General features: G+C 44.4%; 6 protein-coding genes across 6 annotated transcripts in view; 4 read left to right on the top strand and 2 right to left on the bottom strand.

The window, feature by feature from the left end:
* Window positions 1-8,226: 8,226 nt before the first annotated feature.
* LOC118087937 (arylacetamide deacetylase-like 4) lies at window positions 8,227-18,145 on the bottom strand. The gene is made up of 4 exons (XM_035121015.3): window positions 17,851-18,145; window positions 12,570-12,786; window positions 11,794-11,857; window positions 8,227-9,798 (listed from the first exon to the last, which is right to left on the bottom strand). Exons 1-4 carry the CDS (start codon window positions 18,025-18,027, stop codon window positions 9,024-9,026), a joined length of 1,233 nt encoding a protein of 410 aa, XP_034976906.1. The 5' UTR covers window positions 18,028-18,145; the 3' UTR covers window positions 8,227-9,023.
* A 35,120-nt stretch (window positions 18,146-53,265) lies between these two features.
* Window positions 53,266-65,769, top strand: LOC118087322 (arylacetamide deacetylase-like 4). The gene is made up of 4 exons (XM_035119862.3): window positions 53,266-53,497; window positions 55,471-55,687; window positions 57,131-57,194; window positions 59,762-65,769. The coding sequence occupies exons 1-4, from the start codon at window positions 53,327-53,329 to the stop codon at window positions 60,540-60,542; spliced, it is 1,233 nt and encodes a 410-aa protein (XP_034975753.1). The 5' UTR covers window positions 53,266-53,326; the 3' UTR covers window positions 60,543-65,769.
* Window positions 65,770-76,708: 10,939 nt separating this feature from the next.
* LOC118087413 (arylacetamide deacetylase-like 4) lies at window positions 76,709-86,717 on the top strand. The gene is made up of 4 exons (XM_035120029.3): window positions 76,709-77,248; window positions 80,728-80,938; window positions 84,385-84,448; window positions 85,076-86,717. Exons 1-4 carry the CDS (start codon window positions 77,072-77,074, stop codon window positions 85,845-85,847), a joined length of 1,224 nt encoding a protein of 407 aa, XP_034975920.2. The 5' UTR covers window positions 76,709-77,071; the 3' UTR covers window positions 85,848-86,717.
* Window positions 86,718-88,573: 1,856 nt separating this feature from the next.
* Window positions 88,574-101,167, top strand: LOC118087412 (arylacetamide deacetylase-like 3). Its single transcript, XM_035120028.3, has 4 exons — window positions 88,574-89,331; window positions 95,373-95,589; window positions 98,258-98,321; window positions 99,527-101,167. Exons 1-4 carry the CDS (start codon window positions 89,155-89,157, stop codon window positions 100,299-100,301), a joined length of 1,233 nt encoding a protein of 410 aa, XP_034975919.2. The 5' UTR covers window positions 88,574-89,154; the 3' UTR covers window positions 100,302-101,167.
* A 1,770-nt stretch (window positions 101,168-102,937) lies between these two features.
* CFAP107 (cilia and flagella associated protein 107) lies at window positions 102,938-108,185 on the top strand. The gene is made up of 4 exons (XM_035118809.3): window positions 102,938-103,790; window positions 105,381-105,494; window positions 105,599-105,776; window positions 107,919-108,185. Exons 1-4 carry the CDS (start codon window positions 103,680-103,682, stop codon window positions 108,113-108,115), a joined length of 600 nt encoding a protein of 199 aa, XP_034974700.1. The 5' UTR covers window positions 102,938-103,679; the 3' UTR covers window positions 108,116-108,185.
* An 18,180-nt stretch (window positions 108,186-126,365) lies between these two features.
* The window catches only part of LRRC38 (leucine rich repeat containing 38), a 23,994-nt gene continuing 6,893 nt past the window's right edge, over window positions 126,366-143,466 (bottom strand). Inside the window, exon 2 of the mRNA XM_035118808.3 lies at window positions 126,366-126,971. Coding sequence (XP_034974699.2) covers window positions 126,721-126,971 — 251 coding nt within the window. The 3' untranslated portion in view covers window positions 126,366-126,720. The remainder of the gene's footprint in view (window positions 126,972-143,466) is intronic.

Below are 143,466 nucleotides of genomic sequence, written 5' to 3' on the forward strand. Positions count from 1 at the left end.
TATACTATGCACAACAAGATCTTTCAAGTTGCTGCTAAATTGGTGGGTACGAACCAATCCATTCCTGAATCTTTCAGGTGTTCCAAGAGTTGTGAGTCTGTAAGTGACACATTGTTTTCATAACAGTCTTGCAGGCAACGAGTCCCACTTTGGAAAGAATGGTAGATATAGAACCTAAAATTGTGATATATAAGGAATCGAGACCAGGGCAGAGTAAGGGTGAGGGTATGGATGCTAGTTTCTTATCAACTGTGCTACACCTCTATAGTACAACATGTGAAAGGGTTGGATAAAGACTTCTATATTGACCTCCTTTGGGACAATAAAGGGATCGCTCTTAGTCGGAGGGAAGTGGAGTCTTGTGCCTCCAACACAACCCAAGATGTTAGCAAGTCTGCAGAAACCATAGGAATGATTTGCTGAAGCTGAAAGGAGTCAAAATACATTGGTATATGGAGGACTCCCCAGCCTCCCAAACTGGTTTTTATAATGCAACAGTGAGGAAGATAGCCTGGAGTATCTGGATTGAAAAATACGCCTATTAAGAAGGTGTTGCGAAGAGATAAGGCTGTTACACCTTCTTAACAAGAGAATGACGCCCCAACAAGAGATGGGACATATCCAAGACATGTTATGAATCCAGGGGAAAAGTAATGTTTTCGCCATGACCTGTGAATACAGGTTGCATTCAATTCAGTGGGCCTGAAATGAACCGATCCAAGTTAGTTGTTTTGATTACACGGCACAGGAGAAATGCTGGTTGCAATTTTATGAGATGAGGGTTTGGTAATGTAAGGTGTGCTCATTTGTAATTATTGCTCTCCTTCTTGCTCTTGCCATATAAGCTAAATGCTATAAATCCTTGGGTGTCACCTTTCACTATAACTTAAAATGGGTGACCCATCGCAATAGAACAATTAATTTAGCAAGATGCTCGGTTGCACAAATCAAGCGCTTTCACTTTCTTGGTGGGAATCAGTTTGTACCTGCAGCAATTGCTGCCTTGAAGGCAAAATCCGCCTCCTAGCTTCTATATGGATATCCAGCTTTAACAACAAAGTAGAAGGAGTCCAATCATCCTTCTTTCGGCAAATCCTTGGAGTACCAAAATGTGTGCCATGCCTGGCTATCTGTGCAGAATTGGGCCAACACCTTCTTGAGACAAGAGGTTGGATCATTACTTTTAAATATTGGCTAAAAATTCATTTTAATACCGATCCAGATAGCCTGATATCCTATCTTTTGAAAGATAGCCACAGCTTTATATGGTTCTCTAATATTTCCAACAAACTTAGGCAACTAGGCCTTCCAGTGGACTCCCTCTTGACATATGAGGACTCATATATCTTTACTCTTATTAAGCAGAGATATTGAATTCCAGAAACTTCATTCTGCCCAACCTCTAGTATGCTCGCCTGCCTTCCCGGGGCTGCCGCCGCACCAAAGATTGATACCTAATTATTTATATGACCTGGTATCTTCTTTTTATCGCAGAGTATTTATGTTGGCCTGCCTAAATGCTTTTCCGACCTCCGTGTTATCCGGAAGACTCAAAGGCATCCCTTACTGGAATAGATTATGCCCTTGTGGCCATAAAGAGGTAGACTCTATGGCTCACATGATTCTGGACTGTCCCCTTTCCATTTTATTTTATTTTGGCCCCCCTTTATCCTTTACGAGACCTGGAACCCTCCCCAACAAGGAAATAATGGTCCAGCTCTTGTTGAGGGATGACTTCCCCAAAATTACCAGAATTATGGCCCACTACTTGTCCAGAATATATGTAATTAAAATCAATACATCTAGCCTTCAACAATGATAGCTGAGGACCCCTTGTGTGCCTTTTCCTCCTCCTCCTGCTCTCCATTATTTCTGTATGATGTAGAGTCACTATTTATACTAATGACCTATATGTGTTGTATGTTTTGTCTTTGTCTTTATATTTTATATATATGCCAATAAAGGTGTTGAAATTGAAATTGAAAAATCTTGCCAGATGAGCTAAATAAGCTCTTGGTTACCTCCCACTCACCTTACAAGAGGCAGAAGAAGCTGCAACTGCTGAAAGAATGCTGTGACTGATAGGTCACAAGATAACACATATTTAGCAAAAGAAAATTCATGGTTAAAATGTTCATAAGTCACATGGCCTGTGGTTGGGACCTAGGCACAAAGTCTGCTTGTGATTAGAACAGCTGGTGGTCAAAATGGTTTGCCCTTTTACCTTCATAAGATATGAAACTCAGTTATGCTTGAATTTGAAACACGTGTAACTAGAACAATTTGTGGTTAGAATACTTACGTAAATAGACAAATGTTAAGGCACTTTTGACCATTTTTGTACAATGATAAACAGGGGGATGGGCACTGAGGGTCTGGAGAGGGAGAGATGTAAACAAGGGAGGAGAATTTAGTATTTTAATTAGGTGGTCGTGATAGGCTGTGACTTTTGCAGGCGCCTACCCAGTGGGCGGGATGCAGGTGGTGCTGTGGGTTAAACCACAGAGTCTGGGGCTTGCTGATCAGAAGGTCAGTGGTTCGAATCCCTGCAACAGGGTGAGATCCCTTTACTCGGTCCCAACTCCTGCCAACCTAGCAGTTCAAAAGCACGTCAAAGTGCAAGTAGATAAATAGGAACCGCTCCAAGCAGGAAAGTAAATGGTGTTTCCTTGCACTGCTCTAGTTCGCCAGAAGCGGCTTTGTCATGCTGGCCACATGACCTGGAAGCTGTACGCTGGCTCCCTTGGCCAATAAAGCGAGATGAGCGCCGCAACCCCAGAGAAGGTCACGACTGGACCTAATGGTCAGGGGTCCCTTTACCGTTACCTTTAATCTCACCCAGTGGGCAGGCAAAGGAAGGAACTTTGCGCTCGGTGAAAGGATAAATGCCTGCATTATATTGACCTGAGATGTGCCTGGTTTGTATACTCATTCTTGCAAGTATGTTTTTGTAATCAATAAACTTTTGCTGCTTCACCAATTTTACTCAGACTTTATTTCAAAGGTCCTTGGGACCAGTTTTTATATCTCATGTTTTATGCAATCTAAATGGAACCCCAGCCAGTAATCTGCTGCCACCAGAAGAGCCAGAGGCTAGCTGAAGCAAGGGTCCTAAGAGCTCAGTCGTAGAGTTTGTGCTTTGTGTGCAGTAGGTTACAAATTCTGTCCCTGGCCAACAATTACTGGTTCCAAACAACAGGATTTAAGTTTTTCTGGGATAAGGCCCAGTTAGTCAAACCACAGCACTGCAATGGTACACTTTGCACGCTTCCTTCCCAACTATTTGTCAATGAAGTACTGAACTGGACTGCATTTCAAGGGGATTTCAAGGTCCTTGAAAGTTTGACCTGTAGTGGATCACAGGAGAATGGGATCAAACATTCCCTTGCTTGTTGACCTGATATGGAGAGAGTTGAGATCCTAACTTGGGTTTGGTTATTAGCCTCCCTATTGTGGGTGTAATGGAATTAGTTCAGTTTACTCAACAGGTCTTAGTTGTGGCACACTTGGTTGCGCAAGTGCTCCTTCTTATTGCTAAATGTTTCACTTCTCACAGATGTGGTTGGAATTTTATTTTGACAGTTGCTGGATTTGACAAGGAGAGAGAGAGAGAATCTGACAATGTGTTCAAGGTGGATGTGTTCAATGTCTTCACTAGGGTGACGACTTTTTTACAACCTCATTTCCCTGTATCATAATTTGATGAGCTTTCATTAAAGATTAGATAAAATCTTACTTTCAAAGAGATTTGATATAAAAACCTCACACACAAAATGATTTTAAAATTTTTATTTATCAGGGTTTTTTTTACCATTTTTGAAGTCACTGTAAGCAGATATAAAATTGAACCCAAGCTTTAGAGTCACATATATACAACATTATATAGGGTCATCAAACACACAAGGAAGCTTTTTTTAGCTGCAGTAACAGTATAGACACCGCTAGAGGACAATGTTTTGCTACCTCTCCTGTAGGTTCTTTTCCCAGCATGCCCAGCAGGGTCTGCTGGCTGAGTTTTGAGGTCCCAAAAAGGGGCTTTTACCTTGCGCAGGTGTGGCATTTGTATACCCTATGTTGCTAAGAACACTCCCCATTGTGGAATGTGGTGTTGTGTCCAAATTTGATACGATATATATATAGAATTGTTAATACAATTTTATGAAATGGTAAAACGGCATACAAAAATAAAATAAAATGATTTGTGCGTAACCTTTTTTAATATTCCAATGGAATATACCTCATTTTAGTCATTAATAGGCAAACATTCATCTATTTGTGCTACAGCAAATCATTTTTGAGGGGGGGGGGGAATGAAAAAGTCATCACCCTAGTGTTCACACTGGAGAGCCAGTGTGGTGTAGTGGTTAAGAGCGGTAGACTCGTAATCTGGGGAACCGGGTTCACGTTTCCGCTCCTCCACATGCAGCTACTGGGTGACCTTGGGCTAGTCACACTTCTTTGAAGTCTCTCAGCCCCACCCACCTCACGTGATGTTTGTTGTGGGGGAGGAAGGGAAAATGAGATTGTTAGCCGCTTTGAGACTCCTTCGGGTAGTGATAAAGCGGGATATCAAATCCAAACTCCTCCTCCTCCTCCTCTTCTTCTTCTATACAGTCATACCTTGGAAATCAAACGGAATCTGTTCCAGAAGTCTGTTCGACTTCCAAAACGTTCGGAAATCAAGGAAGCTCTTGCAGCCAATCGGAAGCTGCAGAAGCCGCGTCGGACGTTCGGGTTCCAAAGAACATTCACAAACCGGGACACTCATTTCTGGGTTTGCGGCGCTCAGAAGCCAAAACATTCAACTCGCAGGGTGCTTGGGATCCAAGGTACGCCTATATTCATTAGGCTATATCCAATGTTATATCAAAGCCAGGGAAGATCCACTGACAAGAATGGATATGGGTAACTCGGGCCCGTTGATTTCAACGAGTCTACTCTGCTTAGACCTTAGCTGGCTGGCTACTACTGCGGCCTGTGTTTTGTTAGCCCAAAAATGGAAAATGAGCGAGGTCCCAACTAAAGATGAATGGCAACTTAAGCTGATGGAATATTGTGCAGCTTTCGGACTTAACATATAAAATAAAAGAACAAGAAGAACATTTGTTTAGAGAGGATTGGAAAATGTTTATTGAATATATAGGGTGTACACTTGGAAACGTTGGCAGCATTGAGATAAATTCAACAGTATAAATAAGTTTTGATGGATGTAATTAGGGAATACTGAATGGTTTAGTTTATGTAAAACATGCAGGCATTTATGATATGCAAAATGAACCATGGAAAGAGCAGAAGGGGGAGTCACTGGTATTTTAAGGATGTTTAAATGAGTATTCTAAATTGATACACACACACACACACACACACACACACACACACACACACACACATATATATATATATATATATATATATATATATATATATATATATATATACCGTGTTTCTCATATTATAAGACATGTCTTATATTTATTTTTTCCTCAAAAACACACACTATGGCTTATTTTCAAGGGATGTCTTATTTTTTTCCTCCTCCTCCTGCCGTGGCCAGCATTGCTGCTGCGCCTATCACTATGTCTTATTTTCGGGGTATGGCTTATATTCCTTGAATGCTTAAAAATCCTGCTATGGCTTATTTTATGGGTATGTCTTAAAATATGAGAAACAGGGTATATATATATATATATATACACTTAACTGAACTGCCTACATCCCACTAGATTTTTGTATAATTGCAGTCAGGGGCCATCAATGAGTCCAACAGCAGAGGAAGACAAAGAGGAGGAAGTTTTCCTCTTCTCTCTCACTAACACTAGAACTCAGGGGCATCCTATGAAGGTCTGTGTTGGGAGATTCAGGACAGACAAAAGAAAGTAGAAAGGAAAGAGTTGGGTTTCTTTTTTAAGCATTATTGATTAAAATAAAGCAGGCATAGCTTAAGTTGTCATCAAACCAGTTTGCAAAGACCCTCGTGGCCAGACAGAATTCCTAAGTGTTTTTTGCTTACTGGTTTGAGAAGGAAGTATGTAGTTAAATTGTGAAGCTGGCTACCGTAAGGGGTAGTAATGGTCATGAACATGGATGGGCTTAAAAGAGGATTAGACATATTCATGGAGGAGAAGACTATGTTCTTCCTCTACAGTTAAAGGCAGCATGCCTGCAAATGTCAGCTGCTATGAGCTTTCTCAGGCACTGCTTGTGGGTGTCCCAAAAGGCATCTGTCAAGAATGAGCCAGCTGCAAGTGTAAATTTGCATCTGGCTGCTGAATACAGTCAGAAACAGAGAAGTTTGGACTCGATGCTGGCTGAGCAGAGCACATAGCTGCCAGCATCGACTCCCTCTGACCTTGGACGGCCAGTTGCCAAGGGAATAACTGAGAGCGGGCTGGAAAACAGCCAAAGCTCAAAAAGGCACGAACAGCCACAGAGACAGGTTTTTTTTTGGAACAGGAAGAGGCTGTAGCTGACAAAACCAATCCAAGGCAGAGGCGAATAGGGAGGCTCCTAGACAGGAAGCAAAATAAGAGATGTAAGGGTCAAAAGTTCAGTATCGACACCAGAAGGAGTCTTCAGAAGGGTCATCTTGAGTGATAATGCCGGTGGCTTGGCTAGAGCTGTCTGGAGTTATCTGTTTGTTTTTGCAATAAATCCTCCTTTTTTATTACCTATGCTTACTGTGTTACCAAGCTGGGAACCTGGACTCCTGACAGCACCTACCTGGTCATTGTGAGAACAGTATGCAAGGCTAGGTGGGCCATTGGCCTGAATCTGCAGGGCTTTTCTTATGTCCAGCACATTGAATTTAATAAATTAGACTGTGCCAAACATTGGATCTTACTTTCAGTTTTTTAATGTTATGATTGGGAGAGCAGAATATGAAAAAGAATATGCCTGCACAGAAGGGGAAGACTACCAGTGCAGGCCAAAATGGGAACAATAGATACAAAATGAGGTCATTTGCGGATGACCTCATTATAACAACAGAGCAACCAAAGGAGAGCCTGACTAGAGCAATGGAAATTATGCAGGACTATGGGAGAGTTTCGGGATTTAAGCTGAACATAAACAAAACAAAATTACAGTGGTGCCTCTACTTACGAATTGAATGCGTTCCGAACGCACATTCGTAAGTCGAAAAAAATTGTAAGTCGAATCCCATAGGAATGCATTAAGTGCTAATTGACATCAAAGAAAGAGGAGGGTTTGGACTTAAAGATATACTATGAAACCGCATGCCTATCCTGGTTAAAGTAATGGTTCCTTCTGAATAACACTGACTTATTGGACCTAGAGGGGCATGACACCCGATTTGGGTGGCATGCGTATTTAAATTATGGGGGGGGGAGGCACATAAAGGTTTCACAAACCATATAATAAGATATCCTTTATTCAAGGTATGCGGAAAATACAGGCGGTTCTTAGAACCCAAGACGCCAAGATGGTTATCTCCTTTAGAAGCAATCACGGTAAAAAAAAAGAACATGAAAGGGTGTTGGACAACATATAATAACCTATTGATGGAAGAGGACGGCCAAATTAAAATGTAAAAATATGAAGATGTGAAAAACTATTTTTCAACTTGGTTGGAATATTATCAAACATATGATATATTCAAAGAAGACAAAAAAATAGGATTTGGAAAAGAACCGTCAAAATTGGAAATTGAATTAATAAACAACAAAACAAAAATAATATCAAAGATGTACAGGCCCCTCCTAGGTGCTTTGAGGTGATGGAGGAAGAGGTTAAAGTTAATATGATAAGATGGGCACAAGACATTGGACGGCTCATTATGATGGCTGATTGGGAACACCTGTGGAAAACAGATATAAACTTTACCGTGAGTTATAATATCAGAGACAACATGTTAACAATACAACGTCGATGGTATCTAACTCCCTCTAGACTTTGAAAGATATATAAAAATTTATCAAATTTGGGGGGGGGGGTCATAGCTGCCAAGTTTTCCCTTTTCTCGCGAGGAAGCCTATTCATCATAAGGGAAAATCCCTTAAAAAAGGGGATAACTTGGCAGCTATGGTAAGGGTGATCTATACCACATGTGGTGGACATGTGAGAAGATTAAAAGATTCTGTGGATTAATCTACGATGAAATCAAAAAAATGTTAGGAATAACATTTCAAAAAAGACCAGAGGTGTTATTATTAAGCATAGTTGGAAAAGACATCCCAAATTCCATGAAAGAGATATTCCTATACGCAACAGCGGCGGCCAGGCTTCTGGTCGCAAAAGGATGGAAGGAAACCGAGGTCCCTACAGTAATGGAGTGGCAAGGCAAACTACAAGAAATGGCAGAAATGGCTGATTTAATGAATAGTTTGAGGGGCAAATCAAGGCAAAAGCTTGCAGAAAATTGGGAAAGGTATAAGATTTCTGTTCAAAAATATAGCAAAGGTACATTGCCTATGTTAACATTTGACTGAAACTGAAGAACGGTGGAAAAAGATAAGATCTAAATGTGAACTTTTGATGCATTAAGAAGTAAAAATGCATTAGATAATTGATATAGAGAATCATACTATGTTACATACGTTCAGTAATAAAACAAAGATATACATCAGGAATTGACAGGAAGTCCGTGGAGTAAGTTAAACTTAAATACAGAAGATATTAAGCAGGTTCCTCTTCTTCTCCTATTCTCACTGTAAAGAATAATCCAAAAGCAAACAACAACAACAACTCCAACAACAACAACAACGAGATTTGAATATATATTTTTTTATTGTTTATTGTATTTAAGCTACGATTGTAGTAAAATAATTGGTCTAACAGGTACAAATGGATGGGGGGAGACTGTGAGGAAGGAAGAGAAGGAGGGCGGGTCTTGTGGAGGGGGAGGGAGGGGGGAGATAGTTTATTTATTTGTAAGTTGATGTATTTTGCATTTTGACTCTGTATCTTGTTTGGAAATTTTCCGTTTCTTTTCTTTTTGTGTGTGTGTGTATTCTGGAATGTTTTGCAAAATTTAAAATAAATATTTAATAATAATAAAAATATTTCTATGTACCTTTTAAGAAATCTGCTACATGCTGCAAACATTTCCTTGCAGCTGGAAATTCAAGTGGTCCCAAGCCAAAAGATAGAGTTATTCCATGGAACCCATCCTGAAGATGATGCCATGTCACTGGCACACCGCTGTCCTCTAGACGTTTCTTGTATAATAGTCCATCGTCCCGGATAATATCATACTCACAGGTTAAAATTAAAGTCTGAGGGAGCTGGCAGATGATGTTATCCTCCGCTAAGAGGGGGGAAAACATTGGCTCAAAACCTCGTTTGCAGATTTCATGAAGCTTTTGTGAAAATGGAGGAGGTACTGCTGGGACGTAGCCCCTAACCTTAAACTCTTCTGGGATGTTGTCAGCACTAACCCATTTTCGGTGCTTCAGCCATATATCTGCAGAGACATGGGCGCCCTTTATGATTCCATCCACATTGACCATCTTCCCTGTGAGATACATGAAACCGTGTTTGACGGTTCGTTTCCTGAACAACGGAGGAACGGAATGGTATTGCTGATGGGAAGGCAAATTGAAGTCCACTGCTTGTACGAAAGGGTAGATCAGGAACTGAGCTCGCACTCTTGGGAGATCCTTCCTTGCCACTAGTTGTTGACAGACGGCTGTAGCAATCGTGCCCCCGGAACTGTCCCCTCCAATGGCAATGTGGTTGGGGTCCACTCCGTATTCCTTTGCATGCTTCAAAAAGTGGGTTGCAGCAGTACAACAGTCCAAAACCGGAGTTGGATACAGATGCTCAGGAGCCAACCGGAAACTTACATGAAAGAGAGATATTTTATAAATTCAACAATGTACATTGCATAGAAAATGAGCATTTTTCTTCATGGCATATTGAAGGTGGGTGTGGGTGTGGGTGTCCTTTTTTTACCCCATGGGGGACATTCCTGTCTGTGCAACCTTCTGGGGGCTACATGGTGGGTGGAACCAGAGACCAAAAGCAGGCATAAAATGAAACTTTACCTTTGTACAAGTAGGCTAGATCCTATGAACACCACACATCCCTCCAACTTTGCAAGATATGCTCATTCTAGCCTGGCAGATGGTGTGTGTGTGTGCGTGCGTGTGCGCATGTGCACGCACACACACACATGCACACACACACACACACACGTGTGTGCGCGTGCAAAACAGGGACTATGGAGGTGGTCATCTGGGGTGAGTTTTGAGAAGAGTGCTCCATTCAGCCTGCATCCCTGAGGTTTCCTACCCTGGTAGGAAATTTTCAAGCTATCTGGGTTTTGTTTTAATCTTAGGGCCACTGTTTTTAATTCTCTCATCAAAATAAAGCACCCTCAAATTATACCAGTATATTGTGGAGCTAAATAAACTCCACAGCTCATCTCCAACTAAGTTATACTCAGAGTAAAAAAGTGGAAATTTTGAAAGAAAAGTTGCTGGTTTTCCAGGACATTTTGTCAATTTCCGCCCGGACATTGCTGCCGGTTGCAATATTCTGGATACGTCTGGGAAATTCCAGACGTATGGAAACCCTAGAACTGCACAAAACAAGGTAATGCTTAAAAAAATGAAAACAACAATAGGGTTAAGGGTTACTGATGTGTATTCTGAGGTATTCTTGCAAACTGTGCTATTGCCATTTTGATGTCTGTTTCTACTTCAATTAAAATGAAACAAAAAATATCTATATGGCACTGAGGAGAAAGAGAAATGATAGTTGTAGACTGAGATTCTATAAGATTTTAAAGGAAGTTTTGCTCCTCTCTTTCTTTTCATGCTCCACCTTGGGTAGCGTTGGGGAAGAAATTCCAATTCAGTTCACCCCTGGAGACAAACACACCTAATTTGAAATTTCCGTACTGAGAAGGAAGGAGATTTTTATCATATGTGGTGGAAATGCGAAAAAGTTAAACGATTTTGGGAAATGATATATAATGAACTGAAAAAGGTTTTTAAGTATACTTTTCCCAAAAAACCAGAAGCATTTTTGTTAGAAATTATAGGACAAGAGATCACAAAGGAGTACTATACACTATTTTTGTATGCGACAACTGCGGCTAGGACATTGTTAGCCCAAAAAGGGAAAACTCAGGATTTACCGACGATTGAAGAGTGGCAGACAAAAATGATAGACTATGCGGAATTAGTGAGACTGACTAGCAGGATCCGGAACCAGGGGGAAGCAAGGTTCCAAAGAGACTGGAGTAAATTTGTGGATTATATGGAAAAGAACTGTAGAAGTTTAAAGACACTTGCAGGACTGAAATAAATCCTACGAATTGACTTTAAATAGGAGGTATAAAGGAACTGCGAGATAAGAACTGAATAGAAAACCAAATGAGGGGAGGGAGGGAAGTCAAGCTCGGCAGAGCATTGAGAATGAGAGAACTGGGAAGAATTGTTAAAAAAAAAAGATTGATGTATGTGTTGTATTGTTTTTTTAATGTTTGTTTGTTTTGTTTATTGTTTTACATGTGCTTTAATTGGAAAATCTAATAAAATGCTTTTATTTTTATTTTATTATAATGTTATTTTTGAAAATAACATAAAAAATAAGGGTGAATTCAAAAAAGGAGGCTGGTTAATTTTTATGAGGATTTTTATAAGGAGAACTGAACTTAAGACTTAAGCAAAAAGGAGAGAAAATGAAATGGACAAACTGGACCATTGGTCTCTCTCTCTCTCTCTCTCTCTCTCTCTCTCTCTCTCTCTCTCACACACACACACACACACACACACACACACACACACATTTTTATTTTTATTTTACAAAGAGAAGGTAACCACTTACTTGACATTCACAACCACTGACTCACTTTGGTGGGCAATGTAGCAGCATGTTCTTTCATGGGCTCCTGGGGGGAGAAAACAAACAAACACACAAACACACACACACACAAATCAACAGCAATTTTTTTCTTAGGGGGGGGTTGTCCATAACAAAATTTCCTGGTCACTCATGTTGCAATCATTTTGAGTTATAGCCAACGTTAGCCCTCCCCAAAGTAAATCCATTGAAATTACCGGTAACAGATATGACTAATTTGGGTCTATTTATCTTATTTTACTTATTTATTTAATAAAAATTATAGGCCAGTGAATTGTAAAAAAACAAAACAAAACCCTGAAACCTAATGAACCTACTCTGGGAGAAACTTAGTTGGATTGAACCAAATATATATATAAATAATATAAATAAAAATAAAAATAAAAATAAATAATATAAACCGAACCAAGGCTCAATTCACATTTCTGCTTAGTTATTTCCGTACATTTCTGGAACCACTTTTCAAATCCCTTGGGGGGCAAAGCAGAAACATGCTCTTTGGCATTTTAAGGTTTTTTCATTGACCATTAAGGCTGGTGAGAATACAAAATTGGTCACCAGTGCGACTGGATGTCTCCGCCTCATTTTCTTACAATAGAATCCCATCCTGCCATGGGAATTTAACTTCAACTGCATACGGGGGCAATAAAAAGCACCCACCCACCGTCCATGGCAATCATTTCAGGACCCCCAAATTATCCTAGAACAATAAAGTTTTAAGATGCTTTCGAAGAACTTACGCATTGTTCCAAAGAGAGAAATGCCTCCATGAAAATACATCACTCCTCTCTTGTTCTCAGCAGATGATGTTTGGGGCCAGTGCACCCTGACTGGAACCCCATCGAAAACCAGGTCCTTTATTACCAGCCCTTGGTAGCGTTTTGGTGGTATCCAAACATCTAAGATCCTCCAGATCATATACCTGTGGCAAATGCCAAGTTTTTCCAGAAGCAGTCCCTATTTGGACCAAAACATTTTAGCATTTATGATCCACTTCGGATATTTTTGCATTCAAAGTGAAAAGCCCAAAGCCCAACCTCCTGTCATGTAGAGGACCAGATCTGAGAGGCTGAGAAATGCCAACGTCCGCCTTTGAATGGCACAAATCAATCACATCTTTTCCGCTTGCCAGTCCTGCCCCTAACACTTGGGATCACTCCCATTTCCCTAATCTCTTCTGGCTTTGCCCACTTTTTGTCACCTGTAGTGATAAATACAGATGGGGAAAATTAAATTTATTTGCCTTACAACAACAACAACAATAACAACAACAACAACAACAACCCCAACCTAAACCTCTTACCCTGGCATCCCCAAACTGCGGCCCTACAGATGTTTTGGCCTACAACTCCCATGATCCCTAGCTAACAGGACCAGTTGTTGGGGAAGATGGGAATTGTAGTCCAAAACATCTGGAGGGTCGAAGTTTGGGGATGCCTGCTCTTACCTAATGACATATGAAAATGCATCACATTAAGGTAAATTGCTTGCAAATACGTTTATTAGTCACAACTGAGCACAAATAATAGGAGGGATATTAGATGCTTAGGGGGCGACTCCTAGGGGTCAAGGTCCTTTCAAGGCCCCCACCCTAAGATATTGGAGGGGGCTGAAACCCCCCCACCAGGTTGATGGGCGTTGCCATTCAAATGTGTCACATCTTGTGATTATGTGGGGCAGGACTTACCTGCCCCCCCTCCACAATATTTTATTCAAGTTGGCACCCCTGCAGAAGTATGTACTAAAATGCTGGTGCATTTTCACAAGGATTAACATTTAAGATTAAGAGAGGGTAGGGAGAAATGGAGAAACCAAACCTGAGAGCTTTTTTTAAAAGTTGGGGTGGGTGGGATGAGTAGCAGGGGGGAAGCACAGGATTCAGAATCAAAATGTAATGGAAAGAGAGGTGGGTTTTCCCCTTTAGGGAGGAATGTTCTAACACCAGAGTAGGACACAGCCCTCCAACAAGAGAAAGCCGAGGATTGCAGAGATATATCGTAAGAAAACCTGTTATAAAGTAACTTTAAGCGAATTGGGAGGGAAGGGAAAAAGCGGACAAACTCCAGATAAGCGCCAAAAGAGAGAGAAAGATATAAAGTAACAATCTAAAGCAGGGGTCCCCAAACTAAAGCCCGGGGGCCGGATGCGGCCCAATCGCCTTCTAAATCCAGCCCACGGATGGTCTGGGAATCAGCATGTTTTTACATGAGTAGAATGTGTCCTTATATTTAAAATGCATCTCTGGGTTATTTGTGACGCCTGCCTGGTGTTTTTACATGAGTAGAATGTGTCCTTTTACTTAAAATGCATTTCTGGGTTATTTGTGGGGCATAGGAATTCATTCAATATTTTTTCAAAATATAGTCCGGCCCCCCCACAAGGTCTGAGGGACAGTGGACTGGCCCCCTGCTGAAAAAGTTTGCTGACCCCTGATCTAAAGTAACCTGAGCCGGCACAAACAGTGGAGGCGAAGGGTGAACAATAGAGGGGAGGAATAGTGACGGAGAAGAGGAGGAAGCAATTAAGACTGGTGCGGAGGGGTGGAACTGTATTCCGGGAAACTGAAACTGTGTTTCATAAAATTAAAAAGGGAGGAACAATAAAGGATTAATGGTGGGAAGAATTAAAGACAGCGAGACTGTTTTAAACAGAACTTTACAAACGGACAAACTTCCCCCTCCCTCAAGGAAGTGAGCTGAACAAAGAGAGGGAGAAAGAGGGAGTGCAAGAGACAACATAGAGAGACTGTGGTGACATCTAGAGGACTGGAGTGAAATAGGAGATCATCTCCTATTTATTTAAAGGACTGAGTTAACCTGATGAGACTTTGAAGATCAAAAAAAGGGAACTCCCAAATATAAAAAGAAAGAAAGAACATCACCAGGAGGAAGGGAGGAAAGAAGGAAGGAAAGCAAAGATGAGGAAAGGACAAGTACAAGGATCAACGTCGAATACTAGCAGAAGACAATCAACATCTCCGGAAAATGACCCACTGATGGACATCAAGGAACTGATTACCAAAATGAACAAATCCCTGAGTGAAAAGTTAGACTCATATGAAGAAATAAAAGAGGAGTGCACAAGCTGGCCCCAGTACAATCAGATCCAGAGTCTCTTCAATTGCCATAATAAAGTAGGATTTCAAGAAGGGAAATCAAAATTACAGGAATTATTAATTGAAAAAATTGGAAGGACAGGTCGTGAAGCTGAGGCTCCAATACTTTGGCCACATCATGAGAAGAGAAGACTCCCTGGAAAAGACCCTGATGTTGTGAAAGATTGAGGGCACAAGGAGAAGGGAACGACAGAGGACGAGATGGTTGGACAGTGTTCTTGAAGCTACAAACATGAGTTTGACCAAACTGCGGGAGGCAGTGCAAGACAGGAGTGCCTGGCGTGCTATGGTCCATGGGGTCACGAAGAGTCGGACACGACTAAACGACTAAACAACAACAATTAATTGAAAATATGGATAAACAAATTACTAAGATATATAAGTTTTTGTTAGAATGGAATCTTAAAGATGAAGAAGTTAAAAATACAGTGGTAAGGTGGGCTAAAGATATTGGTAGAGTTATATACAGTGGTACCTCTACTTACGAATAACTCTACTTACGAATGTTTCTACTTACAAATGGAGCTCCGTCCGCCATCTTGGATGCGGTTTAGATAGGATTTTTTCTACTTACGAATTTTTAGATAGGGTTGCTTCAACTTACGAATTTATTCTCCCAATGCATTCCTATGGGAGTCGACTTACAAATTTTTTCAACTTACAAATGTGCGTTCGGAACGCATTAAATTCGTAAGTAGAGGTAACCCCTGTAAAGTGTGCAATGGGAGGGACTCTGGAGGGAGAGTATGAAGTTCACAGCCTGCACAACAATAAAGGAGAATATGTTGAAAATGACCTACAGGTGGCACCTAACACCAGAGAAACTAAACAAAATTTATAAGGCAGGATCCAACAAATGCTGGAAGTGTCAGGAGAAGATTGGCACTTTTATGCATTGTTGGTGGCAATGTAAAAAGATACAAGAGTTCTGGAATAAAATCTATGAAAAATTTAAAAGCATTTTAAAAATAACATTTGGGAAAAAACCAGAGCTATTTTTATTGAGTATGTTGCCAGAAAAAATACCAAAAGATAGGAGTAATATAATACTATATGCAGGAGCGGCAGCAAGAATTGTAATAGCTCAAAAATGGAAAGGAACGGAGGTGCCAACTGTTCAAGATTGGTTAATCAAATTAGTAGAATACATGAATTTAGATAAAATGACAGCAGCCATAAGAAACACACCAAAACAGAGAGTACAAAAAGAGTGGAAGTTAGTGGAAGAACATCTGAAGAAAGAAGGGATAAATAATAAATTGGTAGTTTGTCTAAATTGATTTAAATATCGCTTAAAGGGAATATATAAATAGCAAGGGGAAAAAGATTCCCCCATGAAGGGCGAGGAAAAAATAAAATAAAGAAAGCAGGGTACAGTTAGAAACGGTTAGAAACGATATATATCCAATCAGAAGTATTTTTTATTTTTTATTTTATTTTCTAATTCTTGCTTTTGTATTGTTATTTTCTATCTTTATTTATTAGTTTTCCTTTTCATTTCAATTTTATTTTGTGTTGGAATTTATGTATATATATAATTTGCATATATAATTTGTCATTTTGCTTTTCATTTCCAAGTTTATTTTGTGTTATTCTGTGTTTACGTTATGTATGATGATTTCTTATGTAATGTTTTTAAAAGAGAGAAATAAATGTTTTTTTAAATTCAAAAATAGAGAAAAAAGAGTAGGACACCATCCTCTTTTTATGCTCCTCCCGATCAGGGCCGTCTTTACCCGGGGGTGCAAGGGATGTGGGGCACCCGGGCACCAACTTCCAGGGGGCGCCAGGACCTGCCGCTGAAGCCGCCTAAGCTCTTAACTATCTACCTGTTATGAAATTATAAATAATTTTGATCAAGCTAGAAAAACAAAATACATATATACCTTGGTGTTACCAAAATGTATACCTATTGTTTCACTAAAGGACTTTCGACTTTGTGCACTCATTTACCAAAGACGCGCCGCGCCAGCAGCAGCGCTTGTCAGATTCAACAACGGCGTTTGTCATTCACAACAGCACCGTGCACATGAAATTTACATCAAAATATTATGTTACGTGTTGCATTGAGCTGCTGTGTGGCAGCGGGGTCAGCGGCACCATTGACAAGACTGATGTTTCGCCTAAACAATACTTATAAGTTTAAATGTGGTGGTGTTTTATACTTAGGTATAAGTGTATTGTAAATAAATGAGCAAATAAAAAAGTTTGTTTATTTTTCCTCCCTTCTTTCGTAAACAAGAGATAAGGCGTAAGTGTGGTGTCTGACATAGGCACAATAAAAGTTAATTTGGGGGCTAAACTAAATCCGGGGGTGCTGGGCGAATCTTTGCACCCCAGCAGCGCATATGCTGAAGATGGCCCTGCTCATGATAGAAATATGTCGATGGGGACAGATAAACCCCTGCTTTGAGTCATTCACATACTGTCTTCTCTTGTATATTATTTGCTACAAAACCTGATGACTAAGCTATTTAGCGACGAAACGTCAGATTACTGGAACAATGTACGAGCACTGAACCACTGATATATCACAAGTGGACTCTTTATTACTGCGTTTGCAGAGGGAGAGACTTGTAACACTGTAAATATGACAGCTGGGCGGAATTTGTGTAAGTGCTCTGAAAAGAAAAACCACTACTCAAGCTGCATGCAAGAAAAAAAACCCCCAAGAAACCCTCATTTGCTTGAAGTGTGGAAGGCTGAGAAGCGGAAAAGGCTACAGCATTATCACAATGTGGTTGGGGTGTGTGTGTGTGGAGATATTAGAGATGGACAAAGTAATTCACAAGACACAAGTTGCAACTCAAAAATGCTCCCTCTTCCCTTGACAGAGGCAGACACAGGCACTCTGTATCCCATACAAGTTGCTCAGTAGGAGAAAATAATCATACACGGACACTTACCAGTCCGAAGACATATCCCGAAGCCATACTGATAATTCGTAATTTTGCACCATGGGTGATTCCTGGAGGAATGTGAGTCCTGGTAAGATGGCAATAAACTCCCCATGCAAGCAGCAAAGAATGGATAAAAATGGCCACATATAATGTCAGCATCCACAGAGTTTCACCGAATGCCATTCTCCTTAAGCGAAGATGCACCGATGAAGGGAATTTCCTTGTAGCCGACGCAGGTGACTTTGGCACGGGAGTACTTCATGCCTTGTGAAATATAGTGTCTCTTGCCAACCCACACAGATCTCTGGTGGGGAACCCACCAATTTAATAGTCAGGTCACACATTCCAGGCCATCCTTAATTCAAGAATGTCACAGAAAGTGAGGGTGTGTCAGGAAAGATGAGTGCTGTGTGGCTGTACTGTTGGAGTCAATCCTGCCCCGTCAGTTGCTCTTGCCCAAGCCTGATTGCTGCTCATACGACTCCACTTTTTGCTTTTAGAGTTGCTTAACTTTAGAGTTTAATCCTTACGCTGAAGCAAAAACCTCTCCTGCAAACACGGTGATAACAACACTGCGCACCTTATTTATTAATCACTTGGTTACAGTAATATGTTTAAAACCATAGAATCATAGAGTTGGAAGAGACCACAAGGGCCATCCAGTCCAACACCATCAAAGCATTCCTGACAGATGGTGTAACAGAAGTGTAACAGATTCAGCATGAGCATTATACTACATATTTCTTTCACAAGTATGTCAGAGCTGAATACAGCACTAACCATCCATCCTGGAACAAATGCACTGGAATAGAAGAAAAGCAACAAGATAGCTACACTGGAAAGACCACATTTTAGAAAAAGAGTGAACATGAAAGGGCTCCCCTCTAGATCCCCAAAGCATTGTGTACAGTTGGATCTAACTATACAGCTCTACATCAGTTTTCTAGAAACTTAACAAAAACACTGGCCAATACAGTCTTTGGATGTTTAGACCAGTGTTTCTCAACCAGTGTGCCTCCAGATGTTTTGGGACTACAACTCCCATCATTCCTGACCACTGGTCTTGCTAGCTAGGGATGATGGGAGTTGTAGTCCCAAAACATCTGGAGGCACACTGGTTGAGAAACACTGGTTTAGACAAAGGACACCCACAGGGCAGTGCTGCTGAAAGGTTACCATCTCTTGGGATGGTGGCTCTCCTGTGAGCCATATACGGCACCAGGAGAACACTTTTGAACCAGGAGAAACACGGAGGGGCAACAAGCACACAGATATGCCTTCTCTGGGCTCATCAATGGCTTTGTATCCAGAGCACTCCAATGGACAAATGCACCTGTTTCTATGTACAACTGTTCCATGCATGGCACACTGGAATCCACAACACTGTGGTTGGTGATCTCCTGGGAAGAGGCCTGAGGGAACCATCCTTTCTCCCCATCATATAGCTGCTACCTTAAGTACAGTGGTTCCGCGAGTCAATTTGTTTTACGAAAATTCGTCTTGCGAATCGCGCTTTCCCATAGGAATGCATTGAAATTTCTTTTCTTTCTTTTTTTTGCCCATAGGAACGCCTTAATTAAATTTCAATGCATTCCTATGGGAAACCGCGATTCGCAAAATGAATTTTTCGCAAAACCAATTCGTCTTGCAAGTCACCATCAGATCGCGAGACGCATTCGTCTTGCGAAAAATTCGTTTTGCAGGGCATTCGTCTTGCGAGGTACCACTGTACTAGCTTTCTTCCCTTGGCAGGAGCAAAATGACGTCAACTGGAAGGGAGCTCTCCATCCATGTCTTATCTGTATATCAAAGTCATGATCCCTCGATGCGATCACTCAGGTATTCTGTGTCTGCAGCAGCCTCCTGTTTGCCTTCACTGTCCTGGCACATGATTACTCAGACACGTGGTCTCTGTGGAAAGCACAACTTGAATCTGGCTTGGGAGCTTCTGGGTTTTCAGCTTTCTCCACTGATAGCTAGTTGAGTGTGGCATAGCTGAGGGGTGTGCAACATTCCTCGCTATTTTCTTGCAGATAATCTGTAAGAGAAGCATAGCTGAACACGAAGAGGCAGCAGTTTCCATATTTAGAGCCCTTCTGGACCGCCTCCCTTCTGCCATGTTCAAGGAGAGCTTCTTTCCCCCCTGTTTTCAGCAGCCACCAGGAAGCAAAATTCAGTGGGGAATTCTTAATTTTTTCTGAAATCCAGCTGCTTCTGCAGTGCATGTTCCAGTGGTGGCCATTAGTAAAATAGAGACATCTCCCCAATTACATGGTGTTCACCAGGAGCATGGAAAAAGACAAGACATTTTCATAGGTGTACATTTGTACAAAGAACACCTCAGTCATTAAAGACAAACATACAGTATCACATTTTCGTCACCAAGAATCCACAAACGGATGTGGCCCAGTCCAATTCATGCAGTTGTGGTGCAGGCATACATTTAATGTAGATTGTAACACCAACACTAAACAAGTCAGAAGGATGGAGGAAATGGGTGGGATGGGAGGTTGTGTTATACTGCTGTGTAATCTCCGCCCACAGAAATTTAGGGAAAACCAAGCCCTCTGCTCATCTGCTGAGCTATGTGTGGAGTTTTATAAACACCCATGGCGGGGGCGGGGATTAAGAAAGAAGGATCACATCACTGATCTTGCCCTTGAAATATGGGGAAGAATTTGTGTCTATTTTGATAAGCTGCGAGATCAGGCAGGCTTGAAAGGGTGGGGTGTCCTGCTTTGCCCTTCCAAAATGTAGGATGGTATGTGATTCTATTTCCTTATGTAAGTGTAATGATCTCAGGCAGGCAAGCAAGCTCTGATAAGAATTAATGAGTCTCTGGCGGTTTTATGGTACGTTTATTTACAATTAACTGTTGGAATGATGCTCTCTCGGAGACAGCGGACCCCAAGATTCCTGAGCGGCTCCCAGGAGGCCCCCTCTGGAATGGCATGTCCCCTCACTCCAGAGTGCCTACCTGCGACCCTCCTCTTATGAGAAGAGCACACAAGTCTTCTAGCATCATGCAGCAAGAAGAAAGAAACACCCATCGATCTAAACTACGTTTATTCACAGTCTATATACAGTGACTCCATAATTCACATCTGTGTCCTCCAAGCTCTGGCAGAAAAAGACGACTGCACACAGCAGGAGTGAAAGTACATCACATTACAATACATTCTCAGACGGAAGAGATAAGACAGTCTTCCATTCCCACTCTCTCTCTCTCAGACACTCATGTGATTTAAACTAATCACACTAGCCAAGCTCACGCAGCAGAGGCTACACCAGGGGTCCCCAAACTAAGGCCTGAGGGCCAGATGCGGCCCAATTGCCTTCTAAATCCAGCCCGCGGATGGTCCGGGAATCAGCATGTTTTTACATGAATAGAATGTGCCCTTTTATTTAAAATGCATCTCTAGGTTATTTGTGGGGTCTGCCTGGTGTTTTTATCTGGGTCAAAATTAAGGGAGAGAAAAATAACAGTGATCTCATTGTGGGAGTTTACTATAGATCCCCAAGCCAAACTGAGGACACAGATGATGCCTTCCTGGAACAGATGACCAAGCATTCATAAGGAAGTGAGATAGCAGTAATGGGGGATTTCAACTATCCTGATATTTGTTGGATGTCAAGCTCAGCCAAGAGCATAAGGTCGAACAGATTCCTCACTGGCCTTGCAGACAATTTCATTGTCCAGAAAGTGGGAAAAGCAACAAGAGGATCAGCTATTTTAGATCTGGTCCTAACCAATAGTGATGACCTGGTTAGTGGGGTAGAAGTGGCAGGATCATTAGGTGGGAGTGATCATGCTCTTCTGGAGTTTATTATACAGCGGAAAGGAGCAACCAAGCATACTAAGACTCAAATTCTAGACTCTTAGAAAGCCAACTTCAGAAAACTTAGGGAAACGCTGGGTGAGATCCCATGGACAGTAATACTAAAAGGGAAGGGAGTTCATGATGGTTGGGAGTTTGTTAAAAGGGAGATATTAAAAGCACAACTTCAGGCAATACCAATGAGACGGAAACATGGAAGGTGCCTAAAGAAGCCAGGGTGGCTATCTAAAGAACTTTTAACTGAGTTAAGATTTAAAAGGGATATGCACAAAAAATGGAAAAAGGGGGAAACCACCTGAGAGGAATTCAAACAAATAGCCAGTGCGTGTAGAGACAAAGTCAGAAAAGCTAAAGCACAGAATGAACTCAGGCTTGCTAGAGAGGTTAAAAGCAACAACAAAAAAGGCTTTTATGGGTATGTCCGTAGCAAAAGGAAGAACAAGGAAACAGTGCGGTCACTTAGAGGAGAATATGGTGAAATGCGAACAGGGGTCAAAGAAAGGGCAGAACTCCTCAATGCCTTCTTTGCCTCAGTCTTCTCTAAAAAAGAAAACAATGCCCAACCTGAAGAATATGGAGCAGATGATTCAGCAGGGGAAACACAGCACAGAACAAGTAAGGAGGTAGTACAAGAATACTTGGCTAGTTTAGATGTATTCAAGTCCCCAGGGCCAGATGAACTACATCCAAGAGTATTAAAAGAACTGGCAGAGGTGATTTCAGAACCACTGGCAGTGATCTTTGAGAATTCCTGGAAAACAGGCAAAGTCCCAGCAGACTGGAGGAGGGCAAATGTTGTCCTTATTTTCAAAAAGGGGGAAAGGGAGGACCCAAACAATTACCGCCCAGTCAGCCTGACATCAATTCCAGGAAAGATTCTAGAGCAGATCATTAAGCAAATGGTCTGTGAGCACCTAGAAAGGAACACTGTGATCACTAAAAGTCAGCATGGGTTTCTGAAAAATAATTCATGTCAGACTAATCTGATCTCATTTTTTGACAGAATTACAAGCCTGGTGAAGGGAACGCTGTGAATGTAGCCCAGGCACCCCCAAACTTCGGCCCTCCAGATGTTTTGGACTACAGTTCCCATCTTCCCCGACCACTGGTCCTATTAGCTGGGGATCATGAGAGTTGTAGGCCAAAACATCTGGAGGACCGCAGTTTGGGTCTGCCTGATGTTGCCTATCTTGATTTCAGCAAGGCTTTTGACAAGGTGCCCCATGATATTCTTGTAAAGAAGCTGGTAAAATGTGGGCTACACAATGCTACCATTCAGTGGATTTGTAACTGGCTGACTGACCGAACCCAAAGGGTGCTCATCAATGGCTCCTCTTCATCCTGGAGAGTAGTGACTAGTGGGGTGTCACAGGGTTCTGTCTTGGGCCCAGTCTTGTTCAACATCTTTATCAATGACTTGGATGATGGGCTTGAGGGCATCCTGAGCAAGTTTGCAGATGACACCAAATTGGGAGGGGTGGCTAATACCCCAGTGGACAGGATCACACCTCAAAATGACCTTAACAGATTAGACAACTGGGCCAAAGCAAGCAAGATGAATTTTAACGGGGAGAAATGTAAAGTACTACACTTGGGCAAAAAAAATGAAAGGCACAAATACAGGATGGGTGACACCTGGCTTGAGAGCAGTACATGTGAAAAGGATCTAGGAGTCTTCATAGACCACAAACTTGACATGAGTCAACAGCGTGATGCAGCAGCTAAAAAAGCCAATGCAATTCTGGGCTGCATCGATAGGAGTATAGCATCTAGATCAAGGGAAGTAATAGTACCACTGTATTCTGCTCTGGTCAGACCTCACCTGGAGTACTGTGTCCAGTTCTGGGCACCACAGTTCAAGAAGGATACTGACAAGCTGGAACGTGTCCAGAGGAGGGCAACCAAAATGGTCAAAGGCCTGGAAACGATGCCTTATGTGGAACGGCTTAGGGAGCTGGGTATGTTTAGCCTGGAAAAGAGAAGGTTAAGGGGTGATATGATAGCCATGTTCAAATATATAAAAGGATATCATATAGAGGACGGTGAAAGGTTGTTTTCTGCTGTTCCAGAGAAGCAGACACGGAGCAATGGATTCAAACTACAAGAAATAAGAATCCACCTAAACATTAGGAAGAACTTCCTGACAGTAAGAGCTGTTCGGCAGTGGAATTTGCTGCCAAGGAGTGTGGTAGAGTCTCCTTCTTTGGAGGTCTTTAAGCAGAGGCTTGACAGCCATATGTCAAGAATGCTTTGATGGTGTTTCCTGCTTGGCAGGGGGTTGGACTGGGTGGCCCTTGTGGTCTCTTCCAACTCTATGATTCTATGATTCTACATAAGGAGAATGTGTCCATATATATATATATATATATATATATATATATATATATATATATATAAATGTGTCCTTTTATCTATCTATATAAAAGTGTCGGCTGAACTTTTCTCCGTAACTGCTTGACCGATCATCCTGAAGTTTTGACACAACAATCCAGGCCACTCCCCGAGCATTGTTGGAAAAGAAAATCCCTCAAATTTCGCACCTGGGCAGGTATAAACCTGGTTTTCCACCAAGTCAAACAGCACCCTCAAGTGGCGTTATTCCCTCAGCTCCTCCTCCTACACCCCCTCCCTCCCCATGGGTCTACCCCACACCCACAAAATAATGATGTCATCAACCAAGCAACTGAAACCACCAAGGTGGCCATTACCAGACAGCCCACAGAGTCAGGCCAGGGCCAAGGAATGGAGAGACAGGGCGGAGGCCTTGGGTCACATTTAAATACTAGCCCAAGCCAGGGCCTCGCCTCTACTTTACAGCCTAAAGACTAGGCCTCGGCTCCATTTTACATACTAGGCCTCAGCTCTACAGCCCTTTAAATACTATCCCGAATGGAGCCCTGGGTGGCAGGTGGAGCCCAAATAGGTCATGGGCTGACGTAGGGTGGGGGGAGCAACTGTCCAACAACCACCAAAACAGCCATTCCACCCCCAAAGCCCAAGCCCAAAGCCTCTCCTGGCGGCTGCATTAATAAACGCCTGGCAGCATTAGGCAGTCGTTCATCATTTCTCCTAACACGCACTTGGGGGCACAGCGAGGGGTTTTCGCTTTATAATTTAGTGGGCGTTGTGTCACATGCGAGGCTCCGGTGGCCATTTTAAGTAAGGGCAGTCGTGCCGCTTTTAACCTAGACTTTATATACTACGACTGAATGCAAGCCTCTGCATCTTTTTTTTTTTAAAAAAAAAAACAACCATGCACTTTCTCTCCCCAGTTTAAGTCCTCAGATCTTTGCAGTACCCATAATGTGGCCCTGTTTTTAACCCTTTTGTTACTTTTTTCATTTTACTGTTTGTGAATATGCTGACCGAGGCCCCCTTTGGATTCGGAGGCCCGCACCAAGTGGCCCATATGACTCCCCCTCCTTCTGTGTGGGCCTGTCTGTTGCTACAGGGCTGCGGGGCTTCGCTATTTGACCCCCCCCCCGGTCGGGATTTTTAAAGTAGTTCTCTGGGTCCCAGGGCGCATCATCACCCCCAATCCTTAATCTAAATATATAGAAATGTTCACGATGCATGTGCAGGGGCCAATGTATGGAGATACAGGGGGGAGGGGGGACAACAGAGGGCTCAGACAAAAGTGCATACTGGGAAATGGAACCCAGAAACTGACAGTTCCTTCTCCAAGGGTGGGGACCAAGATATAGAGATACATGGGGGAGGGGGCAACACTCCCCAGGGACAACAGAAGGCTCAGACAAAAGTGCATGCTGGGAAATAGAACCTAGAAGCTGACAGTTCCTTTTCAAAGGGTGGGTTTCAAGGTATGGAGATACAGGGGGAGGGGCCAACACTCCCCAGGGACAATAAAGGGAAGGGTATCATACCAAAACACAGGGATGAGCCGGGGTGGAGGGAGGAGGGGCAGGATACATCATGGATCGGGACAGGGGGGGGATCACAGGAAAGAACCACAGCAATGCGTGGCCGGGTCAGCTAGTTTAAAATGAATCTCTGGGTTATTTGTGGGGCATTGGAATTTGTTCATATTTTTTTCCAAAATATAGTCTGGCCCCCCACAAGGTCTGAGGGACAGTGGACCAGCCCCCTGCTGAAAAAGTTTGCTGACCCCTGGGCTACACAAAATCCTAGCATCAACACCAAGCTAGCGCCTCCAAGCTTGCCGCTCTTAGCTACGAGTTGGTCACTCTGAGTCTCCGCCCCTTTTGGGGCGCGAAGGGAGTTTGGGGGAGGCGGGATATAGCATTTTACACTGGAATATGGGACGTTCTTGTTTTATATAGGACAGGTGGTAGCCCTACTATGCTGTGCAGGATTTAAGTTGGATTTCGTTTTTTTATATATATGTTTCATCAGGATTCATTATTTGCACAGTGTTTCAGTGGGAGTTTCCCCTTGCTCCAAGCTTTGAAGTTTAATGAGGGCCAGCTGCCCTGATTCCTGACAATTGGAAGATGAATGTGTATCACCTAGCCATTGGTCAATCCACAATTAAAGATTTAAATTGTTTGGTCGAATAATGGACTTCCATGTGGACTTTTGTCAATAAGAATCTGGGTTTTGAAATGTTAATTGCTAACACCATTGTTCTTGGGAAGTGCCAGTCATGCTCCTTTTCGATCCCTGCCTGAGGAGAGAGGGATTTGGACTCTGTTGGTTTTTCAAAACAAAATAAAAAAATCCTTCCAGTAGCACCTTAGAGACCAACTAAGTTTGTCATAGGTATGAGCTTTCGTGTGCATGCACACTTCTTCAGATACACTGAAACAGAAGTCACCAGACCCTTATGTATACTCAGAGGGTGGGGAGGGGTATTGCTCAGAAGGGTGGTGAGAATGGGTGATTGACTGATAGGAGTGGTAAGCCTGTTGACGACTGTTAACGACTGCAATTGGTCTTGCAGGAAAATGCAAGGGCTGGGGTGCTGCAAGACCAATTGCAGTCATTAACAGTCGTTAACAGTCGTCAACAGGTTTACCACTCCTATCAGCCAATCACCCATTCACACCACCCTTCTGAGTAATACCCCTCCCCACCCTCTGACTATTCATTAAGGGTCTGGTGACTTCTGTTTCAGTGTATCTGAAGAAGTGTGCATGCACACGAAAGCTCATACCTATGACAAACTTAGTTGGTCTCTAAGGTGCAACTGGAAGGATTTTTTTATTTTGTTTTGACTGTGTCAGACCAACACGGCTACCTACCTGTAACTTTGTTTTTCAAGTTTCTCTTGTGAGTATCTAAGTCCTAGGTAGAGAAATTTTACAATGTTCTTACTTTTGCTTGCCTGTAACCCTTTTTCTTGAAAACTGTGTAACCATTTATATATTAGTTGCTCTTTTTTTAAATTAAATTCTGAAAGGACAATATTGTTTCCTGGATTTTGTGTCTCCACTGCAAAGCTAAACTGGTGCTCACTGCTTGACACGGCTGTGGCGCTTCACCTCTAGAGGGTCTAGGAAGAGTTAAGTTGCCAGGGAGGTAAACGGCCAACGGGAGCTCTCCAGGCAGAAGCAGGGGGTATATAAGGAGAAGCAGACAGACAGGAGGGATATAAAGGAGTTGAGTTGAGGTGGATTTGATGAGAGAGGTAGAGAGGATTTTGTAATAGAGGGATAGAGAAGCTAGTGAGGTGAGCGGTGGGGCAGAATCTATAAGAGTTAAGAAGAGAATTTCAGTCAGGGAGAACAGGGGGAGAACTAAGACTAACAGTTAAGCTTAAAGTAAACATAACTGAGAAACCAATAAGAATTGATATGCTTGTAAGATCTGCACAATAAATAAACTTAATTGTTTTGTTTACTGTTCAACTGACTGAGTTCAAATCAATTGTGTACCAGTACACAGATATACTGGTTGGTGGCAGCAAAGGGAAGAAATAGGCGAGGGAGGTATTGGGTCAATAGACCGTCAAACGTCCGGGGACCCTTTACCGGTGTAACTCTCCACAACGGCTATTGAAATTTTTGCCTGTGCCAGTAATACAGCCAGGACTGGACAGCCTGGAACAGTGGGGGGGGTTGCTCTTTTTTTACCCCCTGCGTCAGGGTTACCGGTTGATTAAAAAGAGTGGTGGCAGCATCTACCTTTTTGCGTTGTGTAACTCTTGAAAAGACTGTGTCTTCCCCTTTTTCCTGCTTCTCCTGGTTCTGCCTTGGATTAGGACAGTGATGCCGAACCTATGACATGCGTGTCAGACGTGACACACAGAGCCCTCACTGCTGCCACGTGCCCCATTGGCCCATTCGCGTTATTGTTGTTTCCCCCCCCCATTTGTTCTCCCACTCCTCCTACAGCTTGTCTCTGCTACAGTTTGTCTCCGCTACAGCTTGTCTCCACTGTTAAAACCCAGGTCCTTTTTTGTTGTTGTTGTTGCTGGTAGCCAGAGATTGTTTTTTTCAACTCGTTCTGTGCTGGGGGTTTTTGGCGCTTTGGCAGACTATGTCGGTGCTCTGTGTTATTCCAGCGAAGGTATTATTCGTCATTTATTTCTGTTCTCTTTCCCCCGCCAAAAAAGTGCAGCAGCTTTGGGGCACCCCCCCCCAAAAAAAGCAAAGCAACTTTTGCACGCCCCCCCAAAAAAACCTTCAAAACTTTGGTCAGCAGCTCCCCCCAAAAAGCTCAACAATTCTGGGCACTTTGTTATAAATAAGGGGTTTTTGGTTTGGTTTGGTTAAATAATAATTTTTTGGTTTATTAAATACAGTACAGTACAGTTATATATTACAATTATACATTTTTGTTATTTAAACAATAAATATCGCGAAATTATGGTTTTTTTCTTGAAGTGACACACCACCCGAGTTATGCTCGGTTTTATGGCGAATTTTGACACACCAAGCTCAAAAGGTTGCCCATCACTGGATTAGGAGGACTGAGAGATGGGGGGGGGGCTTTTATCACACACACACACACACACACACACACACCGATCACCATATTATTATTTTGAGATTTTGTGAAAACAGCTCAACAACTTTGCCAAAAGGAGTTCAACAGTTTTTGTATCTGGGTTTTCACTTTTTGAAATATGCCAAACCTAATGGACATTCACTATGTACAGTACGTGTTTTGTATTGTAAAAGGTAGGCAAGCACAGGCCTCTTCGGTTTAGCTAGGTCATAGACTCAAAACAAAATGGAATCATCAAAATGATACACTTTTATGAAATTACTCTTCTCTCCAGCACTTACATTTCTGGTGAGGCATCAAACTGTCTCCTCTATAGGAGCACCCCCTGGTGAGCAAATGTAAGAATTGCAGGCAGGCCTTCCACGCTCTGCCTTGATAGGTTTGAGCTCAAGTGTGCATCGATGTATTTATTTATCAGATAAAGATTTCTTACTGGTTTTACACAGGAGGCAATTAAACTGACAAAGTATTCATCTTAAAGAGGCCCCAGTACATTCCCAGGATGCTGGAGCTTGGCTCATCCCAGAATGCTAATTGTTTCAGGAACCATAGTTCTTTAACAAACACAAAGATTTCCCCAACTTCATTACAAATGATGATGATGATGAAGAAGAAGAAGTTTCTGAGCTATCTTTTAGGAAATTCGGCAAAATCATGACTTTGAGGGTTGCCATTCGTCCAGATTTTCACAGACATTTAAGTGATTTCCACCCAGACCCTTCTTTTGAATGCTCTATTCCAGTTATGTCCAGGAAATTCCAGACTATTATTATTATTAATAATAATACCCTGCCCATCTGGCTGGATTTCCCTAGCCACTCGGGGCGGCTTCCAACTAATACATTAAAACATCAGTCATTAAAAACTTCCCTAAACAGGGCTGCCTTCAGATAGCAACCCTAATGTCCATTCCAGAGCGCTGCAAAGAATAAATTCTAGGATTCATGGCCATTGTATGCATGAAAAGAGAATCATCTAGGCATGACAATTGTAATTAATCCTGAATTGTTTTGTAGTCAGATGAAAGAGGATACTGGGAGACATTTAATGAATAGGAAAATTAGTCAAAGTCTTAATAAAGAAACAGGTAGGTAGGCGTGTTGGTCTACCGTAGTCGAAACAAAATTTAAAAATTCCTTCCAGTAGCACCTTAAAGGTAAAGGGACCCCTGACCATTAGGTCCAGTCGTGACCGACTCTGGGGCTGCGACGCTCATCTTGTGTTATTGGCTGAGGGAGCCGGCGTACAGCTTCCAGGTCATGTGGCCAGCATGACAAAGCCGCTTCTGACGAACCAGAGCAGCACACGGAAACGCCATTTACCTTCCCGCTGTAGTGGTACCTATTTATCTACTCACACTTTGACGTGCTTTCGAACTGCTAGGTTGGCAGGAGCTGGGACCGAGCAATGGGAGCTCATCCTGTCGTGGGGATTCGAACCGCTGACCTTCTGATCAGCAAGCCCTAGGCTCAGTGGTTTAACCCACAGCACCACCCACGTCCCTTAGTAGCACCTTAGAGACCAACTAAGTTTGTCATTGGTATGAGCTTTCGTGTGCATTCAAACTTCTTCAGATACACTGAAACAAGTCCCCAGACCCTTATATATAGTGAGAGGGTGGGGAGGGGTATTTCTCAGAAGTGTGGTGGGAATGGGGGATTGGCTGATAGGTGTTGTAAACCTGTTGACGACTGTAAATGACTGGAAAGAGAAGTTCCAGACTGGAAAAAGAAGTTGCTGAATTGCAACTTATTACCAAACTTAAAACCATGGAGAGACCTGGTCTGAATAGAGACATTGGATTCTTATCTCATTATACATGAGATACATTAGCCATCTCACCCCTTGCTTTTTCTTGTAAGACCAATTGCAGTCATTAACAGTCGTCAACAGGTTTACCACACCTATCAGCCAATCACCCATTCCTACCACCCTTCTGAGTTTACCACACCTATCAGCCAATCACCCATTCCTACCACCCTCCCCACCCCCCTCACTATATATAAGGGTCTGGGGACTTCTGTTTCAGTGTATCTGAAGACATATGCATGCACATGAAAGCTCATACCAATGACAAACTTAGTTGATCTGTAAAGTGCTACTGGAAGAAATTATTTTATTTAATAAGGAAATATTGTGAAATGGCAGGACATTATGATGAGCGCTGATTTGAAGAGCCACAGGATTTTGATTAGTTCAGAATGATGACATTGGGTTGCAACTATTAAGATTGCTGAAATCCTTTGATGGGTGACCAGTAATCTGGAAGTGTATTTAAAAATATATTGTTCTGGATGTGCTTCTCTGCAGCTGCCTCCTTAATGCTGAGGCTGTCCCTATACACATTTGTATTACAGTTATCTTTTCACTTGGAGCCTGCATTATTTTCTTTTGGGTTTCTGAGAGGGATACCTCCAGTCTATGAACCCCTTTTTAAACTTCTCCAAAAGTTTGTGGTCAGGAGTGGGATGACTGGAACCCCATGGAGTCTCAGGAACTGGTCTGGATTGGGGAGACTGGGACTGGCAGAGGTGCCTCAAAAACAACCAGAGTGGTAAGGGATCCAACATAATAATAATAATAATAAATCTCACTCTTTGCCTGTCCTGCCCTCACCATCATTCAGCTCTAGCTTTTCAGAGGCTTGCATGGAGGTAAGAGTCTTAGTTCCAGTGAAACTGGCGAAGATATATCACAAAAAGGACAACAAATGTTGGAAATGCAAATAATCGGAAGGGACCTTTTACCATATGTGGTGGACTTGTCCCCGAGTAAAGAGCTTCTGGGATAAGATTTATAATGAGTTAAAGAAAGTGTTTAAAAACACGTTTCTAAGAGACCAGAAGCTTTTTTACTCGGAATTACAAGGAAATAATTGCCAAAGAAAGACATTACTTTTTTTCTGTATGCCACAGCAGCAGCTAGGATTGTATTAGCTAGGAATTGGAAATCCGAAGATCTTCCTATGGTGGACGACTGGCAGATGAAGCTGATAGAATTCATGGAATTGTCTGAACTGACTGGGAGAATCCGAGATCGGGGAGAGGAGACAGTGGAAGACAATTGGAAGAACTTTAAGATTTATCTGGAGAAGAAATATAAGATTAAAAATGGACAATGAGGGAAGTGGAAGTACAAAGAGGCTGTAGAAGCAATTAGATACAGTAATAAGGGACTATGTTTAAGTGAACCAGAATTATTAAGATTTTCAGATCCAAATGAGATTTTGAAATATTGGGAATGAGTGTGTAAAATGGATCAAATAATAGTCTATAATAAGTATTTTAGATGAAGAAATGGTTTAAGAAGAAGAGAGCGCTGTATTAGTCATTAATAGAAACGTGTAGGGGGGGGGGGAGGAAGCCGATAGAATAAGAATTATATATGATACTGTTATAGAAATTTTTATTTTTTATTTTTTGCTTTTTGCTGCTTGTGTTTTATTTTTGTACCCCTTTTTTGTATACCCTCCTTTTTCTTTTTGTATCCTTTATAAAACAAATAATACATATATATTGTTGTTTTTGTTGAAATAACGTTTTAGTTGAAATAACGTTGTTGCAGGTTATATTGCTGGATTTTTGTTGGATTTGCTGCTTGTGCTGAATATGCTGTGTTGCAACCGAAAAAAATTATAGGGTTTTCCCCCCTGTTGTTCTGGTTTGTTTTGTTAGTATGAAAGCCACAGATAAAATACAAAAAGCTAAAAAGGTGCAAAAGACTATCATTTAAAAGCAATTTAACCCCTATAGAATTAAACCCCCCAAAATCAAATCTATTAAAATACAGTTAATAAAAACAGCACTACACTATTAAAAGAGCTTTCCTTAGTTCCCAAAAGCCTATCAAGAATAAAACAGTCTTCGCTTGCTGGCAGGACAACAAGCCCAGTGCAAAAATCCGCCGGACCTATGTGATTGGAATTTAGTGAATATTTTTCATCTCCCACTGAGCCTGCAAATTTCATCTAAAAGCAGTTAACCATTTTAAAAGATATTGGAAAGCTGCCATAATAATGGGGAAGCATAAAGCTTCTGTTCACTCCATTGGCATTCAGATTCAGTCCTGAGCTAAATCAGACAGCTCCCTAATCAAATCAGACTACTGTAAGCAGATATAAAGTTGAACCCAAGCTTTAGAGTCATATATACAACATTATATAGGGTCATCAAACACACAAGGAAGCTTTTTTTTAGCTGCAGTAACAGTATAGATGCCACTAGAGGACGATGTTTTGCTACCTCTCCTGTAGGTTCTTTTCCCAGCATGCCCAGCAGGGTCTGCTGGCTGAGTTTTGAGGTCCCGAAAAGGGGCTTTTACCTTGCGCAGGTGTGACATTTGTATACCCTGTGTTGCTAAGAACACTCCCCATTGTGGAATGTGGTGTTGTGTCCAAATTTGATACGAAATATATATAGAATTGTTCATACAATTTTATGAAATGGTAAAACGGCATACAAAAATAAAATAAAATGATTTGTGCGTAACCTTTTTTAATATTCCAATGGAATATACCTCATTTTAGTCATTAATAGGCAAAAGTTCATCCATTTGTGCTACAGGAAATCATTTTTGAGGGGGGGGGAATGAAAAAGTCATCACCCTAGTGTTCACACTGGAGAGCCAGTGTGGTGTAGTGGTTAAGAGCGGTAGACTCGTAATCTGGGGAACTGGGTTCACGTTTCCGCTCCTCCACATGCAGCTACTGGGTGACCTTAGGCTAGTCACACTTCTTTGAAGTCTCTCAGCCCCACCCACCTCACGGGATGTTTGTTGTGGGGGAGGAAGGGAAAATGAGATTGTTAGCCGCTTTGAGACTCCTTCGGGTAGTGATAAAGCGGGATATCAAATCCAAACTCCTCCTCCTCCTCCTCCTCTTCTTCTTCTATACAGTCATACCTTGGAAATCAAACGGAATCTGTTCCAGAAGTCTGTTCGACTTCCAAAACGTTCAGAAAGCGGTTTGTGCGTAACCTTTTAAAATATTTCAATGGAATATACCTCATTTTAGTCATTAATAGGCAAAAGTTCATCCATTTGTGCTACAGGAAATAATTTTTGAGGGGGGAAATGAAAAAGTCATCACCCTAACCCTAAAAGTGGACATATTACCATCCCAAGTTAAGGGTGTTAGAGTGTTGAGTTTGTGTATGAGGAAAGGTTGCAGCCTGGCTAGCTCAGTTGGTTAGAGCATGGTGCTGATAATGCCAAGGTTGCAGGATCGATCCCCCTATGGGACAACTGCATATTCCTGCATTGTAGGGCATTGAACTAGAATTACTAGATGATCCTCAGGGTCCCTTCCAACTCTACAATTCTATGATTTGAGGGTGGCCATGTGGCTTGTTTCACAGAAGGCAGCCCTCAGTTTGAAGGGCTTTTAGATGACAGGCTTCTATCTGAAGGGTTGATTTGTCCAAGTCTGGTTTAAACAAACAGAACTTTAAGGAGGGAGGTATTAAAATTGTCCATCAACAGCTGCAGTGTTAAAACTATGGGCGTTTAGCCAGGAATTTTGTGCAGGGTGAGGCCTCCAGAGGGCACCAGTTAGAATTATTTCACCAACTCTCCCAGTATCTTTGCTGAGCTTTACCCCTCAACCTTCTATTTTCATCACAGGGGAGGGAAATGTCACCGACCCCTTCCCTGCCACAGACCACACACCTCCCCCTCCCCAGGCCAAACCACCATTCGTTTGGGTGCAGTAAGTTTCCTCCTCGGCTTCGGCTCGCAGAGACAATCCTGCAGCGTGGCCTTCTAAAGGTTAAAATTAAGCTGACTCAGTTCATATAGAGGACAGGGAAAGAATGTGGGAAGGAGGAATAATCTTACAGAGGAAATAGATAGTGTCCCCGTCCCCCCAGTCCTTTCCATGGCCTTGCATCACCTTTGAACTCAACAATTCCTTTCCTGCCAGGTTCCTGGCCAGACTGAAGCAGCTTCTGACACTCCTGAGCACTGCATGAGCTCCCGGCCCAATCACTGTGCCTTTGGGTGAAACATAGCTATCAAGTTCTCCCTTTTTTAAGGGAAATTCCCTTATGCCAAATAGGCTTCCTCGCGAGAAAAGGGAAAACTTGACAGCTATGGGGTGGAGGGGAGTCAGTGGCGCAGCAAGGTCAGGCGGAAAATTTCTTGTCAAACCTCCCCCCCCAACACACACGCACACACATTGAAATCTGGTGAGACTGTGATCTACTCACAGTATAAAAAGACTAGCTGTGATCTACCCATTGTAATTGCCAGGAGTTATTCTGCTTTTTTAAGGGTTGACCAAAGTTGTTGAGCTTTTTTGGGGGGGGGGTTACAGGGTTTGGGTTCTGAGTTTAGGGAGATCCTGCTTCTATCCTTCCCTCTACCCTCTGCTTGTTTGCTCGCCTGCCTCCTTCCCATCCCCTACCTACCTGCCTGCATGCCTCCTCCAGCAGCCAGGGAGTGTGGGGCTGTCAAAATGGCAAAGCGGCAAAGTGGCACAGCTTCCCCCGACGGCTCGTGGTAGACGGGAGTCGCGGGTGGGGGGGGCATGCAGAATGTCACCCCTCCTTGGTGATGACACCCAGGGTGGTCTGCCCCCACCGCCCCCACCTTGCTCTGCCCCTGAGGGGAGTCCCAGGGCTGCAGGGGAGGAAGAACTGCAAGGCAGGAAAGTGAGGAGAGGGCTAGGAGACAAGGGTGGGTGGTAGATGTCCGGATTTTGATACCAGGCAGTGAATGGAGGAATAATTGGGGGGGGGCCTAACTGATTGGGAGAGCCAATCAGGTGAGACCATTCCCCATTTCATCTCATAGGATGGGACCCTCCCACAACAACACCCACATCAGGAAGCAGAGCCTTTCCTCTGCTTGTGCTGTTTCCAGATGCAACAAGGAAATGTTACTTTGTTTAACTGTAAATATATATATTTTAAATTTCTAGAGGGGACACACGAGAGAGAGAGAGAGAGAGAGAGAGAGAGAGAGAGAGAGAGAGAGAGAGAGAGAGAGAGAGAGAGAGAGAGAGAGAGACCAATGGTCCAGTTTGTCCATTTCATTTTCTCTCCTTTTTGCTTAGTTTTTCTGCATACAGTGGTGCCTCGCTTAACGAATGCCCTGCTTATCGAAATTTCCGCTTAACGAAAGGATTTTTCGAGCGGAGCTTGCCTCGCTAGACGAATGCGTTTTACGAAAAATTCATCTAGCGAATCGCGGTTTCCCATAGGAATGCATTGAAATTCAATTAATGCGTTCCTATGGGCAAAAAATAAATAAATAAATTCAATGCATTCCTATGGGATTCGCTAGACGAATTTTTCGCTATAAGAAAAGACCCGTGGAACGAATTAATTTCGTCTAGTGAGGCACCACTGTATGTGGATAATGCCATGCTTCTGTGGGTATTCTCTGATCCCAGAAGATGCAAGCCTCTCACCGGTGCAGGCAGGGTCATAGCCCAAATGCAACAATAACCCCAGAACCAAACAAGGTCAAGCACAGAAAATCAGTCTAGAGCCAACCAGGATCCAGAAGCAACGTGCGAAAAGCATCAAGGGTGGGGCCCCTCAGCACTGTGGATTGAACTAGATGAATCTTGGGGTCCCCTCCAACTCCACAATTCTACGATTCTTTGGCCCTGCCTGATCATCTGGGTCCTTGACCTGGGGCTTCATCCTCTGTGGACTCTGCATGACAGATGGTGGATCATCTCAGTTTTCTTCAGTTGAGTGCCTGCTTTAACTCAGACCTGCCCATAGGTAGTTTAGTGGGAGTGAGGCCGAAGAGATTACAAGGCAGAAATGATGATAGAGAAAGGTCCTAGCTTGGGGCTCTGGGTTCAGAGAGGCCTTGTAACTTCTTGTTATAGGTTATGTTGGATATATTGTTGTGTAATCTATTTTTTTTAAAAAAAAACTTTGTATTCAAATAAAGTACTTTTTATGCCCTCTATGAATAAATGTTTGTGGTGTGTGTGTGCATGAGTCTTTGACCCAGGTGAAAAAAAAGCCTAGATTAATCACTGGATAGTTCACACCTGGAAAGGGGACTGAAAAATAGGCCCATAACTTCCTTGGCAGACCGGAGGTCCAGTGTTGCGTTACATTCTGGGGTGATTTGATTTTTTCAGTTGGGGAGAAAAAGTTTCAGAGGTGTGCTTAAAAAGTTGTGGCCTACCCTTAAGGTCCAACTCTTTCTTTCTCTCCACTGGAGGTTTTTAAACAGAGGTTGGATGGCCATCTGTCAGGGATTCTTTAGTTGTGATTCCAGCTTTGCAGGGGGTTGAGCTACATGACCCCTGGGATCCCTTCCCGCTCTATGATTCTATGATTCATTTACACCCTGCATATTCTGCTTGTCTGCCCTGCTTTTGTAGGAGCCTACAACAGTACAAAGCTAAGATCTTTGTCCATTGCCCCACCTAATTTGTTTGTTTTGCACCAGGCCCTCCTCGCCACCCTTGGCCTGTGCCCTCCTAGAAAGTTTCCTAAGAGGGAATCTAGGGCCTGGGCTGAGAATCAAAGATCCCCCTACCCCTCACTTTAGGACATCAACTGGCCATCTCTCTGCAAACAGTTTAAGAGGCTATGGTTGGTTTGATTGATCTTGTATGCATTGCAACTATCTCACTTTTAGATGGCTACAAGAGATTAATGCCAAGGAATGTGGAGTGGTGGTTGTAGCTGTTAGGTAATTGCCATCTCCATCTTGCCATTGCTCCTTGATTACGCTCTTAAAACCCAAGGCATTTAAGCACCTGTGGCGAAACACCCGCTGCTGCATCTGTGATGAAAATGCAATCTCCTAAAGGAGTCCCCTGCTCTCCTCTTTCCAACTCAGCAACAGAAGGGGCGTTCCAGAGAGATCTGTTGCTAGTCCCCCTAGACACAAGAAGAAGAAGAGTTTGGATCTGATATCCCGCTTTATCACTACCTGAAGGAGTCTCAAAGCGGCTAACATTCTCCTTTCCCTTCCTCCTCCACAACAAACACTCTGTGAGGTGAGTGGGGCTGAGAGATTTCAGAGAAGTGTGACTAGCCCAAGGTCACCCAGCAGCTGCATGTGGAGGAGCGGAGACACGAACCCGGTTCCCCTGATTACGAGTCCACCGCCAGAAAGTCTTTTTTAATCGAACCTCTAAATTTGAAAAAGAGCTGTTAGAAAATAAGTCTGCATTGCTTTCTAAAATGTATAACCTAATACTGTATTAGAATGGCATACGAAAGATCAATAGGTTAAATCAGTTATGATACACTGGGCGAAATAATCAAATCAAATCAAAATACTTTATTCGACCGATAGTCAGAAAGAAAATACAACAATGTATAAAACAAGGTCATATACATGCTAGAAATGTAAGGAAAAAGAAGGTAACTTTTATCACATGTGGTGGACTTGTAAAGTAGTAAAAAGATTTTGGGAGATGATATATAACGAACTGGAAAATATTTTAAAATAACATTTCCTTTAAAACCCCCTAAGCTTTCCTTCTAGGAATTCTAGGTGCCAAAATACCAATGGATCAGAAAAGACTGTTTATGTAAACAACCACTGCAGCTTGGATGTTACTAGCGCAAAGATGGAAGGAAGACATAGTGCCTACCAGAGAAGAATGGCAAATTAAACTGATGGAGTATGCTGAAATGGCAAAAATGACCAGAAGAATTAGAAAGCCGGAAGACCAAAATTTTAATAAGGAATGGGGAAATATATATAATTTACCTTAAAAATCACTGTAAACAATTAAAATTATTAGTAGGATTGGAATGATGCTTTCAGTTTAATGTTGAACTATGGTTGTAATGGAGATTTAACAGATTTGGATTAATAGAGAAGAAGCAGGAGGGGAAAAAGTTAACGTAAGGACCCACAAAGGGGAGGAGGGAAGTTCAGGGGCATCTGTGGAATTCTCTTTTTATCGGTTGTTTGATCATTGTTTGTAAATTTCAAAATTAATAAATCTTATTTTAAAAAAGAGATTCATTTCTAAATCAGCATATGCAGATGTTATAAGAATCACTGTTCTCTTTTCTCCTTTCCTTCCACCCATGGTGTTTATGGTGATCCCTGTTTGGCCCCTAAGCTGTCTGATCAGATGTCATTTTTCAGATGTATGGAATTCTCATCTGATTTCCCCCCTCCAGATTGATGCTGGAGTACCAGATCACATCCACGTCTTTTTGAATTGATGCATTAGGATTTCTTCATTGTTCTCCCCATACCACCCACTTTTCAGCCCACTGTTGCTCACTTTTGTTGTTGCTCTGGTTGCTAACTTTTGGATTCTGCAACATGGAAGATTAGTGGCCAATTTCCCAACACGCCACCTTTGTTGCATCCACAACAACTGCATTCTATAACATGCATTGCTGAACGCATGACATATAGGCACACAATGGCCCTGATACAAGCCAGAGTTTATTAGTTTCGTTTCAGTTAAGCTCTCTTTACTGATTCATATCGGTGTGAAGGTTGAGAGAAGCAGCAATTATGTACACTTGAGAAATTTGATTCCTATATAACACATTTGGGGGAAAGTCTAAACAATTCAAAAGACAGGTATTTAAATTCTGGACAGTGTTTTGTTAAGAAATGACCAAAATATTCTAATATTCCATTCCAGCTTCACTGCAGATTTGATTACTAAATCTTTGGGACAATTGACTGAAAGGTTTCAGCTCTCAGGAATTCTTGTGGGTGCACTAGCTGAAAAGTAACACATAAATTATATGTTGACCAAGGCTTGGAGGATGCCCAAAAATTCTAGGCTGCTTGGTCAGATTTTATCACATACACAACAAATGCAGACACACTGGACTCCCTCTCAACATGAAACTTGGCTTTCCAAATGGTCTTAAGTACTCTACCTACCTGATTAAAGTCCAGATATTCTGCACTGTCCTTTTTTGCATTTGCGATCATGAAACTCAAAACCTCATTCTCTTCTCTATCTACTCAATGAAAGCAGAATATTGCTGAAATTGTTGCACGACAAAAATTGTTTGTAAATTTATAACCTTTAATAAGTTTACAAATGTATTGAGTTAATGAAGACATCCACAAAGAGCATTAATTGGGGAATCATAGCTATGTCATAGTGGTACCCTGTATACAAACTCAAAACAGTTTATTTTGGGCTCATTTGGATGCAAACTTAACAATTACATCATTAAAATCATTAACAACAACAACAACAACTTATTTATACCCTGCCCATCTGGCTGGGTTTCCCCAGCCACTCTGGGCGGCTTCCAACAGAAGTATGAAAATACAATAATTTATTAAACATTAAAAGCTTCCCTAAATAGGGCTGCCTTCAGATGTCCTCTAAAAGTCTGGTAGTTGTTTTTCTCTTTGACATCTGGTGGGAGGGCGTTCCACAGGGTGGGTGCCACTACTGAAAAGGCCCTCTGCCTGGTTCCCTGTAACTTGGCTTCTCACAGTGAGGGAACCGCCAGAAGGCCCTCGGCACTGGACCTCAGTGTCCGGTCAAAACGATGGAGGTGGAGACGCTCCTTCAGGTATACTCGACCGAGGCCATTTAGGGCTTTAAAGGTCAGCACCAACACTTTGAATTGTGTTCAGAAGGATGTTATGGTTGATGGTGTCAAAAGCCGCTGAGAGATCCAGCAGAACTAGGAAACAGCTCTCAACTTTGTCCCTAGCCCGCCGGAGATCATCGACCAGTGCAACCAAGGCAGTTTTAGTCCCATAATGAGGCCTGAATCCCGACTGGAAGGGATCCAAATGGTTCGCTTCTTCCGGGCGTGCTTGGAGTTGTTTAGCAACCACTCGCTCAATCACCTTGCCCAAGAATAGAAGATTTGAGACTGGGCGATAGTTGGACTTATGGGCTGCATCTAAAGATGGTTTTTTAAGCCACACTTTATCATTTTCTGTGCAGAGAGTGCTTAGATCAGACATCCAATCTCGGGACATTGTTGACTGTAGATCATTTTAATCCCTTTTACTCTAGACAACAATCTCTTGCCAGTACAGTTTGTAACCATTATACACAGGAACAATCTGAACATTGTTTCCACATTTGGAAAAGCTGTCCCAATTTTCTCCTGGAATATTATTTGATAAATATCTTGTGGGGCTGAAATTTTCTTTCTCAGGTTGAGCTTGCTTGGCGTACAAGTGGAACTGCAAGAGTTCATCAACTAGAACAAGGTCAACACCCTTTGGAATACTCTTGCATCAACATCTCGATGCCATTGTGAACCTGTTCCTTGGTTGTTGCAGGTTCACTGAAAATAAAAAATTGCCAGCCGCACTCCTTTACACTGTTGCTCTTCTGTCTAGGTTGGCTTCAAGAACTACCATGACAGGGATAAATGAATTTATCCTAAACTTGTCTCTTGCAAAAAAAAAAAGTCTAAGGCTTCAGGTGCTGTCCAATCATTGGTGAGTGTTGTGTGTTGTTGTTGTTGTTGTTGTTGTTTTGTACTCTCTTCCTTCTTTTGATAGTTTTGTACTCTGCATCTGAAAAGAGTAAATTTTGCTTGCTGTTCAATCTCATCTCAAATCCTGTTCTCGAAATGGAACTGCCTTTTGCAAATATTTCACGATGTCTTCTTTCCAACTATATCATTGTTTTTTTGTGCTCACGAGAGAGGTGTTGTACGTGGTTCATGGCGGTGCCAGATCGGAGCCCCATTTCCCATAAACTACTGAACAGTTGACTTTTCTTGAAATGTGTTGAAAATGACACGTTTCCTTTACAAAACAATAAGAATAAGAATAATTCTATTATTTATTCCCCAATATACTTTGTTTGACCTCACCCAGACAAACACTCAAGGTATCTGTGCTTTGGGTTGCCCATTTTTTTTAAAAAAGGGGGGGTGTTATTGGGTTGTTTTTGTTTTGATCATGGATTTTGTGTTTTTATATTTGTGATACAAAGCCCATTGTAGCGTACAAGCAGCTGTATAGTGGCATGCCACTCACGGCTTTGTGTCAGAGGCTGTGGGGCAACTTAGGGTTGTCTGTGAAAAGTGGGAGTTCCTGCACCTCTTTTTCTAGAAAAAGAGCACTGGCAATTACTAATTACCAAGCAAACCAATAATAATAATAATAATAATAATAATAATAATAATAATAATAATAATTTGATTTGTACCTCACCCATCTGACAGGGTGGCCCCAGCCACTCTGGGCAGCTTCCAATGAATATAAAAGCATTATAAACATCGAACATTAAAAAATTCCCAAAGGGCTGCCTTCCAATGTCTTCTTAAAATTGTGTAGTTCTTTATCTGTTTGACATCTGATGGGAGGGTGTTCCACAGGGCGGGCACCACTACCTAGAAGGCCCTCTGCCTGGTTCCCTGTAATCTCACATCTCACAGTGAGAGAACCACTAGAAGGCCCTCAGACCTGGACCTCGGTGTCCAGACTGAATGACGAGGGAAGAGACATTCCTTCAGGTATACAGGGCTGAGGCCGTTTAGGGCTTTAACTTCTCATGGAATTCTACTCAATATTGATCCAGAGTAGATTCCAATGTAACAACCTAAACACATTGCAGGATTCCCAAAATATAGACCACAGGCAATTCCATTTCATCCAGCGGAGCTTTACTGCTACTGAAAGCAAATGAGCATAATGACCACAAACCCAATACATTCAGGATTGGCACTGTCCATAAGCAATCCAGTTGCAGCAAACTTTACTTAAACTATAAGCTCATAGCTATAGCAACCACAAATTAATTGCAGGGCTATCTTGAGTGCCAAGATAGTGTAAGCACAGCTTCCGGAGCAGTTCACTTTCGGGGCAACACACATTTCAACTGCCCGGCCTTCAACCATGTAGAGTTGAAATCACACATGTTAAACGTGTGTAAGTTGCGCGCTACCTGTACTTTATCAACGTTGTCCCCCCACTGCTAGTGAAGGCCACCTTTTGGGCTGAACTCCATGAAGGTAGAGTGTCAATGACAGAGGTGAAAGATCTCATGGGGTTTAGAGAGGAGGGGGCCGTGAACTAAGGGAAAGCAAATGGGTGCAATGGGTCAGTGTGTCTGATTGTTAACCAGAGGTTTGGTGGTTTGAACCCACCCAGGGACAGCTGTGGGCAGTATTCCTGCATTGCAGGGCATTGGACCAGATGACCTTGAGGTTCCTTCCAACTTGACCATAAGGAATTGGGGAGGAGATTTGGGGGAAAGGGGACAGGCAAGGATTGCATTCTTACCCCCTTATGTGCTCTAGGGTAATTGTTGATCACCCTAATACACAGCTAATGGATAATAACAGAGTGCCTGAACAATGCCTTTCAGAACGATCTGCTTTTGAGAAGGGTACAAAGTTTTGATCGCTACTAACAGCTGAGGTCATCATGGTGAACCAGCATTATCTGTTGTATTATAGTGATTATGTCTTGTGGGTGTCAGATCAGAGCATGAAGCTGATGCATCAGTTAAGGTGCTGGTGGAAGAATGAATGAGATTCAGATTTGGGGTTGGGAGGTTCTAAATAGATGCTCTGATAGTGAAGATTCCTTATGCCTAGGTCACCCTTGCTAGCCTAGAACAGTGGAGAAGGTATTATTCTCCTTTGCCCAGGGCTAATATTCCAACCCTGCAACCAAGCCACAATGTGGCCTAGCGATATTTCTATAATGACCACATGTTATTCATCCCCATTAATTGTTATAAACGCTTTAGACAGGCCAGCTAAACCAGGTGAGGGTAGCTCGGTAGTTAGGGACATGACCTGCATGAGGAGGCAGGCTCCAGCGGATTGAGTAAACAATACCAATAGTGGGTCCAATGGTCAAGAAGCTGGTTTCCCTGCATGTGCTGTTGAGGGAAGTGAGAGGCAGGTGGGGCTCATCAACCTGGGAAGGTAGCCCATCTAGTAGAAGGAAAACTCTGGTCCTAAACCTAAGCTGCCTTGCAGGAAATCTTTGGGAGAAGAAAAGACTAAGGAGCAAACCCTACACAAATTCTGAGTGGAGTCCCTAAGATGGTTGCATGTCACCTTTTACACCTCCTTCCAGGAACTTAGAATCAGCTTGTTAAAATCAAGGAATCAATCACAAGAGTTTGTGGCCAAGAGATTATTTATGGGAGGGAAATCAGTGCAAGGAAGTTCCTGAGTGCAATGATATCAGAGGTGCAATTTACCAGAGGCCTCATTTGTGCAAACCGTGTGTGATTCAACGGGGTTTTGCAAGAGTTGCTCCTTATGGCTTTCAGCTTGTGATTAAAGTATCAGATGTGACCATGGTCATTAAACATAGGTTTGGAAACAGTAATTAACCATGGAATATATACTTGGGGAAACTGTGATGACACATCTTATTTTATTGATTTATAGCCTACTTTTCCTCCAAGGTTCTTAAAGATAAAGGGACCCCTGAGACTTCTGGTTGACCACGCCATCCTCTCCAGTTGGAGGTCCGTTCAGCGGAGCAGACCTTGGCACTTCAGAGGTGGGGGGAACCGCTCCAGCACAGCGGACCCCCCTGAAAAACCCCAAATCAAGCATTTTGGGGATTGAACGCCCGGCGGGTGCCATTTGCAGGCTCCCTCCTCCCCGGTTTGGCTCTGTTTTGAGCCCCTGAGAGAGAGGAGGTAGAGCTGCGGTGCATGGACAAAGACTCTAACAGCGTGAAGCTGGGAGACTGGGAGATGGCAGCGGCCAATTCTTCCAAAGGAAAATAATTCTGCAAAAAGAATAGACCATGAGTAAGCTGATCCATTGGACTTAAATTTGGAAAATTCGGTCACGGGAGAGAGATCCAAAAAACGGGAGTCAATCTCTACCCACTGAGGGACTGGGAGGCAATAATGTGCCCCGAAGCTGGAAAGAAATTTTGAGCGGTTTAAACCTCCAAGGAATGGATCTATATTCCCCTCTGAAGGCAGGGTAAAGGGAGGAAGAGCCTTTTTTTTAACGAAAATCCCTGCGCAAAGCTGCAACTGGCTTTAAGAAAAGCCTCTCTTTGCCCCAGAATCGGCACCCCAGGAGAAGCAGCGAGACTCCATTATGATGCCATAAAGGAATGGAATGTGTTTACTGTCAAGAGGTTGTGAACTGTTGCAAGAACAACAATAGCTACGTTTGACAGCTGTCATTAAATGATATAATATGATTTTATTTACGGTCGAGGACCAGCTCTTAAAAATAACATAAAAAATAATTTAAAAAATAGAAAGTAAAATGAATCCCTTTGAAAGAACGATTTCAGGGAGCGTAACATATGCTGTCATTAAAAATTGCAATTGTTCTTTCATTGAACGGTTACAAAAACTTTAAGCTTTGAAAGGAACTTGTATAGAAATCTTTTTTCTAAGCCAATGTGGATATAATTTTTGCTCTATGAAACTGACTCCATTATTATTTGTTCTCCAATCTCGGCTCTACCCTTGAAGCTGGAAAGAATGTCAACATCTGGAGCAGCACCTGGGTTTCAAAAGACAGTACTAAAAATGTTATGGGAATTTACATGTGGGCTGCACCGGCTCAGTTTACAGATGGAAAGGAATAACAAAATATTTGAGGAAGAGGAAGACGGATTGGAAATTCAAGAAACTATAGTGGAGGAAAAGAAAATATGAAGAATTAGTTCCTGAGGACAAGGTGAAAGATCTTAAAGGAAAAACAGAAGGAAGACTCCGAGATGGAGAGGCAATCTACCGAGAAGCATCATGGAACTTTGATAACCCAGGGACAGAAGAACAAGAACCATTATTGGGACTGAAGGAAAATGTTATGACTAGTGAATGGCAAGGGAGAGATTTTATGGAATAAGGGGGGCAGCGGGAGGGGAGGACAGGATTTTGGACTGTAAAACATGCTTATAAAAGCTAGCCGGGAACAGCTGGGCAATGGGCTTCGCGGGTTGGTGAATGCTTCTCTCTGTGAAAGAGGCGGTTATTAAACCGCTTCTTAAAAAACCATCTTTACATGCAGCCAATGTGGCCAACTATCGCCCAGTCTCAAATCTTCCATTCTTGGGCAAGGTGATTGAGCGAGTGGTTGCTGAACAACTCCAGGCACGCCTGAAAGAAGCGGACCATTTGGATCCCTTCCAGTCGGGATTCAGGCCTCATCATGGGACTGAAACTGCCTTAGTCGCACTGGTTGATGATCTCCGGCGGGCTAGGGACAAAAGTGAGAGCTGTTTCCTAGTTCTGCTGGATCTCTCAGCGGCTTTTGACACCATCAACCATAACATCCTTCTGGACCGTCTAGGGGGGGTTGGAAGCTGGGGGCACTGTCATGCAGTGGTTCCACCCCTTCCTCCTGGGCCGTGTTCAGAAAGTGGCAGGGGGGGTGAGTGTTCGGACCCCTGGGCTCTCACCTGTGGGGTGCCTCAGGGCTCTGTCCTCTCCCCCATACTTTTTAACATCTACATGCAGCCGCTGGAAGAGATCATCAGGGGTTTTTGGCTGGGTGTTCATCAGTATGCGGATGATACCCAGCTCTACCTCTCTTTCAAATCAGAATCAGTGAAGGTCCTGTGTGAGTGCCTAGAGGCGGTTGGAGGATGGATGACGGCTAACAGATTGAGGTTGAATCCTGACAAGACAGAAGTACTGTTTGTGGGGGACAGGAGGCGGGCAGGTGTGGAGGACTCCCTGGTCCTGAATGGGGTAACTGTGCCCCTGAAGGACCAGGTGTGCAGCCTGGGAGTCATTTTGGACTCACAGCTGTCCATGGAGGCACAGGTCAATTCTGTGTCCTGGGCAGCTGTCTATCAGCTCCACACAGGCTGAGACCCTACCTGCCTGCAGACTGTCTCGCCAGAGTGGTGCATGCTCTAGTTATCTCTCGCTTGGACTACTGCAATGCGCTCTACGTGGGGCTACCTTTGAAGGTGACTCGGAAACTACAACTAATCCAGAATGCGGCAGCTAGACTGGTGACTGGGAGAGGCCGCCGAGACCACATAACACCGGTCTTGAAAGATCTACATTGGCTCTCAGTACGTTTCCAAGCACAGTTCAAAGTGTTGGTACTGACCTTTAAAGCCCTAAATGGCCTCGGTCCAGTATACCTGAAGGAGCGTCTCTACCCCCATCGTTCTGCCCGGACACTGAGGTCCAGTACCGAGGGCCTTCTGACGGTACCCTCATTGCGAGAAGCCAAGTTGCAGGGAACCAGGCAAAGGGCCTTCTTGGTGGTGGCGCCCGCCCTGTGGAACACCCTCCCATCAGATGTCAAAGAGAAAAACAGCTACCAGGTTTTTAGAAGACATCTGAAGGCAGCCCTGTTTAGGGAGGCTTTTAATGTTTAATAGATTATTTTATTTCATTTTTCTGTTGGAAGCCGCCCAGAGTGGCTGGGGAAACCCAGCCAGATGATAAAAATGGATTTGAACTTGGGCTATATTATGGAACTTGCTGTATCGATTGGGGAAGACAAGACCGGGGGGAGGAAGAGGCAGAAATAGATCGAAAGAAATGTAGATGATATTGGTGAAATTAAAAGGAATGATTAACTGTATGATTTTCTTTTGGAAGAGATTTTAGGCTAGGGAAGGAAATATATGATATGTATGTGTGAATGGAGAATTATGTTTAGGATAGTTAAATAGTTATTGTATGTGGAATTAGATGGTTGAGCGGCTTTCTGTCTCTGTTCTTCTTCCCTTCTTCCTCTTGGTGGCAGGGGGAGCTTCTGCGGGGGGAGGGGGAGGTAGGGAGAAGCTTGACTATTAAAAGGATCATTTCTGACTGTCTGTCCACCCCGGAACCCTTTTGTGGCAGGAGGAGGCCTGGGGATGGGGGGGATAGAAGGAGGTGATTAAAAAGTGAGAAAGAAATTAGAAAGATAAGTTTTAGAAGTATGAATAGTTTAAAATAATGATTTGTTTTTTAATGATCATGGTTGAAATTATGATATATGGAAACTGCCAAGGATAAAGATAATTTTAAAATTGAAAATCAGAAGGGTGGGATCTGAGGAAGTCCACAAAACAATGTTAAGTAAAAATGAGGATTAAAATATGTGTGTATGTATTTTGTTAAATGTTGTTTTTTGTTTTTTTGTTTTGGTTATTTCTTTTTATGTATTGTTAGTTTATATTTGTTTAGTGATGTATTGGTTTTGTTTTTGTTTTTGTTGTATCATGTTTTAATATAAAATGAATTTTTAAAAAATAGGGGGGAGGGACCCCTGACCATTAGGTCCAGTCGTGGCCGACTCTGGGGTTGAGGCACTCATCTCGCTTTATTGGCTGAGGGAGCCAGCGTACAGCTTCCGGGTCATGTGGCCAGCATGACTAAGCCACTTCTGGTGAACCAGAGCAGCACAGGGAAACGCCATTTACCTTCCCGCCGGAGTGGTACCTATTTATCTACTTGCACTTTTACGTGCTTTCGAACTGCTAGGTTGGCAGGAGCTAGGACAGAGCAATGGGAGCTCACACCATCACGGGGATTCAAACCGCTGACCTTCTGATCGGCAAGCTCTAGGCTCTGTGGTTTAACCCACAGTGCCACCCGCGTCCCATTCCAAGGTTCTTACCCTTCCCATTTTCATTCTCACAACAGTACTGTGAGGTATGAAAAGTTGGAAGGGACCCTAAGGGACCATTTAGTCCAACCCCCCCCGGCAATGCTGGGATCTCAACTAAAGCATCCCTGACAGGTGGCCATCAAACCTCTGCTTAAGAAAACCTCCAAGGAACGCAATCCCATCACCTTCCGAGGGAGTCTGTTAAAAGCTTTTACCATCAGAAAGTTCTTCCTAATATTAGACAGACTCTCCTGTTTTGTCCTTTGAATCCATTGTTTGAGGTCCTACCCTGTGCAGCAGCAGAAAACAAGCCTTCTCCATCTTCCATGTGACAGCCCTTCAGATATTTGAAGAAAACCTCTGTCTTCCCTTCTCCAGACTAAACATACCCAACTCCCTCAATCATTCTTCACAAGGCTTGGTTGCCAGACCTTTTGTTTTGTTTTGTTTTGTTTTGTTTTTTAAAGCACAACTTTGGCTGAAACTAAAATGAACTTGGAAAGGCACCAGAACAAATACTCATTAAAGGGTGTGTCCTACTCAGTGTAGACCCATTGAAATCATTAACTGCAATGCATCTAAACAGTGATAGGCAGCCTGTAGCCTTCTAAATGTTGTTGGATTCCAACTCTCATCATCCCTACTCATTGACTATGCTAGCTGGGGATGATGGGAGTTGCAAGTCAGACATCTGGAGAGCCACAGGTTTCTCGCCCCTGACTTAAAGACACTCACTGGTTTGTAGTGAACTCATGGTTGCTTTTGAGAGAGGACTCATTCATAGGATTGTGGTTCACAAGTTTATATATAGCCTCATTAATTAAGATCTGATAGGCACACATGCAAATACAGCACCTTAATACGACTGTTTATGACATCCTAATGGCTCATAGCTTGGTGTGTTTTGCAACCTAGGACTTCTTGACATCTAATGGGAGCATGATATTAATTCTTCACATGCACTGTTCAGGGGGAGGGCAGTAGTACAGTTGCGGAGCATCTGCTTTGTATACAGAAGGTCCCAGGTTCAATCCTCGGCATCTCCATGTAGGAGATACACCACAGTTTCCCAAACTTGGGTCTCCAGCTGTTGTTGGACTACAACTCCCATCATTCCTAGCTAGCCGCACCAGTGGTCAAGGATGATGGGAATTGTAGTCCAAACCCAGTCTCCCTTCTTGTGGCTTCCAGCAGCTAGTATTCAGGACCATTGCTGACTCCAGCTATGGAGGCAAAGCACAGCCAATGTGGCTAGTAGCTGTTGTTCATCTTCTCCTCCATGGATTTGCCTAATTCTCTTTCACAGCCACCCCTGCCTCTTGAGGGAGTGAGTTCCATGGTTTACCTTCTCGTGGAATTCTACTCAATATTGATCCAGAGTAGATTCCGATGTATAGTTAGCAGAGTAACAACCTAAACATGTTACAGGATTCCCAAACTATAGACGAGAGGCAATTGTATTTCATCCAGCAGAGCTTGACTGCCACTGAAGGCAAATGAGCATAATGGTCACAAATCCAATACGTTCAGGATTGGCACTGTCCATAAGTAATCCAGCTGCGGCAGACTTTACTTAAATTTACAATAACTTATAATAAATCTAAACCCTAACACTAAGCATACTATGTACAGAACACCACACCAGAAGGATAAGAGATAGATTGAGAAAGTGAAACCCAGGCTCCTTCTGGCCTTACTTTTATAGTCAGCAGGACCTTGACAGAAAGAGATAAGAGAACCAGTTTAAACCAGCTGTACTCCGGTTCTCTGAAGGAATAACCCAAACATCACAAACCTTCTGCCTGTTTCTTTCACACAGAGAAGCTTCCAGAACCCTCTTGAATTAATTAGAATAGGAAAGGTCAATACATCAGATCAATACTTTCTGTACTAAGAAATGCAAACTGACATAACTAAGCACTGCATGAAGAAGGAAATCTTTTAATCCAGCCTGAATTTTCCAACATCCAGTTTTCTTGGAAAACCTTCTGAATGTTCACAGCCAGCTCTATCAAAGATTATGCTGTAGCTATAGCAGATGGGCTCCATTCCTGGCACTCTTGAGTCAAGGAACATGCCACCAACAGAGTCAGCTCTTTGTCATGGCAATTGTGTGGTGAGTTGACAGGTCTCATCACCTGGCTATTCCACACCCAGAGGCAGGATGTACCTGTAGTTAGGAGAGATAAGCCAACTGCTCTAATTAATGCTACAGAAATGCCTGCTCCTTTGGCATGACTTGTCCTCCATTCTATGGAGAATCCATTAGCTCACTAGCACAGGTCTACTATCATTACTTTCTTTTGTAAACAAGAAACACTGCTACACAGGCAGTATTTATTTATCGTTTGTTTCAGAAAATGCTTATATTGCTGTTTTTTAAAACACACACACACACATCTCTCAAAGCAGTTTGCAAAAAGATAAAAGAAGAAAATCAAGGCGTAGTGGGGTGTGTGTGTAGGGTTGCCATACGTCCAGATTTTCCCAGAGACGTCCTCTTTCTCACGCCTAAAAATGTTATGGGACTGTGATTTGGGGGACTGAACTCCAGGTTCCCTGTACCTGGATTGGCTGCAGAGGCGGCTACCTGGCCTGAAGTGTGGCTGCCTGTATTGAACCTGGACCTGTTAGACTGCTGGACCCCTCGCTAGCATTTGCTCTTGGGACTGTATACATCAAGGGGACTGGTTGCCAGGTACGCTGGAGTTCAGGGCATGCAGGAATCCGGTCCTGATGTAACCAGTGTGTGAACTCCTGTAGCAAGGCTTTCCAGGTCCAGGAATGGCTGAAGCTATCAAACCATCCGCACTTGGTCAAAGGCACTTCTAGCCACAGAGTCTACAGTGACAGAGCTGGATGCAGAATCACCCCAAGCTGCGAACCTGCTCCTTCCATAGCTGCCAAGTTATCCCTTTTTTAAGGGATTTTCCCTTATGCTGAATAGGCTTCCTCGCGAGAAAAGGGAAAACTTGGCAGCTATGGCTCCTTCAGGGTCAGTGCAACCCCATCCTGGGTAGGCAAGATACCATGGTCGGTGGTATTGAAGGTTGATGAGAGAGTAAGAAGCAGGAGCAAGGTTGCACTCCAATTGTCCCGCTCTCTGCATCAGGGTGACCAAGACCAATTCAGTTCTACGGCCAGGCTGGATTGGAATGGATCTAAACAGCACGACAGTGCCCATTTTAGGTTAGGGTCCTACTAATTCCTCCTTAGATCTCACTTGACTTCACTAGGTTTACTTTGAGTAGGACTAATGTTGGCTACAACCTATATGCTGAAATGTCATCATGAGAAGGATCTGTTGTGTGGCAATGTCCCTCCCTCCCCGTGAGAATAAGACACAAGACACAAATGATAGATTTTAAGTGGGTGAATAAGGCCACAACTTTATTGGTTACAGATATTGGGCGGTATTGGCTTAGGCATTGGACACTAACTGACTATATCTGACACCAACCCGTGTATTGGAGTCTGGGAGAAATTAGCCACCAGAAAGGAGCCCAGTGATGTACATCTACCGGAACTCCTCCTGTGACCACTGTTGGGGCGTGCCTTACGGCCCTGACCTCTCCAGGTTCAGGACAAAGCTCCGCCCCCGGAAACCTTTAACGGAATACTTCTCCATTTGCTGGGCAGGTGATGACATAACCTGCCCCCCTTCTTCATTTTATGCAAATTTCCAATGCCTACCACCACTCGAGCCCCCTAAGGCTTGCCGCCAATACCCTCACACCCGCAAACAATGCTTTATCCCCTTAATTATTGTCTAACCAAATGTCGTTTACTAGTACTGAGATATGGACACCATCATTCCTGTGAGGGACAAGGGATACAGGGAAGTCCCTCCCATCTTAAGTTCCAGCCCATCCCCAAGCGCTGGAGAGAGTAGGGAGAGCTCTGCCTCCAGCGGAGAGTCAGGAAGTGGTGTCCGAGGCTCAGGCAAGGTTGCGGAGCCCATGCCCCAGGTGGGACAGGAAGATGGGAGCACGGGGGGAAGGCCAATCCCCCCAACTCTGGAATTGCGACGCAAACGTAGGGGGAAGAGGTTGGGTCTCCCAAAGCTTCTTTGCTGGAACAAAATGCGCCAATCGCCATTAGGAGGTTCTGACACCTCACCTTAAGCATGTATATAGATCGTTCTGACCACTGTAAATAATCAGCACTTAATAAAAGCCTAAAAAGACTATGCTGGAGTCGTTACTCTAGAGTAGCCACATCAGGCCCTCTGACAATTCCGATAAAGGGCTGCTTCACTGTGTTTCAAATCAGGATGCAAGACCACCTGGCCATTCAGCGATAGCACCCTGCGAACCACGAAGGAGTCCAGGAGTCTCCTTGTTTTGTTTAGGGCACTGGGGCAACGCCTATCGCGCCAAGAGTGCCTCTGAAGCAAAGAGGACCACGGCAGCGTCATCCCTGGGAAAGCAACCAACAGTCTTTCAAAGTCCTCAAACATCTTCCATTTCAAATCGACAGCATTCCGGTATGCCAAATCATTTTCCCTGAGTTGTATGACCAATGCATCGGGTGGACCCAGTGCAGCAGCCCTGGCCTGGATGGCTGACAGGAGTTCGTTCCACTGCATTCCCCGCCTCATAATCCAGGACACTCTGATGTTTCAGGGAGGCCAAAACCACTCCCCAAACCCAATTCGATCACGCTTTCACCCAGTACACCCAGTACACAATGCTGTGTATCCAAACATCCACGCGGGGAATTGTAGCTCCAAAACAGCTGGAGACCCAAGTTTGGGAAACACTCTTCTAGACTAAGCAGGGATGAACAACATCTGTGTCCCTGAAGATGATTTTGGACTTCAGCTCCCATGAGCCCCAGTCAGCATGGCCAAGAGCGATGGGAGTTGTAGTCCAGCAACATCTGGAGCGCCACAGGTTCCCCATCCCTGCCCTCGTCATATCTCCGTCCATTTCTCTATATAAACATATGAGTGCAAATTTAATCAATAATAATAAAGTTTGGAATATTAATTTCCTCAGAAAGGAAGTCCATTTTCCCTAACTTGCTCCCCATTGCAACCTCCTTTGATTGATTCATGAGCAGCTCTTTGTTATCATACAGGTGTTTTGCATTATGGGCAGAGGTGGAGCCAGGCTGACACTGTGTATTCTAATTTGTCCACCAGACCTTTTGCCCTATGACAAATATGTGCCTAAGCTCTTTTATCGCCTGCAAGAAGAACCAACTGATTGATGCGGCAGGAGAAGCTGTCATAACTATAGTCCACAGCAAAGTGGAAGGATGTCCTTTTGCAGGTTCGTAGCATCTGTTCTTGTTACAGTTTGCATCTATCCAGCCTTGTTTTTGGTCTCCACTGTCATCCACTTTGCCCAAGCTGTCTTGCCTCCTGGAATTGACCAGCCATTAAAGCTCCGTCTTGCTCATATTATATTCATCTCCCTGTTCCCTCTGGTAAGTTTTCCTTAATTTTTAGTACTCAGAAGCTCTTAATCTCAGAGTTATAGGTTAAGACCCATTGTGGAATGGTATTATAGTCTCCAAGGTCAGGGAAAGTCTAGCCGTGCCTGTCAGCTACTTGAGAATATTAGCAGGGTAGGGTTGAACTAGATGTACTCTTGATCTGAACTGGAATGGGAGGAACTGTCAATTTTGTTTTCTCACCTTTCCATTCTTAACTTCACTCTATTTTTGCCTCAGTTTCCGGTGCATGTGTGCTTGTTCTTTTTAGAAATGTTTTCAAAAAATTCATGCATATTTTTGAGCTCATTTGTGCATTCTTAGTGTCAGTGAAGTTAATCCTCTTTATTCAAAGAAACAAAATAGCTCAGGAGGCCTAGTGAGCACAGCAACTCTTCCCCAATGATGGGAAGATCTTGTCCCAATGAAGCTGTTGCGGGGACTAAAGGTCCCTGCCTTCCCACAGCTCCCTAAGTCTCTTCCCCCACCCATGCCCTTCTCAAGCTATCTGAGACTCCATTGCCTTGTCTGTCTCTGCTCTGCTCCCTTCATACCTCTTCTGGTCCTGGGAGACCAGGGGAGGGAGAAGCTGATTGCAGCAGGAGGGGAAGACCCGCTGGCTTCTTCAGCAGCCTGCTTGATCTATGCCTCTTGGCCTCCCTCCCCTGTAACCTTTGCTTCTGCCTCTGCTTCTGGACTCTTCCTGCTCACCAAACCATGTTACCTCTTCAGCTTCCAACACCTCTTCCTCCCAGTCTGCTCCCTCTTCTCCCTCTTACCACATATTGTGGTCCCACCACAACTCTCCAGAACTGGATAGAGGACTGGAGGAACCAGCAGGCTAGTCTTCTTATGTCCTTACCTGTCACCTTACCTGTTAAGTACAACCCCTATCATATGCAACCTTCGGCCATGCTGGCTGCGACTGATCTGAGTTGAAATCCTGCCACTGGCTCCCCAAATTTGATTTGTATAATGGAAATGAAAGGGAGGGCAAGTTAATGGCAAAACACAAACAGGATTCTGCTTGTTTCAGTTTTCCATTTATTGCAACTCTTTTTAATGCTTTATTGGTTGAAAACTTTATAAAAGAAATATGCAATAGATGTTATAGGCAAAATGAGAAATACAAATAAACAATTATTCATTCTTTAATTAATGCTTGCTTTGTACATCCATTTGTGATTAGATTTGCGTTCCCAAATTAAGTTCCTTAAATACGTGCTTAAACTTTACTTTCTCTATGTTATTTGACTTACTATAAATATTATTTTATAAAATTAACGTACTTACACACTGAAGCTCAATCAAGACCTGCCAACAGATTTTTGACAGTGTTCGTTTACATATACTCTGTGTGTATCCCACTCTCTGATAAATTTTTCATCTGTAACATCTCTTATCCTTGCTGATAATCTCACCAGTTTAGCGTACTCTCTTGTTTTGTTTTGCCATTCTAATTTAGATGGAATACCCTCTCCCTTCCAGCCTTTTGCAATTAGAATTCTGGCAGCAACTGTAACATACATAAAGACTCTCCTGAACTTTTTTGGGATTTCATTACCCATAATTCCTAGCAGGAAGGCTTCAGGTTTTTTAGGGAAGGAGCATTTGAACATTTTCTTAAGCTCATTATAAATCATTTACCAAAATTGCCTGCTCTTTTTACAGTTCCACCACATGTGGATCCATGTGCCTTCAGCCTCCCTGCATTTCCAGCAAGCGTTTGTCTTAGATCTGAACATCATGGCTAGCTTAACAGGCATTAGATGCCACCTGTAAAGCATTTTCAAGCAATTTTCTTTTAAATCATAACATGCTGTAAATTTGATGTCTTCCTTCCAGAGTCTCTCCCAACTTTCCATGTAGATGTTGTAGCAGTGGCGGCTCCATTTATTGCAACCCTATGATCATCTGACCTTCTCAAACAAATAGTTCACATCTTTTCTTTTTCTTTTTGCAAACAGGGAGATATTGGGAAGAAGCTGGGGCTGTTCTCTATTTTTGATGTTTTGAGGCTTGTAGCAAATGGAATCCCCCCCTTCCCGGATGCATCCCTTCTCATTCAGAACCAGCAGTTTGACGAGGTGCCAGTCAGGGTTTATCAGCCTAAAAAAACAACTACTGGAAAAAGGAAAGCTTTCGTTTTTATTCATGGAGGGTCTGGTACCTTTGGAAGTCCTGGTAAGAAGAAAAGGCCTCTTTAGATGGTGACTGAACAAACACAATTACAGAGTGTTCTTTATATGTGTGTGTGTGTGTGTGTGTGTGTGTGTGTGTGTGTGACCCGTCAGTGCTGTGCTACATTTTTGGGTAATTTAATTTTTTTAGTTTGGGGGGGGGGGAGACTTCAGAGGTGTGCTGAAAAAGTTGTGACCTACCCTTAAGGTCCAATTCTTTCTTTCTCTCCACTGGAAGTTTTTAAACAGAGGTTGGATGGCCATCTGTCAGGGATTCTTTTGTTGTGATTCCAGCTTTGCAGGGGGTTGAACTAGATGACCCCTGGGATCCCTTCCCACCCTATGATTCATTCACACCCTGCATATTCTGCTTGTCTGCCCTGCTTTTGTAGGAGCTCATTACTTCTCAACTGCCTATCCCTAACCCACACCCCCTCTCCTTGCTCTGCTCTTAATCTCAAGGTCATGGGTTCACGTCCCACGTTGGGCAAAAGATTCCTGCAGCGGGTTGGACTAGATGGCACTCTGGGTTCCTTTCAACTGTACAATTCCATGATCCTAAGTGTCCTGAACTGATGAAACTTCCTTCTTGACTACCAGCACGGACCTCTAAGTCTAACTCTGGCTGGAATAAAAAAAAAAAAAATCCTTCAGTAGCACCTTAAAGACCAACTAAGTTTTTATTTTGGTATGAGCGTGCATGCACACGAAAGCTCATACCAAAATAAAAACTTAGTTGGTCTTTAAGGTGCTACTGAAGGAATTTTTTTTTATTTTGTTTCGACTCAGACCAACACGGCTACCTACCTGTAACTAGAACTATGGAAGGCACCACATTGAGCCGCATGAAATGGAAGTCCATCAGGTATCTGACGAAGTGTGCATGCACACGAAAGCTCATACCAAAATAAAAACTTAGTTGGTCTTTAAGGTGCTACTGAAGGAATTTTTTTATTTTGTTTCGACTCAGACCAACATGGCTACCTACCTGTAACTAGAACTCTGGCTGGAATGTAGCCTACAGCAGTACAAATGTAAGATCTTTGTCCATTGCCCCACCTAAATTGTTTGTTTGTTTGCATCAGGCTCTCCCCACCACCTTTAGCCTGTGCCCTCCAATAATAATAATAATAATAATAATAATAATAATAATAATAATAATAATAATTTATTTATACCTCACCCATCTGGCTGGGTTTCCTCAGCCACTCTGGGCGGCTTCCAACAAAGATTAAAAATACATTCAAACATCAGTCATTTAAAACTTCCCTAAACAGGGCTGCCTCCTAGAAAGTTACCTAAGAGGGAATCTAGGAACTGGGCTGAGAAAAAAAGGACTACCTACCCCTCGCTTTAGGACATCAGCTGGCCATCTCTCTGCAAACAGTTTAAGGGGCTATGGTTGTTTTGATTGATCTTGCATGCATTGCAACTGTCTCACTTTTAGATGGCTACGAGAGATTATTGCGGCATATTGCCAAGGAATGTGGAGTGGTGGTTGTAGCTGTGAGGTAAGTGCCACGGCCATCTGGCCATTGCTCCCTGATTACGCTCTTGAAACCCAAGGCATTTAAGCACCTGTGGCGAAACACCCACTGCTGCACCTGCGATGGGAATGCAATCTCCTAAAGGAGTCTCCCCTGCTCTCCTCTTTCCAACTCAGCAACAGGGGAAGCGTTCCAGAGAGATCTGTTGCTAGTCCCCCTAGACACAAGTGAGACCAGCAGCAAAGCTGCACACAGGAATGGGTTTGCTGCCCCTTGAGGGTTGCCGCCTGAGGCAGCCATCTCACCCAACCTGACTCTGGTGGGGTGGCCAATCGGATTTTTGTGGGAACCAGCAAGAAGGATTTGAGGATATAAAAGCACTCTGCCCTCCTGCTTGTGGGTCTTCCAGCAAGCAGCCTCATCTTTAGGGCAAGGCTGAGTGGCGCGTTGTGCCATGCGCTTGCCCAGCAGGGGTGCAGTAGGGGTGCCGAACATTGTCAGCCACGTCCCTCCTGCCCGCCTGCCTGGGCTGGGCTACAGAGGGGAGAGAAGCGGCCCACCAAACCCAGCGCAGCTGTGCCCCCCCCCCATCGTGCAAGCGCACTGCCGGCGAGGCCAGGCCTGAGGGAGGAGGTGGATCATGGCCGCCTCCATGATGGGCGACCGGGCAGTGGTGGCGGCGAAGCAGCTGCTGGGCTGGGGCTGGGTCTGCGCGGAGCGCCGCTGCCAGGGTGAGTGGGGCTCAGTCTCCCCCTGCTCACCGCGCCCATGGAGGGACAGAGCGAGGGAGACAGGCAGAGATGGGGGTAGGGGCAGGGAGGGAAGGTCACCGGCTACCCCACCGACAAGCTTCCGGGGCAGAGCTAGCGGGGTGAATGGGAGGGTGCTGGGTGCGGGGCAGGGGACGCCGGGTGCAGGGTCCTTCCGCGGCCCCCGGGGGGGAGGCAGCGGTGTCGCCACAATGCATTCTTCAGTCCACGGGGGAAGCCGGTCAATGTGGTGGTGTCGTATATATAAGTGCATTGTTATATATGCACTTATATATACGGGGGAGCCCACCGGAGGGATCTTTGCACCACAGGGCCAGATATGCTTAAGACAGCCCTGCCTGCAAGTGATATTCAGAAGCATTGCTGCGTCCAACTGTAGAAGCAGAGCAGAGCCATCTTGGAGAGTAGCCCTCAGTAGCCCCCTCCTACATTAATTTGTCCAATCTTCTTTTAAAGCCATCCAAGTTGGTGGGTACCAGCATGGGGCAGGGGGGCAGCTCCCTCCCCAGAAGCAGGGCAGCTGGAGAGGACAGGCAGGGACGCTGCCTGCTGTGCTCCGCCTCAGCCTGCTTGGCTGAAGCAAAACAGCAGCAGCAGCAGCAGCAGCAGCGAAGCTGCCTCTGTTGAAGGAAACCTGGACCTGGGCTAACTTCAGCCCACACTCTTTCAAGTCATAGCGAGCACAGCACAGAATGTGCTGCCCCACAATGCTCTGTGGCACCTCATTTGCATGCAAATGAAGTGCCACGGAGCTTTCCGGGGCAAAACTTTCTGTGCTGTGCTCGCTGTGACTTGAAAGAGTGTGGGCTGAAGTTAGCCCAGGTCCAGGTTTCCTTCAACAGAGGCAGCTGCTGTCTCGTTTTAGTCACTGCTGCCATTAAAGGAGCGGGTGAGGCAGGAGTGCAAGCGCGGGTGGCTCCGTGTGCTGCCTTATAAACGAGGGGGGGGGAGGAGGTGGATGTTGACCATGCCTCCTGGGGGGATTCTGGCCATGTCATTGCCAGCTAGCCAATCGGGTGGCTGGGGGTGTGGCTGGGGGGCGTGGCTGGTGTGCCCCCCCTTAGCTTTGATCCTGGGTATGCCCATGCTGCCTCCATAGATTTACTATGCACTGCCCTTCCAACATTCAGTTTCATTGAATGTCCACGAGTTCTAGCATCACAAGAGAGGGAGAAAAACCTTTCTCCATGTTTTATCTTCCCCTAGAGTTCCCCCAGCTTGTAAGAGCCAGCTGTGACCATCAAACTCGCTCTCTATCCTGTCTGCATCTCCCTCTTCACACAGAGGTTTTCTATTTCATAGCTTAAAAATGGAACATGTGTGCCTTCACCAGACCTTAAAAGGGACGCGGGTGGCACTGTGGTCCAAACCACTGAGCCTATTGGGCATGCAGATTGGAAGGTCGGCAGTTTGAATCCCCTTGACAGAATGAGCACCTATTGCTCTATCCCAGTTCCTGCAAACCTACCAGTTCGAAAGCACACCAGTGCAAGTAAATAAATAAGTACCGCTGTGGCGGGAAGGTAAACAGCGTTTCCGTATGCTCTAGTTTTCATCACGGTGTCCCATTGCACCAGAAGCAGTTTAGTCATGCTGAACACATTATCCCGAAAACTGTCTGTGGACAAATGCCGGCTCCCTTGGCTTGAAAACAGAGATGAGCACCGTACCCCATAGTCGCCTTTGACTGGACTTAACCGTCCAGGGGTACATTACCTCCCCCCTTCTAATTTCAGTACCTCCACCTCCTGTTGAAAACAGGATAATAATTCTTCTGCACTTATGATAAGAAGCAATGACACCCCTTTTTCTTCTCTCCAGGTATGGACTTGGTCCAGAGAACCCTTACCCAACCCAGTATGTTGCATGTCTCAGGGCCCTTGTCTACTTCATGAGGAATGTTGCCGATTATCGTGTGGACGCTTCCCGTATTATTGTCGGGGGGGACAGCTGTGGGGCCTGTTATGCCACCCGGGTTTGCCAGTTGCTGGTGGACAGAAAAGATCTCCCCAAGGTTCATGCCCAGGTGTTGATGTATCCAGGACTGCAGGGAATGGACTTAAACCTGCCTTCCTATCAGCAGAACAGTCACGTGCCTATCTTGTTCAGGCAGCTGGTAGCCCATTATGTTTGCCTTTACCTGGCTAAGAATACTTCCCTTGCAAATGATGTCCTGGAAGGCTGCCATGTTCCTGAGCATATCAGACTGAAGTACCAGAAATGGGTAAATGGAGACCTCATTCCTGAAGAATTCAAAGTCAGAGGCTACAAACCGCAAGACCCCAAAATACGTAAATTTAAACCCAAGGTGTATGAAGAAATGAAACAAGTATTGGAGTTGTCATTTTCACCACTTTTTGCTGAAGATGCCATCATCCGCAAGCTTCCACAGACATGCATTTTGACCTGTGAGTTTGATGTGCTTAGGGATGACGGGCTTCTGTACAAGAAGCGGTTAGAGGACAATGGTGTGCCTGTAAAATGGGTCCATCTTGCAAATGGCTTTCATGCGGTGGCCATTTCTTTTGGCTATGGGATCCTGTCATTTCCGACAGCAGATCAGACTGTGAACGGTGTAGTGGAATTCGTCAAATCTTTATAAGGCAAAGGGACAAGGAAACAAATGGTCTTCTACCACCCTCTCCTGAAATGCTGAGCCCACATAATCTCTAAAGAAGTGATGTTGGCTAAGGCCCCCTGCCACTCACCAAAAAAACCCAAAACAAATGTGTAGTACAAATGGTTGTATCCCCATAGCTGCCAAGTTATCCCTTTTTTAAAGGGATTTTCCCTTATGCTGAATAGGCTTCCTCGCGAGAAAAGGGAAAACTTGGCAGCTATGGGGATACAACCATTTGTACTACACATTTGTTTTGGGTTTTTTTGGTGAGTGGCATTAAATCCAACACAGAGTACACCTATTGAGATGAATGTACAGTACCTAAGTTAGTCATGCTCACCAATTTCAGTGTGTCTACTCTGAGTAGGGATACCATAATAGAAACCAAATTGTTGGCATACATCTGTCTCGGGAGACAATGGAAGAATGTGCCTTTGATTGTGAGGTCAAACTGTTGGAAGGTCGCAGTGCCTGCTGTGGCTGTAAGGACTGATGCAGGAAAGATATGTTTTGTTGCATCTGGGGCAGATGGAGGCACCCAGTTGTGCCGCTGTAGATACACCATGGCGTTTCTTCCCCCAGGGAACATTCCTCCTCTGCGGTTGTCTGCAAGGGATTATCACATGGCTGGGTTGATGTTGCCAACCTTCACATCTTTTTTTGGAACTCTGTCCTGCCATGTGATACGCCAAATCCTCCTGAGACAGTACATGTGGAAGGTGTCGTGGCATTGCTCGTAAAGGTTGCCCACGACTCACTTCCATAAAGCAGCATGCTCAACACACAAGTGGTCCTGTATACCTGAAGGAGCATCTCCACCCCCGTCGTTCAGCCTGGACACTGAGATCCAGCGCCGAGGGCCTTCTGGCGGTTCCCTCATTGTGAGAAGTGAGGTTACAGGGAACCAGACAGAGGACCTTCTCGGTAGTGGCGCCCACCCTGTGGAACGCCCTTCCATCAGATGTCAAGGAAATAAGGAGCTATCCTATTTTTAAAAGACAGCCCTGTTTAGGGAAGTTTTTAATATTTAATGCTGTATTGTTTTTAACACTTGATTGGGAGCTGCCCAGAATGGCTGGGGAAACTCAGCCAGATGGGCGGGGTATAAATAATAAATTATTATAATTATTATAAGCTTGGTAGACCTTCATCTTGGCATTGGATCTTAGTATCATATTCTCCCATACCCTTTTGGAGAGGTGAGCCATTGCCATAATAGCCTTTCCAATATACTTGTCCAGCTCAGCATCAATGGAGAGGTTGCTGGTCATGGTGGAACCTGGGTAGACAAATTTGTCTGCCATCTTGCCTACTCTGAGCATAATATAAACCAAACAATGCATTATTTATTCAGGGACAAAACAAGGGCTTTCTTTCACTCTGGTCAAAGACTCTGATCAGTGCCATCCCATGTGTGATTGCATGCACATGTACACACACACACACACACACACACACCCTTCAACAAATTTGTTCTTGAAGGGCATAAAAAAAAGCAATATGATATTTGAATACACACACACACAAAAATTTTTATTGGTTTCCAACATAATTTAAGCAACAAAATATCCAACAGGATATTTGGGGGTGAATAGGAGTCGCAGGGTAGGGTGCCTGGGAAGGGAGGACAGGGCAGGAGAGAAGCCCAGACAGTAAAATAGTTGGGAGGCTGAGAGCAGCTATGGCGCCTTCTGGAGACTTCACCCTGGGCAAAATTCCTGGCTAAAATGCCCTTAGTTATGCCACCGATTTATTTCTTTAACATATTCCTATCTGCCTTTCTCCCAAACTGGGATTCAAGGAAGCTTCCAACATATGAGAAACATTGTAAAATACAAAGCAAGAAAAACAAACTACTTATAAGCAATAATTAAAATAATGTACATCAGAACATGGAAGTGAGAGCTGGACCATAAAGAAGGCTGATCGCCGAAGAATTGATGCTTTTGAATTATGGTGCTGGAGGAGACACTTGAGAGTCCCATGAACTGCAAGAAGATCAAACCTATCCATTCTTAAGGAAATCAGCCCTGAGTGCTCACTGGAAGGACATGTCGTGAAGCTGAGGCTCCAATACTTTGGCCACCTCATGAGAAGAAAAGAATCCTTTGAAAAGACCCTGATGTTGGGAAAGATTGAGGGCACTAGGAGAAGGGGACGACAGAGGACGAGATGGTTGGACAGTGTTCTCGAAGCTACGAACATGAGTTTGACCAAACTGCGGGAGGCAGTGGAAAACAGGAGTGCCTGGCGTGCTATGGTCCATGGGGTCACGAAGAGTCGGACACAACTAAACGACTAAACAACAACAACACATCAGAACACATTTAGAACCAGCAATCAAATTATAACTTGCCCTGACAGCAGCCCAGCGGTTAGCACTGTCTTCTCCTTAGTTTCCAAAGGCTTCTCGGAACAAGAATGTCTAAGCCTGCTGGCAGAAGGATAACGAGGAGCAAGCCGGTCTAAGAGCACTTTGGGGAGGGGATTCTGCAACACAGGAGCGGCCTCAGAAAGGGGTCTCATTTGTGTCACCACCCACTGTGCCTCTGATGTTGACTGGACTAAAAAAAAGGTGATCACCTGGGCAGGTTCATACAGGGAATCTTTCAGGTAGCATGGGATAAGTCATTGATCCATCAGTCCTAAGCCTGCCTTGAGCATCAGAGCCTACCTGCAAACGCTACTGTATAATCCAGTGGTTCTCAAAGGGTGTGGCATACCACACTGGTGTGGCAAGAGAGGATGGCAAGTGTGGCAGGAAGAATCCAGAACGGTCAAAGAAACATTGAAATATTTCAGTGTAGTATAGTGTAGTATGAAAATAATTTTGTTTAGTTGAAGAATATGGAGAGTAGGGTGGGTCATAAAAAACTTTTTTTGGAAAATGTTTCCTCCCTTGATCTTATATCAGGCGTATGGTATAAACATACGGTAGTTGAATTTCAAATTTGGGACAAATCGGTTAATATTTAGACCCTGCTCCTACAGAATGAAATTTTGCCTCACTACGAGTGATGAAAACATAGGAATTTGACTCATTTATTCTCAGTATGTTAAATTGTGAACTAATAAACATAAATTTTAGGTTTTATGTAGAGCAATAATTATACCATTATTATTTTCTACAATATTTATTTATTTAAGATAAAACATGTTGATAATTTACATGAAAAACCAATGGTTTTGAACAAATTATATGGAACAATTAAACAAACGGTGTACTAAACAAGTAAACATAAACATTAAACAATAAAACACCACTTATATTATGTGTTGCGTCAAAACATCACATTATACTTAATTACGTAGGTATAAATTGTACTAAATGCTTACATTTTGTGTAATTAATAAAATTATGCCTTATGCAATATTATACATTGTACATGTACAGCATATTATATCATGCTAAGAATATGCTTTTATGCCTTACACTAAACGTCTATTTTGGTGCAAAGTCCTTATTTGTCTCTTGTTTTGGGAATTTAGAGCGATTGTTCATTGTTGTTTTGATGGTAGCATCACGTATTTTCTCTCCAATAACTATCCTAGATGCTCTAGTAACCCCCTTCACTGCACGTTCAACCATTTCCTGACGATTGGTGGCTCATATGTGTCAATTTCCGACCATTTTATCATTTGTTCTGACAGGCACTAGTGAGCCACCTGCTATGGCTGCATGGGCCAATTCTGAGCAGCTGTAAGTCACTGCTGAATTCTCCAGAGATGAGTGCAGATGTAACTTGCCACAAATACTTTTTGTCAGTAGATAGATTTTTCCAAACTACTTATGGCATTTCTGGGATTGAATCTGATCGTGCAAAGCATTTATATTCAACAACTGGCAAATCGGTGACACTGGGCAGTAATTTCCCAATATGCCCTGAAAAGTTGTTAGCCCCAGATGTGGGTCCATCTAGTTCAATGATGAGATGTTGTAGAAGCAGTTCATTGGCAGGAAGGAGGCAAATATTCCATTGCAATGGCTGGCCAATGTCTATTTCAATAAGATGGTTAATTCCTCCCGGGGCACCTATGTTTGTGTATGTCCCATCACAAGCAACTGCTGCAAGTTGAGTCACACTAGCTCTTTTTCTCTGAGAAATGAGATAAGAGAATTTGCAATAGATTTCACCTTGCTATCAACCGGTGTAACATGACCACCAATGTAATTTCCATCAGGCAATGAAACAATTGAAATATGCTCCTCTGTTAAATTTTATTAATTACACAAAATGTAAGCATTTAGTACAATTTATACCTAAGTAATTAAGTATAATGTGATGTTTTGACGCAACACACAATATAAGTGGTGTTTTATTGTTTATTGTTTATGTTTACTTGTTTAGTACACCGTTTGTTTAATTGTTCCATATAATTTGTTCAAAACCATTGGTTTTTCATGTAAATTATCAACATGTTTTATCTTAAATAAATAAATATTGCAGAAAATAATAGTATGCAACTATTATTGCTCTACATAAAATCTAAAATTTATGTTTATTAGTTCACAATTTAACATACTGAGAATAAATGAGTCAAATTCCTATGTTTTCATCATTCGTAGTGAGGCAAAATTTCAATCTGTAGGAGCAGGGTCTAAATATTAACTGATTTGTCCCAAATTTGAAATTTGACTATGTTTATACCATATGCCTGATATAAGATCAAGGGAGGAAACATTTTCCCAAAAAAGTTTTTTAATGACCCACCCTAATGGAGAGATCCTGTATCTTTTCGAAATCAAACACTGCTAAGAGATGCTTCTTTTTGTTTCCAGGATATTTCTTATCAATTTAAAAAAAAAGGTTTTGCATGAGCAAATTCTTATTCTGAAAGTGCGACCCAGAGAAAAATGTTTGAGGACCACTGGTATAATCCTTTCAATCCTGCATTACAAGAATCCTGGTCTAGATGACCCTTGGGGTCCCTTCCAACTCTGCAGTTCTATGAACCTTTCTGCTTTCAGACAACAGTGTAAAGAAACAAACGCCTGCCTTCATTTGCAAAATAAACTAACTTAGTTGCACCATTGTTTGGGAAACTTATGAGGAACTAGCATTGGGAAATGCAGTTTAAACCAATGATTAATAGGATGAGTAAGGATGCTACTTTGTGGGAACTGTGGGTTCTTAACTGCTGCAGCAAATGTAGCAAATGAATAGACTAATTTGCTTGTATAGCCATAAACTATAATTCTTTAAATTGACCTTTTATCTTGCTTGATTTTATTTGTTTGTTTGTTTCCCGCTTTTCATCTGGGATAGCTCAGTCAGTAGGGCATGAAACTTCATCTCAGGGTCATGCAATCGAGCCCCACGCTGGGCAAAAGATTCCTGCATCACAGGAGGTTGGACTAGATGACCCTGGTGGTCCCTTCCAACTCCATGATTGTAAAATAATCCCAAAGTGGGTTACAATAAAGCAAAACGGGCCATATCCAACTCAGTCCTACTCAAACCTTCTTCTTGGACGATCACTCGTAGCTGAGTAAGATTGTCTTCCATAAACACGGTTTTAACAATGGGTCCGTAAGTGACTGTGGAGGCCAATTCAAATTAGACCCATCGCAATTACTCAAATGGGTTAAGCCGACATGCATTTTCAAATGTTATTTTCTTCTTTGGATAATGTATATTTTTAACTACAGTCATACCTCGGTTTAAGTATGCCTCGGTTTGAGTATTTTCAGTTTAAGTACTCCACGGACCGTCTGGAACAGATTAATCCACTTTCCATTATTTTCAATGGGAAAGTTCACTTCAGGTTAAGTACGCTTCAGGTTAAGTACAGACTTCCGGAACCAATTGTGTTTGTAAACCGAGGTACCACTGTACTGATTTTCTTCAAATTTGGAATCAGCTTGCCTTTAGCTTCTTGTGAGATATAATTTCGAAGTATATTTAAGCATAATGCAAAAGATGAACTTAAGTTACATGCGTCCGTTTCTTTCAGTGGGTTGAAAGCATTTCTCTATAAGCAGGCCTTTGGCTAGTTAACACTCAAGGGCCTTTTAAAATGGGGGTGGGGGAGAGGGATATTGGCTTATTTTAGTTTTAGTTTTATTATGTATTTTGTGTTCTCATTTTTGTTTTTTTATGTTGTGAACCGCCCTGTGACCTTCAGATGGAGGACGGCATACACATCATAATCATAAACACAAACACAGTCATAATCATAAACATAAACATGATTTAATGCTCAGGTCTGTGTGACAGAACAACACCTTCAAACCTGTTGTTGTTGTTTAGTCGTTTAGTTGTGTCCGACTCTTCGTGACCCCATGGACCATAGCATGCCAGGCACTCCTGTCTTCCACTGTCTCCCGCAGTTTGGTCAAACTCATGTATGTAGCTTCAATAACACTGTCCAGCCATTTCGTCCTCTGTCGTCCCCTTCTCCTTGTGCCCTCCATCTTTCCCAACATCAGGGTCTTTTCCAGGGAGTCTTCTCTTCTCATGAGGTGGCCAAAGTATTGGAGCCTCAGCTTCACGATCTGTCCTTCCAGTGAGCACTCGGGGCTGATTTCCTTCAGAATGGATAGGTTTGATCTTTTTATATATATATAATATTTTTTATTGGAATTTTCACAAAAATGACAACAGTATATAAAGAAATTGAACAAGAAAAAAGAAAAAAGACAAGGAAAAAAAAGAAAAAAACAGATAAAAATAAAACAACAATTCTTATATCAGTTCACATGGTATAATGGGACCTCCTCGGGTTCCCCTCCCTGTGGTTCTTTAACACCTTTATAGTTAGCAAATTCTAAATCATTTTAATCACCTTACTTAACCTTATTTTCTTCCTTTCATATCACATAATCCTAATTCCACAGTTTATTTACAACTTAATTTCTGATCTAATATGTTACTTTAGCATATATATTTTAATACAATTTAAAATCTTTCCATTCTTGTTCCATCGCTTCCTCTCCCTGGTTGCGGATTCTTCCGGTCATCTCAGCCAGTTCCATGAACTCCATCATCTTCATCTGCCAGTCATCGATCGTTGGTAGTGTTTGTAGTTTCCAGTTCTTGGCAATCAAAAGTCTCGCTGCTGTCGTAGCATACATAAAAAAAGATACATTCTTCTTTTGAATCTCCTTCCCTACAATGCCCACTAGAAATGCTTCTGGTTTCTTAACAAATGTGTTTTTCAACACTTTCTTGAGTTCATTATAAATCTTATTCCAGAAGTCATTCACTAGTGGACACGTCCACCACATGTGGTAAAATGAACCTACTTCTTTCTTACATCTCCAACATTTGTTATCATGGTTGTGGTATATCTTTGCTAATTTTACTGGTGTAAGATACCATCTATACATCATCTTCATTAAATTTTCCTTTAATAAACTACACGCAGTAAACTTAATAGTCTCATGCCACAATTTTTCCCATTCCTCAATCATAATATTATGACCAACATCCTTTGCCCACAAAATCATAACATTCTTTGTTTCTTCGTCTTTCGTATGCCACTCAAGCAGCAATTTATACATTCTGGAAAGTATTTTCGTCTTAGGTTCTAACAATTCTGTTTCCAACTTTGACCTCTCTGTTTGAAAACCAAGTAATCTATCCATTTTAAAAACTTCATTTATCTGGTGGTATTGGAGCCAATCATCTAGTTTACCTTTCAACTCCTCGTATGTCTTTAACTTAAATTGGTCTCCTTCTTCAATCAATAAATCTCCATATTTTGGCCAACTGGTTTCCATGTTTAATCTTTTACGAACCTTGGCCTCCAATGGTGAAATCCATTTAGGTGTTGTTGTTTTTCTAACAGATCTTTGTACCTGGACCAAACACTATACAATGATTTTCTAATTATATGACTTTTGAAGCCTCTGTGGGCCTTTACTTTGTCGTACCATAGATACGCATGCCAACCATAAACATTATTGTAGCCTTCTAAATCCAAGATATCTGTATTTTCCAACAAAAACCAATCCTTCATCCAGCAAAAGGCAGCTGCTTCATAATAAATTTTTAAATCCAGCAGGGAAAAGCCTCCTCTTTGTTTGTCATCAGTAAGTATCTTATATTTAATTCTTGGCTTTTTCCCTTGCCATATAAATTTCGATAAAACCTTTTGCCATTCTTTAAAACAGTCCAACTTATCAATTATTGGCAACGATTGGAATAAAAACAACATCTTTGGCAAAACATTCATTTTAACAGTAGCTATACGGCCCAACAGAGACAATTTCAAATTAGTCCAGGTTTCTAAATCATTCTTAACTTCATTCCACATTTTAGCATAATTGTCCTTAAACAGATTCAAATTCTTTGATGTCATATTAACACCAAGGTACTTTACTTTCTTAACAAAAGATAAACCAGTTGCTTCTTGTAATTTTTCCCTTTCCTTACTATCCAAATTTTTATCTAATACTTTGGTTTTTGATTTATTCAGTTTGAAACCTGCTACCTTTCCAAATTCTTGAATTATTTCCAGAGCCCGATGAACACTGGACTCTGGATCTTGTAGTGTCAAAACCAGATCATCTTGCAAAGGCTTTAAGTTTATATTGTTTCTTCCCTACAGTCACACCTTTTATTTCCTCATCCTTTCTAATCCTATCGAGTAATACCTCCAGAACTAGAATGGATAGGTTTGATCTTCTTGCAGTTCATGGGACTCTCAAGAGTCTCCTCCAGCACCATAATTCAAAAGCATCAATTCTTCGGCGATCAGCCTTCTTTATGGTCCAGCTCTCACTTCCATACATCACTACTGGGAAAACCATAGCTTTAACTATACGGACCTTTGTTGGCAATGTAATGTCTCTGCTTTTTAAGATGCTGTCTAGGTTTGTCATTGCTTTTCTCCCAAGAAGCAGGCGTCTTTTAATTTTGTGACTGCTGTCACCATCTGCAGTGATCATGGAACCCAAGAAAGTAAAATCTCTCACTGCCTCCATTTCCCCCCCTTCTATTTGCCAGGAGGTGATGGGACCAGTGGCCATGATCTTAGGTTTTTTTGATGTTGAGCTTCAGACCATATTTTGCGCTCTCCTCTTTCACCCTCATTAAAAGGTTCTTTAATTCCTCCTCACTTTCTGCCATCAAGGTTGTGTCATTTGCATACCTGAGGTTGTTGATATTTCTTCCGGCAATCTTAATTCCTGCTTGGGATTCATCTAGTCCAGCCTTTCGCATGATGAATTCTGCATATAAGTTAAATAAGCAGGGAGACAATATACAACCTTGTCGTACTCCTTTCCCAATTTTGAACCAGTCAAACTTGGCAGCTAGTAAAAGTGTGCATGGTCAAACAGTCAGTTTGCCCTGTGCGGAGGTTCCTGTATCCAGTATGTGGAAGTCTGGAGACACAGAAATATTTGCCACTAGGTGCCGCCAAAGAACTAACAAAAGGTAAGCATGCTCCTTACATTCCGCCTACAAGCAAGCACGTGTGGGAACTACACTCTCATATTCAGGAAATGCAGAAATACAACACATGAATGGAGCCTGCGGTGATGACCACCTGGGGTCTACTCCCTCTCCTTTTCCACTGCCCTCCACAAGTTGGAGGACAACTGCAATGATAGTGTTTGTAACTTATTGACACTCCCTTAGTGTTAAGGACTTGGAAATTTGGGGACTTCCCTTGCATCAACATGACCTGGGCAGTTCTTTAGGCAGTTCGCTTCCATTCTTGCAGAAGGTCTTTGAGGCTCCTCTGAATAAAGCTCTCTTTATAAACCTATTCCTCATTCTTGGTGCCTGTTATTGGACCCATGAACATTGCATGGTGTCAGAAGGTGGAGAATAAGGGTTGCATTAACCGGCAGAAAGGTTCTGGTTGCAGGGCTACAAATAGAAGATAAGAAGCTGTGGCAGCCCTGCCCTGTGGCAGTAATAAAGCATGTATAGATACTGTTGTAGCCTTGCTCCAGCCTACAAGTGTCAAGGGCTATTGGACATAACTGGAAGAAATCTAGACAAAGGTTTGAACTGCACCTGGCAGCAAAATGGTTAAGGTCATATCCTCCATTTTTCTTCATGTGGTGGGAGAGGAGGCTCTAAACATCTATCATTTTTTTTAAAAAAAATATTTTTTATTAATTTTCCAATTAAAACCAATTATATCACATTCAATATTTCAAATTATACACATATATATATCAATCAAACCGAATATTATGCCAAATCATCTAAAGAATTTTTTATTTGGGTTCCCATGCTTCAAGAAATTGGGAATTCCTCGCAACTGTCCACTGCCGTCTTTTTTCTAAAGTTCAAATCGTCCTCCAAGTTCATAATAATCCAGATCTTCCCCTTACAGTCACATAGATGTTTTCCACTTTCATCCGATTGTTTCCCAGCTGCTGAGATAAATATCAAACAAAGTTTCACAGATGTTCTTTCTCCTGTGTGAGTTAATCAGTCCAGCCTCCCCATAAATCTTCTTAATGGAGCTCCCTGTTGCGTCGAAGCAGCTCGAAGCAGCGCCATCTTAAAAAGCTCAAATCACTTTCGTTTTCTCTCATAGCCATGAAGATTTACGATCATTATAGAATTTACAGCTTTTCCAGGCAGGAGACCCAAACATCAAACCATAAACTCTTGGTAAATTAATGGATCTCCTTGCCCTATAGCTGAACTTAGCTTCAGGTCGCTGCTCCAATTTAAAGTGCGTCATAGCTCATAAATCCTCCGAGCGCGTCCAGAACTCCTTCCGTCCGACTAGGGGGGGGGCTTTTCTCATCGGCAACTCCACATCTTTAAAAAATATGCTCAGTAACAACAGTTATAAAGTTCAACTCACACAGTCTTTTGCTTCTCTTTCACTCCAAACAAGCCAGGACATCGCGTCCGGGAAGGTACGAGGCAACAATATGAAGAAAAAAAAAAAAAAACTCACTTCCCTTATCGCTCCGTCCCCATCAATCCTTCTTCCAGATGCAGTACAGTCTTTGACTCCTCTCCCTCAGCAGCATAAATTTCTCAGCAGTAAACAGCGCTTCTTCCCCTCCTTCTGAAGTATGTCCATAGATTTAAGCCTAATTATCTTCTTTAACCATGGAAATCCCCGCCATGCAGATTAGCGTCCGGGAGTCCTGGCCCTCGTAAGTGCTCAGCCCAAGCTCCCCCCACTCCAAAAACAGTCGGAGTGGGTCTGGGGGCATCGCGGGCCAGCGGCCCCTCTCCGTAACCCCCGGAGAGGGTAGGGGGTTGCCATTTACTCCCCTAGCAACCGCCAAATTCCTTACGAAGGTCAGAGAGATGGAAAACAGGTCCGCCATTCCTGCAGGCGGAAACCGGAACCTGCGGCTCTAAACATCTATCAAAAGGTCTATCAAAACTGAGACCAGCAAATATTAAAGTTACTGGTTATTGTGCAACAAATATTCCAATGCCGGGCGAGATGCATTGCAAGTACAAAAATGCCACATACAACTTGTTCCTTATTGTACTGAAGAAAGTGATACCCATCCTAGGTCTAGTAGCCTGTGGAAAATTAAATGTGGAAAACATGTATTTGCATTACAGGACCATACTGAGCAAGGGCATGAGATTCTTACAGATGAATACCAGGACTTGTTTGTTGGTTAGAGTGCTTGCCAGGTGAACACTCCACCCAGAATAATAAGGCAGTGCCCTCAGCCATGCAGGAAAGTGCTATAATGCTCTTCAAGACAAAACTACAAACTGACATGTTGTTTTCGTTAAAATTTGTATACCGCCCTTCATCCATAGATCTCAGGGCAGTTCACAGGGTAAGAGGACTTGGAAGTAATTAAGAAAATAAATGAACCAACTGACCGGTTGAGACTTGTGGAAAAAGCATAATGGCCACTTGTGTATATGCTTAGATTCAAGAGATCTAGGCAATTGTAAGAGAACTCTTTGAACTGCCAACTATAGGGGAGATAATGATGCAGTTTGCAAATGCACTTTATATATTAATGCCCATTCTCTCACAGCTGTCTTCCACAATCCCTTGAATACTGTTCACTATGGATCCAACAAATGATGCTCAAGCTGCAGAAGTATCACTTAGAGGTGACTTGCACACCAGGGGAAAAAATTTGTTCAGCTTATATAGATATGTTTATTTGTTTCCCTTCCTGTGGCAGATGAAAAATTATAACAACTCAAAGAGGAAACCGAGAAAGACCCATCACTGTAGATCCTGATTTGAGATTCCTCAAATTGCAGGCATGAACGCTCAGTGATAGATGACATTGTCTTCAATCGAAGCGAAGTGGTGATAATCAGTAGCTTCTGTAAAGAAATGTTACAACTAATCTGTGAGAGTCATTGTGGCATTAGGAAATGTAAAAGATGTGCACGAGAGGTGATGTATTAGCCTAGGAAATAGCAGCCATTGTAGGAGGTTGTTCCACCTGCTTAAAGTACAACTCACAGCAACAAGCAGAGCTAGATGATGAATTGGGGCCTACTAGAAGATAGGAACTGACTTATTCACATGGCATTCCAAAGGCTACTTGATAGTCACAGATCTCTCCAAAAAAAAGCACACTGCATGGCAAAGTACCAGCACTTAATCAGTGATTGCCAGCCAACCAGATGCATACCCTCCAACATTTCTCCAAAGAAAATAGGGACGTCCTATTCCATAATAATTACACTCTGGGTGACTTCCAACATATATAAAAACATAATAAAACATTAAACTTTTTTTTTAAAAAAAAACAAAACTTGCCTATACAGGGCTGCTTTCCGGTGTCTTCTAAATGTTGTATAGTTACTTATCTCCTTGACTCGGGGGTCACATAACTCCATACCCTCCAGTGAAAATAGGGACGTCCTACTATACCCTCCAACATTTCTCTGATGGAAATAGGGATGTCCTAAAGAAAAGATGAACATTCCGGTATCAAATAAGAAACCGGAACAGCTTTTGTAAATCCAGGAGTGACCCTGGAAAATAGGGTCTACTTGGAGGGTCTACAGGTGCCTTCTTGACAGCATGAAAGCAAGACATCAGTTCTATGCGCAATATCAGCTCTATGCTTCTGTAGTGGGGAAGGAGAGCAGAGCAACCAATGCACTCCTCTGGTTTCAAAAAGTACATTGGTAGATATGCATATTTGATTCTGACCAAGCTAAACCCCCTAGAGCACAATATATAGCAGGAGGCTTATTTGGGTCAGAACTGAGTACAGTGGTACCTTGGTTGTCGAACGGCTTGGCTCCCAAACAACTGGCTCCCGAATGCCGCAAACCAGGAAGTAAGTGTTCCAGTTTGCGAATGTTTTTTGGAAGCCGAACCTCTGACATGGCTTCCGATTGAGTGTAGGAAGCTCCTGCAGCCAATCAGAAGCCGTGCTTTGGTTTTTTAATGGTTCTGGTGGTCGAAAGGACTCCCGGAACGCATTAAGTTCGACAACCAAGGTATCATTGTATACACTTTTAGAGTTAACGCTAAATACATTACTTCTGGTAAATGTCCTGGGCTTTTTAGACTCGCCTACCCAGGTACCATTTGAAACCAAAGGGGCACATTGGTTGCCAGATGTGAAATATGCAGTATACTGCCTCCGAAAGTGAAGGTAGTACCCTTGTCCAGTAGGCTGCAGTCATTGTCGCTACTAGCCACTCATCCTATTATTTATTTCCGCTTTATCTTTCCCTTTCTCCCCATCAGCCCATTGGTTTAATTTTTGTATGGCTGTATTTTCTTCATTGACAGGATAGGCTTGTTTTGTTTCGGTTTGTTTGCAAAGAAAATCTGTGCATCCTTATTATTAACAGGCTGTTGAAGGATGATTGTTCCAACTATACAGCGATAGAAGGAAAGGTTTAATAAGAGAATATACGGATACTGCAGACTGGAGGAGGACCCCAGAGGATAAACTGTAGGGGGAGCTTTTTGTGCTGCATGGAGGTCCAACTTGGACCCTGAAGTCAAAGTCTCAGGTGGTGTGGGCCTCCCAGATGCATCAGTTAGGACACTGTGGGAAGCAGGATATTATTATTATTATTATTATTATTATTATTATTATTTATACCCCGCCCTCCCCAGTCAAAACTGGGCTCAGGGCGGCTAACACCAATAAAATTACAATAAGACATAAAAAGAAAACAATTAATTAAAATACAGATTAAAATACAATATTAAAATTTAAAATGCAGCCTCATTTTAAGTAGTCCATAAATCCAAACCATGAGGGAGGAAAACAAAGGGGTCAGACTGAATCCAACCCAAAGGCCAGGCGGAACAGCTCTGTCTTGCAGGCACTGCGGAAAGATGACAAATCCCACAGGGCCCTGGTCTCCTGTGAAAGAGCGTTCCACCAAGTTGGGGCCAATACTGAAAAGGTCCTGGCCCTAGTTGAGGCCAATCTAGCCACCTTATGGCTCGGAATATCCAGAATATTGTTGTTTGTGGACCTTAAGGTCCTCCACGGGGCATACCAGGAGAGGCGGTCCCATAGGTACGAGCAGGAGCATAGCCAGGATCAAAATTAGGGGGGGCAAGGGGCGGGGCCAAGGCATGGGGGAAGGGGCCACAGTGGGGCAAGGAAAGCCATGGTCCTAGCGCCCCCTCTCCCCTGCCGATCGCGGAGGGGGAGGAGGGGGTCGGAGCAGCCCGATTTCGGGCTGATCCTGGCGCCCCCTCGCCCCTGCCGATTGCAACCGGCTGGGGCGAGGGGGCACCAGGATCAGCCCGAAATCAAGCTGCTCCGACCCCTAACCTAAAACAAAACTCCGACCTAAAACAAAACAAAAAAACCCATCCTGCTGGAAAAGCTAAATTATCTACATTTGTTTCCGGAAAGTGCAGACAGTGGATCTCAAGAAGGATTAGGGTTGTCAGGCCATGATAATCCCAGACGCTGAGAATTCGGAGCCTAAACTTGAAACCTGAAACCTGGGAGTTGCTGTGGGCAACAGAGGTAGCAGAACTTAACTCCTGCTGCTGCTCTTCACATAACCTGCTCACTTCTGCCACCCTGCACTAGATGCACAGTCACACTCATAACCCCATCTTCCCCTTGAGCCTAGCCCAGTTCTTTTCCTTTCTCTGCACTCCCTTCCACCACTGAGCCCTGGAGTCAGAGGCTAATTGGGAAAAGGGAGGAGGGCAGACTCCCCAGAGTATCTATGCAATAATTTGCAGAGGTGGAGGTTAATTGGGAAAGGAGAGACAGGAGTGGGGCAGGACCATCCCCGCCTTGAGAGTCTATGCAATAATTTGCAGTTGACTCCAGCCAGGCTGAAACTACATGCAGAGTCTACTTGATTTTTTTTATTAAAAAAAATGGCATTATCATCCACTTGGAGAGTCAAGCCCTCCACCTGCTACCCAGAAAGGGACAGGAAAATAGGAGACTTCAGCTCAGTCCTGGAGGTCTGGCAACCCAATGTTCCATAAAACAGAGGAATGGGAGTGGTTGTGGAGTGGACTTTTTCTATTCAAGGGACTGTATTACAAGCATATGGTTTTGAGGGAGCACAGTCCACTTTCTCAGATGCATGGAATGCCACCCTAAATTGGCAAGCATATGAATGTGGCCCTCTTGGCTTCTCTGTGTGGCCCTTGGAACTCTCTCCAGACCACACATCTCACCAGCTCTGTTCCAGGTCCTCCATGAGTGACTGAACTATGTCTCTGTACTGTGGAAATGCCTCTTCCGTTTGTTCGTTTGTTTGTTTGTTTGTTTTCTCTCCACCGCCCTAATATCAGAGGGCGGTTTACAGCATAAAATGTAATCCTTATCTTCTCAAACAAGGTTGCAAGTCCTTGCCTTTCCCCGTAATCTAAATTACCCCTGGAGCTGGTTCTAGCTCAGTTCATGCCAAAAAGTTCATGCCAAAAAGTTCATGCCAAAAAGGCAGGCATAAACTGCTGTTAGCTCCAAAAGGGTGGAGAGATTGCACTGGACCAAAATCATGAAAACAAAGAGGTTTGCTGGGTGCTATAAAACTTGAGGGAGCTAGAGGAGCCTTCCTCAGAGGCAACCTTAGACACAGATCCCCTACCATAGACTTCAACCACATAAAACCAGGTGGGAATTAGGAGAGGATTCTGCCCCTTTGCACCGCTTGCTCCACACCTCCGCATCCATTTTCGCAATCGCCCTTTGCTTTGTAATGCCTTTGAAGTGAGTAACCTGCTTGTGTTTAGCAAGGTGTTCCTGAACCACTTCCATTGGCAGAGAGGCACTGGAATTTGCTCTTGCCCGAAAGAAAGCAACAGCACACGGATCGCAGGACACGTGACCCGGGATCAAAACAGTCATGTTTTCCTAACCTTCCTCAGTTGCCCGTTTCTTCGACAGGGCTTGCACAACCTTAAAAGAACTCTAACGGCTCGTTGGCCAACTTCTATTTTCAGACACTCTTGGGCTTCCTGTGTGTTTGCTGCAACTGGAGCCTAAAAAAAGCCCAGCCACCCTCAGATACTACTACAGTGTTGCAGAGAGTATGCAGCTTATAACACTAGGAAACTGCAGACACCGGAGATAACAAGCATCTGGAACCAGGAAGTAACAAGCAACTGGAGCCACCCAACCAACATTGGAGAACATGCTGCTAAACTTCGACTTTTTTGTGATTCTCCTGCAAATACTGATCATTCCCTTTGCCATGCTGATCACTTGGGCCATTTACTGTGATCTCTCCAAGTCTGAGATTCCTCCTGGCATTGACCAGCCTATGAAGCTTCGGATTCTTAACTGGCTCATGATTCTTTCATCATTCCTGGTAAGTTTTTCGTTGTTGTTGTTTTTAAAACGATGGAACCTTTTTGTTTTTAAATTGCCTCTGTGATTAGGAATATAGCAAGCTGCCTTAGAATCACAGAACTGTAGAGCTGGAAGGGACCCCAAGGGCTATCTAGTCCAACCCCCTGCAATGCAGGAATAGCGAGTCAGACCATTGGACTATTTCGCTTGGTGTGCTCCACATTGACTGGAAGGGTCTCTTCCAGGTTTCAGGCAGGAATCTTTCTCAGCTCTACCTGGAAGTGCCAGGGATTGAACTTGGGACCTCCTGCACGCAAGGGTGATGCTTTAACACTAAGCTATAGTCTGACGAAAGCTCACATCCATTAGGATATCAGGGTTGCATGTTATATGGAACAGGAATTGATGTGGGACTCCAGCTCCCACGAGAGCCAGCCGAGAACATGGGTGCTGAAGCCCAACAACAGCTGGAGGCCTCAAGCCCCCCCATCCCTAATACAGGACAACTATTTTAACTTTTTCTCCCCTCCTCTCATAGCACTAGAACTCATGGACCTCCAAGAAAGCCGAATGTTAGGAGATTCTGGACAGATAAAGGAAAGCACTTCTTCACGCAGTGTATAGTTAAGCTATGAAACTGACTCGCACAGGAGGCAGTGATGGCTACCAACTTGGATGGCTTTAGAATAAGATTAGACAGATTCATTGGAGGATAAGGCTGTCACTGGCTGCTAGCCACAATGGGCTATGCTCTGCCTCCATGGCTGGAGGCAGTAATGCTTCCGACTACCAGTTTCTGGAAACCGCAGGAGGGGAGGATGCTCTTGAATGCTCCTGTGTGTTCAAGTTTCCTTCAGGTCCACCATGGTGAGGCCAAGATGCTGGACTGGATGGGATCTTCTTATGTATGCCTGTTGACCATGTGGCTTTCTGGGCTCCATCAAGGGGGGAAAGGGTGACGTATGAGTTCAAAGAATCGATCTTTCATGATTATACCCTCCGCACAAAGGACCATGGCAGGGACTGTGGAGCAGATGGAAGGTTTGGTTCAGAAAGAAGCTACGGAGGAAACGGCAGCCCTAGCAAGGATTGCAGTGGACCGTCTTGCTTTCCTATGTTGATGGTTCCCTTGAGCCAGAGAGAGAACTACTGATGAAGGAGGTACTGGAGGCAGGAAGAGAGCATGGCTGGAGAGCTGGAAGGTTGGCATAGAAAGACTAGTGGAAAGGAGAGGCTACAGCAGAAGGGGTGTTACAAAGGCCAGCCCTGTTCCATATAGAGAAGCTAACTAGACTCAACAGGGACAATGTCCATAGGACTTAGGGGCCACCCCCAAACATAGCACTTTTTGGAGCAATAGTAGATTATGGTTCATATTGTGTTTTTGCTTCTTCCCTGCTTCTCGTGGGTGCTTTCAGGAACTACAGCCCCAGGAGATATAAGGCTTTCGCCAAAGTACTGACCAGCACAAACAGAGTGCAGCACAGTCCAAACAAACCAAGTTTAAACATAGGGGGACAGTGTGTGTCCACACACCAGAAGTAAGGGAAAGGTCAGTATCACAGGGTGCCATGTAAGGTATAACACACCAAAGCAGAGTAAATAGACTCAGAAACGAGAGACGAGACAGAGACCCGTGTTGCTTCCAGAACTAGGAAGGCATTATATACCCTGGCCTCCTAACAGGAGAAAACAAGAAGAGCCTGCTGGAACAGGCCAATGCTCTAGCATCCTGTACACCCAGATGCCTGCGGGAAACCAACAAGTGGCGTTTGAGCACAAAAGCCTCTGCCGTCCTGCGCTTCCCAGCAACTGGTATTCAGAAGCTTTGCTGCCTCCAGCTGTGGCGACAGAGCATAGCCGTTGACTGATTTATCCTCCATGAATTTGTCTAATCCTCTTTGAGAGCCACCCACTGCTGCTTGCAGGGCAGGAGTATCAGGTAGGCCTGGGCGATGTATTGATGTATGAAGGGCAGGCCGTGAAGGCTGCTTCACCTGGCGGTATATTGCAGGCGAAACCGCCGCCGCTCCTGAGTCCCTCTGCTACCAGTGTCACTTTCAACACTGGACCGCTGGTAGCAGAGGGACTCAGGAGCAGCAGCTGTTTCACCCACAAGCTATGGCTGGGTGAGGCCACCATCATTCTGCCCCTCACACCGCAGAGGGAGGAGCAAGCTGTATCGCCAGGCTGATAAAATCTTGTTCCTCCCTTGGCTTCTTTAAACTGCTCCCACCTGCCAGCTAAGCGAGCCCTGGCGCCTCACATGCAAGCTGGAGAGGCATGGGGCATGCTCAGTTGGGGGGCAGAAGCAGTTTCATGCTCAGCTGGGGGGCAGGAGCCTTCCTGCCCCCATGCTGAGCCTCAGAAAGACGTCCCTAGGTCCCTGCGACACGTGTGATGAGCGTCAGGGACCTGAGGGATTGCTCAACTGGGAGGAGGGAGCCCTCCCAGTCCCCAGCTGAGCCTCGCAAATAAGTTGCACTGTCCCAGCCATAGCTGCCAAGTCTCCCGTTTTCCCCGGGAAATCCCCGTTTTTCCAGCTGTTCCTAGCTGAAAAAATGGATTTTTTTCCCCCGGTTTATTCTGGCGCGACGGCCATTTTGGAACTGGGCGGAGCATGCTCAGAAGCGACTTTTGATGCTGCTCTGCCCAGTTCCAAAATGGCGGCAGCGCTACTTCCGGTCTGCTATTTCCGGCCCGGTCCCTTATTTCTCTGACAGCAACTTGGCAGGTATGGTCCCAGCCCAGGAGGCACTGGGGTGAAAAGTGCCTCACCCCGCACCTCTTGGGCTGGGGCCAATGCAGCTTGTTGTTTCAACCTCGCGGTGTATCACCAGACCACAATGCTTGGCTGGTGATACATCACGATGTTGAAAAACTGACATCTCCCAGCCCTATATCCTCAGACTGTGCGGTGTCTTGTTCATCCTCTGAGGACTCAGAATCTGGCACTCTGCTAGGGCTACACATGACAATGACAGAAATAGGGAATATAATAATAATAATAATAATAATAATAATAATAATAATAATAATACAAAATTTATTTGTATCCCGCCCTCCATGGCCAAAGCCAGGCTTACAGTGGCTAACATCATATAAATAAGACAATATGCATAATACAATATACAATATGCAAATAAAACAACATATTCATTAAAATAATATAAAATATTAGCATTTCAAGATTAAACAGAAATCCACTCCTAACAGTTACAATAAGTAACAGCAGTGGGGCAGAGTGGGAGAACGATAGCAGTTGCTGGAAACCACAGGAGGGGAGAGGGCCCTTGTGCTCAGTTATCTCTTGAGGGCTTCCCAGAAGAGACATCTGGTTGGCCACTATGAGAACAGGATGCTGTGCTAGATGGTGCCATTGGCCTGATCCAGAAAGACTCATAAGAAGAGAATGGAAACATCCAGCACAGGAGGGAACACACTCTTTGGAATTCATATCACCTCCTCTCCTCTCATTGTATTTTTTCTTCCAAACAGGGGAAGATTCTGGAGAATCTACACCTGTGCACTGAGATACACTTCATCCGCTACACCCAAGAAGGAAAGAGAATGGGGGAGGACCCCAAGCTTGACATTAAGGACCTGGTGTTTGAGGACATCCCTGTAAGGGTTTACCAGCCACGGGGCCCAAGAGAAAGAAGAGGCGTCATCTACTTCCATGGAGGAGCTTGGGTGTTCGGCAGCATCAGTAAGGCATCCTGAAAAATCACCCACTTCCACTTGAGGAAGACATGGAGCAGAGGTGTTGATGGGTGTGTGACCTGAGATGGCCAAGGGGCAAATAGAAAGGACTTGAGGGCCTCATTTTGTCCATGGACCCGAGGATCCATAACTCCCTCTCCCTGAAATGCAATCCTTATTAGACAGTCTTCCTTTCATTTATTTCTATTTAGGATGATAGATAATAATAATAACTAATTATTTATTTTTATTCATAATTATATTGTAACATGGGGACAATTTTCAAGGCTAGGGAGGAAATGGTTGAACTTCTCTTTCCCCACATGCTGTGGGAGGGCATTTTTGTATTACCTAAAAAGAAGCTAGTCATGGTTTCTAATAATGAAATACCAGTAAATGTAATACCTAAATCGTCACCAAGATAAATACTGTCTGTGGCATTGAGAAACAACTGAATTTGTCTTGGAGCAAATCTGTTTTTCCTATTTGATTTGTTATTCAGGTCAAAATCAGATCTCTTAAATCTGAGGCTCTGCCCCCACCCCCCTAAAGAATTAGGAATCTTAAAAAAAAAAGCTATAACTTTTATCCTGCAGAAGTGAATGAAACTTGCAGGCAAATTTGCCCTTCTAAAGCCTGAAACTGGATAAACTGCAGGCAAATCCATCCAGGTGTGTGCTTGTTTGTTTGTTTGTTTGTTTGTTTGTTTGCAGTTTTTCTACCAGGAAAGATTTGACCATTTTGGTGTGGTCAGTCAGTCAAAAAACCGGTGACATGAAGTCAAAGAGCAAGGGAGATTTCTCTCCAGTGGAGGAGAAAAGGAGCAGGTGGAAATAATTTTCAACAGGGGAAATGGCTCAACAGGAAAGAAGTTACTCCATTTTGTTGGTTGTTGACGTCAAAAAGTAAACTTAGCCAGGGAATCAGTGGTACATACAGTTGGTTCCATATGTCAACAACATCGTTGTTTATCAGTACCAGTTTGAACTGCTTGTTCTTTAGCAAATAAGATAGAGCTACCTACACAGATTTTTTTTGATTTTTTTTATTTTTAAAACCACAACCTCCCATTTGACTTTAAGCTTTGAGCTGCAACCTTAAGGGACAAAAATCAAGTATGGGGCTCTAGCTCTGGGGCCAACCTCTGATTTGTCTGTTGCAATTTCCTCTCACTTGAGGAAGGATAGAGCAGTTGGGCCAGATGAAATGACAAAGAGTTTTGTAGTAATTGAGGGATGAATGCCGTTCTAGTTGTGTATTTCCGTCCATCTGACTCAGCGTTGGTACCTGTGATGGTTGGTGTCTATTGGGACTGGTACAGTGGAAAGCAGGGAGGCCAACAGTAGCCAAAGCCAATGACAGGCAGACTCAACTAATTCTAGTTTTGTCTCCATTGTCCTCCCCCTCCTCCTCCTTGCAAGGGCAACACTGAGACCAAGAAGGAGAAAGGTGATAACGCCACTGGCTGAGATCAGTCTGAGCATGAGTTTCACACACACACACACTTATGAATGATGGGGAGGGGTCTTCCTGACTTCAGATCCCAGAAGGGCTACAAGTTTTTTTTTGTCTGTTTGTTTCCCCTTCTTCTTAACTTCATTTTTCAGTTTCTAAAAATCCATATAACAGATCATCTCCCTATACCCCTATGCAGCAAGTAACATTCCAGGCATATACGATGTAAATAATGCAGCCAAACATGAAACTTGCAAATAGCTTAGAACAGATTACATCAGTTGCTTATCTTCCTACCCTCCATCTTAACAGATTGTCCTAGAGTGAGCCGGGAATAGCTGGCGGTGAGGAGCTCACCTTGACCTTTACGTAGTTAGGCGGAGTCCCCCAAAGCCCCCAGGCAGCCCCCGAGCAGAATGATGACACAAGACCACGTTCTATGGGATTAAAATTGGCCACAACTTTATTAAAATTCAGATGCAGGGAGACCTTGGCTCAAGCATTGGGTGTATATCCTTCCCAGCCCCCAGCCGGGGATCTGGGTAATTTTAGGGTCATCCAGCATGTGTGGGGGTTGGGCTAGCTCTGGAGAACATATGTTCAAGCAGATAGCCCACCCCCCTCGATCGCCGCCGCTGGAGGGGGAGGGCAATGACAGCCTATTGCGTATGGTCAATGCCTCCCCCCTAGCCCCATTTACAGGAACCCTGTTATCGCCGCCGCAATGGGGGCAGGGGGGCACTGCCCCATGCCCCCCATTTATGTAGATGACTAAAGGATTCCGCCCAAGTCCTGCACCCGCCAAAGTAGTGACAAATTGCTACGGGAAAGGCGAAACCTGCCAATGCAGGGAAATTCCATTCCGGCCCTTCAACAGCAGCCTTGTCGTAGCAGCGCCTGCGTGCGTGTATGCCTGTGCAAGAAAATAACCTGTAATGCAATCATTAATTCTTGGGAGTGGAGGGTGGGGGAGCTCAGGAGCCGTCGACTGCTTCCCGGGAATGACTCTGCTTCAGCCGTGTTCGAGGTAAGGTTACCTCCTCCTACCTGGCCAATCCCTCCGGCAACGCCTCCCCGAGCTGGGTTGGACAGGTAACTGCGTGGGCGGGGACCACCAGTATCCAGCCCGGGAAGGCAGTGCCGGCCTCCGAACTTCCAGGGCTGCCTCAGGGATCCCAGGGGGCTGTGCGCGACCACGCAAAATGCGCCTCCCCTTTTATGTGGGGAACGTTCATTCTAGTGTACAGTGGTACCTCGGATTACAGACGCTTCAGGTTACAGACGCTTCAGGTTACAGACTCCGCTAACCCAGAAATAGTACCTCGGGTTAAGAACTTTACTTCAGGATAAGAACAGAAATTGTGCCGCAGCGGCTCCATTAGCTAAAGTGGTACCTCAGGCATAGCTGCCAAGTTATCCCTTTTTTAAAAGGATTTTCCCTTATGCTGAATAGGCTTCCTCGCGAGAAAAGGGAAAACTTGGCAGCTATGACCTCAGGTTAAGAACATTTTCAGGTTAAGAACGGACCCCCGGAACGAATTAAGTACCACTGTACTGAAAAACGCATAACATACAGTTTGGGGTGGGGGTGGGGTGCGTGGAATGGTCCTTGTGTATCTGAGCACTCTAAGATGGTTTGTTAGTTTCCTCATAAAGGGCTATAAATGAATAATCTTAAAGGGCTCAGGTGCACAAAGACCAAAGGTGAATCAGATTTAGCTCAGTTGGTAGATCATTAAATTCTTAACCTTAGAGTTGTGAGTTCCATGTTGAACAAAAGATAAGATTCCTGCATTGCTGGGGTTGGACTAGATGAGCCCAACTCTACAATTCTATGATTTTGAAACTTTGAAACAAAGAAACAAACATGTTTGTTGCTTTGGTTGTTCTAATTGGAATAATTTGCCTTCATAACACCTGTATTAACCCCAACATTCTGCCAAGATTAGACAGCCTCTAGAACTCTTCTAACATGGCCCATACATCTTGTGTTTCCAGATTCCTATGACCACCTTTGCCGCTACATTGCCAAAGAAAGTGATTCGGTGGTGCTTTCTGTCGGGTAAGTAAACAGACCCTGGGAACTGACTAATAGCGTTATACTGCTGAATTGGCTAAACGCTGCAGCGAAGAAGGGATTCCGCCACTGGCACCTGCCTGGTCACACATTCAGTGGGCAGAATGTAGAGTTCCCAATTGGCATCACTTAATGGTGGAGCCCAGCAGAAGGCTACCTCTTCCCAACTGAAACACACCCAGCCCAATGCAAAGTTAATTTAGATTGCAGTGCCTGATGGGGAAATGGCTATGAGTTTGGGGTTGTATCCTATTCAGAGTAGGCCCATTAATGTTAATGACCATGAGTAACTTAGGCGTTTTAATTGTAATAGGTCTACTCAGAGCAGGACCTAGCTGGCTGCAACCTTTCATTATGAGCAGGCAAACTCGGCCCTCCAGATGTTTTGGGACCACAATTCCCATCATCTCTGACCACTGGTCCTGTTAGCTAGGGATCATGGGACTTGTAGTCCCAAAACAATAGGCTGAGTTTGCCTCTGCCTGATTATGAGCCACATATGGTTGAAATCATGTGAGTTAAATGTGTGTAAGATGTGATCCTATTGTGCTGTTATTTTGGCTTGGTTATTTTGGCCAGATTTGTCTTATATACAAATAAATCATATCCCAGGTATCATTTGGCCCCTGAGGAGAAATATCCATCCCAGTTTAAGGACTGCCTGACTGCCAGCATACATTTTATGAAAACCGCCAAAGACTATGGGGTCGACCCAGCCTGTATCGTCATCAGCGGAGACAGCGTCGGAGGGAATCTTGCCGCCTCTGTCTGCCAAGCATTAGTGACCAGATCTGGCATCCCACGGCCGCTTGCTCAGATTCTGATCTATCCCGGCCTCCAAGCGCTAGATTTCAACCTGCCTTCATACCAGCAAAACCGAGCCGTCCCCATCTTGTACCGGGAGCATGTCGTTGGCGCTGCCTTGCGGTATCTCAATAAGGACTTGTCGGTGTTAGAAAGCGTTATGCAGGGCTGCCATGTTCCCAGAGACATAAGGATGAGATTTGGGAAGTGGATCAGCTCGGAGAACATCCCCAATGAGTTTAAGGTCAGAGGCTACAAACCACCTACGGCCGCTTCCTATGAGGACAACATCTACGAAGTGGTGAAGCAAGCGCTAGAGCCAACTTTCTCTCCGCTCATGGTAGATGACGTTGTGGTCGGCCAGCTTCCAAAAACATGCATTGTAACTTGTGAGTATGATGTTCTACGGGACGATGGCATCCTCTACAAGAAAAGACTGGAGGACAATAGGGTACCGGTCACCTGGTACCACATTGAAAATGGATTTCATGGGGTGATAAGTCTATTTGATGGATTTCTATCCTTTCCTTCTGGGAAAAAGGGGGTAGACAGCATTATAACATTTCTAAAAGACTTGTGAGCATTTTAAAAAATAAAAATAAAAAAAACATTATTTGTATCTCTGACTTCTTTTGATCAACAGCAACTATCTTATTTATCTTTGAGTAGAGATGAAAGGATCTGCTCATTTTGGCTTCTCCCATATTTTTAACTGCACTTCACACCATTTCTGCTTCAGGTGGTGGTTTTAAACAATGGCAGAAGTTATGAGTAACGCAGAGATGAAGGGATACTTTTCTTATTGTAAAACATCCTCTACAGATATTTAAAAATAAGACAGCTCCTGCTTGCAAGCTTGCAACCTTAAAAATGTGATATAAAAGGATAAAGGAATGAGGAGGGAAGAGGAAAGCAAGCATTGGGAGCAGCTGTCTCTTCACTACGCAGTGGATGCAAGAAGGGTTGGTTTCTACACTGGCAGAGGAAGAGGAATGTGGGGGGAGCACACCGCCCCCGGCAGCGTGATCCCGGCAGAGTGCCATAGCTTGCACGAAGTCCATTGCACTGTTACTCCAGGCTAGAAATCGGATCGGTAGGAGCACTTGAGATGTGGTCTGAAGGGAAAGAGAAATAAAAAATACCAGCCTCCAGGAAAACCAGTTATGCTATGAGCAAGGGTAAGAGGGTAACTAACCCATTAACCAGAGGCCTTGGAAAAGGTGAGAAAGTGGTGCAACCTCAAGTTATGGACGTAATACTAGGGAGAGGGGCCTTACAGACAGGGGTTGATGATTCTCACGTGAGAAGCCAGATCAATAAATAACCGGGTATAAAATACACTTCCGTGTTGAAGAGAAATATTTCAGGTAATGTCTGAATGTAAGATAAAGAAGGGTAGTGATTAATGGATATCCATGAGGTTATACATATATGCACAATATATAATAAACGTTCTAGAATCAGATTAATAGGATAAAGTACTTAAATAATACTCGTATGGTGAATAATAATATGTACAGAAAGCAATTATGTATTATGTATAATATATAGTTACTAGTATATATAAGGATATATACTGCAGGCAGCGCACCCACCTGCTCTCCACCCCACCCCCCAGTGCTGGAGCATGAAGCTCCGCCACTGGGTTTATACTCTGCCATGATGTTTTTCTGGGAAGAAGAGGCTCAGCTGCTCACCTCCGGTCCAAAGAAACTTTTGGACAGTCTTGCTGCCATGGGCAGGGGCGTAGGAAGGGAGGGGCGATAGGGGCGCTCCGCCCATGGGCAGCGTGATCCTGAGGGGACCATCATGGCTGCACCCCCCGAGCTGGGCACTCCGCCCCCACAGGCAGTGGTCCCTGCCCCCAGAACGCGCGCCCCGCCCCTACGTGGGGCGCGCCATGCCCCAGAACACGCGCTAGCCCCGCCCCTGTCTGCTCTCCACCCCTGGTGCCGGAGAATGAAGCTCCGCCACTGGCCACGGGCAATATGTGAATGTGTCTTTTAATGAACCAAATGAAAGATTTTGAATCATGGGGATGGGGAGCGTATGTGTATGAATTTGGCAGCACTTGGTTTATTTCTGGCTGTTGTTTTACAAATTATGAATGCCATAGTACTTTGTGGATCCTATAATTTGACTTGTTGCAATTGTGCTGTTTAGCTTATTTTTTTGTTGTTGTTTCATCGACGGTGCTCTATGGGTGGCAATTGCCTTACTCATGCCGTTAATTGTTCTGTATGATTTGTGCTGCATTTGTGTTGTTCTTGTTATTTATTGTTTGTAAGCTGCTTTGTGATTCATTGGAATGAGAAGCAGCATAAGAAATAAACAACTAAAAGAAATCAGTGCCCCTGGGTCACAAGGCTGTTGGTAGCAGGGCCCAGAATATGTCTCTCTGAATTTCAGCAGCCCTGGGGAACTCTTATGCTATGATAAGACTTCTTAAGAGAACTTATGGAGTGGTTTACTAAACACACATATAGGGGACAGGACTGTGCCCACCAGTCTCCCCCTCCTTCAACACACATTTGTGCCAGTGGCGGACTTTGTTCTTTAAAATTTCAGCAGCACCTTGTGCAAAGCTAAAATTCAGCACCCCCATTGCCTCTCGTCTTCTGTTCTGCTCCCTTCACTGCATTATAGTTTTGAAGCCCTGCAGCGCCCTCTAGTGTTGGCTCCCAGTGCAGCAGAGCCAGTCGCACCAAAATCGGCTTCTGTTTGTGCATACTTTCTTTTTTTAAAAAAAACCCTACACACATTCTGAAAGTACTGAGGGCTTGACCAGTGATTGTGATCCTGTCTTCCTACACACAGAGAGAGAGAGAAATAGAGAGAGAGTTTAGTTTCAGAAAATGATTGTGTAGCCTCTGATCCTTGGTTCAAAACCCACCCACAACTCCCAATTTGTTGCAAGGACCAAAGTAGTTGCTTGTGCTTTTGTACATTTCAAGCATTGCAAAAAGTTGATGAGGTGAGGCTTGGAGCTGTACCAGTTCTTCTTCAACAAGGCATCCTTCATGACAGGAGTGGGCAACCTGAACTCCAACTCCCATCAGTCCCAACTAGCAGGGGCAAAACTAGGCTTTATTTCACAGGAGTCAAAGAGCCAGTTTGGCACGCACCCACCCCACGCGCGTTTATGCACGCACGCACACACACACACACACACAGGCTGGGAGCTTCAATGGCGGCCCTCTGGAGCCTTCATCCTGGACAAAAAATCTGGGTTGTGATCATAGCTGCCAAGTTCTCCCTTTTTTAAGGGAAATTCCCTTATGCTGAATAGGCTTCCTCGCGAGAAAAGGGAAAACTTGGCAGCTATGGTTGTGATCCAATTGCACTTGGAGAGCCAGAGGTTCTCCACCTCTGCTGGAGCTGTGGAGACTCCTAGATTTAATCATTCTCTCCACGCAATGAGGTGCAACAGAGGCGAAATACTTGGCTAGGCCAGGTCCTGAGCCTAAGTTAGTATCACTTTGCCGTGCCTTCTGCAGCGCTTCCTGGTCGGGTGTCTCAATAGTCTGTTAACCTGTTCAGCAACTTTGAGGACGCGGAAATCTTTCGCTGGTTCTTTCTTTGCACGCGCAACAACACCTTCCTCTGCTCGGCTTGCATGGGAAAGAGGAGGGGGAGTTTAAATTTCTGGGGGTGGCAATCGAATCATGCGAGGCTTCGGTCGGTCTCTCTGCTTCTCGGAAGGCACCTGGGCTTGCCTTTCGTTCCCTCCCGCGCGTGGGAGGGGATTAGGGACGCTCCTTTCAGCTGCCGGCAACCTGAGTATCGCAGCCACGGGAGAAAGCAGGAAATAATCTACAGCCCAAACCAAGTTCGGTGAGGAGGAAAATCCAAGGGCGAGAGCAGGCGCTCTTCCGAGCCGCAGCGACATGGGCTTCCTGCACGCGTTTCTGGTGCTGCTGGTGGCTGCCCTCTTGGCAGCGTTCCTCCTGCTTGTTCTGGGAAGCATTTATTTCGATTACGCCAACTCGGAGATCCCTCCTGGAGTCGAGCACCCGGCCAAGTTGCGAATCATTCACGCCACGCTGATTGGCGCGTCTGTCCTGGTGAGTGGATCGCAGCGCCCCATCCAAAGGCGAGGTGGTAACTTGCGGGAAATCCACAAATTTAACCGCCTCCCCACCCCCACCCCATGCGCCATTGCGCTCTCCTCCTGATTTTAACCTGTATCTCTCCGACATAGCGAATGCTAAAGTGGGCGCCCCCCTGTCGGAGAGGGAGAGATCTAACGAGAGAGGAATTGTTGGGCAGGAGGAGGGAAAGGGAAAGGAACGAGCTTGGCAGTGTTTAAACGCAACCCAAAAAAGTTTGGCTCTGATGCTGAAGTAACCCTCCAGGTTCAGAGTAGCTGCTTGGGACTACCGGTAGCATTTCGCTCAACTTTCTGCAGTGACTTGAGTGAGACTCTGGTCACATCCACACTGTACATTTAAAGCACATGATTTCCCCCCAAAGTATCCTGAGAACCGCAGTTTGTTGGGACTTCTCTGTAAGGAACAAACTACAGTTCCCAGGATTCCTTGGGAGAATCCGTGTGCTTTAAACAGTCTGGATGTGACAGCTACAGTATCTCTGTGTGTGTGTGTGTGTGTGTGTGTGTGTGAGAGAGAGAGAGAGAGAGAGAGAGCATAGCTGTCAAGTTTTCCCTTTTCTCGCGAGGAAGCCTATTCAGCATAAGGGAATTTCGCTTTAAAAAAGGGAGAACTTGACAGCTATGGAAAGAGAGAGAGAGAGAGAGAGAGAGAGAGAGAGAGAGAGAGAGAGAGAGAGAGAGAGTTTTAAAAATTATTAATGGTGTTTGACAGGATCTCTGGAACATTTTCATCCAAACGCCAATTACTGCCTGCTGTGGGAGCAGTAATGGTTGTAGCAGGCTCACAGGCAGACTTACCGGTAGAATGAATAAATGATAGAACGAGAAAGAAGCAACTTTGTGAGAAAGAAAGTCAACACAGTTTAAAAAAAAAAAACAACGCAATTACACAAGACCTTTATATCTTGCCCATCATTCAGTTTGGAGCCCAGGGAGCAAAAACATTAACAGATGAAACAGCTGCGCTGAAGTAAAACGGAAGTTAAACTCTCAAAGTCAGCATGGCCAGAACTGCTGCAATAATATCAATAAAATTGCACTCCAAGGAAATGGTATATCTCATGGGAGTCCAAAACTCTTGCCTGATAAAATGGTTTAGCAGGGGTCAGCAAACTTTTTCAGCAGGGGGCCGGTCCACTGTCCCTCGGACCTTGTGGGGGGGCGGACTGTATTTTTTTTGGGGGGGTGAACGAATTCCTATGCTCCACAAATAACCCAGAGATGCATTTTAAATAAAGAGACGCATTCTATTCTAGTAAAAACACGCTGATTCCCAGACTCTCCGCAGGCCAAATTTAGAAGGCGATTGGGCCTGATCCGGCCCCTGGGCCTTAGTTTGCCTACCTATGGTTTAAAGCAGGCATCCCCAAACTGCAGCCCTCCAGATGTTTTGGCCTACAACTCCCATGATCCTTAGCTAACAGGACCAGTGGGCAGGGATGATGGGAATTGTAGTCCAAAACATCTGGAGAGGACCGAAGTTTGGGGATGCCTGGTTTGAAGTCACTTCTTAAAATATATCTGCGATGAGCACAGACTGAAGGGAGCTCCATTGGCAAGGTGCCACCACAGAGAATGCCATGGGGTGAGATGAGGGAGGCATGCTTAATCTTTTCCCGCTTACTCTCTTTCCTGCTGAAGCACACCCACCCACACCTGGGCTGCTGTTTGCCCTTGAAAGTGTTGCTTACTACATGCTACCCTTTCAGGAGCAGATAAGAGTTATCAGGTGGACGGATTTCCTCCAGCGTAGGCCCCATGCCATATTTAGAGAGGGATTCTGCAGCTCTGTGGTAGCTGCTACCCAGTGTTAAGGTGGGAATCAGAAAGGTGGCACCAGAGCTATTGCTTAAGAAGGATATTGACAAACTGGAATGTGTGCAGAGGATGGCAAGCAAGATGATCGAGGGTCTGGAAACTAAGCCTGATGAGGAACAGTTGAGGGAGTTGGGGATGTTTAGCCTGGGAAAGAGGAGAGTGAGAGGTGATAGGAGAGCTGTCCTCAAAATACCTGAAGAGCTGTGACATGGATAATGGAGCAAGCTGGCCTCCTAGTGGCACAGCAATAAAACTGCCAGCACATTTGCAAAGTTAAGCAGAGTCCTGTATGGTTTCAAATTGGATGAGCGACCAAAGGTTGAGATGCCGGTCTTGCAGGAGGAGGGATTAAACTAGAAGACCACCAGGATCCCTTCCCACTCTACAATTATATGATTCTAAGCTTGCTTTCTGCTGCTCCAGGTGGTAGCACCCAAACCAGTGGATTCAAATTATAATGAAAGAGTTTCCTACTAACCATTCTGTTTGACAATGGAACTGACTTGACTCCCTCAGAGAATGGTGGACTCTCTCTTTCATTGGAGGTTGGATGGCTGCCTATAGGGGATTTTGTTAAAGTTGATTTTTTTGCACTGCATGGTTGGACTGGATGTCCCTGGGTTGGGTCCCTTCCAGCTCCACAGTTCTACAATTGTACAGTTCTATGGAGCCAAGGAATTCAAGTTTAGCTGAGTTCAACAAGGACAACACTGAGATTAAGGTGGTGGTGGAGGAAGTTGATAAGCAGGCAGGAGAGGCAGGCAGGCAAGGACTCGCAGAGGTTGGTGGAGCAGGGCCCCATTCCTGCCAGTGGATCAGCCTCCGTTGCCACAGCTGCCTTTTCTTCAAAGCAATCAGCTGAAGCATGCCTTCCATAAAGCTAGTTTGTTCATCTAGCCCAGCGGTTCGCCAAAGGGGCAGTGGGATTACCTGGGGGGTGGGGTGCTAAGAAGCAAGAGGGATGTAGTGTAGGTGCCAATGAGTATCAGACTTTCAAAAGCTCGATCGAGTTCATCAATGTTGTTGAATTAATTAAATAGTTTTAATTGGATAGTGGACAGGAATTCGTTCATCTCATCCCACCCACCCACCCCCAAAAATGTAGTTCAGCCACTCACAAGGTCTGAGGGACAGTGGGCCGGACCATGACTGAAAAAGTTTGCTGACCCCTGGTTTACAGTTTAGCCTGTTCTTCTCCCAAATATATCCCAAGGCAGCAGAGATTAGAGATTTCCTTCTCTTGGATGGGCTAGGTTTTTCTTCTTCTTCTTAATATTCTTTATTGAAAAATAGGAAAAAAAATATTATATATACAGTGGTACCTCTACTTCTGAATTTAATGCGTTCCGAACGCCCATTTGTAAGTCGAAAAAAATTGTAAGTCGAATCCCATAGGAATGCATTGGGAGGAAAAATTTGTAAGTCGAAGCAACCCTATCTAAAAATTCGTAAGTAGAAAAAATCCTATCTAAACCGCATCCAAGATGGCGGATGGAGCTCCATTCGTAAGTAGAAACATTTGTAAGTAGAGTTATTCGTAAGTAGAGGTACCACTGTATATATAAGATGAAAAGAATAACAATTATTAATATACGCCCATGCAAATAAATAAATAAGAAAAAAGAAAATAAAAAAGCATTTACAAGGTTGTTATTGTACTTATCCTAAACGTAACCTAATACAGCAAGAAGGATTTCCAGATATCATTAACTTTGTCCATAGCAAGCCGATGTTTGTATGCGGCTTGTTCATGCGTTGCAAGATTATTTAGTTTAAAACAAGTTAGGAATCTGGGACATGAAAAAGTTAAAATTCATAGAGGCTTTCTGAATCATGTCATAAGGAAGCCACTATATAAGGTATGGGAGAAGTAAAGAGTTATTGGAACCCAAACCTCCCTGGTGGCTATCCCCTCTGGAGGCCATTGCAGTGAAAAGAAAAAAATATGGAAACAAACTGGGCCACATATAAAGACCTATTAGAAGAAGAAGATAATAAACTGAAAGTGGGGGGGGGAATCAAAGAAATAAAACATCTCGTAACGGGCTGGCTTCAATATTATCAACTAAACATGGTTTTTAAGATAGATAAGAAAAAGGGTTTTGCAACGGAATAATCAAAAATAGATAAAAGAATTAATACAAATTAAGAAAAGAGTAATGTCCAGAATGTACAGGCTTCTTTTAGAGTGGGAGGTGAAAGATGAAGAGGCGAAAGAAGTAATGATTAAGTGGGCTAAAGATTTTGGTAAAAATATCCAACTATCAGCATGGGAAAGATTATGGAATAAAGAATGGAAATTTATGGCCTGTTATACACTAAAGGAAAATTTATAGAAAGATGTTCTATAGGTGGTATATAACTCCCAACAAACTGGCCAAGATGTATAAAACAAGATCTAATACTTGCTGGAGGTGTAAACAGGCAGAAGGAATGGTGGGGCTGCAAAAAAAAAAAAAAAATAGAATTTCTGGGATATTATTTATGAGGAACTGAAAAAAATGTTCAAGCAGACCAAAAAAAGAAAGAAACAACAACAACAACAACAGAAGCCTTCATCTTGGGCATTCTAGACTCAAATATCCCAAATGAAAACAGGAGAATATTCTTATATGCTACAACAGCAGCAAGAATATTAATTGCTTTAAAAAAATGGAAAGAAGAATTAATACCAACAAAAGAGGAATGGCAGGATAAATTATTTGAATATCTCGAATTGGCAAAAATGACAGAGACAATTAGGAGACAGCCAAACCAAAAATTCAAAAAAGAGTGGGAAACATATAAAGAATCTTTTTTAAAAAAACAGTGTCCTCAAGTCAACACCTGGGCATGCTTTGATTACGTTTGTGCAAATTACAAGATAGAGTGTAAGTATAACATTCAGATAATAAAAGAAATGGGAAAATGATCAAAGAAGCATTTTAAGAAAATGATAAGACAGACCCGCTTTGAGAAAGACGGAATTCTATTGGGAAAGATAAGTAATTGGGAATTAAGAATATGGTGGTGTAAGGGGATTTTTTTTGTAAGAACGTATGGATTTATGGGTGTAGGTATGTTTTTCCTTTTGTTACTGTTTTATTATTTTTGTTAATTTTGTGTGTGTGCTTGTTATGTAAGAAAACTAATAAAAAGCATATTTTTTTAAAAAAAGGAATCTTCTCTTATATCATCACTCTTCATATCCACTATGCAGGGCCAGATTTAGATTTGATGAGGCCCTAAACTACTGAAAGTGCAGGTAGATAAATAGGTACTGCTGCAGCAGGAAGGTAAACAGTGTTTCCGTGTGCTGCTCTGGTTCGCCAGAAGCAGCTTTGTCATGCTGGCCACATGACCTGGAAGCTGTACGCTGGCTCCCTCGGCCAATAATGCGAGATGAGCGCCGCAACCCCAGAGTCGGTCACAACTGGACCTAGTGGTCAGGGGTCCCTTTACCTTTACCTTTTAAGCTACTGAAGGTAATGGGGCCCTTTATATGTCCAGCTGTCCTTTGTCAACAACAAACTGTCACTGTTTTTTGTAATGAATATTTTAGGGAGCAGGCTAGCAGGCAGGGCCCATTACTTACGTCATTGGAGCCTTCGCAACACAAAACACTGTCGCTGTATGTAGGTTTTATTTTATTTGCTTTTTATCTTGTATTTTGGAAATGTACAGTCATACCTCGGTTTAAGTCTGCTGTGGTTTGAGTACTCTCGGTTTGAGTACTCCGCGGACCCGGAAGTGTTTACTTCCATGTTCCACGGTGCACGCATGCACAGAAGCACTCTCTCAGCGCTTTGCGCATGCGCGGAAGAGGCACTCCGTTTAAGTACTGCTCGGGGAGCGAACGGCTCCCCAGAATCAATTGCGTCCTTAAACTGAGGTACCACTGTACATCCAGGGTTTTTTTCTTTATATTTTTGGGCCCCTCCAAAAGAGTGGGGCCCTCAGCTATAGCTTGTTTAGCTTATATGTAAATCTGGCACGTCCACCTCATAACCTATAATGTTATAATTCTGAAATGATTTCCCCTGTTCTCATGCCCCAACTGTTTTAGGTAGGTTTCATCCAAACTGGGTAGCACTATGATTCTTAGATTTTGAACATCTAAATAGTTGTTTGGATGAACCTGCCACGAGTTAATTCCTATATGACTTTTGTTTCTTCTTTCTGTCCCACTCTCAATAGGGAAGGATCTTGGAAAACCTACATATCTGCACACAAATCCAGTTTGTGCGGTTTGTGCGAAACAGCCGGAAACTGGGGAAAGAAAACGCACTCTTCATTAAAGACACAAAGTTTAAGCATGTGCCTGTCCGGATTTACCAACCAAAGACTCCCTCTGCTGGCCGAAGGAGGGGGGTCGTGTTCTTTCATGGAGGCGGCTGGGTGTTCGGAAGCATCCGTGAGTTATGCCCAAACTTAATCTGCGTCAATGTCTGAATGAAGTGGGGGTAACACATATGCACAGAGCATTTGCAGAGAGATCTCCTCTGAATTAAGACCCAGTTCATAATAAGGTTTCTCCTCAAAGTCATCAGCCATCTACCAACCCCAAAGTATCCCACCCCCAAAATAATCTCAAGCCAAAGGGGACTTTCTGAAGTCAGGATGTGCCTTAACAACAATCCTAGCTGCAGCTATCATTTATTGACAAGTTTCAAAGTAGTTGTTGATTTCTGTGCATCGTTGTTGTTGTTGCTGCTGCTGTTTTGTTTTGTTTTGTTTCGTTTCGTTTCTTATCCCACCATCCCTCCAACAAGCTCAAGTTGACCTGCACAATTCTCCCCACAATTATATCCTCTCAACAACCTTGTGAGATAGTGTTTCTCAAACTTGGGACTCTAGCTGTTGTTGGATGAGCTGGGAGTTGCAGAAACACTGCATGGGTGGGAAACCTTTAACTCTCTTGATGTTGCTGAACTCTAACTCCCGTCAGCCCCAGCTTGCCTTACCAAAGGTGATGAGTCCAGCAACATCTGGAGGACCAAAGGTTCCCCATCCTAGCTTTAGAGAAACAACATCAACCTTCTAGTCCTCATGGGCTCTAGAGGAAAAACTTTGAAATCTTTTTGAAGAGACTTAAAAATCAGAAGGGGGTGGTCAAGGCTTTCTAGTATAAGGCTGGAGCTTTGCATCTTGGACCACTTTTCAGTGGGGTTATATTTATTTATTTATTAGTTCCCCCTGTACAGGTGAAACTTGGAAAATTAGAATATTGTCGAAAAGTGCATTTATTTCAGTAATGCAACTTATTATTTTTTAATTTTCTTTTAATTTTTACAAATGCTTTCTTTTGGAAATTCCACAGAAATAAAACAAATAGTTACAATAATGCAAAAATAAACACTATTACATTTCATTAATTACATTCCATTTATAATTGACAAATAATTACAATTACAACATCTATCTCATATATTGGTTTCACCTTTTAAGTTGCATTATTGAAATAAATGTACTTTTCGACGATATTCTAATTTTCCGAGTTTCACCTGTAATTAACTTGCTAATTTAGCCCACCTTAAGTCTCTGTTCTTCCTTCAGTCACTGGAAACTAATGGACAAAAATATTTTGGGAGGCGGGGCAGAGATCTGCATTTTGGAACTAGAAGAAACTGTAGGTTTGGGATATATATATCTATATGGTTTACAGTAATGCAATTCTACAATTGTACTGTTCTAACATCCTCTCACTGTTGGCCAAAGGGGATGGAGTCTGACTGGGGCAGGCCCTGATGGTATCTGTACCTCCTTCCCTCCCTCTCTTCCTTATCATGGGGAAAAACATATTTATTTTCTCTATTTTGTCAAATGAATATAGTGCGATAACATCCCCAGGGAGTTTGTTCTCTGTTAATTTTGCTGACATATATTTTTGGTGGTGTCAGAGCGGTTGCTGGCTACCCTCGAGCAACGACACTCCAAACCATCTTGTCTTTGGTGCTTTTATTGTGAAAGTTATTTACAAGGCAAGAGCTTCATGAAAACATGTCTACTCAGTACTATCAGATTCTCCCAATGGCGCTTTTCGGCTCCTCCCCCAGCAGAGTAGGTTGGGGACCCCAAATCTCCGCCCCCCTGCGTTTGCGAGCCGCTGATCGCCTCAGTTCCGGGGTGAATTTGAAAGGACGCCCCTCTGCTGTTTCCCCGCTGGAACTCTCTGCTAGCTCCTCCTTCCTTGCTGATATCATAGGCTGCAGGTAGGGCTCTTGTGTGCTGCCTGAGCCCCAGCCTGCTCCACTCACTTCCTCCTTCCTTTCTCCTGTCCCTCCACTGTTGTTCGAGCCATTCGAAGAGCTGGATTTGATGAGGGGTGGCTGTTCTCTGTAAGACCACCCCCTTACAGGTGGTGATGAGGTTCTTCTCATTAAGTGTTGCACCTGGGAGGTACATAAGCAAATATCACATCTTACTACCTGTGTTTTCCCTTTTTTAAGACACCGTCTTATAACTTTTTTCCCTAAAAAAACAACACAGGGTGGCTTACTTTCGGTGGGATGTCTTTTTTATTATTATTACCAGTACGGTTTTTACGGCTCAGGGTGCTGCTGCTCTCTTGAGTGCTCGGCGCTGCAGCAGCCACCGGTTCTGGGTGGCGGGGCGGCAGGCATCCTTGGCCGGGCCAGGCGGAGGCCGCTGGCTCAGGCGCTCCGCCCGCCGCTTCAGGGTGCTCCAAGCTCCTTGGCCGGGCCAGGCAAGGAAGAAGCAGTGGGCCCAGCGGTGGCGGCAAGCACGGAAGCAGCAGGGACGGCGGTGGACGAGAAGGCGGAGCGCGGGGATGCAGCCAGCAAGGCAGGAGCGTGATCAGCTGTTAAGCGGAGCTCTTGGAGCGCCGCTTCACAGCTGATCACGCTCCTGCAGTGCCGGCCGCATGGAGTGACTCTGTGAGTGGAGGTGCCTGTGGGGGTTGGTTTCCGCGGCGCGGAAGTATGGCTTATTTTCGGGGTATGTCTTATATTTCTCAAATGCTTAAAAACCCTGCCATGGCTTACTTTATGACTACGTATTAAAAAGGGGGAAACGGGTAGTGAATAAATACATGGATAACTCTGGGAATATTTTCGTTTCAGAAACCCATGAAAATATCTGCCGCTATTTGGCCCGAGAGAGTGAATCTGTGGTTGTGTCTGTGGAGTAAGTCAATGTATTCCGCCCCACCCAGCCCCCAGCCCCCCGTGGTTGTGATAGAGCATTTACTCAACCACAGCATGGCAAAATGTTAAGAGCAGCTCACTTGCCGGCTGGAGAAGGAAACCTAATTGTGTGGTTGCCCCGTGAGCCACAACTTACCCCAGCTCTCTATCCACCTTCCAAAGAGCACTGAGCAAATCGGGTAACCCACTGTACATGCCAGACCTTTTGTCTATCTAGCTCAGCATTGCTCACCTCAGGGAAAGGGCGCCCTTTGCAGCCCAAGGAGAACATTCCCTTTGTGGACCAACTTCCAAGTCTGCCTGCCCATGGAGCAGTGGTGTAGCGTGGGTTGCCAGCGCCTAGGGCCATGCAGAGCAATGGAGTGGGAAGGAGGGAAACAGAGCATTCAACTGCCTAATAGCGTCCGTGTCACTGCCCCTGTGGCCCCCTCCCATGCTATGCCACTGCCATGGAGGGTAAGCCCATGTGCCTAAATGGCATATAGGGGGAAATGGGGCCCTTCACCACCAACCTCGGTCTTGATTCCTCCAAGCCCTGCTGCCTTATTATTTCCAACCCAATACCATCATATCAGGAGGTCCATTCCACACAATGTAGGAAGCAGGTCATTGGTATTGTGGCATCTACCTCCTCCTGTTAATATTATAGGTGCTGTGAAGATACTCCTCCTGCAACAAACCTTTTGAGATCTATTTTACAGTCTGCATCTGTATTGCACCTGCTCTTACGATGTTTTAATTCAGGCATAGGCAACCTTGCCTCTCCAGATGTTTTGGAACTACAACTCCCAGGATCCCTAGCTAACAGGGCCAGTGGTCAGGGATCATGGGAGTTGTAGTTCCAAAACATCTGGAGAGCCAAGGTTGCCTATGCCTGTTTTAATTACTTTTTTCATTTGTGTGCTGGCCGCCCTTAGCTTCTTTGGGATGTAGGGTAGAATATATTTGTATGGTTTGTCTGCTTCCTCCTTAATCTCAGCATTGCTCCTGAAGAAGAGCAGAGAGGAGATAAAGGGAAAGAGTAGAATTAGTGGTAGTTGTCTGTCAATGGCTCTGGCTCCACCTGCTGGTGGGCTTCCTGCCTTTCACCCTATGGGGACTGGCCACTATTTGATCATTCAAAAGCAGCAGCATCATACACAATCTCAGATGGGGATGATTTACTGTGGATTGATTTTTCTTTAGGTACCGTCTGGCTCCTGAGCACAAGTATCCAGCCCCTCTCAACGACTGCCTTGCTGCCACCACCCACTTCCTGGAGACTGCAGAAGACTATGGTGTGGACAACACCTGTGTCATCATTGCTGGCGACAGTGCAGGCGGCTGCCTGGCTGCCTCTATCTCCCAGAGTTTAGTGAATAGACCAGGCCTTGCAAAAGTACGTGCACAGATCCTCATTTACCCAGGCCTCCAGGCTGTAGACTTCAACTTGCCTTCATACCAGCAAAACCACGCCGTGCCCATTTTATTCAGGGAACGGGCTGCTTTTTACATATTGCAACACGTGAATGGAGAAGCTTCACTCCTCGAAGATATTTTGGAAGGCTCTCATGTTCCGGTGAACCTGAGATTGCAGTACAAGAAATGGCTGAGTGCAGAAAACATCCCGAGCGAATTTAAAACCAGAGGCTACAAGCCCCTAGCGACAGTTCCCTGTGATGATGAAGTCTACAACAAAGTGAAGGTTCTGAGTTCTTCAGAGTGTTCGCCCCTTCTTGCCGACGATGCCATTGTCCGCCTGCTTCCTGAGACCTGCATCGTGACCTGTGAATATGATGTCCTGAGAGATGATGGATTACTCTACAAGAAAAGACTGGAGGACAATGGCATAGCAGTGACTTGGTACCACATTGAAAGTGGGTTCCATGGGATTCTAAGCTTCTTCGACAGAGACTGGTTGAATTTCCCTTCTGGTAAAAGAGGGCTGGACAAGATAGTCAATTTTATAAAGAGCTTATAAAACCAAAAAGCATATTTCTAAATCGGGGATCTCTGACCATTTTGGACCAGAGGGAACATCCTGAGCTTTGAGAGAGTGCTGGGGCACCAGTCATAAAATAGTTACCCTGGAGGGGCTATGATATGACACTAAATAGCTGCTAGGGGGTACGGCATAATGAAAAATGGCTGCCGTGGGGAGCATGGCATAACACAGAGAGAGAAACACACCCAACCTTATGCTTACAATGGGAATTGAGCTATGTTCTGCTGCTTCTGATTATGGAAATCACACACACACTGATGCTGTCACGGTCTCATAACCACAGGGAGTTTTTCTCAGTACAATGGTACCTCATGTTGCAAACGGGACTCGTTCCAGCGGCCTGTTCACAACATGAGAGGACCGCAACATGAAGCACTGCATCTGCGCGTGTGCATGATGCAATGTGGTGCTTCTGCGCATGCGTAAAGCGTGATTTAGCACTTTTGCACATGCGCACAGGTCACAGGCACGCCAAACCCAGAAGTAACCCGTTCCGGGACTTCCGGGTTCAGCGTGTCTGTAACCTGAAAAGACACAACATGAAGCGGATATATCCTGAGGTATGACTGTACTGAGAACAATATACATATTGAGAACAATATACGCTGGCTCAGCTACAAGATCTTGGAGAAGGAGTCAAGAGTTAGCATCCCCCTGCCCTTAAAGAGAGTCCATATGTACATGTTAAACAGTTTAATAAATTGTTCTATGCACACTTATGTTCATGTGGCAACCCTAATAGTGCCTATGGTCCAAAGTTGTTGAACCCTTTTTAAAAAATTCTTCATATGGATGATATTCAGGAAAAGAAGCAACCTCAATAAATGTTTGAATGTCGCCAATTTAAGGACAAGGTAATTGGGAAACAGCTTTGTGTCTTTTGGCTTTTTGTGCCAACTTTCCCCCCGTAGGGGATCAGTCATGTGACCATTCTTGGCAAACCATTCCTACAAACCCTCAAATGTTTAGATGCTTTTTTTAGAGGAGCAAGACTGGAGTCTGTACCCAGTATCCCTGGGGAGCAACTGGAGTCCCAAATCCCTGGGAGGGTTCCCTACCCCACAATTTAACAAAATTAGAGTGGTGGTTAGAATGTTGGACTAGGATCAGGGACATCAGGGTTCAAATCCCCATTCCACCATCCACTCAGTCATGAAGATATTATATGATGTTTATTAGACCAAGGAGAAAGGGGATAGAGACCTTGTGTCGCTGGGAGGAGGCCAAGCAGGGAGCCCAGTGCGACATGGCTTCCCCTCTCACGCTCAGGAGAAGCCAGCCATTGAACCAGCCATTGATCCTGTGCTCAGCCTCCTCCGCCTGCTCGTCATCAAAGGGGCCCAGCCCTCTACCAGAAAATATTGGGAGGGGGGAAGCAAAGACCCCACTAGTTGTTGGTGTGCCTGCATTCTGACCACCTGGTCTAAAACAATAGCCAGATGGGCACATCAGATTGTATCCAATGTTAGCTCCACTCACAGCAGGCCCACAGGAGTTAGCAGATATGACATACCATAGATCTTTTAATTTCAATGGGTAAACTCTGAGCAGGAGATCCAACCCGTTTTGTACCAACCGAAGCTACTGAGACATCTTCAAAGGTAGCCCCACACTAAATGCATTGCAGTAGTCTACCTTGGCAAGTAACAAATGCATGAGTAAAGGAGGCAAAATCAGACAGTGTAGTTAGAGTTGCAGTTGGACTACAACTGTGGTGTAGTAACCACAGTGTAGTGCAGGGGTTCCCAACAAAATTTTCTTGAGGACCCCTCATCGAGCCGCTATTGTGACAAGGACCCCCATTAATTCCTAATCCTAAAATTAAAAAGTGAGAGCCAAATTAAGAGTCTTTGTATATTTTATATTTATACGTTTTTTACAGTTACAACAGAGTACTCCATCAGTATACAGTTAGTTTTAATTTTCAGTTCTTAATGAGATGAACCACTTTTTAACCAACGGTCCATTTTTAACTACGCGAACTGTAGCTTCCGCGAAAAACAACACTTTGTTTACAAACGCTACTGTTTTGCAAAGAGGCAGCGCGTGCCAGGGAGGAGGGAGGGGAATGGAGAAGACAGGGTACCTGCGCAGTAGCGCACAAATGAAGCCGACGCGCGCAAAGCATCTTGGGGAAGTGAGCGTTGGTAGAATGTGCACGCTGCCTCTTTGCAAAACAGTAGTGTTTGTAAAGCACCACCTAACGGCATACAGCAGAACTACTGCCTCTAGCTAATTCTAGTTTTGCGCTAGACTCTGCTCATGCAGGAAGCGGCCAAAACAAAAAATCTGTTATCATACGAAATATATTTAATATATTTTTTGTTCTAATAGCATCTTGCGGACCCCTCTGGCATAGCTCGCGGATCCCTGGGGGTCCGCAGACCACCTGTTGGGAACCACTGGTGTAGTGGTTAAGAGTGGCAGACTCATAATCTGGGGAACCGGATTCGCGTCCCCGCTCCTCCACATGCAGCTGCTGGGTGACCTTGGGTTAGTCACACTTCTTTGAAGTCTCTCAGTCACCTCACAGAGTGTTTGTTGTGGGGGAGGAAGGGAAAGGAGAATGTTAGCCGCTTTGAGACTCCTTCGGGTAGTGATAAAGCGGGATATCAAATCCAAACTCTTCTACTCGCCTAAATTGGGTAGGGGGTGAGGAGAGGGAACTCCTAGCCATCACTGCAGCTACCTGGGCTTCCCTAGAGGGCAATATAGGTTTGCTTTGGCGCATTGTGCTATTTGTGGTACTGCTGTCTGCCACTAGGTAGAGCATGCTAATGGAAAATTAGGGAATCTGGCTCCCTAAATAAAGCTCAACAACACGGCCAGTTTTTTTAATACTGTGAGTAGATCACAGTCTCTTGGGAGTTAGACGTGCCTGCTTTACATGTTTAGCCAATTGTAAGTTCCAGGTTAACCCAATGGGAGTAGTTTCTGAGCAGGCATGCATAGGATGGTGCCCTTTTCTGTCTAAACCCAGACATCTTCACAGTGGTCAGATTGCAATCCAGTTGTGGGTAATCTGCATGTTGTTGGATTCCAATTCCACCAGCTCCAGCCTATCATGCCTCTGGATTTGGATTCCTCATCTTTGGGGGGGGGTAAGCAGCAAGCATTCCCCCCTTATTCTGCGTCCATTCACAAACACGTGTTTTGTTGCCTTCAGTGGAATAGTAGAATTGATTTCACCACGGTAGAATCCCTTGTTGCCTGGAGTGTTACCATGGGGATGGTCAACAATAGGCAACCCGAGACCAAGGAACATCAGAGGTTAAATGTCCTGCTCTGCACATACAGAGATGGAAGTCTAGGACCTTTCGAGTTCACTCCTTGCCAAAGCATGTGAACGGGACCATGTTTACTCAGTGTAGAGATGCACAGGAATGGTACACTCCCGGCTGGAAGGTAGAACCCAAATATTCGACTAAAGTACTTATTGGAAACTGGCTGGAAGAGAGAAAAAAGGTAGGTTTGGGAAGGAAAGAAATAAAGGGAACTAAAGTCCAGGTGGTTGCAGAAGAGGTGGGAGGGAGAAGATTGTAATGAAGCATCACCCCACCCCAAACAGCTATAACATGGGACAAAATTGATGGGACACATTAATTTCCTGTACCATTTCTAGGCACAGATCAAAGGGCTTGCATTCCTATAAAGCTCTGTGTGGTTTAGGAACCAACTACTGCAGCTCGATGCAGGCAGGTTCAATCACTGGTCTCTCCAGGTAGGGCTTAGGAGATAACTTTCTCTGATACCCTGGAAAGTCACTGCTGGTCAGTGTAGACAATACTGTGGTAGATGGACCCATGGTCTGAGTCAGGATGAGCTGGTAGAGCAGATGCTTGGCATGAAGGAGGAGTCCCTAGCATCTCCAGGGAAAACTGGGAATGTCCCCCATCTGAAACCACAGAAAGCTGCTTCCAGTCAGTGTGGTGTTAGGAATAATATATTTTTTGTACCCTGCCTATCTGACTGGATTGCCCCAGCCCACTCTGGGTGGCTCCCAGGAGAATATACAAAAACATAGCAGAGCAACACGGATTAAAAGCATCCCAATAAAGGGCTGCCTTCAGATGTCTACAGAAGGTCGTATGATTATGTACACAATTCCGAGCTACATGGACCAATGGGGTGAATTAATCCAAAGCAACTTCCTGCATGACTTTATAAATGTCATTTATGTTAGAGGTGAGGTGGGTGTGCCTACTGGCAGGGTCTTCTCAATGGAGACACCTGGATCTGACAGTTCTCTTCCCAGAGTGGCAACCAGGGCTTGTTGGCACAACATGAAAACCCTTTTGAAATCACCAGTCATTTTGGCTCTCTGGTAATTTTGAAAGCCAGGTTTTATCTGCTTGTGTTATTTTGTTTTTGCAAGAATTTGTGTCTCACTTTACTAGGACTATCTTGGACTTTCTGTTGGGAGTTGCTCTGAAAATTGGGCTTTCCAGCTTATACAGTAGGGTGGTAATATGACAGAGGTGTATAAACATTTGCATGGTGTTTATGCATCGGATTATGCACAATACCGTAACTTGGAGACATCCAGCAAATGTGAATGTCAGAGATCTAGGACAATAGGAAGCACTTCTTCAGAGCTAAACTATGGAATTCACTCACAGAAGATGGGTGGCTTTAAGAAAGGATTAGACCAGGGTTTCCCAACCTTGGGTCTCCAGCTGTTTTTGGACTACAACTCCCACCATCCCTAGCTAGCAAGACCAGTGGTCAGGGATGATGGGAGTTGTAGTCCAAAAACAGCTGGGGAACTGAGGTTGGGGAGCACATGATTAGACAGACTCCATAAGTTGATGAACTACAACTTCCACTATCTCTTTGCTGGCTGGGGTTTATGGGAGCTGGAGTCTTGTTACCGGTACATCTAGAGAGTCGCATGCTAGCCACCACTGGAGTCCAAGAAGATATGGAGGCCCACTTGTTCCTTACCCCTGCTGTGGAATCTGAGAGGGTCAGAATTTTGCTCCAGGACTCCAAGGTACATGAATAAACCATGCTTGCTTCCCAAAGAGTGACTGCCACTTGTCTGCGTTTTCATAGTTCATACGTGACCATGAGGGAACCGGCGAAAGCACCTACGACCGAGATTATGTTAGTTACCCAGCTCAGAGTCCAGACCGAATAGTGATGAAAAGAATTATGAAGCAGCTGGATGTAAGTAATAGAAAGGGTGTGAAGACAGATCCAGGTCTGGGGCTGCATGTCTCCAAAGGCAGAATGGATTCTTGTGCTAAAGCTCGGCATGTGTTATACTTTAGGGCCTGCCAAAGAAGTATATATTGACCCACCACGAAGAACCGAGCCACCGGCACTTAGTATCGCAATATGATGATCAGTATAATAGGCATGGCTACAATCCTTTGCTGCCTCCACTTCGCAAATGGAATAGACACAAAATGGCTTGGATCCCAGAGAAGACAGACTTCCCGCTTGTTGGTATGTGGTAGCATGTCAAGAAAAGAAAAAACGAGACAAGGCAACCTTGAAGGTTGACAACAGGGGAGGTTGCTCCCATCATGCATACCAATCAATCATTTATTATATGGCCCCGTTTACCCATTATAACATCCCAAGTATCTATTCCACGGGGATCCTGTGTGAATACCGTAGGAACCTCCAGGTGTTGATGGCCTACAACTCTGATTGATCGTGGTCAATAGTCAGAGATGAAGGGATCTGTAGTTCAGCAACATCTGAACTATGTTCAGACAGCTTCCCCATCCCTGAATTAAAATAATATTGTAACTAGCAAACCTGTGGCCCTCCAGATGTCATTGGACGGCAGTCCCAGCCAGCATGGCCAATGGGCAAGGATGCTGACAGTTGTAGTCTAGTAGCGTTCCGAGAGTTACAGGTTCCCCATCTCTTCTACATGCTGTTTGGATTGCCCATCCTTTCCTCTCATTAAGGCCTTTGGTTCATTGCCAGGTTTCTTCCATCATCATCATCATGTCGAGAAAGTCATCCAAATACACAGATTTTTATTTTTGCCCTATGCATCACAATGCTTGCAATATTCTCCTTACTTGTGTTTCTGCCTGGATAGTTCATTGGTTAGATACTTTTGCTTGGAAAGAATTATAAGCTGCTTAAGCAAACCAAACCAAAGTATGAAGCAGTTTACATTAGTGGGGTAGGAGAGCTGAAAATAATGCCAACCTATTTCACATCTGGCTTCAGATAGTACCTGGGTAGGCAAGGCTAAAAAGCCCAGGACACAAATTTTCTTAGCTCTGTGGAGGCTCATTATCTCTGGAAGGGACACAGGTGGTGCTGTGGTCTAAACCACAGAACCTAGGGCCTGCTTGCCGATCGGAAGGTCGGCAGTTAGAATCCCCGTGACGGGGGTGAGCTCCCGTTGTTCGGTCCCAGCTCCTGCACACCTAGCAATTCAAAAGCACGTCAAGTGCAAGTAGATAAATAGGTACCACTCCAGCGGGAAGGTAAATGGCGTTTCCGTGTGCTGCTCTGGTTCGCCAGAAGCGGCTTAGTCATGCTGGCCACATGACCCGGAAGCTGTCTGCGGACAAACGCCGGCTCCCTTGGCCTATAGAGTGAGATAAGCGCGCAACCCCAGAGTCATCCGCGACTGGACCTAACGGTCAGGGGTGCCTTTACCTTTGCCTTTACCTGGCTGGAAGTGTATACTCGATTCTGACCAAATGAAGCCTCCTAGAGCATAATATGCACCAGGGGGCTTAATATCAACAGTCTGGGAGTTCCAAAGAGTTGGCGTTGCCAGACTGAAGCACTGATTCATTGCAAGTGCAGAACGGACATTATGTGACACTTGTAAATGTGCCAGTTGTGCAGATGGAAGTGGCTGAGTGGACACATGAAGGATAAGGAGATCATTCAAGTAAACCTGTCCCAAGCTGCCGAGGGCTTGAATTTCAAATTTTGAAAGACTAGGTCATGTTTCTGAATTGGTAAATCAGTAAATCACATCAGAAAAAAAATGTGGCACAATTCACATCAAAGTTGTTTCCAGCATTTTACCCAACCTAAGGCCCAGGGGTGAAGCCCAGGAAGAAACTGCAAACTTTTTGCAAGGCCATCATCCCAGGAAGCTCAGTAGCAAAACAGAGAAGAAGGATAAGCCATTGAAAACAGGTGGGTCTCTGAGGCCACCTGGTATGAATTCTAAAATTGTGGGGCTACCACAAAGACAGTCCTGTCCCGAATGCCTGTCATGAGTGGCAGGCAAATGAGAAGAGCCTCTGTCATTGATCTTAACATGCAGGCAAGCTGCTCTGGGTGCAGGGGACCTTTCAAATAAATACTTCCAGAGCAAGGGTGGAGAAACTCAGATACAAGGTCCTCTCTACCTGGTCCTCTCTACCTGGCCTTCATGACTCTCTCCAGGTCACACCTCCTCCTTAGTCACACCCCTTGCCCCAGACCACACCCTCTCACCTGCCTTGTTTTGCATCCTCCTTGAGCATTTTTGCCCGGCCGTAATGTGGTCCTTGAATTCTGATGATGATTTGCCTGTGCAGAGGATCCAGAGGAATGGATGACTGTGTGTAGAAACTAGTACAGTTTCTCTGCCCACTTTTGCCTTTGTCCTCATTTCAGAACCACCAACCAACTATGGGCTTTTCGAGCACATTGTGAAAAAATGGGGCCAGAACGTGCCTGGTGTGATGAACAGCGTCTACATGGTCTCCTACGTCAAGCCACCTAGTACAGCCTATGTCGCTCGCCGGCGGCCTGTCACGTTTCACACCCTTGAGGCCAGTGTTCCGCAGTGGCTGCCACGAAGTTCTGTTTAGTCTCTCTGAAAGGGTGCAGACCATCCATGTTTCCATGCAGAGGTGAATTAAATGTTGTATCTTTACCCAACCAGCTGCAACAATGAGTGTTTTGTGTCAAGTTGTAAGGGTTTGGATAGAATCATAGAACTGCAGAGTTGGAAGAGATCCCAGGGGTCAACTAGTCCAACTTCCTGCAATGCAGGTATCTCAACTAAAGCATTCGTGGCAGGTGGCTGTCCAAACTCTGCTTCAATACCTCCAAGAAAAGAGAGTCCACCACCTCTTGTGGGAGTCTGTTCCACAGACAAGCAGCTCTTACTATCAGAACATTCTTCCTGATATTTAGTCAGAATCTCCTTTCTTGTCACTTGATTCCATTGGTTCAAGTCCTAGCCTCCAGCGCAGGAGAAAACAAGCTTGCTCCATCCTCCATGTGGCAGTCGTTTAGATAATTGAAGATGGATATTGTATCTACTCTTGGTCTCCTCTTTTCCAGGCTAAACATGCCTGTCATTTGCAATAGGCCCCAGATCTTCTGCTCCTTTTTTTTTAATAATATTTTTTATTAAGGTTTTTCAGAATACAAAGAAAAAGAGCACAAAAAAAGAAAAAACACAACAATAACACTACAAAAAATAAAAATAAAAACACAAAATCAAATTGCTTGTTCCTTAATCCCTTCACATTGTTTGTAGGGACCCTCTCGGGTTTCCCTCCCTGTGGTCCTTTAGTAAATTTATAGTTAGCAAATTCTATATCATTTTAATCACCTTATATATCTTATTTTTTGACTGTCATCTCACATATTATAAGTTTCCACAGTTCATTTACAACTTAATTTCTATTCTAAAATATTACTTTGGCATGTTTTTTAAGATATAATTTAAAATCTTTCCATTCTTCTTCCATCGCTTCTTCTCCCTGGTTGCGGATTCTTCCGGTCATCTCAGCCAGTTCCATAAACTCCATCATCTTCATCTGCCAGTCATCGATCGTTGGTAATGTTTGTAGTTTCCAGTTCTTAGCAATCAGAAGTCTCGCTGCCGTTGTAGCATACATTTAAAAAGGTACATTTTTCTTTGGAATCTCTTTCCCTACAATGCCCACTAGAAACGCTTCTGGTTTTTTAACAAATGTGTTTTTCAACACTTTCTTTAGTTCATTATAAATCTTGTTCCAGAAGTCACTTACTAGTGGACACGTCCACCACATGTGGTAAAAGGATCCTACTTCTTTCTTACATCTCCAACATTTATTATCATGACTGTGGTATATCTTTGCCAATTTTACTGGTGTAAGATACCATCTATACACCATCTTCATTAAATTTTCTTGTAATAAACTACACACAGTAAACTTTATATTCACATTCCACAATTTCTCCCATTCCTCAATCATAATATTCTGCTCCTTTCCCTCTCTTTTTTCCCATTTGCAGATTGTATGCAAATTTGGGTCATGAGCCTGGGCCACTGAACCCTTGAATTAACTACCAGTTCCCCAGTGGACATGCTTATGACAGCTTCATTGCCAAAGCAAGGATCAAGGAGTGAGAGCACACCCATCCCATCACATGTCTGTCCATAGCCAAGTAAGCCCTACTCAGAGTAGACCCATTGACGCTCATGGACCCCAAGTGAATAATGGTCTATTCCGAGTTGGACTAATGTTGGATACAATTAATCCATGGTCTCTTGCTGTAATCGTTGCTTTGCGATATTGGACCCGCCTGGCCTTGTTTTAAAAACTATATATGCATCCGTTCTTTGTGTTCATGGTGTGCTAGGAATGCTCAGTTAGCCTACTAGGGAACCATTCAGAATGTGAAATGGACTGCTGCATGCCACGTGGCATGTTTGTGTCCACGCAATGCACATATCAACTACAAGCCAGACACATCTTGTACAGACCTTTATGAGCAGAAGGAAGAGGACTATTCCTTTGCCAAGAGGAGTGTTACAGCACCAACTTTGCACACTTCACTTCCTGTTTGCTCAGGAGTGGGGAATAAGTATTCTGAATACAGTGGTACCTCGGGTTACAAACACTTCAGGTTACAAACGCTTCAGGTTACAAACTCCGCTAACCCAGAAATAGTACCTCAGATTAAGAATTTTACCTCAGTATGAGAACAGAAATCGTGCTCCGGCAGCGGCAGCAGGAGGCCCAATTATCTAAAGTGGTGCTTCAGGTTAAGAACAGTTTAAGGTTAAGAACGGACCTCCGGAACAAATTAAGTTCTTAACCAGAAGTACCATTGTACAATAGTGAGTTGCTCTAGGCCAGAGGTTTTCACCCTTATTGAGTCCACGTCTTTCTTGACCAACCACATTATTCCTGTGACACCCTGTGGGACTCAGGAGCCCAGTTATGTCACCCTTTCCCTGCAGAGCTGACAGCCTCTCACCCTTTTTTGAAAACCCTCCCTTGTGGAGTGTTCCCTCAGCCTCCTCTACTCTCCCAGAGAGCCAATGTGGTGTAGTGGTTAAGAGCGGTGGACTCATAATCTGGTGAACCGGGTTCGTGTCCCCACTCCTCCACATGCAGCTGCTGGGTGACCTTGGGCTAGTCACACTTCTTTGAAGTCTCTCAGCCCCACTCACTTCACAGAGTGTTTGTTGTGGGGGAGGAAGGGAAATGAGAATGTTAGCCGCTTTGAGACTCCTTAGGGTAGTGATAAAGCGGGATATCAAATCCAAACTCTTCTTCTCCCCTCTCTGTGGGACTCCTCTAGGCAGTTGCTGCTGCTGTCCCTGTTCTCTGAGCTGCCCCCACTGGCCCAAAGAGAGGTGCTTCCTAGAGGCACCATTCGCCTGGGGAGCTCATAGCCAGGGCTGCTGCAACAAACAGCTGTGCAAGCCTTTGGGAGGAAGATACGCGAGAAGCCATCAGAGGAGGGAGGGAAGGAAAGAGGGACAGAGGCCAGTGTTGTCCATGGCAACCCTGACCATCATTCAAGGCACCCCAGCATGCCACGGCACACTGGTTGAAAACCACTGCTCAAGGCAGAGTGTGCCAATGCAGTTAAGCTAGCACTCGCAACTTGACAGATCTCAAGGTCTCCCAGGACACAGTAACAACGACACCACCCTGGCTCTTAGGTTTATTCAGCAGAATCCTACCAGCAGAAGTCCTGCCAGAATCAATCCTGCTTTCTTTGAGATATCTTTACAAACCTGTATCTGTTCAGATAGGCCCTTTGGGAGGCTTTTGTTGTTGTTACACAAACCATTCTTAACTGATGATTTGGTAGTATTACATCTTTACGTCGCCTTGGGTTCGCTTATTTCTTATTTAAAGGAATACAAAAATAACTCTTTAGGTTGGACTCGAACCAGACAACCCTCTTCAAACAGAGAGGCGGTCCTCTCTAAAGGCAGAACACAGGGCCACCCTAATGCAAATAAGGAATGCATTCAAGGTGAACGAAAGTCACCACATTCCTGCCAATTCTCTGGCTCTCTGTGCAACTTGCAAACAAACCTTTCTGTGCCCTTGGCTTCAGTAGACCTTTATACACCCTTGGCTTTGAAGATGTGTACATCGCCCGACGCTCTGGGAAGCACGTTACGTACACAAAAGCAGTTGGAGATGCACTGAACCAGCAGGTTTTGCCTTTGCTTTGTAGAAAATGAGGACACAACCTTCAAGTTAAGGCTGCCAACCACCTGGCGGTGTGTGTAAGTGTTTGTGCGCGTGATGGAAATTACCTGGCCTTTACCTTTAAGTGCTGGTGGAGCTGCAAAAACCTACAGCTGAAGTGTTTCATGGGATGCAGATAAAGTTTGCCGCTTGCTAATATTTGCAGGTCAAGCCACGGTTGAAAAGCACAGAGGCTGGCCACCAGGATCTCTCAAGGAGACCTTGCTGTTTTGTTCATTTGCAACAAAGGAAGCTGCCCAGGGCCGTCTTAAGCATATCTGGCACCCTGGCGCCGTGATGCGAAGATCCCTCTAACACCACCACCCCGCTCTGTTTCCTAGCGCGGCATCGCCCTGGCGCCCTGCGCCACCCAGCCTTGCCGTATACCGAATCAGCTCCACCTAACTCAGTATTTGTCTCCACTGGCTGGCAGGTGTGTCTCCTGGGTCTACCTGGGGATGCCAAGATTGACCATGGCAACTTCTGCCTGGAACACGAGTGCTGTGCCCTGATTTGATAGTACGACAGCCATGGCACAGCGCATCCCCTGGCAGGGGTCCCGAACCTCTTACCATGCCGAAGTCTTGCAGGTACAGTTCCACTCCTCCAATGGGAAAGAGAGTCAGTGTTTCTTTCTTCTTCTTTTGCTCCTTGCACAGAAGTTAAGTCACAAGATGGTCCTGCCCAGGGTGGGAGCAGGGGAGACTGAATAAAGCAGCTGATGGCACTGAATATTCCTACTTAAATTATAAATCAAGATAGGTGAACTTTGTGCAAATCTCTGGTTCTCTTGGTTGGGGAAGTGTTAGTGTCCATGCTAAAGAGAATCCCCAGCCCCAGATGTGCTACTCATAGTCCTGTTATCTTAGGAAAGTCAGGATCTGCCTTATACCAAGTCAGACGATTGCTCATCCAACTCAGTATTTTCTGCACTGATTGGCAGCAACCCTGTATGATTTCAGAGTAGCATCTGTCCCAACCCAACCGGGAGATGCTGTGGATTGAACCTGCGACGAGTGTCTGTGTGCAAAGGCGGCTGCCTACATTTCTAAGGACTAAGTGATTGATTAAATAACCGATTTTCCTACTCTTAAAGTGCAGCTTTCCCCATCACTGACATCGAGTTAACAGGGAGCTGCACTATTTGAACTTTGGCCTGAAATCAGCTGTCAGCAAGAAGCACAGCCAGGAGATGGAGCAGCCATGTCCTTAATGAAGCACGGTGTACCTTTTACACTAATTAGCAAGCTTCTTTTTCTGGGATCTGGATACTTCGCACAGGCTGGCTCGACAGTTTTTATTTATAGGAGAAGTGTCACCCAGCCACCTCTCCCAAACAGCATGCGCGCACCTCCCATCGTCTCGTTGCTGCAGGCAGCATGATGCTCCACTTAGAACCCAACAAGATGGTGCTTTGATGATGCTCTTTGGTATATTTCCCCTCACCTGACTCTGCCACAGCTGCTAAGAAGCCTGAGCTGCGTTTCCCACCAAAGCTGTTATCGCCTTGAAGGTGTTAAAAAAGAAATACTAAGATTAAAACAAACACTGAAATAGCTCCCCAGCTACATGGGAGGATGTCTTTTCTTCTTTTCTTTTTTTTAAAAAAAAGAGGATTAGACAATTCCATGGAGGGTAGTGCTAGTAGTGGCTACTAGTCACAGATTGTTATGGACTGGCTGGACGATGAGGAATGGCTGCAGCCAGAAAACCCTTCAGGGAATCATAGAATCATAGAGTTGGAAGAGACCACAAGGGCCATCCAGTCCAACCCCCTGCCAAGCAGGAAACACCATCAAAGCATTCTTGACATATGCCTGTCAAGCCTCTGCTTAAAGACCTCCAAAGAAGGAGACTCCACCACACTCCTTGGTAGCAAATTCCACTGCCGAACAGCTCTTACTGTCAGGAAGTTCTTCCTAATGTTTAGGTGGAATCTTCTTTCTTGAAGTTTGAATCCATTGCTCCGTGTCCGCTTCTCTGGAGCAGCAGAAAACAATCTTTCTCCCTCTTCCATATGACATCCTTTCATATATTTGAACATGGCTATCATATCACCCCTTAACCTTCTCTTCTCCAAGCTAAACATACCCAGCTCCCTAAGCCGTTCCTCATAAGGCATCGTTTCCAGGCCTTTGACCATTTTGGTTGCCCTCTTCTGGACACGTTCCAGCTTGTCAGTATCCTTCTTGAACTGTGGTGCCCAGAACTGGACACAGTACTCCAGGTGAGGTCTGACCAGAGCAGAATACAGTGGTACTATTACTTCCCTAGATCTAGATCAGGCATCCCCAAACTGTGGCTCTCCAGATGTTTTGGCCTACAACTCCCATGATCCCTAGCTAACAGGACCAGTGGTCGGGGAAGATGGGAATTGTAGTCCAAAACATCTGGAGGGCCAAAGTTTGGGGATGCCTGATCTAGATGCTATACTCCTATTGATGCAGCCCAGAATTGCATTGGCATTGGCTGAAAAAGCAACAGGCTAGAGTGAGAGAGAGGAAGAAGAGGCAGAGAGCACTGCAGACACAGGACAGGCAGCTGAGGCAGAGGTAGGGGCTGAGGTTGCAACAGATTCACAGGAGCCTGCCAGTCCTACTGTATTCAGCTCCCCTCCTCCCTTGTCTCCAGGGGCACAGAGAGCTTTGCAGAGGAAAGAGCACAGGGGCCCCCTCCCCGATGGAGTTCAAGACTGCTGGGAAAGCAGCTGGACACGAAGGAGACTTAGAGGGAAGAGGGAGGCACAGATTGTCAGTTCTGGCTGTAGGTTTCTCTGTATTCTGTTTCCTTGAATAAAGAGTCAACTTTATTGCTCATCTCTGAGTCACTATGCTGACTAGCAGCTGATCCAGTCCTGACCCAGACTGTGTTCTACCTCCACTTTCTGAGGCAGCAAATTCCCCTGAATATCTGCTGGTGGGCATCACAAACAGAGAGAGGAGTAGTCCAGATATTGGGGAGGGGTGCATTAACCCCATTGCCTGTTTCTAAGCGGTGGTTCTTGCTTTTAATCAATCAGCATATACGTTTTAGGGGGGGGAGGATTGTCATGGTCAGAACAAACTTGGACTTTGGGGAGTCCTGATCTCTGAGGTCATTGTCTTGAACTCCACAGGAGACGTGTATTGTGGACCCATTTCTGGCTGAGATCAGACAGGCCTTACCCCTGTTGAACTTTTGGTGTGTGGTGAAGACTTTATTTATTTCAGCAGGCATTTTAAGAAAGCTTTTCTAACTTCATTGTTAACTTCAACTGAATTATCTCATTCATATATACACACCCTCCAACATTTCTTCAATGAAAATAGGGATGTCCTAAGGGAAAGCAGGATGTTCTGGGGTCTAATCAGAAACGGGGATGGCTTCTGTAAATCTAGGACTGTCCCTGGAAAATAGGGAAACTTGGAGGATATATCTGTACAATCATTGTATGCCATTTAGAAGCTGTTGAAAATTGTTGAAATGATATAATGTAAGGGTTGTGTCCAGTGTTAGTCCTACTCATAGCAGGGCCATTAAAAATAATTTCAGGGGGGTCTTCTCTAGGTAAGACTTAGTTGGACACAATCCTAAATAACTAAATAACTGCATTTAATAATAATAATAATAATAATAATAATAATAATAATAGTTCCTTTTTTAGAAAAAGAAAGAAATGCTTTTTTGTAGAAGGATGGGGCAGATGTAAAACAATTCATACAGGTGCCTGGTCATGTTTGGTTGCATTACAAATCCTGTACTAACCTGATCTAATGCGCAGCTGTTTTTCCGTGTCTGCCCGATTAACCTATTAAGAATAGAATTCAACCAAAGGCATCATTTCTGCATAGCTGCTGGTTAATTTATTGACAAATTAAGCACACAGTCCTCTCTCTCCAACCAGCCCACAGCAGGGTGTGTGCTCGTGTTACAGCAACAATCGCCTTGAAATGTAACTCCAGGACTTTCTGCAGAAATGATTCATATATGAGCTCACCACCGAGGTGTCCCTCAGAGTGACATGGTATGGTTGTAACAGAGAAGGTTGTCATGGAGATGCCTTCAAGCCTGTCTTTGAATTCCCCAGCAACTGAAAGCCTGGCCAGTTCTGATACACACTTCAGACAAGCGGTGAAGAAGCCCCGTGGCCCTCCAGATGTTGTTGGAAGTAACCAATGCATGAACTAGTGATAGCTCGGTCGGTAGAGCATCAGACTCTTAATCTCAGGGCCGTGGGTTCGAGCCCCACATTGGGCAAAAAAGCTTCATGCTTTGCAGGGGGTTGGACTAGACCACCCACGTTGCCGCTTCCAACTCTACAATTCTATGATTCTGCAAAACCAATTGCAGCTGGTAAAAGGCATGTCTAGCCACTGGAGTCTCCAATGACATGGCTGGATCCTGAAGCACTCCCAAACAGTCAACCTGCTCCGTCAAGGGGAGTGCAGCCTCATCCACAGGAGGCAATGGACCAATTTCTTGGACACTGGAACTACTCACCCACAGTGTTTCTATCATTCCAGGATTCAAGCTCAGATTGGTTTTCCTCCTCCCTCTCACCACTGCATCCCTGGTTTGGGGCTTCAAAGGCTAAAGCAGTGTTTCCCAAACTTGGGTCTCCAGCTGCTTTTGGACTACAACTCACATCATCCCTAGCTAGCAAGACCAGTGGTCAGGGATGATGGGAACTGTAGTCTGAAAACAGCTGGAGACCCAAGTTTGAGAAACACTGCGCTGAAGCCAGCACTTTGAATTGCACCCAGAAACAAACAAACAAATTTTTGATAAATTCGTCGAGTTAAACTGGAAGGGCAGGGGAGATTGAATCAGAAGAACATAAGAATCTGTTTTACACAAAAGCAGATTAGCTCAGTGCAATGGCTGGCGGTGGGTCTCTGGGGTTTCCGACAGGAGTCTCTCCCAGCCCTACCTGGAAATGCCAGTGGTTGAATATTGGGTCTTCTGCATGCAAAGCAGATGCTCTGCCACTGAGCTGTGAACGAGGAATTCAGTGGGGGAATTCCAATATCCTTGTGGGTGCATTCTGTCTTTTATACAGCAGCCACAGTGACCAAGGGTATTCAGAGGCAGGAAATGCAGCCTCTCCTCCCTCTGCACCCACGTAGGCAGGTTGCCACTGTGAAAACCTTAACCCTGCTCCCATTTGAAGGCTCTTCATTTATATATATATGTAATACGCATTTGGGAGTCTGGTGCAGCAGGGGGAGGAAACAAATTAAATCAGCTCAGTAAAGCTGCTCATCAAGGAGATTACATGGAGCAAAACATTTACTTTCTGCCTTTAATTTTAATCCAAGGATCAGTAGTCCTTCTCCCCACCCCCCACCTCTGGCCAGCTCCACAGTCTATTCCATGAGTCATAGAGTTGGACAATCCTTTTGTCTGACCCATCCTCTGCAGAGATTAAGAATATGATCTGGGAGGCTCAAATGCATGGTACCACCCGATATCATCTGCCTCCACTAAGGATGGAGAGAAATTCAACTCGCTTCGCATTTAGATGCTCACTCGACTAATTCACTCTTTCCAAAACGATATGCAAACTGAGACGGAACCATTTTTTTACTTCTCAGAATTTTGCAGGGCAGTTCTCCAGCGTGTACAAAATTGCATATCGTGGAGTGATATGTCTCCCCCCCACACACACACACAAATGCACAATACAAGAATGTGTCTATTGGGCAAGAATGCATACAAACATTTTGCACTAAAGTGCTGGCGAATTTTCATAACGACTTGGAACACTCTGGTCTGAAGCAAACGGAGCGTTCTGGTCTGGAACAAATGAGGCTCAAAGCTGCTTCCATACTGAGATCCACAGGGAGAATGGGATAACAAAAGGTTTGGTGACCCTCATGGGCCCTCATGGGCCAAATGAGAAGGCCTGAAGGACCAGGTTTGCCCCATAGGATAATATAATAATAATAATAATAATAATAATAATAATAATAATAATAATAATAATATATTTATACCCCGCCCATCTGGCTGGGTTTCCCCAGCTACTCTGGGCGGCTTCCAACAGAAAAATAAAACACAGTAATCTATTAAACATTAAAAGCCTCCCTGAACAGAGCTGCCTTCAGATGTCTTCTAAAAGTCTGGTAGTTGTTTTCCTCTTTGACATCTGTTGGGAGGGCGTTCCACAGGGCAGGCGCCACCACTGAGAAGGCCCTCTGCCTAGTTCCCTGTAACTTGGCTTCTCGCAACGAGGGAACCGCCAGAAGGCCCTCGGTGCTGGACCTCAGTGTCTGGGCAGAATGATGGAGGTGGAGACGCTCCTTCAGGTATACTGGACCGAGGCCATTTAGGATAGGCTGGAGGTCCCCACTCCCCCGATTTAGGAGGTTTGGAGGAGGAACAAGACACTGTTGGGGCTGGGGGAAAACCACAGGTGGGTCCTGCTCCAATTTTTAAAATTGAATTTTAATGACAGCTAGCAAGTTGCAGAAAGAAAGGAATGGAAGAAAAACTAGCTTTTCAAAAAAGGACAAGTTGTTGCAATTGCCAATAAAGAAGTATAGGAAACAGCTATGTGATTTGCTGAGTCAATAATAAAAATACCAAGAGGAAAAGGATGTGTGGCCTCTCATTACAAAGAGTCACATGGTCAGAATTAAAGCAATTGTATTTTTTTTTAATTCAAAAAAGAAGATTAAAAAATAACCATGGACTGTACCGAATCCAGACACTCACGTAGAGCTGTGGCACCTGACACACCTGATGTATTTGTGTATAAATTAGACAAAATAGCAAAGAAGCAATTTCCCCCCCTGGACACTTTTAGCTTAATTTTTTTTAAAAAATGGTGATTTGCCAGTCTTGGACTGCCAAGTTTGAGGGAGAAAGCGTTTGGACCCATCTGTGCTCTCAATGACATCATCAGGAGCATGGCGCAGTCTGAAAAATCCGAGCTATTCTCCGATTTAAAAAAATAATTTTTTAATGAAAATGCAGTGGAGGAAACAACTCTCATTCCTTGTGAGAGCCCTATGCAACAGCTGCAGAATTCTTTCACACATAGCTGATAGCAGCACTCAGCAAAGCCAGGCCACTTCCTGCTGTTTAGAGATGGATGCAAGGCTCTATGAAAGGAAGAGAGGTCAATGAAAAAATACAGCAGACTAAGCTCCAAAGAGATCCGGGAGCAGCCATTGCAGACTCGACCACTGAGTTTCTCCTCTCTGTGTGTAGGAATCAGTGCTGATTTCCTGAACTAATCGCTACACGAGAAGCGCTTTCTAGTCTAGTTATGATATTTGGAGGTCGAAGGGGGTTGTTCAAGGAGATGGAGATATAGCCCTGGGCCTTTTCACAGCCATATTCTAGCTCTGCACTCACAAAACTGTATCTAGGTCATGCTCGTTGTTTTGTCCCCCCCCCCCGTCCTTGCGGCAGGTACAACATTTGCTCGTTCCAGGGAGACAGCGTGAGAGAAGTGGAATTGCTTGCTCAGTACCCCCAAAGAATTTGCAGGTGCCTACGTTGGCCGTACTTTGCTCAGATTCATTATGAGATGTCTGGACATGTGCTTGGGGATGGGTCTGTGCAGGGCTGTCTTAAGCATATGCGGCGCTAGGGTGAAAAGATCCGCCCGCCCCCTCCCAGGTTGCCCAATCCCAGGCACACAGGAGGGCGGAGCCAGCCAGCTGCCTCTGCGTCTTGGTGGCTCAGTCGCCCCCAAACTCGCGGCACAGAGCCGCCCGCAGCAGAAGAGCCTACCGGGGCGCTCCGACCGACGGGCAGGCTCTTCCCCGGACTCAACTCATGAGAGCCCGGTGCCCAGGTGCCCCACACCCCTAGCGCCTATGGGTAAGACGGCCCTGGGTCTGTGGCTCACCGGTAAAGCACCTGCTTTGGAAGCAGAAGGTCCCTGGTCCTATCATTGTTTGGTCTGGGAGGTCGAGCATAGGGTTGCTGCAGCCAGAGTGGCTGCTGAAGCTTTTCTCCCTCCCCAATAATTCGGGAACTCAGTTATGTTCCCTATTTAGAAACTGCATGCCATTGAATATCAGGTGATGGGGAGCAGGGGCAGTGAATGGTTGTTGCCTCCATATCCTGGTTTAGAGCTTCCCAGATGTAGCTGGTTGACACACAGGACCCTGGACTAGATAGCAGGGCTCTTCTCAGGATTAGGGCTAGGATCAGACAGACTGAGATGGTGTTTAGGAACTAGTGTGCTGCCCAAGATTTCTGTGGTTGTTACTGGGCAGGAGAGGTTAGTGTATCCGTGTGTTGTAAGTAGCTTAGGGACCTTTGGGTAGCAAGCAGCTATCAAATCTAATAAATAATAAGAATGTTGAAACTTGAAATTTGCACACACAGCATAGTCTTCATAATAATAATAATAATAATAATAATAATAATAATAATAATATGTATTAAAGCTGCTTTTACTTACCCTCCACCTGCTATCTGTAGGGTCAGGTAATCCTGGACATCTCGCAATCTTAGGTGGGAATGCCTCAAAATCTTTTCTAGTGGGAATTTGGGTTGATCCCAAACAAAAGAGATTCCCCCTCCCAACAAGTGATGTTCCTGAGCCTATTTGGGGAAGAGGGCAAACATTTGCTCCATTAAAAAATGGATCATTCACTTTCCCCCTGAAGATTCCCAAATGAATGAGCTTGAATAGTGGTATCACAAGGTGTGGTTCATTACCCCGTTAGAGAAACTTATGCACAGAAAGTGGACATTTCCAGGGGACAAAGGACACAGGATACGTTTGCAGCTGTGTGACATTGCTTTATTTTTTTATTAACAACTTTTTATTGGGTTTTATAAATAAGGATCATAGGAATAATAAATCATACAAATAAATAGACCGAGTCTTCTCATGTCACAAAAATAGCATAATAAATTTGTAGTAATATCTACAATATATGGTGCATTATTAGTAGTCAGTGAATAGGTTCTTGGTTTGTGAATTGGTTTAAAGAAAAACAAAGGAGCAACAGGATAAAACAGAATTATCAGATAACATTCAACATCGCATAGCTAAATGCCCAGTCAAGAGCCCTTGTGGTTGTGCTTAGATTAAGTATCAGTAATATTCATTTTTCCTCCTATGCTACCAATGAAACAATATAAAATGTTCGTAAATTTGATGAACGAGGGAGGGAGGGGTTCAAAGTGAAGGTTACATTTATGTTTAACTTTAGATTTAGATCAACCAGATTTAGCCAAATGCTGATGGGAGGGATTGTTCATTTTCTGGCGTACTTGTGTACGTTATGAAATTAAACCAGACTGGGATAAGACTGTCTTTCTTGATCTGCCCTCTTATCCACTGCAGTTTATTTGCTAATCTCTCAAGGAGGGCTGTTTCCCAAACTGATTTGTACCAATTGTCTATCTCTGTGCCATAAAGGTATTTCCAGTGTCCTGTGGTTATATTGCGTCTCACCACTTGTAATAAAATGTAAATCCAGATTGTTGTCGTGGAATATATGTAATAATGAAGAGAATTTTAATTCAGCTTCCAATTGTTACTTCATTGTTTCATTAATTCCTTGGAATATCGAATTCCAGGAAGGCTGGATTTTTGCACATTCCCACGACATGTGGCAATATGTACCCGGTGTGGCACAGCCCCTTCAGCAACATAGTGAGGTGGCAGGATGGAGCATTTTCAGCTTCCTAGGGGTTAGGTATCACCTACATAAGAGTTTAAAGGTTAATTCTCTATTGCTCAGTGAAAAAAACTTAAAAGTTCTTTCCCCCCTGAGTCTATTCCATTCCCCTGGGTCAAGTTCATAGCTGGAATCGCCTTCCCTTTGGTGTTTAATAGGCTCAAGTGAACTTACCAATGCACTGAGCAGAATTTTATAGATTGTGGGTGTTATACATAGGCCTTGTCCTTCTGTGGATGTTACAAGTCTTTCAAATGTCCTCTCTGCGTCTGCAGCATATACTCGCTTGTGATTCCAGTAATAGCTTTTGGTTTGGGAGGGAGGAAACTTTTAATCTGGCACCTGCAAGGAATATGCTTCTTAATTCGTAGCGCTCAGCCATCTATTTTGTCTGCTCAGTTCTGCCAGATGATTACATCAACAGTAGATCATTCATTTGTAACCACCCTTGACCCCGGAATCTGTTTCACATCGAGTGAAATGGTTTGCTTTCATTTACCCCACCCCACCTGCAGAATTAATAAAAGTTATTAGCGTATTTGTTTTTTTAAAAAAACAAAACAAGAACAACATGGCTTGGGAGAGATGAGACTTTCAAAGCTGCCAGAGCCCTTGACTGAGATATGTGCTGATGTCCCTACAAGGCACACACAGAGAGCATATCATCTGATTCAAGAGAGCCATGAATGAACAGCTCCCAGTCCCTAGTCCGGGGGTTTCTGACCCCCAGTTTAAAGGACTGATCTATCCCATCCCCCCATGAGAAGGGAAAAATAAACCATCCCTCCAAGACCACACTGGTTTTAGTGGCTGCAAAATAAATGAACCAGAAAGAATGTTGCAGGGCTGGAGTGGGCTGAGCCCAGTGACCTGTTGGGGACATTGGCCATCTGATCAATCACTAGGTGAACAGAGAGTGGGTGAGAAACCCCCTCTTCAGTTGATGTGCATGGAATAGCTGAGGAGAGCGGACTGTCCCTCTGCGTGTCCTGGGTCCAACTGTCCAACTGTGTAGGGCGGATGCCATCTCTCTTGGTCATGGCCATCGCTGGCCTGTGAGCAATGGAGAGTTGGCCAAGGATGAATGAAGGTATATGGCCTATTCCCACCCACCAACGTACCCCATCACACTGGCTTAATGATAGAACAGGCATCCCCAAACTTTGGCCCTCCAGATGTTTTGAACTACAATTCCCATCTTCCCCAACCGCTGGTCCTGTTAGCTAGGGATCATGGGAGTTGTAGGCCAAAACATCTGGAGGGCCGCAGTTTGGGGATACCTGTGATAGAACAATTATATTACACTCATGCATGCATATTCATGCGCACCTAGACATTGCCTGGAGGTGCCCGTCAACATTTCTCCGGTGAAAAGGGTTGCCATATTTTGAAGAGCAAAAAGGAGGACACATTTACCGGCACCTGGGGAGGGTGGTAGTGATAGTACGGGAGCAGGTGCATTTTATAATGTCCTTTCAAAATATGCAAAAAAACAAGGACCTGGTCCTTTCCTGCATCATGCAAAACTCACACAGTATGTATATGTTTTGCACTTGGTTGCCTAGTATTGTGTATGCAACATAAAAAGTAGTCTGCTGCCACACCCCCAGACATTTTGGCAAATTCAAAAAATCCGGACAGATACTTTTCCCCTGAAAAAGAGGACATGTCCTGGAAAAAGAGGACATATGGCAACCCTATAATTCAATAACAATAACAACTTTATTATTTATACCCCTTCCACCTGACTGGGTTGCCCTGACCACTCTGTTTAGTTTCCAACATATATATACACAACAAAACATGATATATTTTAAAACTTCTCTATACGGGGCTGCCTGCAGGTGTCTTCTAAAGGATGTATCTATCTCCTTGGTTCGGGTGTTGCATAACTCCATACCCACCAACATTTCTCTGATGGAAATAGGGATGTTCTAAGGAAAAGTGGGACATTCCGGGATCAAATCAGAAACTGGGAGGGCTTCTGTAAGTCTGGGACAGTCCCTGGAGAACAGGGGCACTTGGAGGGTCTGCCTGGATAGTGAGAACACCCTAAAACAGGGGTGAGGAGCTTTTCTCAGCTCAAGGGCCAGATGAACATCTGGGCAACCTTCTGGGAGCCAAGTGGGAGTTAAGGGGTGAGGCCAGAGGCTAAGGTGACAAGAGCATCAAATGTCAATTCCACCTTTGTGCAGTAGGCTAGTTTATAACCTCACTCATATGCCCCTCTCTATCCAGACAAGCAAGAGGCATGGCCAGAGTTCAAGGATACATTCCTGCCAGGCAAAACACTCAAGGGCTGCAGTGTATAGAGGATCCCAAGAGCCAGATGAAGAAGCTTGAGGACCACATTAGGTCTGTTCTCTCCACTGCTCTAAATCAAAATAGTGTTTCTGGGTGTGATGGTGGGGAAAATGGACTTAACAATAAATGCACACTGGGGGGTTAGCTGCACAATCCTTTGCAGGTTTACTTATAAGTAAGCCCTGCAATGGGGCAAATTCCTAGATCAGTGTGCAAGGGGCTGCTGCCCAATTTGCTCCGCCCAGGTTTGCATTTTCGGTGCCAGTCCTCTCATCTGCAATACGAGAGCAAATAACACTAAAGAGAGTAGCACTGAACATACAGAAAGTGCTCGTCAAAGTTTGGAAGGCAAGGCTTCCAGTCCACATGAAGTGGCTTCCATTTCCAAAGAAGCCTTCAGCCCCCAAACAAAATGACAAGTAAAATAATAAGAATAAGAGATGTATCATGTTGATAACAGATGGCCAAATTTATCATGATCACAATCATAACACACCAGAGAGTCCAAAAATAAAGCAAAAATAGTAAAGCAAAAATTTAAAAGAGAGAGATTTGGCTTTCCAACTCTGATTGTCCTAAAGTTATAACCCACCCACCCTGTTTTGCAAGGTATTCTTTTAAGCTACAGATATATAGCATTTTCTAAATTACTAAAATAATTTCTCCTTTAAAAAAAGTGCCCTTGCCGCAGTGTTGTTGTTGTTTTTTAAAAAAAACCCAAAACAAGCAAACAATTACAACTTAATGAAACGTAACTTGCAATAAAATCTGTTTCAAAGTATTTCTTCTGCGAACAGAGACATAGATCTCATGCATGGATGACATACAGTCGAAATTTGTCTCTACCAAGTTTTACTTTATTTATTTTCTGTCGTCATCATCATCATAGTTTCATTTCTACCTCACTTTTCCTCCAAAGAGCTCAAGGTGACATACACAATTTCTGTTCCCCCCTGGTGTGATCCTCAGGACAACCCTTTGCAATTAGACTAGGCTGTGAGGCAGTGAATGGCCCTGCGGGCTTCATGGTCAAGTAAGGATTTGAACCCTGGTCTCCTTCATCCTGGCCAGGCACTCTAACCACTGCATCTTGAGGGACACTCTCTTTCCTTGGGTGGTTAGTTTTGGATGCTGAAGAGCTTCTGTGTTTCCTGAGAGTGTGACCACTTAACAATTGCCACCTCAGGCAACAAAGAACAGGATGGAAATGTTCTAAATTTTGAACTGTTGGAGTATCTCATGGAGTTAAGGATGAAAGGAATACTCTCCCCCTTCTTCCCCCGCTTTTTTGATTCCTCAGCTTGCTCTGCCCTCCTTTCCTCCCCTCCTGAACTCTCATTTAGCAGGGAGAATTCCCTGTTTATGAAACTGAACCATGCACAGTTCTCTTCAGCTTTATACTTTACTTATTCACATGTGTCCATTGACCGTATTTATTTTTTAAAAAAATACTAGTCCCTCCCCCACACAAGAAACTATGTTGATGTGACCATGACCCTTCTTGTGTAGCATTTTACTGAGGCAGACATGCAAACAGATCTCATTGATGCTAAATGTACAATCATATCAGGGATGCTTGTTTATCATTAATGATACGCAGGGTATGAAGGATCAGAAAACTACGGCAAATGGCACCTGCACAGTGCTATGACTATGATTCAGAAATATGAGCTTTTTTTAAAAAAAAAGCAGAGCAACAAAGGCTCTCGGTGCATTCAGGCCACATTCACGTTAAGCTAGCATAGCTCCCTCCAAAGAATTCTGGGAACTGTAGTTCATTAACTGTGCTGAGGGTTGTAAGGAGAATCCTGTTCTCCTCCCAGAGCTGCAATTTCCAGAGTTCCCTGTGAAGAGGGATTGATTTAGTGGGCTCATTCCACACTGCCTCTTCCTCTTGTCCCACTGCTTTCCCCCCTGGGGGGGGGAACCACTCTTTAGTGCTCAATCGGAGCAAACAGCAATTCAGGTTTTCTCTGGATTGACATTTGCTCCAATTGAGCAGGCTTTCCCATGGAAAGGAATGGGGTAAAGGAAAACCACTCAGACCCATGCCTAGAAAGTGTGGTTCAAGCAGAAAACTACTCAGACCCGTGCTTTCTAGGTACAAGGCAAGCAAAAGTGTGGACGAGCCCCAAGCCCAGCAAGACTTTCTGTTGTTTGTCCAAATGAATCCCAGATTTGATCTTGTTGCAAACAAGAGATTAGGTGCCCCAAAGACAAGAAGGCATGCTTTTCCTTTTTGTGATTCTGCAGGGTTAGCAGGGCTTAGTGTTTCTTCAGACACCAAGGGATGAAACACTTTGATACACATGTAAACTCTGAAGCAGGTGGACGAAATAAACTTCATGAGAACAATGCTGCAGGTATCCATAAGAAGGCTTCCTTCCATACCAGGAAAACACTGTCATTTACACTGCAGCTGGGCTAATAATGTTTTACTTCTCTTCCTTGCTGCTCATCTGTTAATCGAAATAACTCTGCTATCTGAAATTGCATCTGACATAATCATAGAATGATAGAAACTCAGAGCTAGAGGATCCTTTGAAGGTCATCAAGGCTAATGGTTTGATGCAGGAAATCCAGAACTGGAACAACTCCAACAGATGGCTGTCTTTATTCCTTTAAAAACATTGTGAAAAAATTTCTAAAATAAAGACTATTAAAAAAATAAAACCGAGAGAGAGAGAGAGAGAGAGAGAGAGAGAGAGAGAGAGAGAGAGAGAGAGAGAGAGAGAAGCCAGAATGAAATCCTAGCCTTCTCCAATATTGGCGATCTCTGATCTTCTTTATTTTCTTCCCTCCTAGTGAATCTATTTTAGGATTAATTTTAAACTCTGGATTGGATCAAGAGATCTAACCAGGAAAGGTTCCATAAAACTCAAAGCATTTCCCAGGGATATTATAAATGGGGAAATACCACTGAAACTTCGATAGGAGTACTGAGCCCTTAGACCTTTGTTTAGTTGCGATGCACTTTTAAACGGTTGTTGTCTCTTCCTACCCTGGTCTTTGGACTTATTCCGTGACATGCCAAGAGAAGGGGGTTCAGTCATCATCATCTTCGTCTTCATCATCATCCTTACTGGGTGCACATCTTTGGAAGCAGTTCACAATCAGCGCCAAAACGAAGCTTGACACGATAGCAGCGATGGAGACAGCGACGCCAGAGAAGATTATGATTATAAGGTCTGTGAGTGACAAACTAAATTTGCAGTCCCTGAAACTGGCTTCTGATAATTCACTAAGAAAGACGGTGATGTCTTCCACAGGGACAGTACACTGGATTTCATCGAGACCTGCACGGAGAGAGAGAGGGAAGAAGGAGATTTTTTTTTCAAAAAAAAGTAGCAATATTATTATTTATCCAGTTATAAATGTGACTCTTCCATACAAAATGAAGCACGGCAGCTCACTCAAAGGAGGCAAATATTTTTGATGGTAAGATGAAAACATCCCTATAGCAATACAGATATATAACTTTCGTAAGCATACCCAATCCATTTAACATGTTTGTAAATTGGATTTTGTTTTTTTTTGTTTGTTTTTTTTCCAGTTCTGTGTGAAGACCAAATAACGAGGCAAATCAAGTTGATCTGTGAGACTTTCGTACCCCCATCCCCTGAGTTGAAGTTCAGTGGCAATACCCCCTCAATTGGATCATTCCCCACCCAAGCCTCCTAGAATCATAGAGTTGGAAGGGACCTTGACGATCACCTAGTCCAGCCCCACGCAATGCAGGAATAGGCAGCTTTCCCATATGGGGATAGAACCTGCAACCTTGGCATAATCGGTACATTGCTCTAGCCAACTGAGCTATGCAATCTCTAACCTCCTGCCACTCTTTCACTCGGGGGTTTTTTTCCCTGTAAAGAACAACTCTATAATTTCCTCTATATGTTTCTCTAGGAGCTCATACACACTTCTGCTTCTCCCATTACTTTCCCCTGAGATGACCTGTTGTTTATCACTGAAATGAAACAAACGCCAATTCGTTTTTTTAGTTTCCAGGCACAGAAGTGGAAGTGTGGACGATCGCTTAATCCATGGGCTTTGCAAGAAGTGAGGCTGTCCAAAGTCTTGCCTGTGGAGCACGGAATAACTCTGGGGTTTTTATTTTTATTTTTAAGGAACATCAGTAGAGGATTGTGTTGTTAAAGCCTTCAGAGCCCATAGAATACGTTGTATCTCTGATCCTCTTCCCTGCCACCACAAGCTACATGTCCCAGGATTTTTCTTTCTTTTAAGAAGAAGCTGCGTGCTTTAAATACACTTTCAATTTATGATGTCGGAAGTGACATTAGGGCTCATCTAGACTTCCGCATGCCCTGCTCCTTTCTCCTGGGGAAAACCTGGCCTTTGCTACTGAATCGGAGCAAAAGTCAATAGAGTTTTACACGGATCGGTGCCTATAAAGTGTGCGACAAGCAGAAAACTGCCCAGACTCATGCTTTTGAGGCACAGGAGAAATGGAAGAATGGGTGAGTCCAATTAAGTGTGTCTAGGATCACAGACTAATGCAACCCTTGTGTTTAAAAAGACTAGGAGGCACACACAAGGAGGGAGGGAGGGAGGGAGGGAGGGAGGGAGGGAGGGAGGGAGAGAGAGAGAGAGAGAGAGAGAGAGAGAGAGAGAGAGAGAGAGAGAGAGAGAGAGAGAGAGAGAGAGAGAGAGAGAGATGAGCATTTAATTAGAGATTTAACCAGAAGTGAATCATTACAGCATATTGCAGATTAAAATGAACAGGAAGACCGGAGTTACAGCAGAGAGGAGACGGATCACTCTGAGATTAATTGTAGAACAGGAGACAGGAGGCCTGGAAAAAATCCAGTTCCCTGCCGAGAGGGCAGAAATTCACCCAGATCAGGGAGCGGCATTCAATCCCCGGGGTCAATGCTGAATCCATGTGCAAGCCTCTCCCCTTCCAAGTGAAGAGACAGATTGGGGGCAAAAGCTACTTTGCAATATGACATTGCCCAGCTGGTGATGCTCAGCCTTATCCCAAACCCAGCTCTATCCTTCCCCTCTCTGGGTTCTTTTTTTAGCTTCCATTGCAACCAAAGCCAGAGAAGGACTCCTTAGACCAGGCATCCCCAAACTTCGGCCCTCCAGATGTTTTGAACTACAATTCCCATCTTCCCCGACCACTGTTCCTGATAGCCAGGGATCATGGGAGTTGTAGGCCAAAACATCTGGAGGGCCGCAGTTTGGGGATGCCTGCCTTAGACCCACCCTGCCCATTTTTTTCTGGCAGAGGTCAGGTGGCCCTGTGTCATCTACTATATATTTTGGGAAATGGTTTGTATGTTCTCTCTATGTTTGTCTGCCTCTAGAGATATCGCCACCCAACTTGGCATGAGGATTCCCAAGGTGGGGCCGTGGTCTTTGTCAGTGTTGATGTTTGGGCTGTGCGCACTATTTTGAATTGAGATGGTTGGTACTGGGTCTCTCTTCCATTTTCAATGCCCGTAATTGCCAGTGAATCACAACAGAATAGCAGTTAGACTCCCAAATTGCAGCTGTGCTCCCCTGACAATGAAGGAGAGAAACCACTTGATGAGAACACTTTGCTTAGGGACAATTCAAACCCTGATTATTATTGTTATTATAATTACTACTATTGCTATGGAGAGCCAGTGTGGTGTAGAGGTTAGAGTGTTTCGCTAGGACCTTGGAGACCAGAAATCCAAACCCCCTCTCAGCCATGAAGCTTGGGGGCCAGTCACTGCCTCTCAGCCTAACCAACCTCACAGATGGGGAAAGGATGGGGAGAACCATGCGTACAGCCTTGAGCAACTTGGAGGAAAAGTTGGATAGAATGAAACACATAAAACAGTTATTCCACTTGATGACTAAATAGGATTGTAGGCAGTTTAGAAAGTATTAAAAAATCAGTTACTCAAGCATTAAAATATAAGCGCTCACAACTGAAAGAAAATGAAAACAACACAGAGGTGTAAACAGGAGAGCCAGGATGAATCCTAATCATAGAATTGTAGAGTTGGAAGGGACCCTGGGGGTCGTTTAGTCCAACCCCCTGCAGTACAGGAATCATGGCTAAAGCATCCCTCTGCTTGAAAACCTCCCTCTGCTTGAAAACCTTCAATGAAGGAGAATCTACCACCTTCTGAGGTGATGAATAGCTCTTACTGTCATAAAGTTCTTCCTAATGTTTGGTCCTTTCTTTTGAGTGATCAAGGGGATGCCTCTGTAAACAGGTGTGCCTTCAGAAGCTGAATACCAATGGGGCCTCTTGTATCTGAGAAGGGAGTGCGCCCCATTGCATTGGTGCTACCAGGGTAAAAGCCTGCCTCCGTGTAACCACAAGCTGATACCGGTAATCATCAGGTCATAACAAGACCAACTAGGTTCGCTTTGTCGATCCCAGAGTCCTTACCAAGCAACAGAGGGGAAGTCTACCTTTGTTTAAGGCCTCATATGTAAGTAACAAGACCTTGAAACAGGCCCAGTGTCTTATCAGTCAACCAGTGCAAGTCTCTCAACGGTGCTGTGCTATGTGACTAGTACAGACCCTGGAGGGTATGAAGTTATATGACCCCTGAGCCGTCTGAAGACAGCCCTTTATAGCAGGCATCCCCAAACTTTGGCCCTCCAGATGTTTTGGACTACAATTCCCATCATCCCTGACCACTGGTCCTCTTAGCTAGGGATCATGGGAGTTGTAGGCCAAAACATCTGGAGGGCCGCAGTTTGGGGGTGCCTGCTTTATAGTGAAGTTTTTTTAAAAAAAATTAATGCTTTTATATATGTTGGAAGCTGCCCAGGGTGGCTGGGGCAACCTAGTCAGATGGACAGGGTATAAATAATAAAGTTGTTGTTGTTGTTGTTGAATAGGACATCCCTATTTTCATCAGAGAAATGTTGGAGTAATATTAGCTGGTAATATTAGCTAGGGAAAAAACCAAGGATTGAAGGAGGGATCTTCTGCCTATAAAGCATCTCCTCTGTCACTGATCGCCCTTCCTGGTTGCGCAGAGCATCCTTTGGTAGCAGGAGTGGTGTCAGACCTCATGCTCTTGCCCGATCCCAAGGACAACCAGAGGGATCAGAGGAACATAAGGCAGATGCTGCCTCAGCTTAGCCGCCTGCTTTGCTGACAGATGCTGCCGGAGTTTATTGGGGTTTCAGCTTCGCTCTTCCTATCTGCAGAAATAATCAAATTGGCACATTGCCTCCAGAGGCCCATTGCCACTGCCATTGATGGGAAACTATGGAAAGCTATTGGGTGCATTCCCAGCAGAGGAGCCGATTTGCCCCCGCCATGGAGGGCCCCAAGTCGTGTGACGTGCTGACGTGGCGCACATGACATTGCCACTCAATATTGAGGGGGCCCAGCGCTCTCTTTAAGATTGGGGGGGCAAATTGTCTCAGCCCCCCTAGCTGGCATGCCTCATACCTGCCAAGTTGCTGTCAGAGAAATAAGGGACCGGGCCGGAAAAAGCAGACCGGAAGTAGCGCTGCCGCCATTTTGGAACTGGGCAGAGCATGCTCAGAAGTGACTTTTGATGCTGCTTTGCCCAGTTCCAAAATGGCCACCGCGCCAGAAGTCGCACTGCAGCCATTTTGGAACTGGGCAGAGCATCATCAAAAGTCGCTTCTGAGCATGCTCCACCCAGTTCCAAAATGGCTGCTGCGCCAGAATAAACCGGGGGGGGAAACAAAAACAAATCCGTTTTTTTCAGCTAGGAACAGCTGGAAAAACGGGGATTTCCCCGGGAAAACGGGAGACTTGGCAGCTATGACCTGCTTCCTGACACACCTTGGGAGTAATAGAATGTGAAGTAATCTGGCCTCCATCCCATGGGTGGGAGATTTGGTTCAACTTGCACTTAAAGCCAAACTTCCCTAATTCACACTTTCTGAAACACTACAAGAACCAAACCACAACCATCCTTTGAATTTCACATTTCTCCAAATTTTGCAATGCAGTTCTCCAGTCAAGTAATGAATACACTAGGGCAGAGGCGGAGCTAGCTGCTCTGGCACCCAGAGCGGCGCACATGCTGTGCACCCAGGGGCGGGGCAAGTATCCCAGGGGGTGGGGCAAGTGTCCCAGCGGGGCGCCACCTGAGAGCCACCCATGGGGGGTGGAGTGAGTAGCCCATGGCAGGCTGCTTCCGGGGGGGGGGGAGCCATGCCGCTTTGCCAGCAGCCTTCTTCCCTTCCCTCTTCCTTTTGACAGCTCTGGGGAGCCCCCCCCCAACAGAAGCAGCCCGGGAGCAGGGAGCAATGGCGTGCCACCCACCTGTGACTCCCAAGCCTCCCCCCAGCTGTCAAAATGAAGGGGGAAGGAGGGAAGGCCACCGGCAAGGTGGTGCAGCTCAGTCCCTTCCCCTGACGGCTCAGGGTAGGCTTGGGACTTGTGGGTGGGCGGCATGCCAAATGTCACCCCCCTCAGTGAGGGCACCTGGGTCGGACCACCCCCACCGCCCTCCCTTCCTCCGCTCCTGCACTAGGGTAAAGCATGCATATAAATTCACACACACACACAGAAAACCCCCCTATGGCTTTAGAGTGGCCCTGATGCAACCTATATCTAGGCCCCAAACCAATTTGGGAGCCTTGCACTGTGTTTAATTAGAGCATAATACCCATTTAAAGGTATTTAAATTCCCTTCAACACACATTTAAAGCACATGTTTTATCCCAATGAGTGCTGGGATCAGTAGCTTCCCCCCTCACAGAATTACAATTCCCAGCACCCTTAACAAACTACAGATCACAGGATTCTATGGGGAAAGTCATGTGCTTTAAATATGCATCAAATGGACTTTAATTGCATCATGTGGATCTTCCCTCTCTAGTTAAACGTGTGGTTTGGAAGGAGCCTGTCTCTCTCTCTCTTCCCCCTGCCCTCTCGCCTTGCCATCAGACACCCACACATGGGTGGGTGGGTGTAAAATGAATACTTTTCCAGTGCATTGGTTCAACTTAAGAAAGAAGCCCAGTTACTCCAAAATCCAGGGAGTGATTCAGCTGAGCATTTCAGAACCATTCCTGGTGGTGGAGGTCACATACTTCTTTCATTATTATTTTTTTCCAATTAGCTGCATGCATTTGGGTGTCCTACCTCCTGGAATTTTGGCATCACCCCCAGTGCCAGCCTCAAATTTCAAACAGTCGCAGTTTGTATTGCAACTCTAGCAAAGGTCCTGAAAATCTAATTACAAGGAATTTTGGTGCTAGCTAAGTAAAGCATCTGGGACATGAAGTTACAGCCACTGCAGAGACACCGGGATTTGGGAGACCCTTTGAAGCGAAGCCACACTATCCTGGAGTTAATAATGTCACTTCCTGGCTGGACAGATTCATGAAACATTACGTGGGACAGAATGTTGCCCGCTTTCCAAATTGATGGGGGGCTGGTACTCCAAGGGCAGAAGCAAAGACTTCCTCTTTCCTTTAGAGCCAACACAAGGGCAGAAAGCTAAGGATGGAAACCGCAGGAGGGGAAAGTGCTCTTTGCCAGGCATCTGCTTGGCCACTGTGAGAACAGGATGCTGGACCAGATGGGCCTGATCCAGCAGGCTCGTCTTACATTCTTAAGGATGCTTCATTTTCCTCCTCCAAACTGCTATCGGGATTTTAGAGTTGCAAACTCACCAGGATGGTTTCTGAAGTGATTACATTGTTCTGCTTTTCCTTTCATTCCATTGCTTTTTATTTATTTCCCCAGAGACCCCCAAAATACATTATGAAAACCTGTATTCCCCATAGATGCACCACAAGTTAGTATAAAACTTTGGAACTGGTCTTGAGAATTTGTGAATGAAATGAAGCGCCTGCAGAAACCAAGTCCGGTCTGGAGAGATTCACAAATCAATCCCTTTACTGAAGTACAGTCATACCTCGTGTTGCGTTCTGCTCTAGTTATGGACTTTCAGTTTACGAACACGGCAAACCCAGAAGTGTTTACTTCCGGGTTCTCCACCCGCGCATATGCAGAAGCTATCTGCACACTTCGCACATGCGCAGAAGCGCTCGATCGTGCCACACACATGCACAGAAGGGGCACTCTAGTTGTGGACTTTTTGGGGTGCGAACACCTCGAAACGGATTAAGTCCGCAACCAGAGGTACCATTGTATGACCTTTAAAAAACAGCAGTACAGCGAAAGTTGCAGACAACTAAGTTCTACTCAGAGTAAACTCATTGAAGTAACAAACCATCTGACGGGGCTTCTTTAGCTGTGATTCCTACATTGCAGGGGATTTGATCAGCTGTACAATTCTTTGATTCTGCCTTTGTACTTTGTGGGAGAAAGTGGAGGCACAGAGCTGCCCTCTTTCCCCATTCCCTGACCACATGCTCAGTCATGCTTAAACCCGGATTAAACATATGGTTCCGGGGTGGGGTGGGGGGTCCCCACCTCTTTCTCCCTTTCCCCAACCACATGAGCATGCGAACAATCAGTTATGCTGTTTCCTGCTGCTCCGGGGTGGGGGTGGGGACCCGAACCAATGGATTCAAATTATGAGAAAGAAGATTGTGAATAATTTTCTGATACTTAAGAGCTGTTAGATAGTGGTACAGACTACAGTGGTACCTTGGTTCTCAACTTAAACCAAAGTGTTCCAAAACCAAGGCGTGCTTTCCCATAGAAAGTCATGCAAAACAGATTAATCTGTTCCAGACTTTAAAAAACAACCACTAAAACAGCCATTTAACATGAATTTTACTCTCTAATGAGACCATTGATCCATAAAATGAAAGCATTAATCAATGTACTGTACTATAAAAGAAATAAGACAGTATTGTAGATGATAACAATTAATTCTTTTTCTTACTTGCACTGATGATAGTCATTGTTTGGATGGGGGTCTTTTATCCATTTCCGCAGTCACACAATCAATCAATCAGTAGCTGAACTGGGTTCCACACAGCCACAAAAACAAATTAACCGAAAAAGCCTCAAAAACAGAAACGCAAAATAAATCGCAAAAGCGCCAAATACAGTGGTACCTTGGTTCTCAAACTTAATCTGTTCCAGAAGTCTGTTTGGCTTCCAAAATGTTCGGAAACCAAGGCGCAACTTCTGATTGGTGCAGGCGCCCTGGAAACAATAGCCGACAGCCGCATCGGACGTCCGGCTTCCGAAAAACATTCGAAAACCGGAACACTTACTTCCAGGTTTTCGGTGTTTGGGAACCAAGGTACCACTGTACCTCGGTAGGCGATGGACTCTCTATCAATGTTACAGGTAGGTAGCCGTGTTGGTCTGAGTCGAAGCAAAATAAAAAAATTCCTTCAGTAGCACCTTAAAGACCAACTAAGTTTATATTTTGGTATGATACGATGGTATGCACACGAAAGCTCATACCAAAATATAAACTTAGTTGGTCTTTAAGGTGCTACTGAAGGAATTTTTTTATTTCTCTATCAATGGTTTTCAAACAGCAGATGGATTGCCACCTGCCAGGGGTTCTCTAGCTGTGATTCTTGCATTGCACGGGGTTGGACTAGATGACCGTTGGCGGCCCCTTCCAACTCTGCAATTCTGCGATTCTATCAATTCAGTGCTCAGATCCAGGTCAGTGCCGGAGTTTCAGGGCTAACTCTAGATTAGGGGTACCCATGAACAGTCTTTGTTGTGGGTGCCCAGCCCCTCCACCTCGTCACTGCTGCCCTGTGTTCCCATCACCCCTGCCGCATGCCATCCCACTGCTACCCTGCTGCTGATAACCCCCCCCCTCGCTTTCCACCTTACCATGAAACAGCATCTGCTGTGGGGCCTCTGAGGCCCTTCAATCGAAGCGCAAACCCCCGAAGCACAGGCCCAGGCCAGGTTTTTTTTAATGGCACTTGCAGGCCCACATGCAGCGCAACTTCACGACCTCACGTCACCCACAGTCAGGGGTCCAAGTTGGCACCCCTGAGTCCTACTGCAACCCCTTGTTTTGTCTCAGGCACACCTTTCCCTGGCCCATCCAAAATGGCTCCATGAGCCAAATGGAGAGGCCTAGTGGATCTAATTAGATCTCCTGTGCCACTGAACACTTTGCAAACAAAATAAATACTGGGGGTGGGGTTGTTGGTTGTTTTTTTTTTTACTATGTTATATAACTTTGTGTTTTCGTATTGTGAACCGCCCCGTGGTTCTTGGATGAAGAACAGTATAGAAATTTAATTTTTCAAATACAGTACGTGCATAAATAAAAATAAACAGCTTGCAGGTCTGTCGGCTCGCTTGCACCCACAATCCGCATCACGACATTGTGCACATTGGTGAAAACAAGTGCAGGAAAAGCAACCTTCATTTATTTCTCTCTTTTTTAAAAAAAAAAAAAGTGAGGGATATATAATCCGCTTTTTGAGGAAGCCCTCTACAAAGAGGCTTTGCAACACATGTTACAAATCCCGGTCCAGCTCACTTAGAAATGCAACTAATGGTAATGATAAAATCCAAAGCATACAAGAGCGATCGTATTTCGCTGCAATAAGCCCCACAAGCAGCCAATGTTTAAATGAGTATAGCAGGGGTAGGGGGACTTCCTTTAGCCCAAGGGCCGCATTCCTTTTTGGAAACACCTCCAAGGGCCACATGCCAGTAGTGGGGTTAGGCCAAAGGCCAAAGTGGGTGGAGTGATGCCAAATCGCAGCCTCTTCTCTAGCCTCTGTTCAGCAAGGAGGAAGCCTGTTCAAGGACACATTCCACCTACGTAAAAATCCTAAGAAGGATGTAAATTAGGGCCAGTGAGGGGCGGAGCCTGGGAAGAGAGGGCGGGGCTCCAGAGAGGGTGGTGCCCAGGTAGAGTCCCAATGGCCAGAGAGTGAGGCCTGGAGAATTGCATTTGACACTGGAATGTACTAGAATCTCCTTCATTGAAGATTTTTAAAGAGAAGTTGCATCCCCTCCAATATTTCTCTGGTGAAAATAGGGACATCCTATTATTATCCCCCCCCCATGAAAATAGGGACATCCTATTACCATACCCTCCATTTCTCAGGTGAAAATAGGACATCCTATTCCATCCCCTCCAATGAAAATAGGGACATCTTATTCTATCCCCTCCAACATTTCTCCAGTGAAAAGAAGGATGTCCTATCCCATACCCTCCAACATTTCTTCAGTAGAAATAGGGGCATCCAAAAGGAGGAGCTTCCAGAACCACATCAGAAACCGAGACGGCTTCTGTGATTCTGGGAACACTTGGGGGCGGGGTGTGAAGTTGGATTCTTCAGCTGTAATTCCTGCATTGCAAGGGGCTGGACTAGATGGTCCTCAGGGTCCCTTCCAACTCTACAGTTCTATGATTCTATGGCCCTTGCATTAGGAGAATGCACAAACAACACTTCTAAATAGGGATGGAACAGCTGACTATATGGACCGTGACAGCAGGGTCATGTGTGGCCTCACAGAGATGGAAACACACGACCACCATCTTGTCCCAGGGCCTCACCAAAGCTTCTACTAGCTCTGCGAGCCACAGAACACCACAGCCTTCCAAAAGGGAGTTTTGGAAGCTACGCACAGCCCTGCCAGCACTGGGCGACACAGTGTTCAGCGTCCTTCAAACAAGGCCGCAAAAAAAAGTGAGGGGAGGAGATTTGCACAGCACAAGCATGCGGCTGTGCCCTCTGGGCTGAAATCATTAGATAATGTGCGACCCAGGACCAAAATAACAGAAGTGACCTATCTGTAACGCTCTCGCCACTTGTGTGTTCGTTTACAGGAGGGTTTTCGGCACCAAAAAGGCAGTGCCTCAGAAAACCTGGAGGGCACCAACTCAGCTTGAACTTTAATTGGCAACAGCTAAGATTGGAAGTGCAAATTCCTGTTGTATAAAGAACGGGGTTTCTTCAGAAGAAGGAAAAGGGAGAAGGGGCATGCGCAAAGCACACTTCCTTCACATTCCTGAATTGCCTTTCTAGTGAAACTGAAATGTATGAGGAACGGAAAGCAGAGCAAAGCAAGTGAAAGGAAGGATAAGCCTGGAACTGGTGGTGGTGGGAAAGACCATTCATCTCTACTTCTGTATAAGGGGCAGGAATTGCGTGTGATCTGCTCACTGAGTCTGGCTGAGCCTTCCACAAAGTGCTGCCTCCATGAAAACCCCACATTGCCGCCTCCTGCATTTCTGCTGAAGGCATTGGAGCCCAGGGAACTGAGAAACATGGGGATTTCAGAAGCAGCCTTCTACTGAGTCAGACCTTTGCTCCATCTAGCTGGAAGCAGCTTTCTGGGGTTTCAAAAGGGGGGCTCTCTCAGCCCTACTTGGAGATGTCGAGGATGGAACATGGGACCTTCTGCTTTCAAATCGGATGCTCTACTCAGAGCAGTGGTGTTTCCCTTTAAAAATAAAGCAAGATTTCACTCTTCATTGTTCTAACTGAGGAGCTTTTTAAAAAGGAGCTGAAGAACACGCCTTTTTCCTGAGTCATCATGTTGGTCTATCTATCTCAGTAATGAACTGAAGATCTCCAGCATCTTCATGCTAACGTCCCTTACCTAGCTTGTAGCCTCTGGCAACCCTCTCCTCCATCAATTTGCCTAATCCTCTTTCAAGAATAGCTGTCAAGTTTTCCCTTTTCTCGCAAGGAAGCCTATTCAGCATAAGGGAATTTCCCTTTTAAAAAAGGGAGAACTTGACAGCTATGCCTTCTCGGCCTTCTCGGTGGTGGCGCCCGCCCTGTGGAACGCCCTCCCATCAGAGGTCAAAGAGAAAAACAGCTACCAGATTTTTAGAAGACATCTGAAGGCAGCCCTGTTTAGGGAGGCTTTTAATGTTTAATAGATTATTTTATTTCATTTTTTGCTGGAAGCCGCCCAGAGTGGCTGGGGAAACCCAGCCAGATGGGTGGGGTATAAATAAATTATTATTATTATTATTATTATTATTATTATTATTATTATTATTATTATGCTTTCAAGCCAATCTGGGTTGGTGGCCATCACTGCCTCCTGTGGAAGCGAGTTCTGTAGTTTATATGCTGCATGTTTTAGTATTTTAACTTCTGCATGCTTTAAAGTACTGTTGCAAAAGAAAAAAAACCCTGGTTTTCTCTTTTTATCTTTTTGAAAAACCACTTTGAGGTGGGTTTTTTTAAAAAAAAAATCAAGTTGTGTATTTTCTTTCTGAAATAAAGAACAAATTAAACACTATCCTGACTCTTCCAACATTCAGCTTGGATGAGCATTCAGCTCTTCATCTCAGGGTCGTGAGTTCGAGCCCCACATTGAGCAAAAGATTCCTACATTGCATGGGGTTGAGGTAGATGACCCTCGTCAGGGCAGTCTTGAGCAGGTCACGCGCCCTGGCGCTGAGGGACGGAGATCGCTCCGGCGCCCCCACCCTCGCAGAGCGCAGCATGGCTTGCCGCGCAACGCCCTGCCTACTGGCCCGGCGTCCTGGTGCCCCGCGCCACCGGGACTCTACCTAGAGCCGGCCCTGACCCTTGTGGTCCCTTCCAACTCTACAATTCTATGATACTATGACTCTATTCTATAATGTCCATGAGCTCCAGTGCTATGAGAGAGGGAGAAAAACATTTCTCTAGCCCCACTCTCCTTGCCATGCATAATTTTATAAACTTCTATCATGTTGCCTCTTAAGGGCTTGTCCACACTCTTGTATGTCTCATGGTCTGAGCCATTTCCCCCTTGCCCCTCTCCTTTCTCAAAGAAAACCTGCTCTTGAGTGATAAATTGAGCAAATGCAATTCCGGAGAAAACCCAAATTGCCACCTGCCCCGATTGAGTCCACAAGGAAGTGTGGACAAGCCCTTACTCACCCTTCCTAAAAACATCCCCAATGCTTCAACCTTTCTTCATAGGCGGAGTCGCTCCATCCATTTGATCTGTAGCCATTTCTGGACAAACCCGGGGGCCCCTGCTTGCAGTTCACAAACAAAATGCATCCTGCTTAGTGCTTTCATGGCTGTAGTTTTGCCTGCAGTGACTATCCACCCCTCTCCCCGCCAGCCCCACCATCTGGGATATATTTGGCTATGTAGCAATAAAGACCTGAACTCTTGAGCGGGAGATGAAGTGGCTCTCAAATCCCGCCTGCAGCTACCTGAACAAGGAAACGTGGAAAGCACACATCAAAACTAAGTGCCTACAGAATACAACCCAGGAACCTGTGCTTTGACAGCTAAATGGAGCAGATGAATGTCTTGGGGGGAGGGGGGTGATCGTGACTTTCTCCTCTTTAGTGGGTGTGTTTGAGGTTTGTGCATTTTCAGAATGCAGCATGTGTGTGTGTGAGAGAGAGTTTTATTGAAGGCTGGATTTGGGGGCTCCCAAATGCCTGCAAATGTAGTGTGTCAGTCCAGGCTATACCTTAGCCAGGGTTGTCAAGATGGCACCTGCTGGGACCAGTGTGACCACCAGCACTTCCTATGGCACCTGGAAAAGTTCTCGGTATATAAAGGTAAAGGGACCCCTGACCATTAGGTCCAGTCGTGACCGACTCTGAGGTTGCGGCACTCATCTCGCATTATTGGCCGAGGGAGCCGGCGTACAGCTTCCAGGTCATGTGGCCAGCATGACTAAGCCGCTTCTGGCGAACCAGAGCAGCACACAGAAATGCCGTTTACCTTCCCGCTGTAGCGGCACCTATTTATCTACTTGCGCTTTGATGTGCTTTCGAACTGCTAGGTTGGCAGGAGCTGGGACCAAGCAGCAGGAGCTCACCCTGTCGCGGGGATTTGAACCGCCGACCTTCTGATCGGCAAGCCCTAGGCTCTGTGGTTTAACCCACAGCGCCACCCGTGTCCCGCGTCTTGGTATATATGTCCACTCAAAAACCCACAAAGTTCAAACCTTTGATCATATTCTTCCTACTCACAGTCCATCCAGCTATAACTGAGGACTGGAAGGATACCTCGACCTTTACGCTGACCGTGTGGTATAAAAAGACTCTGTATATTGTTTCCTTGGAGAAGCTAACCAATGAACTGAAAGTCACCAAGGGCTTTGCTGCACCGCAAGATTAAGTGGCCATATCTGGCGCCATGGGGTGGGGATCTTTATTTACTTACAGGAGGTACTCGTGAACGACCACTTAGCCATTTGTTTTCTGCAAGTCATTTCCTCCATCATGGAGGGCATGTGTTGCAGTGAGATCACCGTAAACTGCCTCCCTGTTGTGGGGAGGGACCATTTGGTTGGCCACAACTCCCTATTGGCTGCCCCTCTGTTGCTGGGGCAGAAATTTGGCTGGTTGGGATGGCTATTGGCTGCTATGGGGCTATTTAAGCTGCTCACCCACCCTCCTCTCCCTATATTTAGGGTTGTTCTTTTGGCCTTGCTATGCCTGTCTAGGGGTCGTCTGTTTTGGAGCAGGGGCCCGGTAGGAATTTTGCCACTTGGCTGATTGGCTGGTGCCACTTGGCTTTTGCCTACTGTGTAGCAAATCGTCACAACTTTGTAAGGTTGGTAGTTAGGCATTTGGTTCAATGTTTTGGGGAGGGGACGTGGTTGGCTGTGGCTGCCCCTCCATTGCTGCTGCTAGAGAATTCTGTTAAAGGAATCCAGGGGCTCGCCTTGTTTTTGTCCTACCCCAGTCAAGGGGCTAGGGCCCTGGCCAGAGCCCCTGGGAGCATCTGGGGTGAGCTGTGAGATCGAAGCCAGCTTCTCACTTCCCCAAGATGCTTTCCCTTACTGACATATGGTGGTGCCCAGTGTCAGTCCTGTTCCTGCCACCGTGCAGGTTCAGGTAGTCTGGAACCAATGCCAAACAACCACTCACATGCTGTAATCAATAAAGTTGTGGCCCAAATTAATGCCAAAAACCTGAAACTAAAATCTGTGTCTATTGTGTCTTTATTTTGGGGGTCTTCACGCGCAATTGCAATTTCACAGAATTCGGTCTCGGTCCTAAACGGCCTCGGTCCTTTATATCTGAAGGAGCGTCTCCACCCCCGTTGTTCAGCCCGGTCACTGAGATCCAGCGTCGAGGGCCTTCTGGCAGTTCCCTCACTGTGAGAAGCAAAGCTACAGGGAACCAGGCAGAGGGCCTTCTCGGTAGTGGCACCCGCCCTGTGTAACGCCCTCCCGTCAGAGGTCAAGGAGATAAACAACTACCTGACATTTAGAAAACACCTAAAGGCAGCCCTGTTTAGGGAAGTTTTTAATCTGTGATATTTCAATGTGTTTTGGTATTTGTTGGAAGCCGCCTAGAGTGGCGGGGGAAACCCAGCCAGATGGGCGGGGTATAAATAAATGAATAAATAAATAAATAAATAATGCAATTTGTAATGCAATTAAAGTCAATATAGATACTCAGCGAGACAGGTGTCTTAGCCTCCCATCTTCAGCCACAGACCCACAGGCATGCCAGGTCTGTTCTTGTACCCAAGAAATTGGTTTAGCAAGATGTAGATAAGTTACCAAGGGCAAGCCCTGCACTTCAGCCCGGCCATATTTATTTAAGTGGTTTGTAGAGGTGACCATTTAAAGCCTTTTATGGGAATGTCTTGAGTCGCTACAAGAGTGACCTTGTTTACTAATGGCTGATGCATTTTTAACATTACTTTTAATTAGAGTTTAAGTAGTCCTCGAAGTGTGACAGCAGTGTCTCCTTTCTCTCATCCTTGACCTTCTTTCACTTATCTCCCCCCCCCATCTCTTCTGTCTTACAGTGCCTTGGGAGACATTTTCTTTCCAGGTAAGGGAGGGGAGAGACTCTCTCGTAGCACCACAGTTGAGTCCATCAAATGAAGGCTCTCCTCAGACACTTCGCCAATGAAGGGCTTGTTTGGGTGCCATGCTAATGGTTGCTCTTAGCCAAGGCCCTTGCTCCACAACACACAAAACACACATAGTGGAGACTAAGGATGGGCAAATCTGTACAGTTTGATTGCACACAGTTTCTCATTTTCCCCATAATCTTAAATTCAGTTCCCCATGTTCACACATAAGTTAATTTGCGAATTATTATTATTATTATGGTCCTCGTGAAAATTCACCAGCATTTTGGTGCGAATTTCTCCCGATAGACATTCTTGTATATGGTGCATATTTGTCTAATATACACAGTCGTGCAAGGCAATTGCCTGTAACATAATGCAATTTTGTATGTTGTTTTACCAAGTACAGTCGTACCTTGGTTTTCGAACAGCTTAGTTCTCGGACGTTCTGGCTTCCGAACGTTGCAAACCCGGAAGTGACTGTTCCGGTTTGCAAACTATTTTCAGAAGTCAAACATCTGACAGGGCTTCTGTGGCTTCCAATTGGCTGCAGGAGCTTCCTTCAGCCAATCAGAAGCCGCACTTTGGTTTCCAAACATTTTGGAAGTCTTCCAAGGTACGACTGTATCTGCATTTTGGAGGGCACATTCACCCTAGTAAATAAATGCAGCTCGTAGAGGATAATGGGTGTATCTGCATTCAAACGTTAAACATTCTTTTTACACTTAAAAGTATGAAGCTAGGACACCATCACCAAAAGGAAACATAAAAGATTCTTTAGAGTGGGGGCTAATCTTTAAAATAATAATAATAATAATAATAATAATAATAATAATAATAATAATAATTTATTATTTACAATAATAATAAAGAATTATTATTCTGGCTGAGTTTCCCCAGCCACTCTGGGTGGCTCCCAATTGAGTGTTAAAAACAACACAGCATTAAATATTAAAAACTTTCCTGAACAGGGCAGCCTTCAGATGTCTTTTAAAAATAGGATAGTTGCTTATTTCCTTGACATCTGATGGGAGGGCATTCTCATATATATATATGAGAGATCCATTATTTTTAAAACACTGCCAAAGGTCTGGAAAGGCATTTGGGTTGAAACCTTATTCGTTATCATTATCCTCTGAA

The sequence above is a fragment of the Zootoca vivipara genome, chromosome 6 (genome assembly GCF_965207765.1).
Source record: "Zootoca vivipara chromosome 6, rZooViv2.hap1.1, whole genome shotgun sequence".
Taxonomy (NCBI): domain Eukaryota; kingdom Metazoa; phylum Chordata; class Lepidosauria; order Squamata; family Lacertidae; genus Zootoca; species Zootoca vivipara.

Coding starts and splice junctions, on each gene's coding strand:
- LOC118087322 (XM_035119862.3), top strand. CDS start 53,327: ATGTCCTTTTGCAGGTTCGTAGCATCTGTTCTTGTTACAGTTTGCATC. Junction 53,498..55,470: donor TCATCTCCCTGTTCCCTCTG/GTAAGTTTTCCT, acceptor TTTTGCAAACAG/GGAGATATTGGGAAGAAGCT. Junction 57,195..59,761: donor GTGGTGGTTGTAGCTGTGAG/GTAAGTGCCACG, acceptor TCTTCTCTCCAG/GTATGGACTTGGTCCAGAGA.
- CFAP107 (XM_035118809.3), top strand. CDS start 103,680: ATGTTTACTCAGTGTAGAGATGCACAGGAATGGTACACTCCCGGCTGG. Junction 105,495..105,598: donor GAATTATGAAGCAGCTGGAT/GTAAGTAATAGA, acceptor GTTATACTTTAG/GGCCTGCCAAAGAAGTATAT. Junction 105,777..107,918: donor GACAGACTTCCCGCTTGTTG/GTATGTGGTAGC, acceptor TCCTCATTTCAG/AACCACCAACCAACTATGGG.
- LOC118087412 (XM_035120028.3), top strand. CDS start 89,155: ATGGGCTTCCTGCACGCGTTTCTGGTGCTGCTGGTGGCTGCCCTCTTG. Junction 89,332..95,372: donor TGATTGGCGCGTCTGTCCTG/GTGAGTGGATCG, acceptor CACTCTCAATAG/GGAAGGATCTTGGAAAACCT. Junction 98,322..99,526: donor TCTGTGGTTGTGTCTGTGGA/GTAAGTCAATGT, acceptor ATTTTTCTTTAG/GTACCGTCTGGCTCCTGAGC.
- LOC118087413 (XM_035120029.3), top strand. CDS start 77,072: ATGCTGCTAAACTTCGACTTTTTTGTGATTCTCCTGCAAATACTGATC. Junction 77,249..80,727: donor TGATTCTTTCATCATTCCTG/GTAAGTTTTTCG, acceptor TCTTCCAAACAG/GGGAAGATTCTGGAGAATCT. Junction 80,939..84,384: donor TTGGGTGTTCGGCAGCATCA/GTAAGGCATCCT, acceptor TTGTGTTTCCAG/ATTCCTATGACCACCTTTGC.
- LOC118087937 (XM_035121015.3), bottom strand. CDS start 18,027: ATGGCATTCGGTGAAACTCTGTGGATGCTGACATTATATGTGGCCATT. Junction 12,787..17,850: donor CGGGATATGTCTTCGGACTG/GTAAGTGTCCGT, acceptor TGGTCCAAATAG/GGACTGCTTCTGGAAAAACT. Junction 11,858..12,569: donor TTCTCTCTTTGGAACAATGC/GTAAGTTCTTCG, acceptor TTCTCCCCCCAG/GAGCCCATGAAAGAACATGC.